The sequence below is a fragment of the Spea bombifrons genome, chromosome 1, assembly GCF_027358695.1.
Source record: "Spea bombifrons isolate aSpeBom1 chromosome 1, aSpeBom1.2.pri, whole genome shotgun sequence".
Lineage (NCBI taxonomy): Eukaryota > Metazoa > Chordata > Amphibia > Anura > Pelobatidae > Spea > Spea bombifrons.
The window spans coordinates 145038372-145182550 of record NC_071087.1 but is presented as its reverse complement, the minus strand read 5'-3'; the positions used below and the strand labels follow the sequence as shown (position 1 = coordinate 145182550).

The window sequence follows — 144179 nt, the reverse complement described above, 5'->3', positions numbered from 1 at the left end:
TTTAAACTAAAACAACCAATAGATACGTAGTCAGGAGAAGGTCCCAACCAATTGGGAAAGAGCCTACGGCTAGGCACCATACCCCCAAACAATATTACATATTTAGATGGGCTGGCACAGTGCAAAACACGTACAACAGGGAGCACAGAAACAGTAACAGTCCTATTAGAGTTAATTAGAGTATGAAGAGCATCTGGGTCAACTCATTCATAAAGTTTGTGGGTTATTTGCAGAAAACATTGCAGTGTATATTTTTCCATATGCAGCGCTGACCTCATTACATGTTTATAGCGTTCCTTTTTTTCTGCTTTATACAATCTATGTCCTGGCAATTATTGTTAAAGTACTTTCCAAGTTTCTTTTCAGAGAAGGTATGAGCTAGTGAGGGACTCTGGTCATTCTTAATGAATACCTTCTAATAACTATTTTCAGTCCTTTCAGCCCTATCCCTTGGAAACACACACCCCTGCATATGATCCATTAAGAGAAATTATTAATTTGTTGAAATATGGTGCCTACTTATCTTACTGCTTTATTATTATTATTAATTTAGAAAATGTCTTATAATTCTTTCATTGCACTAAGGCACATCATTGGGAGCAGGCTATCCAGTTCCTCAGTAATGTGTGCAGCCCACTCAAGAACTATATGTAAGGTCTGGTAATAGACTATTTCTAGGGTACTCTCTTTAGTGCATGTAGTTGAGAAAAAAAATCATTACATGTAATATGAAGTGTCAGAGTACACTGAAATTGCAGGAACCTTGTCTCCTGACTTAAAACCATATCCACAAATACTGAAATACTGAACAGCCATATTTTAATAATATACTAGGCATACTGTTTTATAAATCTTGTGTTTTGGGGAAAAAATAACCTTTCTCAGCTTAAAATTCAGTGATTAAAGAATGCATTAGTACCTAATATAAGGAAAGATGGCGCTACTTCAGAACAATGGGTCACTGGCACGACAAAGAGACTTTGCTTCACCAGCATTTTAACAAGGTTTTACATATCATGAATAGCCCTTTCTTCATTCTAACTGCTTCCTGTTAACCGGTCTCACATTACAAGCTTTTTATTTCTTGGAGTGCCATATGTGAAACATTTCACTCATTATTTATGATGAGTGTCATTCTTCGAAATGTCATTGCTTCGCTTTGAGGATTCAAACCCTCTGGGAGTCCACTTGCTAATATACCATATGGACACGCAGTGAAATTATTACCTTGAAAACCTAAATATATATTAATTAAGCAATTTGTACAATAGAGCAGCTATCTCATTTTTCTGAGATCAATAATATTTAAAATATGTATGTGATTGTTGTGTATTATAATCTAATCTTTTATCTTATATTCATTTTTTTCTACTATGAAAAGTATAATCATATTTTTTTCTAAATGATGCTTCTATAACCTCTGTGACCTAGACAGCATTCCTATGAGAAACTGATCCTCTTTGATCTTACGGATAACAGCAGGGGGAGAATATACATTTTTAAGAGAGATAAGTTAAAACAATTATTAGAGACCCATCTTTAAAGCGGTAGTCTATGCCCCTGACACCCCCTTTAATATGAATATTTTCAAAATAAAATAAAACAACAAAATAAAGCACTCACCTGACATGGAAGTTGCAGCCCTGCCGCAGGAGCTGCCCTCATCCTCCTTGGTTCGAAATCTGTAGCCTCTGATTGGCTTTTTGAAGCAGCCAATCAGAAGCAGCAGATTGGGAGCCCTGTCAGCTAGTGGTACAACAGACATTTGCCTTGGGTGCCAGCTGGGAAGCCTGCCTTTAAAAATATATGTAGCAACATAACTGTTCATTTTACTGGGCACTTCTCTAAATGTTGACTACAAATATTGACATTGTTTATTTTTTTCAAATTAAACTCTGTAGAAAGAGAGTATTTGGGTTTTTTTCAGTTATACATTAACCTCTTTATTTTGCTGGCTTAGCTTTTTAGCCTTGTCCTGTCTCAACCCTTTCACTTTTGTTTTGGGTTTAGTTTTTAGGATTTATTCACCAAATAATGAGTTATACCGTAGGTGGTTGAAAAATTGATAAATGAAATATCACCACATTAACTATGCATTATACCTCTGGAAGGACAGTGCCGTATTGGGACTTAAAGCCATCTGTACCTCTTTCTTCCCCTGTTGTGCCTCTTCTCTAGAAGCTCAAAATGTTTGGTGGGTAAGAGTGTATTATAGTGTTCTAAAGCCATAAGAGTCACAAAAATAAGTATATACAGTACATATATTCAGTGGTATAAAAAAAATTACCAATAGGCCACAAAATACCAGAAGAAGACTTTGTGAAGCCCTCCCTGCCCCTAACCATGGATATAACCACATCTAAAAAAGCATGGTGGGAGGTGGGTAATTATGTATAACCACAAATTAATCCCTCCGGATGGGCCGCGTTAGTGGAGTGATTGACCATGGTTATAATCATCATCTTTTATGGGATCGAATTTCATACGGTGCATTTTATAATTTTAAAGTTCTTGTTTATTCTGCTGTGTCTTCTTACAGCTGAGGTTACGGTAATGGATAGCTGGTATACATACCACTAAAGCACTTAAAACAGAATTCCAGTGGCAGAACAAGTGAAAAGCCCTGTTGCACTAATATTTCTGTCCCACTCCACTGGCTTTTTGTCTTAGACCCCCATCTGTAATTCTTTCCTTTTTTTTTATTCCACCTACCTTCTTCTCCCCAGACCTCCCTCTTTCCTATGTATGCCTTTTCTGCTTTTTCTCTCAGAATGTATTTGCAGATCTGTCCCAGAACTCATCCAGTTCTTCTAAACCCCTATTTGGCCTTTTTACCTTATCTGTCCCAGATTGATTTTCTTTCCTTTGGCATTTTTCCTATCTGTTGCCTTCAAAATGTTTCCCTTCCAGGTTGTTTCTCACGACTTCCCACTCTGCTTTTTTATCCCAAATGGAAATGTGTATAGACTTGCGCCAGTATAGCAAATACAAGAAAGGAAGCAAAAAAAAATACATAAATCGTTTTTTGATATATATATATATATATATATATATATAGGCTGCTAGAACACCTTATTGGAGCAGTTCCCAAAGGCTCCTAAAGAGAAAATACAATAGAAGATGTGGTGGTAGATGTTAGCACTAAAGATAGGTAGAGCTTTTATCCAGTTTAGGTAAAAAGTTACAGTTTATTTAAAATCTAAATGATACAATAGATAAAAAGTACAGCTATATTTAAAAAAGTTGGTATCCACAGAAATTCTTCAACTTAGGTGTGTATATGCTGATTGAAGATTACCTAACGCGCTTCGCCTAGCAGCTTCATCGGGGGTATGTGAAGAACATATAGGTGAATCCCTATCCATAAAAGTAAGACACAAAAGAAAAAGAGAAGAAGTAAGAAAGTAATCAGATATGATGCCAAGTCAGTGTAGTGTTTATAACTTTTGATTTTTATTTCTTTATTTTGTGTTTTTGTATATTTTATATAATTATAGTCAGATAAAGAATTGATAATTTTATATATAATTAATGAACATGTTATAATACTAATAAATAAAATAAAAGTGAATGAAAAGTGATTGTTTAGTTAGGAGTATGTCTGTGTTTTTATTCATATATATATATATATATATATATATATATATATATATATATATATATATATATATATATATATATATATATGTGTACCTATTTATAATCAACGCATTCCACTTACTTTTTGTGGATCTTAAGATGAATTTAAGAAAAAGGGGAAGGTTTATATACATTTCTTATTGTTAATTCTCTTTACAGTGATTGGATATTCTTAGGTATTGTCCATATGGCTTATGCGCGTGGGGTAATAAGATTACGGATGCCAGTCCAGAGCTTTTGCTTACACTCTGTGCTCGTTCCCGAATGTCACGGTAGTTTAGCTAATGGTTGATAACGCATATGAGATATTATATGCTGTGTAGTAGTTCCCCTTAAATGAAAAAAGGAGAAAGTCACGTATATAAGTAATTAGTTACACATTTGATTTGAAATTGTAAATTTCTATTTGGTGTATTTGGAGCTTTTCACCAAGTCTTTTTAGTTTCTATCAGTTTCGCAAAACAATTCACCAGTGTATGAAACAAACTTGTTTTGGAAAAATGGAAAATCTTTTACAAGGAAAACTGGTGTCATTGTCTACACTCTTCAGAACATTAAATACCGTTTTAAAAGTTATCTTCTACATGCTTACATATTCATCATATTCAGGGACCTTACAGTAGTATAAAGGGAAAAAAATGAATCAGTAGGATAGTGTAATATCTTTATATGGTGGGGGAAAGGGAAAAAAAGCAGATAACTGTCATAAAGAGATAAATATGAATATAGGGGGAATGACTAGATTATGGGACAAATTCTGGTTAAACCAAAATAATCCGCTCAAAACCATCATTTATTCCCAGAGGGGCTAGCTGTTTCAGTTTATTCTTGCTTTCTTACCAAGTTCTTTTACATGATAATTCCCACCCCAAACCTTAGTGCAGAGTGGTGGACGATCTAGACATTTGTACTCCAGTTGATCCGTATCTCTATTCCAGAGTAGGTCAGGTTCACCTATCAATAGACATAACACAAGAATCAAATCTCTGTTGTAGGGGTGTTATGAGAAACCTTGGGGCTCAATAGAAACCATAAGATAGGATCCCCACCATCCTCTTCTCACTGTCTAACCGCATGTTCACATTGGAGCCCCAATGCTCCAACATTGGGAAAGAGGCCACCAGGCCCCAAGGTCCAGAAAGGGGCCACTAGGCTCTAATCCATTTTAATAGGCCATCTGAACTTTAAAGCTTGAGTGGGCCCAGACACGGGTAGCAGGCTGCTAGGGTTGACTTCTGTATACAGACTGTGACAGATGAGGGTGGCTGGCGACCCTGCTTTCCCAGGCCCCATACAGGGATACTGGTTGCACCTCCCTGCCATGCTGTAGCACAGTAAGAGCAGACAAACTGCTGCTTTAGAGAAGAATAATTAAAGCACGTTGATTACGCCAGATAAATGTTCAGTACTCATGAGGAAGTTCTTAAACCATTGCTACAAAGAGTAGCACTCCATGTGCCTATTGCATTTTGTATGTATGTTAGACTTGTGCAAATTGGAGGAGAGGACGTCAGTGAAAACACCATCATTTTGCCCTAGCTTGAACTCAGGGCGATATAGGTTTGATTTTCTACGTTTAATTGGCCAGGTTCAAAGATGTCCCAAGCTGTTTGGGCAAAGCACTGTGGGAGATATTACTAGTTAAAGTTGGGGGGCCCAGGGCAATTTTCGTACCAGGGCATTGTGGTAGTAAAGTTAATAGCAGGACTAGGGTGCAATATTGTTAATCTTTGCCACATTTATATGAGAATGAGAATAATTTATTTTATTTACACAATTAAACTTATCAACTTAATTCCCACTTTTTATATGCACATTACTGTGAGAGGTATGAAGGACTAGTCAAGCTGTTACTGAAAAACACCTCCCATAATACTATTAAAGCACTTGTGCTTTAATATTTGCATGATGGTAACTGTAGCCTACAGGAAATCGAGTGTCAGTCCCAGTAAATGAATCATCACTCGAGAGCTCTCCACTTTATAATTTCACCTAATGATGATTTACAGGAAATCATCAATAAAATGGGAAACAATTTCCTGTATACCGAGGCTCTGCTCGTATGGACTCATGTACACTTCAATTATGGAAACATAACATTTATGTCATATCATTGGAATGAATGGAATTCTCAATCGACTAGATTGTAAGCTCCCAAGTGCAGAGCCCTCTACTTCTTTTTTTTTTTTTTTTTTATTTTTATTTTATTTAAATATTTTATACTTTATGTTCTCAGATTTAGAATACATCGGTAGGGTATTACAATGTCAAAAAAAAAAAAAGAAAAAAGGAAAAAGAAATACATTCTTGAATGGAATTATAAGCAATTAAACACTTATTCAAAACGAACAATGCGTCCATTCATTATTATGTTCCGTTCTACCGTAAGATATATGATTATTTAAGAATTTTATAAACAGAAAACAGTAGACTGCTACCCGAACCGAATAAAAGAAAAAAAAAAGCAGAGAATAAATTACAGCATATTATCTAATATAAGCTGTAACTGTGGCAAGTAGTTGCCAATCACAACACCACCCATAACATTCATCCAACAGGCAGTCATACATGGGAGACAATGAGAAGCATCTAGGAGCTAGCTATTAATCATAAAGTAGATCATAGTGCAGTATAGTATAACGTCCGCCCAGGGGAAAAAAAGGAAAAAAAAAACAAAAGCAAGGGAAGTAAAAAATTAAACCTCAGGTAGAGAATTTCAAATATTTTCTGGATCAGTGTCTCGAAAGTGTTTCCAGGGTAGCCAGATATTATCGAATTTAGAAAGCTTGTTGATTTTAATATAGTATCCTCTTTCCATTAAGTACTGATGATTAGTTTGATTAATAACTGATCCCCAGTCAAATAGGCCTGCCTGTCTCCAGTTTCTAGCAATGCATATTTTTGCGGCCATAAGTACATGGATAATTAAAATTCTATGATTTAAATGGTATTTCTCAAGTCCCAAATGGAAAAGAAACATCTGTGGGTCTAGTTGGTCCTGAAAGTGGAGAAGTGAGCCAAGTAGTTGCAAGAGGTTATATCTCAAGTTTTGTAGTTGCGGGCACTCCCACCAGATATGGGCAAATGTGCCCATGTGGGAGAGACACCGCCAACATCTGTTTGAATGTGTACTACTGATTTTATTGAGTCTAGTTGGAACCAGGTACCATCTATAAATTATCTTAATATAAATCTCTATTAAATTTATTGAGTGAACGTGCTTTCTTATGAGAACCAAGGCCTGACGCCATTGATCCAAGGAAAACTCGAAACCTAGCTCACTTTCCCACTTCAGGATTGGTGGATCTTTCTCATCTTTTTGCATAATTAATAAAAGTTTAGTTGAACTTGAGATTTGTTTCTTTTTTTTGTGAGTTGTTAGCCAATGTTCTACTTCCGGATTCCTATCGATTCCCACCTGATTAATAAGATTTTTAATCCTCAAAAAAGAGAATAATTCAGATGGTGGTAGAGAAAAAGATTTGCATATCTGGGGAAAGGGCACAATGGTATCTTGGTTTAACAAGTTACCAATGCAGGAAATACCGCATCCTTGCCATCTGGTCAGATCTATATCTCTAATAAAATAACGAATAGCCTCGATTGGAGTAGAGGGCATAAGAGATCTTTTTATCCCCATACTTCGTTTGAGTTTAAGCAATGTTTTAAGTGTGTCATATATTATGGGATTCAAGATTTTTATATCTTTCAATCGAAGTGTGTCAGCCCAAAAGAGAAGATATAGTTCCTCGTGGCCCATGTCTGATTCCTCTATATATAACCATCTTGGGGAATTATTAGATTTTTTATCCCAAGCCAAATAATGGGTCAACATTGTAGCATCATGAAGTTTGTTAATACTCGGGTAGGATATTCCCCCTTTATTTGGTTTCTTAGTTAAAATGTTATTTGTTATCCTTGGTCTTTTCTGCTGCCAAATAAAATGGTCGATGGTTTGCTGAATACATTTCAAGATAGAGGTGTGAACTCTCAAAGGGATTGTTCTAAAAAAATAGAGAATTTTAGGAATTAAGTATCCGTTTATTAAATGAGTTCGGCCAAGCCAAGAGATTTCTAGATTTTTCCACCTTGAGAGCCCTCTACTTCTTTTGTACCAGTTTGTTATTCTTTGTGAATTTATGCTACCGCCTCTGATTGTAAAGCGCTATGGAATCTGCTGGCGCTATATCAATACATGTAAAGAATTATCAATTAATTAGAGGTTAGCATGGGATACATGTATGGAATGAACCTTGTACTTTCATTTTTAATTAGACCAAGGTCTTGCAAGCAACCAGACGATTTAAATTCAGAATGAGGAAATCATTTGTAATGTGTTTGTGTTTTTATTTTCTTCTAAGAAATATAATAATAATAATAATTAATATGCTTCTCTGCTAGTGACTGTTCACAGATTATAGCAATAGGGAGTACCTGACTCATTGTAAGATGTATAATTACTGCCATGAAAGTGCTGCACCAATAGCTAATGTCATTGGTTAATAATACATGACCTCATCTTGATGCTGTCATGAGGTTGGCACCGCCTACTCCTTTGAGCATTGTAGGCTATTTAGCATAGTGTAGTGCTGAAGGGAAATATGCTTTTTCCTGATGTTTACTATATTGAAATATACTTACCAAGGGAAATATATATATCACAATTTAATGTATAAACACATTTCCGCTGTTATTACACGTGTTACCATGACTTTTAGGACACTAGAAACACTGATACTCATATACACAGCAAACATTGTGAGCTTCTAGAAAAAAAGGGATGTCAGACGAGGAAGGAGGTTCAGAGGGATCTGAGACTCAAAGATGGAAAGCCTCTGCCACAAGGGACATTTGGGACACTCCTCAAATCTATACCAACCTACCAGTTGATATATGTGCTTCACAAAGCCTCCAGTTCTGGGAGCCAGGACCATTCCCAAGACAAAATGCTACCAAGCTACGATTGTCCCATCACCAAACGCAGGAAAATCCAAAATCACATCCTATTTTTAGATCTATATCATTACTAAATACTGACATAACATCAGATACCAAATCCGTAGTGTACAGACTCTCCATCTCTTTTACCATCTTTTTTCTCCCACACCCATGCAGCTGTTGTCCTCAATAGGTAGTCATCTGATAACACCAGCGAATAACCAATCCAATCACTTAATCTAAGCATGCTAAGAGACCTTTGATGTCCTGAAGTTTTACACAACTACATCTTTTCCTAGGGCCAGACTGGGCAGAACAAGTTAGCCATGACACTTTAAGGCTGTTGGCTGGCTATGTACGGTTGCACTTTACTTTTTTACGCTCGCGCAACATGCTGGATCAGATAGGGTGATTATGGAACATTGATGGCCGGTGGCCAGTCCAGGCCAGGCCCGTCTCTCTTGTTCTGTTTGCCCCATAAAAGGTATCACCAAGTAAAGACTTATTTTACAAATTGTAATATTATATTCAGCCACTGGGGGGCAATAGTGATTAAATTGACAAGGGGACAAACAAATTTGCAATAATGAAATAGATGTTCCTGTAGTGCAGGTATGTTTCAAAGGCTAATTTGTAATTAGTTCATTAAAGTAACAATTTTATTAGTCCTGATCAGTAATTTGTCATCATAATCCTCAGGATAAAATGCTGTGAATAAAAAATGTCCCTTACATTTACTACATGTGTAAAATACTAAAACTCAAATACTTGAAGAACTTATTTTAGCTTTTAAGTGTTGCGTAAAGGTTATATTTTAACTATTTTTACTCACATGTTCCCTCACATACTAGGGTCATTCTCTAATTATGTAAATTGATGTAAATTATCTAATCTGTGCCAGCTTCACCTGTGCATATGCAGTATCCATGGCGTTGCTGCATTTACATAAACATGGATATTCAATGGACATGGGTCAAGAACAACCAAATTTTTTGGTACGTTTTTGTTCCATTCATTTTCAGGCAACAAATTACGTTCCCTGCCCATTCAGTTCAGACAAAAATCAGAGGGCATTTTTTATGCAAAACTTGCTCTGTGCCCGCATTCACTCCTACTCTGTCTCACTCACCTTCTGAAATGCTCATTCTAGTTCACTCTCTAAATAGGTGGAGAGGATGTCACCGGAAGCGCTACCATTTTGGCGGAAATATGCCCCGGGTTATGTCTGTGGAGATGCCGACAAAGATAGAAGAAAGACGATAGAAGGGAGAAGATAAAAGAAAGAAGGTGAATGAGAGAAGACATAGAAGATGAAGAACAAGAAGATGTGGAAGTGGTCGGCGGTTGGCAGAGAGTGAATGAGAGTGTGAGAAAGTGAAAGGGCCCACAAATTTCAAATTCAGGACGTTTTGCTTTGCTTTTGTCCGCTTTGTGGAGGGCCCGGCCTCGTATGAATCCCCAAAATTAGGAAAATTTGCAACCTAAAATTTTACCCCCACTAATAGCAAATCTACCATAATGGAATTAGGCTGGTGAAGGGTGAGTTTAAAAAGAAACATCTAGCAGATTATAAATATATACTGTATTTGCTCGAATAAAAGACGAGGTTTTTTTCAGAGCAAATGCTCTGAAAAATACCCCTCGTCTTATAATCGGGGTCGTCTTATAATCAGACCCAGGGCCGGCCCAAGGCAAAAATGCCGCCTGGGGCAAATTTTAAAATGCCGCCCCCCCCTTATCTACCCTTCCTCTCCCTCCGTCCCTGCCGCCCGCCCCATATTATCTACCCTCCCCCCCCCGTACTTACCTTTCAGCAGTCCTGAAATCTTCCGGCATTCAGCATTACAAGCCGGCACCAAGACCGAACAGGGAGACTCACCTCAGAGGAGAGAGGGGCGCCGAGCGGCTATTGACCACTCGGGGCCCCTTTCTCTCTCTTTCGCTTTAAAAAAAAAAAAAAAAAAAAAAAAAGGGCTTGGGGCGGCGAAGTGCTGCCCCTTCAAAAGTGCCGCACCCCTTCAAAAGTGCCCCACCCCTTCAAAAGTGCCCCACTCGGCTCCATTGTCGGGCCGGCCCTGTATCCTACACCCCAAACAGGACCTAATTGTACTAAAACAGTACTTTGGAAAGCAGCCGAAAAAGATTTAGAGAATTACAGGAGGACCTTAAAGGCCACTCCAGTGTTCAAGGGAGCCCTCTAAACAATACACATGAAAGTACTTTCATGCATTGTTCAAAGCAGCACAAACCGAAAAAATACTTACCTTATGGTCAGGGGGCTGAAGTCTAGTAAGGCAAGAACTATTAGAAATTAATGCAGAGGTATAACACCGCCATGCCACCCGAAGGTGTATTAAGAGGCCTCCACCTCCATGAATGTGCCATGTTTTCTCAGAACATGTGCTGCACATCTTAAAACAGTACTCGTGTATGTACAGTTATATTAAGGGGGAAGTTAGTAAGCACAAGAAAAAAATGACGTATGTGGTCAGAGGTACGTTTACCAAAAGCAAAGGCCATCAAAAGAAATAGAATAGCATGAGTTTGAACCAACTACAGTGAAATGTAACTCGCGGAATTGCATATGAAACTTCTGTTTTGTGAGTTTCCTTATTGTTGATATGCAAGTGGCTGTTTTCAGAAGGGGTGTGTGGTTATTCCATTTAGCTGGCTAACAGTAAATTGCTCTGTATTCATCATAAGATAAATAAACACTCTCTTATCAATAGACAGTTCCACTGGTGAATATTCCCATAATGTTTATCAGGGCCGGACTGGCAATGAAGAGGCAGCCCTGGCATTTTAAGTGGTTTTTATGCTCACCTTGCGTGAAGCTGGCAAATCCAACTGGCGGCCGCACACTGCTGCACCTGATCTACCGCTGGAGCGGGCGATCGGATAAGTAACAGGCGCATTTGCCGGTCCGGGCCTAATGTTTATTAGATTGCAAGGCAGCCACTGTCAGTCTTGTTGTTGTAGTAGTCAAGTACTAAAGTATCAAATAAAGTTTTACCAAATGGCTGGGACTAGTAAATGAAAGAGATAATTCTTATAACTTTCAAGTGAAACGTACCAATGAGTTAAAAGGAATCTTAACCACTTTGCAACTTCAGGACATACTATTAGGTCGTATAAAGCAGGCCCTATATGACCAAGGATGTGGTGGGGTTTTGGAGACATGAGAGGTCAGAGTGTCATTCTACAGCATTACTAGCTTCCTGCAGACCGATCCGAACGGAAAGTGGCGGGTTACACTGGAGTAACGAAGAGTGTCCAACTGAAGTTCTGACTCTGACGGAACAAGATTGAAAATAAATAGGTTCCCAGAGGATCTATCCAGATCCTCCTTAGCACTCTGATGAGCCCCTGCTGGCTGATCACAGGTACTGAGGCAATGGAGCCCTGCTTGTTGATCACCTGTGTGATCAGCAACAGTAAGTAAAAAATTTAGTAATTTGAGTGAAAAGTATACAGGTTAAGCATCCGTTACCTAAGTGAGAGTGTGGTACCCACAATGTTTTTTTGCAGGGTATTATACTTTTTAACAAACAAATACCAAGGTGTAATGTTTCAGGATCATCAAGTATCAATCTTCAAGCATCAAGAAGCAATGGACAAGTTACCATTACGTTTAGGTTTTTTTTTTATCAGGAAAGCCAATTAAAATACATTAAGGTTTATTTATAAGAAGTAATTCAGAGTTTTACAATGGGTCTTTTCCTTTTCACCATATCCAATGCACTGCACCTGCTAATTGAAATATTCAACTGGTTGCTATGCTGGAAACACCACATTTTGCAATATAATAGAGCCCTATCATCAATAGAAGTTGTCTCCATTTTTGTAAATGGTGCACATATTTGTATGTGTTATTGCATTTTACATAATAAAATAACAAGTTGCATTGCTTAGGCCGTGTGCAGCCCACTTTTGACGTTTTCTTCTACAGCCCCGTGCGTTTGATGATGTCATTGACTTTGTTGCGATGTTTGTGCGGCTCTACAGTTCCGTTATCGTTCACTTACTGCTTCTGTTAGATGTCCCAATTGGTTAATATGCATAATATGCATGATATACCGGTATATATATATATATAAATATATATATATATATATATATACTGCCAACATAACAATAATTTGAGTCTCTTAGAATCCATCTTCTTTGGTTTTTTCCAAACCCCATTGTATAATAATGGCGAATATAATGGCGCTATATAAATAAATAATAAAATACCAGGAGTTGAACCCATGCCCAGAGAGCGCTGGGTAGTTTGAGGCGTCTTTTCTGTACCTCACTTTTTTGTCACAAAGAGCCACCTGGTGGACAAATACAGTTAAAATGTTTCAATTAAGGCAAATGTACTGAAACTATATCATAGGACGGCCGCACCTTATATAAACACTAATCTCTCATCACTGCGTCCGATACATAATCATTGCGAAGTTCTGTAATGGTGGTCTGAGTAGTGGATCCAGGGTGCAAAAAAATAAAAAGACATACCATGTCTTTTTTAACATTTTTAGTATGCCAGTATAAACATAGATCTGGTGGCTTCTGTTGCGCCCAGTCAACTTCTATACATTGACAAGTTTTTTCTAGTGTGGCTGTCGTTGCCCTCCTGGTCCAGGCACTTCAGGTCGCTACCTGACTCGCCTCACACTAAGACACGCTAACACCCATTTAGTTTTTAACACAGAAATCCACTAGGGGGCGCTCATGTATCTCAACAAAAAATGAAAACAAAACAAAAAAACAAATGATAGTGTAGATGTAGAGATATATATTCCAGTCAATATATTCCAAATTTTGCACTCACACTCTGTCTGAGTCGATCAAGGCAGTAGCTCAACCATCCGTCTGGTGGGTTACGGATGCGGCATATATAAGACAAAATGCATAAACTAGCCAATAGTGTAATATTGCTTTGAGGTTGTGAACGCAAGAATGAAGTTGCACTTACGATTAGGTAGAATAATTTGTGCCCGTAGTATCAAGGTGTTCCTCTTTGTGGTTGGGTTCCAATGACAGAAAGGTTCTTCAAAAATGAAGATACTGCACACCAAAAATCAAATAGTACAATATTTTATTATCTAATGTATTCAGGGTCTTCTCACCATATATAGTTGGAAAAGACCTCAATATAAATAGCAAAAACGGCTGTATAAAAATGTTAAAAACGTTAAAAAACTGCAGTATAAGGCTTTTACAAAAGCCTTTTGGAGATTGGTTTAAAAGATGTATGATTCAAAAAGCTTTTAAAAAAGCTCTTAAAAAATAGTCCAAAGTCCAAGTAAAAGAAAAGGTAGTCCTAGGTTTCAAACTCTACGCGTTTCGCCTGGTTTGGCTTCATCAGGAGTGTTCAGAAATGTTTTGCCGGTGTCCTTTTAAAATCCCGCGGCGTCTTCACGTTCCGTCCGTCTGTGCGTCCGACGAATCGGTCCATCTGTGCGTCTGACGGAACGGCGTATCGGCGTCTGACGTATCGGCTTCTAGTGATGAAATGCCCTACTTCTGGGTTTCGATCCGAAGGATTTTTGTTCGGCATAATTCTCTCCAATACAATATAGTCAAATGAACAGAAGAAAGGTATGCAGGATAATCCATGTATATAAATTGGTTAAGGAGGTAATGAATGAATAATATAATGGACTATATGTATATACAAGAAAAGGATAAAAAATGAAAATTGAAGAATCTAAAAAATGAATGAATGAATGGATTTCTAATGAACTGTATGTATATAGAATGATCTAATAATAAATGAAAAAATATATAAGTACAAAATTATATAAATACCTAAAAAAATTCCGTTTTATGACTGTATAGTGGTATGAGTATATGATGTAGGTAAAATCTTGTATATGTATATATATGTGAACTGTGTTGTGTATATATGTGTGTGAACAGGGAAAAAAAATGTATGAACTGTATTGTATGTATGCAAATATGTTGAATAAAAATGAAAAGATAGAATGGTGTTTTGTAAATGTATATGGAGATACTGAATAAACATAAAAACAATAAATAAAAAGTTCTAAACACAGAATTATATAAATACCTAAAATAAAGAAAATTCCATATTGTGACTGTGTAATAGTATAGGTATATAATGTACATAAAATCTTTTATATGTATATATATGTGAACTGAGGAATTAATGAACTGTATTGCGTGTAAATGTGTGTGAACAGGGAAAATAAATGTATGAACTGTATTGTATGTATGTAAAAATGCTGAATAAAGATGAAAAAATAATAAATAAACGGAATGGTATTTTGTGAGTGTATGTGAAAATACTGAATAAAAAAAATAAAAAAAATAATAATAATTATTAAATATGAGCTAAGATGTCCAATTCCATATTTAATCCTCCGTTCCTAAATGTCTTTAATTTAAAAATCCATTCTGTTTCCTTTTTTGATAGATTTTCTATAGTGTCCCCACCCCTCCAATTCTTAGATACCCATTCTATGCCAATTATTTTTAAAGTTTGGACCGAAAACATGGGACATGTATTACAGTGTCTGGGGACCGAATGTTTCTGGTTTTTATTCCTGATATTACCTAAATGCTCAAGGATCCTTTCTTTCATTGGTCTGATAGTTCTTCCCACATACTGTAAACCACAATTACATTGCAATAGGTATACCACATTCTTTGTGTAACAACTGATAAAATGTTTGATAGTATATATACGACCTGTGTTATTACATGTGAAATGGTCAGTTTTTTTTTGGCAGAAAAGTGCACATCTTACAGTTGCCACATTTGTGGAAACCATTAGGTCTAGTGCCCAAGAATGTTTGGGAGTTCAGATTGGTGTTTTGTCTGGGTAAGACACTTGGGGCCAAGATGGTTTTTAGAGAACCCGTCTTTTTAAAGATTATCTGAGGTTTTATTGGCAAGATTTTTCCCAAAACTTCATCATTCTGTAGACTGTGCCAATGTTTATTGAGAATCCCCTTTATTCTATGAGCCTGTGTGTTATATTTAGTGAAGAAGGAAAAACTAAAGTCCTTCTCTTTATGTGTTTCTGAGGATTTCTTTTTCTGTGTAAGTAATTGTTGTCTATCCATGTTTTCTACTTGTTGGTAGCTGTTTATTAGTTTCTCCATTGGGTATTGTTTTTCTACAAATTTCTTTGTTATTTCGCCTGCTTTTTCTTCCCAATCTTTATTTTTTGAGCAATTACGTTTAACCCTCTTAAGTTGTCCTTTGGGGATGTTATCCAACCATTGGGGATGATGACAGCTGGTGTAATGTATATATCCATTTTTGTCAGTAGGTTTCGTATAATTCCTGGACATAATATTGTTGTTCTCAATAAATAACTCAACGTCCAGAAATTCAATGTGGGTAGTCTGAATATTGGACGTGAACTTAAGGTTCACCTGGTTGTTGTTTATGTATTGTATGAAGGTGTGTAAGTTATCTTCCGTTCCTTTCCAGATAATGAGGATATCGTCTATATACCTCCTCCAGAGCACCAGGTCTGCACCATGGGGATTGTTGTTCCATATAGATTGATGTTCCCACTCAGCTACGAAGAGGTTTGCGTAGCTGGGTGCAAACCTGGTGCCCATAGCTGTGCCGCATAATTGTAAATAGAACTGTTCTTCAAACCAGAAGTAGTTATGTTTAAGGATGTATTCAATACATTCTAAGATGAAGGACTTTTGTTCCGCCTTCATATTTGGATCCCGGGATAAAGTTACATCTATTGCCTCTATACCCTGTTTATGATCAATGACCGTATATAGTGAGGAGACGTCCATCGTCGCCCAGAACCATCCTGGAGCCCATTCTATATCCTTCAAAATATTTAGTAAATGTGTAGTATCTTTTAGATATGCCGGGATCTTAGATACATATTTCTGTAAAAAGTGATCTACGTACTCTGACGTATTACAGGTTAATGAATCCAGACCACTGATAATTGCTCTACCTGGAGGTTCGCTAAGGTTTTTGTGTATGTTTGGGAGAAAGTAAAATACCGGTATTTTTGGGTATTCTTTCTTAAGGTAATCATATTCCTTCTTATTTAGAATGCCCGAATCAAGTCCCCTACCCAGTATTCCATAAAGTTTTGCACTAAAATCCTTTGTTGGATCTTTATCTTATGTCTTATATGTGACCATATCCCCCAGAATTCTATGAGCTTCTTTTAAGTAATATGTTCTGTCCATCACTACTATTCCACCTCCCTTGTCTGCCTGTTTGACTACTATATCATGTTTTTCTTTTATAGAGCGGAGCGCTGATTATTCCTCTCTACTAAGATTAAATACTTTCTGTTTTTTTGTTAAATTTTCCATATCTTTTAGAACTAAATCCGTAAACACCTCAATATGTTCGCTCTTATCGCTGTATGGAAAAAACTTAGATTTTGGTCTAAGGTTTGTATGTATGAATTGATCCTGATTGTTTGTACTGGTGTTTCCTATCTGGTGTCTCTTTTTTACAGAAAAATCTTTTTACCGTAAGCTTCCTTAAATATTTTTGGGTGTCCAGGAAGAGGTCAAAGGGATTAGGGCCCTTGGCAGGGGCAAATTTGAAGCCTTTTCTTAGGAGAAGAATCTCGTTCTGTTCAAGTTGCGTCTTGGAGATGTTAATAATACCCTCATCTTCTGGGGTTAATATCTGCTTATGTTCTGCCCCCTTTCCTCCAAATCCCTGTCCACTACCCCTTTGCCCTCTTGTTCTCTTAGATATCTCTTTCTTTTCCAGAGGCTTTGATCTAATGGGATGTAGCGGTTTCTCAATTCTATTGCCTCCCTTCGGGGTGGGGACTCTTTTCTCTTTGTGCCACCCTTTCGGGATGGCTCCCTGTCTAAAAAAGACTGTTCATTTTCATTGAAGCTATCCGTTCTATTTATTCTGTTGGTGCTCCCTTCAGTCTCTGGGGGGGTAAGTGAAGTGGGGACGCTTTTGGGATATTCATGTTTACCTCTATGTGGTGGCGGTGAAGTTGGACCAGTTCTCCATTGTTCTCTATAGGTTCTTGTCTGTATATACATTTACAAAACACCATTCTATCTTTTCATTTTTATTCAACATATTTACATACATACAATACAGTTCATACATTTTTTTTCCTGTTCACACACATATATACACAACACAGTTCACATATATATACATATACAAGATTTTACGTACATCATATACTCATACCACTATACAGTCATAAAACGGAATTTTTTTAGGTATTTATATAATTTTGTACTTATATATTTTTTCATTTATTATTAGATCATTCTATATACATACAGTTCATTAGAAATCCATTCATTCATTCATTTTTTAGATTCTTCAATTTTCATTTTTTATCCTTTTCTTGTATATACATATAGTCCATTATATTATTCATTCATTACCTCCTTAACCAATTTATATACATGGATTATCCTGCATACTTACACCTTTCTTCTGTTCATTTGACTATATTGTATTGGAGAGAATTATGCCGAACAAAAATCCTTCGGATCGAAACCCGGAAGTAGGGCATTTCATCACTAGAAGCCGATACGTCAGACGCCGATACGCCGTTCCGTCAGACGCACAGATGGACCGATTCGTCGGACGCACAGACGGACGGAACGTGAAGACGCCGCGGGATTTTAAAAGGACACCGGCAAAACATTTCTGAACACTCCTGATGAAGCCAAACCAGGTGAAACGCGTAGAGTTTGAAACCTAGGACTACCTTTTCTTTTACTCGGACTTTGGACTATTTTTTAAGAGCTTTTTTAAAAGCTTTTTGAATCATACATCTTTTAAACCAATCTCCAAAAGGCTTTTGTAAAAGCCTTATACTGCAGTTTTTTAACGTTTTTAACATTTTTATACAGCCGTTTTTGCTATTTATATTGAGGTCTTTTCCAACTATATATGGTGAGAAGACCCTGAATACATTAGATAATAAAATATTGTACTATTTGATTTTTGGTGTGCAGTATCTTAATTTTTGAAGAACCTTTCTTTCATTGGAACCCAACCACAAGGAGGAACACCTTGATACTACAGGCACAAATTATTCTACCTAAGCGTAAGTGCAACTTCATTCTTGCGTTCACAACCTCAAAGCAATATTACACTATTGGCTTGTTTATGTGTTTTGTTTTAAATATGCCGCATCCGTAACCCACCAGACGGATGGTTGAGCTACTGCCTTGATCGACTCAGACAGAGTGTGAGTGCAAAATTTAGGATATATTGACTGGAATATATATCTCTACATCTACACTATCATTTGTTTTTTTGTTTTGTTTTCATTTTTTGTTGAGATACATGAGCGCCCCCTAGTGGATTTCTGACTTTACTACAACGACACCTGGAGAGTGTTTCTAAGGGTTGCAGCTGTGTATCCAGCACAGTGAAAAGAAAGGGAAATTATCCTTTTACTTATTTAATATTTTCTCCTATTTTCTAAACTTGGTTCCACTCCTTTTTTTTAAATAGTTTTTAACACAGTTGGGGCTCTTGAGGAGCTGGCAGCCAGGGAACAGGTTCTCTGTAATGGTTCTCTTCTCCTGCTCCAGCTACATGAGCAGTGGTATGCTTCATTTTCTATTCCCAATTAACACATTACAGGGTCACTGTTAATATAGCAAAGTACTTTATTGTGATATAGTCATATACAATAAAACAGTTTATAACTTTATAGTATGTCAGCCATTATTACAAGCTTCCCTTTGTCTTGTCCTCAAGCAAAAGCAATTCACGTAATAGTCAGAATAAGTGATATATTTTCACATGATGAGCAGCATTGGTTTGTGTGAGCATGGGCGTAGATACCGGGGGGGGACAGATCCCCCCCAGGAAATCATGCGTGAGGGGACTGATAAATCACATAAAATCAAATTGCTAGTCCTAAAATAAGGTTCATTAGCAAGGCATTGCAGACTTTTTGGAACAATACAATTTTAACTAAAGGTGATAGTATTTTGAAAGAATTGCTCATAGACAGCAACAATTATGAGAACAAACAAAGCTTTTTTATTTAATAATAAACATTGTATGGATGGTTTAAAGATGAGCTGCCTCTGGACTCACGAAGAGTCATTCTTCAGCACACAGGAAAGAAAAAACCTTCATTTATTGAAGGAAATCTCCGGGGAACCATGGCTTGAAGAACTGCCCTTCCCTCTGGGCACTAAGAGGCTAACTCTGACTAGAACTAAAATGTAAAGAAAAAAAAACAAGAAAAAAACAAAGCTATTAATTGGGATCATTGGGGTTGAAAGGCCTGGATTTTAAAATGTCATAGCAGCCAGAAATATGTATATGTGTTGACACGCAGTTCACAGACTTCAAATCTGTTGCTGGAATCCTGACGCTCTGCGGATCTCTTTGCCGGGGAGCCGACACTCCGCAGATCACTTTGCCAGGTAGCCAGCTGTCTTGAGATGGTCCTTCAAAACTGCTTGCACTCTGTGTGTATGTGGAGAACCAGTGTGAACATATGAGACTTCTATTATGATGTCACAATGATAGCTGGCAGAAGAGGTTCCATTGAGCACATTTAACTCTTCCACTCTCATACTACTTAACACTACAGCTTTATTTAAAAAACAAAAATTGTAAATGTAAATCACGAAAATACGAATCCATTAATTTTGTTGATAAATGTTTCGAAATCCCAATGCTGAGCCGTTCATTATTTTTTAAATTTCCTTTTATGTGACATTTTAATGTAATATTTAAAACTATAAGGAGTTACCCTTTTCCTTCTAATTAGACTGTTGCCAATTCATTTTATATTGAAAAAATTGGGCCCTGCTCCATGCTCCCTAGCATGCAATCACTCCCTTTTTCCTGCACCCAACAAAATATTTGCCACACTGAATCAGAATCAGGCATACAAATCTTGTATTTGCAGGTATACAATAATAATGTATGGAAACATAGCATAGCAGGTATAGATAAACAGAACACACAATAAACTGGAAATCACATGTAAACTCAGCAGATCAAATAAACACTTGGAAACAGCATTGCAGGTATTGATCAACTGAATAGGACAAACAAACATAATTAATTTACACAATAATTTATTCTCTCAGTCACCCCACTATCTACCCTTCTACCGCCTTTCTCGCTTGGCGCCCCTCTCGCTCCTCCACGTCAGAAAAAAAAAGGATGGCGTTTCAATTCCAATGCATTGTCCCAGATTGAGGCTGCCCGGGAATCGGGATTTAAATTCCCATTGCGGGACTGTCCTGGGCAATCCGGGACATGTGGTCTCCCTATCTACTGTTTACCCCCATATACCTTATAAATCAACTGAATGACACATGCAAAACCAGTAAAGCGGTTAAAGATCAACTGAATAACATATGAAAGTGCAGATCAACTTAATTAGATAAACAATCACAGGATTTTAAAAGAGTTAAGGAGGCAATCAACAATCGAAGATGAACAAGAAGACAAACACACAGAGTTGGCCGGCGCCCAAATCTAATATCTACCCACTATAAAAGCAATACTTGTTTTCTACACACTGTGTATATTAAGATTAGGTATAACATAAGCCAAGCTTTATTTTCTCAAATGATTCTTGGTAATTCATTAAAGCGAGCTAAAACTGTATATTGTTTCAAGGCTTTTTTTAAATGTTGTTATCTTGGAGGTTTTGATGCAAGAATGATAAAATTAGCAGGACATTGTAGCAAACTGGAATGAAACACAGCTCCTCTGGTGTGAAAAGTAAAATTCAGTGTAGCAAACATGAGTGAAATGAGAGCAATAATATGTCTTCTCTTCAGGAACTGCTCAAATACTGACCATGATCTTTCCTCCTATATCACTCTATAAAGGCATACACTATTTGTGTGTCTGTGACGCTTTGTTGTTAGATGACAATGTTTTGTTTATCCTATATAGTCATTCAGGATGGGCTGGGCTGGTGGGCAATTGCCCTCCTCAGGCTGGTCCTAATTTTTCAAACAGGGCTGCTCTATCTTGGGTAAGCTTGCTCATGCGTAATAGCGCAAGTATGCAACCAACTATAATGAATACCGTATATTCCGGCGTATAAGACGACTGGGCGTATAAGACGACCCCCAACTTTTACAGTCCAAATATAGAGTTTGGACTATACTCGCCGTATAAGACTACCCCTCTACCCAGCGTACAACAACCAGCCAATCACGGCAATCGATGTACCTTACCGGTGATTTGCTGGTTGATTTGCTGACATATACATACATGCACTGCCCTTACACACACACACACACACACACACACACACACACACACACACACACACACACACACATATATAATATATATATCTATATATATATCTACACATATGCCTGTCCATACATACACATTTATACACTGCCCTCACCACACACCCCTGCCTTTACACACACATGTATATGTATATGTGTATATATATATATATATATATATATACACACACACACGTATGTATATATATATATATACACACACCAGTGTGTATATATATGTATATATATGTATATATATATATATATATATATACACACACACACCAGTATATATATATATATATACACACCTGTGTGTGTGTGTGTGTGTGTGTGTGTATATATATATATATATATATATATATATGTATGTATGTATATATATATATATATATATATATATATATATATATACATACATACATATATATATATATATACATACATATATATATATATATATATATATATATATTTCTCCCCCCTTTCTCCCTATCTCTTACCTTATCTTCTGTCTTCTTTCTTCCATCCAGTTGTGGGAGCCCGAGGTCTGGCACTTCAGACCTCGGCTTCCCTGCTCTCTAATCACTAGGCGCCGGGACATGACGGCATCCCTGCGCTCGGCCTCAATAGCCGGCGCGTAGTGATTAGAGAGATTGGTGGCTTCGTGGGAACCTCCAGCTTGGTAAGTACCCGGCGTATAAGACGACCCCCCACTTTTAAGAAGATTTTTTGGGGTTAAAAAGTCGTCTTATACGCCGGAATATACGGTAATAATGTAAGGGTGTGATAGGGTGAGGTGTGACAGAATACATTTTAGTGTATGTATGTGTTAGTGTGCGTGCTAATGTATAGCTTAATTACTTGGGGCCAGCAAGGGCCATGGCCCATGAGAAGTACTTGGCTTTACTTACCAGAAGGTGCCAGCCCTGATACAAATAACACATCCTGCTGTGAGTTGTGGCCAGGGCCGGCCGAAGACTTAACGCCGCCTGGGGCGAGGGGGGGGACAATATTTTAAACTTCACTGACGCCATTATCCCCCCCCCCCCGGTACTTACCTTTAAAGAGTCCTGCCGGCGAGTCTCCCTGCTCTGCCACGGTCCCGGTTTGTAATGCTGAGCGCCGGAAATTGACACCACTTCCGGCGCTCATCATTACAAGCCGGCACCGAGACTGAACAGGGAGACTCGCCGCGGAGGAGAGAGAGAGAGGGGCGCCAAGCGGGTAAGCGAAAACTACTCGGCGCCCCTCTCTCTCTCTCCTCCGCTTCAAAACAAACAACCAAAAAAAACCGCTTGGGGCGGCAAAGTGCTGCCCCTTCTAAAGTGCCGCCTGGGGCAATTGCCCCAGTCGGCTCCATTGTAGGGCCGGCCCTGATCAGACCTCAATGTCTGACTATGAGACGACTAAGATCCAGATCCCCCGCAGCTGCAGAGGATCTGGATCCTCCTGTCTCAACCCCCCCCACCCCACTTACCGGTACTTCAGAGTCCCCGGTGTGCAGCTGTCATGTAGCTGGGGCAGCGTGTAGACTCTACACGCTGCAGCCGGAAGGAGGTGTGGCTAGCAGCGGGGGTTGTCTGCGTGCATCGCGCAGACATTCTCCGGCTGTCAAAGACAGGGCCGGCCTTAGGGGTGTGCGACCTGTGCGGCCGCACAGGGCGCCATGGTAGCAGGGGCGCCTGCCCGGGACTTAAATTAAAGCATCGTTTTTTTTTGTTTTGTTTTTTTTTTTACTTTATTTAACATCATTCATGTTAAATAAAGAAAAAAAAAAACAAAAAAAAAACCCGATGCTTTAATCTAAGTCCCGGGCAGGGGCGCCGAGCGGTTGCTCGTGAAGTTCTCAGCAACCGATCCGCGCCCCTTACTCTCCGTGACTCCATCGCGGTGCCGGCATCTCACTATTCTGACGCTCAACATGAAATGCCGGCACCGCGGCAGAGCGAGAAGACGGATGCCTCCCACTCTCACCGCAGGACTCCGGCAACAAGGTAAGTGAGGGGGGGTGTAGTTTGAAGGGGCAGAGGGGGTGTAGTTTGAAGGGGCAGAGGGGGGGTAGTTTGAAGGGGCGAGGGGGTAGTTTGAAGGGGCAGAGGAGGGTAGTTTGAAGGGGCAGAGGGGTTGTAGTTTGAAGAGGCAGGGGGGGTAGTTTGAAGGGGCAGAGGGGGGGGTAGTTTGAAGGGGAAGAGTGGGGGTGTAGTTTGAAGGGGCGGGGGGGTGTAGTTTGAAGGAGCAGAGGGGGGGTAGTTTGAAGGGGCAGAGAGGGCAGGTTGTGAGGGGGGGCGCCAGAGGAGTAGTCCGCACAGGGCGCCACAACGCCTAAGGCCGGCTCTGGTCAAAGACCGGGGACCAGCGCGGGGAACTCTGATCTCTGACTGACGCAGACAGTCCGGCTTCCGGCTGCAGCGTGAGTCTACACGCTGCCCCAGCTACATGACAGGAGACTCAGAAGTACCGGTAAGTGGGGCGGGGGGGGTGTTAAATGGGGGGCATAAGGCATTTCTGGAGGCAGGGTGCTCTGTGATATGCCTTTTAACCCCCTTAATGCCACTCTGCCTCCTGAAATGCCTTAAACCTCCCTACATGCCACTCTTCCCCATAAAATGCCTTTTAACCCTCTAAGTGCCAGAATGGCATATAGGGTTAAAAGGCATATCATGGGGCACAGTGGCAAATAGGGTTAAAAGGCATATCATGGGGCACAGTGGCATTTAGAGGGTTAAAAGGCATATCATGGGGCACAGTGGCATATAGGGGGTATAAGACATTTCTGGGGCAGATGTGCATAACTGGGGGGGCAGGTTGGAAAATAGAAGGAAATAAAACCAAAATATTTTTCTCAATCATAGCTTTTATTAAAAAAATAGTTTAAATGAATTAACATTTACTGGTAAAACTTTTTTCCTATAGGGTCGTCTTATATTCAGGCTTTTTCTTTTTTTCCTAAATTAATATTAAGATTTGGGGGGTCGTCTTATAATCAGCAAATATGGTAATTGTTCATCATAGGCAATGGATGACTCAAGACGGGCACTGGTTTAGTTATGTTATAGTCGGAGTTTATTGCACTCCATATATACATATTTCTTATAACAGGCATGGGACTGAATGAAAACTTCTTGGTGGTGGTTCTGAATGGCAGCAAGGCACCCAGTGCCAACCTGCGGGTCTTTATAGACAGGTGGCAGCCCCTCGCCTGTGACCTGGTTAAGGCTGGTAAGAGGTCCCTTGTTGCAGCACATCCAGCAGTGACTGGCAGCACAGGAGCCCTTCGTCGTTGAGGTCACACCAGTTACCCCCAGGGCAGGCTCTTGCTTAAGCTAGGGTATTTGTTGTTCTGGCATTTCTTTTAAAAGCACTCAGGTGTTCATCTGTCTTACTCCGGTCCCGTGCCCCTGTTCCTGCCTCCCTACTACCTTGCTACTGCTTCGAACCCGCACCTGTCCTTATCATACATGGCTTTGACCTTCAGTCTCTTTCTTGACCTTGCTTTTTGTAGACTTTGCTGGGCATGTTCAGTATTGGACCTCTACTGCTCCCAGCCTTGCTCCTCCAGGACTTACCTTGTATAGCGAGTATTCTTCCCTTTTCACCTTTCTTCATTGCCTGGAAATCAATGAAGTTGGCTTTCCTGCATTAGAGTGTACAAATAATTCTGCACAGACTGAGATGCCTTCGTCCAAGGAGCCTCTGCTGTTTGAGGGGGTGCCTCCTGGGTGCCCCCCATTGACCCAGGTCCCACCATCATGCACCCAAAATATGAACAAACTTTTATAAAATCAACAAAAGGTTTCTTTTAAAAAAAAAAATATTTTATTTTTTGAGGGCACATGTATTGTCCATAAATGTCGATTTTGAGATGGAATTACAGTTTGTTAAATGAAGAAAAAAAATCACTAGCATGTATTAATTGCACAATCAAGGTAAGAAATGATGATGAATGCACAAAAGCAATTAATATAAATCCTAGAAGGATTTTAAGCTCTTTTTTGCAAACAGAACATTGAGCTGTGCTTCAGTTGTTGCATCTTTTTGCTGCATTAAGGCTGCATCTCCTTTGGTCACTCCCCAGGCATCTGGCTTGGACATGGAAGAACAATATGGCCTTCCGGAGGCAGGATGGAGCTCCTTCCAGTACTCTCGTCTAGCTCTGCAGAACGAATGGAGAGGGAAATGTATCACAAGGCTCGCTTTATTCATCTCTAATAAATGTTCAGCAGAAATTTTTAATTAAAGATGCACTAAAGCCTGGAAGAATAATGACAAACATCTGGTTCCCCAGCTGTTGAGAACTAGCAAATTTCGCTTGTTCTCCCACTACAAGAAGATTTAGTTGATTCAATATATTTTTGGATGTACCTGGCTCGAACCCATGGTTTTGTGTGCATCTCCAAGCCGCTACCCCAGCTCCCATGCTTCTCAGATCCCTCGGGCAAGAAGCCTCTTTCTGGTGCCAGCTCCTCTGCTATTGCCCTGATGTGGTAGGGCTCAAACCCACAGCAACCTCCAATGTATTGCACACCAAGGTTGTAGGCATCTCTGGCATATCTATGGATGTCCCATCTGGTAACGACTCTTGGTTCCAAGGCTGAAAAATATTTAAGAAAACATTATACATAACAATATTTGCTCTTCCTCCACTTTCATAAACTACTGTTCATATATAACCCACAGAGACAGCTATAGATGGCAGCCCTATCGATCTCAATGTAGTGTACATACATAGCCTGTTTGCCGTTGGGTTATTTAAGGACCGAGTTCTTGACTATTTGCCTATTGCACAAGGTTTTGGAATAAACTCTAAATTTACTTTTTGTAATCAGTAGGATCAATAAAGTTGCCCGAGAACTGAAAAGGTTATTTTCTCACCATGTTATGGAGCTGCATATTAGCCACTTGTATGTGTTCTATCTCTGTTCTCCCGGCCTAATCTATTAGAAAAACACCCTGACTCCTTATTATATTGCCTGCAGTAAACACTAAACAGTGCAATGGCTCACTGTTAATCACTCAGTCGGATATTCTGACTAATGAAAGTCCATACACCAAATGTATCGGTTTGTCTTAGTCTGTCAATTCTTGTCTTATCATATCCCTTGAATTTATGTATTGTATTAAGCGCTGCATAAACTGTTGGCGCTATATAAATAAAAGATAATAATAATAATAAAAATAAAGGGACTTCACCAACATTGCCGCGGAAAGATATCACGCAGCCCAGGTTTTTGTTTTATTTTAACCTACGTTACTGTAACACAGTATTGTATTTTATGTTGAAGAATTTTTTTTCCCCACTGGGACTTCCTCTTTAAAATAAAAAACACCAAATAAAAAAAAACAAAAAAACATATAAATCTCTTAGAAATCACTTTTCTTCATTTAAACTAATAATGTGATTTTAAACTCACCAAAAGGAAACTCTGGCAGGTCAATAAAACCTTGTTTGCCACAGTCAGGCGTGTGATAAGCAAGCGGCTGTGTCATCAAATAAGCTTTCACATTCGCGGCTTCCAAACCTTCTTTCATGAGTTTCACGGTCTCGATGCTGATCATTGGGTCAAAGTGGCAGTTTACTCCGACAACATCAGCACCTAGGTGAAGAACAGGTCACGTAAGGATATGCCTTCATCTTAGTCCCGCTGTGAGGGCTCTACGAAACTCAAAAGCTCACGTTTCAGGAGCTCACTGCATGATATTCTATATGAGAACCCATATTTTTAAAAGTTGGATGGGGCGTACGGAATACCTAAGTGGACTGTAATATAGAGTACTGGAATCTTCTTCTCTAGGATAACACCTTCCTCCTGATAAAGCTCTTTATATTAAAGCATGCTTTGAAAGCCTGTTAAAAAGATATAAAAATATTTGTGACATTTTCAAAAATACTCCACTGTAAGGATTTTAACCGTCTGCTTGGCAAAGTTGCAGCTTCTTACACCGGGATATCGGGGCTTCCTTCTCACTGGCTGCTCCTGGTTTAAAGTAAATTCTGTCCTGCATGTCTTGTGCATGTACCATAGAGAGCTCCATTAAGGAAGCTTCTAGAGGTAGATGGGGTCAATCAGGGCTACATGGAACACTCTGAACACTCCTGAGAACTGCTCTCTGGGCACAGAGGGTTTTCTTGACATGTCCTGCTTACTACTTGGTTTTCACACACAAACACAAATATATTGGGGGGGCACTATTTACATATTCAAACTCAGAAAATTACAAAACTTACCAGCTTTTGCCAACCTGACAGCACATTCTCCTGGTGAAACCCCATTCAGATCTCCTTCTGGCCCAATACACAGTGAAGCGGCAACTGGTTTTCCAGACTCTTTCAGAACCTCAACAGCCCAGATGGCCTCCTCAACATGTTCAAAGTACTGAAAGGCAGACATGACTTCAATGTTACACTCAACGTTTCTTTCCCCGCATTGTTCAGTGTTAAATGTCAGCTTTTGCAATGTAATCATTTTTGGTGCGGCCCCCCATCTATATGTGATCTTTAATGTAAAGTACCAAAAAAAGTGGGAACTGTAATTATTCCGCATAAGGAAATATTTCCTTCATTGGTTTTCTTCACTATCCTTGTTTAAAAGGGAAGTCCCATTGAAAAAATGTTTTTCTCAAGCGTAAAAATCCAGTACGGTGTAATATAGCGGATCATTGACAAAAATGACAATAAATTAGGCATTTTATTCCAATAAACTTCCTTAAGCTACAGACCTGGAGGTTGTGATTCTCATGTGATATGTTGGGGGTCTTTCCCTGATTAAACAACACACAGACCATTTTATGGCAGTGCTAATGCAGTCTGTTCCTCCATAGACTTTCATTAGTCAGGCTGGATGATTAAGACTGAGACATTCTATTACACAAGTTGGATCATTATTCCTAGTACCACTGAATGCTCCAACCTTCACAACAATTATCCTTCAATCATATAAAGGTATCTAGAACTGATTAAAAAGTCAGGCAGGTTCCTGGTCTTGCTTGCTGTAAATTGTTTGTGTAATAAATATGCATTCGATAATGTCATTCCCTACACACAGATATTACCTCAGCAATGAGAAAGTCAACGTCTTTGTTTATAAAGATGTCCAGCTGTTTCCTGAAAATGGCCTTCACCTCCGACTCACTTTTACAACTGAGGTATGACGGCGTTTGGCTCACACCTCCAGCAACCAAGGCATCGCCCTCATTAGCCACTTGCCTGGCAATGTCACAGGCAGCTTCATTGACTTTCTGGCCCTAGAACAGAAAAAGGGCATTGTTATAAAAAACACAGACACCATAAAACATTTTTTAGATACAAGAACATTAACATGTCAGGCTTCAGGGACAATGTGTTAAATGCGGTAAGGTCCATTGTACCCCATGTGTCGGTAAAACCTGCTCATTGACAATTTTTTATAATATTCGGATTAAAGTAAAAGTATTATGAATTATAATTAATATTAGTAAAATAATACCACAAATCAGTATGGGATGTGTAGAGTTAAGTGTTGATGGACGTATCTTATTTTTGATTTAAATAGCTTGGGGTTTTGCATGTGCCTCGGGTGCACAGGGTGAAAACTGGGTAATAAGTTATTACCGAATTCATTTATTCAGCACTAATTCAGCAGATGCCATTACAGTCAGCATAAAAGGACCAATCTTTATACCAAGAAGCTTTACGAGCCCCCAGACAATATTACCAATACCAATATTACACCCCCAACTAATAGCTGCTATCTTTCCTTTTCAGCAATGTTCTTACCTTTTACAACAAATATGCTATATTGTTTGTGATAGAGAAGAACACCTTTTGGCCTGGGGTTAAGTACAGTAAATTGCCCCCTCCCCCGATCATGCTATATCAAACCCCCAATCTAATTGGCTTTTTTAGTTTATACACACTCTCCCTCACTCACACGCTCCGGTCTGGAAACATTCAGCCCAAGGGGTAATGCCAGCTAGGTGGCCCAGTAATAAAGTAGCCAAATGCACATTTGGAAGACAGCATGCAATATGCTTACTATCCACACACTAACAGGAAGACAATGCATAAAAAAGACAAAGGGAAGCCATGTTTAACATATATATACTGGTGTTTGCATATGGATTGCAAGTAAGACATGCATTCAAAATTTCTATACTCTCTTCTTGCCAGCTCTTCACTGCACTCAGCTTGTTTTACCTAGTCCCGCTCCCGCTACTGTGCCATGTAACTCTGCATTACATGACCCCACTGAGCCCAAACCTCCCAGGGCAGGCCAGCCCAACATGACCCGTAACACTGTTTAAAATATCAGCCCAGGGCCAATCGCACCTCCTGTCTCCCGAGCTAGCCCACACCTGGCTGGAACACCAAGTTTATTGTTAACAGTCCTTCTTTTGGACCCAAATCCGTCTGGCCATTTTTACTCCCATTGATGTCCCTCCTTTCTAAGAGCTCAGAAATTCACCATAATGCATTACGCGTAGAAACATCCAATAAAAAGGTCACCGTGGCGCATGAGAATTCTTTAAAAAGTTACATCGCAAGCTATATAAAAGTGTCCCATTAATACGAATGGCCATGTAAATGTTGGGATATACGTCATAGTGATATCAACCGAGTGCCGTGGTAGTTTGCAAGATATCAAGTGATACTTACACTGATCTTCTCAGCAACATAGTTCCCTCTGTTCTCCAGTTTATCTTCACTGGCGTAGAAAGTAAAGGTTTGCATGACATTGGCCCCGGCTCTAAGGAACTCCCTGTGAAGCTGCCGTACTGCGGGTGAATTAAACAAGATGCAACATGTATACACAATACATACACAACATACACCTTACTATCAACAATAATATATTAAAATATTAATTTTTACATAGTCTAATAGAACACGGTAAGGAGGTGTGATACCCATGGTATTAAGCAGACTATAAAAAATGAAACTACTAATTAAAATTAGTTTTCCTACAGGAGTTCCTGATTCCCAAGAACAATTAGCTACGTTTCTTAAAAGCGTAAGGACGAGACATTCGTTTTGGAGCTTTTAACTAGATGGTGCTGGTGAGTGATGTGCCACGGACGGGGTTAATGTTTGTATATGGGTGGTGGATGCTGGCAAGCACTATCTGATCGCATCTTTAATCGGAACGTAGTATTCTCTGTAATGACACCGATGTAGTTACGCAGGGAACAAGTGAGAACTTGCTGACTTGTCATATCTAAGAACAGATGGAAGCATCTTGAGCCCACCCTGCCACGCAGTGAAATAATATCAGGGCCAAAAATACACGGATCACATGATGTGTGTGGGGTTTTTTTTTTACATACCATCTTGTGAGCAGCCACAATATTTTTTATAATCTTGTTTATTCTTTTATATAACACCAACATATTCTGTGGCGCTGTACAAATACTAAAATCTTACATAAAACACAGGTCATGCCATGCTTAACACATATGAACCATTATCATATACTGTATCTATATACATACACATACACACACACACTACATGGGCACAAGTATTGGGACAACAGACCATTACACCAACTGGGAGTTTATGACATTGCATTCTAAATACATAGACAGTAATATGAAGTTGGTCCCCCTTTGCAGCTATAACAGCTTCCACTCTTCTGGGAAGGTTTTCCACATGATTTTGGGGTGTTTCCGTGGAAATTTTGCCCATTCACCCAGTAGAGCGTTTTTGAGAGGTCAGGCACTGATGTTGGATGAGAAGGTCTGGCTTGCAATTTCCATTCCAGTTCATTCCAAAGGTGTTTGATGGGGTTGAGGTCAGGGCACTGTGCGGCCGGTCAAGTTCTTTCACACTAAACTCATACACCCATGTCTTTATGGACCTTGCTTTGTGCACTGGGGCAAAGTCATACTGGAATAGAAAAGGGCCTTCCCCAAAACTGTTCCCACAATTTTCCAAGCATAGCATTGTCTAAAATTTATTTCTATGTCCCCTTCAGCATCTGCTGAATGAATGGACAAGAATTCCCACAGAAACACTCCAAAATATCACAGAAAAGGGGTACCAACTATATCTTAATGTCTATGTACTTAGAATGCAACGTCATAAAAGTCATTGTTGGTGTACTGGTCAGGTCTCTCAGTACTTTTGTACATATAGTATGATGGCGGAATATGATGGCGCTATATAATCAGCATTCTTTTTAGAGTTGTGTGGATGTGGACCGTTCTTGTCCTGCATGTCCCCCTCTGCCCTCTAAGAAGCCCAAGCGCCCACAACCTCTACAACCGATACTGTGTTCCCTCAAGAGTTTGCTGATGTTCTCATTGACAGACCCATGCTCTGTGAATTGAAATGAACCTGTTTGTTCTAAATCATAATAATTGACATTTAAAATACTGTTCAACAAGGTTGTGCCATTGCTTACAAAACTGAAGCACCCGTAGACCCCAATGCAACAGTAGTGGCAAAGGGGGCACTTGGAAGCCAGTGGAATTGGTCTGAACACCCTAAGTCCCTGTAATAACCCCAAATTACAAAACACTTGGCTTTTGTTGGGCCCTACACAAGGTATATAATTAGGACCCTCATGTGTGCACAATGGGGCCATCAGAAGTGGACCTCCTGTGACTTGTGCAGATCTACTTAATCTACTTTTTCTACGACAAGTAGCACGATCTAAATATCTCCTCTCAACGTACTTATATAGTGCAAATATATGAAATATTAATATAATTTGTCATATTTTATGAGATTTTTATAATTGAACCATTACCTGCTTCTGGATGTTCCACGGCAGCTTCTGGAGTCCAAGGTCCAGCTTTCACATAACCTCTTTTTTCCAAAGCAAATACAAATCCTCCATCTCCAATGATAATTTCTCCAGCATCCAAGCGCTCCAGAAGTCCCTTACAATTTTAGATTGACATGCAAGTAAGCTCAAATATTCAAAGTATCAAATATACAATATGGCAAGTTACACCTGCCCCAAAAACCCAGTCGCCAAGGGGTGCCTAGTGACCAACTGTACGTGGAGAACAGATTTTGTGTTAATTACTAACACTCCCATTGCTCAAAACTAAAGAATATTTGGCACTTGGCTGTTATCTCCTCCAGGTATCTGCACGCTAGTTTGGGAGCGTGCTAATAGACTGGCGGGATAACACATGATATCAGAGCCTGACAAGCATGAAACACGCAGGGAACCTGACTGCGACGCGGTGAAGCCCACTTGCACGGTGTTTGTAGTGGTACACTTTTTTGTCTGTGAGACTTGTTATTTTTAATACAGTACATTAATGATACATATGATTAATAATACGCTGTATTTCTGGTAGTGGGAGGGACATGTTATGGAACTTTGTGGCACTTCTCAGAATTCTTTAATAAAAGGATCATCTGATGACCTCCTGGGGGACAGGATACCAGCATTATATATATACATTCGGCAATGGTTTCCATGTCACTGCTATTGATCCCAGTCTAGCAATAACCATAATATATATTCATGAGCTTGTGCCAAACAAATACAATGTATAGCCAATAAAAGTAACTCCATGGCATGGGGCATATATATGTTAGATATCTGTTAGATATACAGATATAACATACAGTGGCATGGTCTATGTGAGCAGAATGTGGCACTAAACTTACTGGGAATATTAGGACAACCATGAGATTGCTAGGGATGGGCTAAGGGGGCTAAATCTGTGAGAATTTTAGGAAAAGTCCCAAGTTTGGTTAGAAGGCGCCATAAACTCAATATTACATAGATGTACCTGAACAGCAGATATGATGGTCCCTGTCTAAACATACTACATACTAAGGAGCCCAGTGTGATGACCCCATCAGATCCTACAAAACCTATTTAAGCAGGACAGGCACATTTCTGCTATTTACTGAAACAATAAGAAGTAGGACATTAAAGAGACTGCCAGGTGAGTGCAGCGGAGTACATTACCAATGTGTGGCAGTATTATGAGCTGCGGTTCCTTTTGTTAGGTAAAAGTACTTTGGTGATGAGTTTTGGGCACTCATCCAGCGGTTTACATGTTTTAGTTTGTTCAGAGTGATTTTACATTACTAGTATGGCACCGGTGCCAGCCTGGGCGTAAAATGAACCGTTTAAGATGTGTTATAAGGTGATGCCGCCTAGCAGCTCGTTTGGTACAAAGTATTGGGAAGAAAGTCCATGCAAGACCAGCTTCCATCATCACCTAACCTACCACTTAGGAGCTGCTCTACAAACCGGTATATGAGATCTACACGAATAAAGCACTTATAGAATGTGTAGAGTACAAGAATTTGCCTCTGTCAGGGGAACAGCCATTGGCTCATAACACACCATAAAGGGGCAGCAGATAAGAACCATTCATTGCATCTATTCTATTCTATTCTATTCTAATCAGTCATGGGTCTTGTCTTAGATTCAGGATATCTTTATACATACCCCATGCGTTATTTAAATTCCCATTACTGTATTAGCATCTACCTCCTCTGCTGCTACGCTGTTCCACTTATCTACCATCCTGCCAATAAACATCAGTACATCCCTCTCTTCCATTTAAAAAGAATTAAGTAGTGTGCATATAAATGCAAATGGTTCTAGGTGAACAGTACATGCTGCCCACCGGACGGGTACTCACTTTCTTCGCTGCAGCCGGCGCCATGGCAGTGAGGTAGTAAGTATGACAGGAGGGTAACTGACAGCGCAGCGCTCTGCCTTATATATACATCTGACTATAAGGGTGTGGCAGGAGAACATTGTTTTTCTGCTCCTGATTGGTGGCTTTAGAGCACGCCCCCTCTGTACCCTGTATCCCACCCGTGCAGATATTGGCACCGTGCATCCCCGATTACCGCACGGTGACCGGATCACGCCAGATATACCGTACTCACAATAAACCACTCGTGCGCAAAAGAACGTTTCACCGTAAAACACACAGACCCCTGTTTATTGATAATGGAACCAACGGGGGAAATAAGTATTGCTATCCGTAACACATCCACGTATATCACAAACTATACAAACTGTAACGTATGGGTCACAGAGAGACTTTATATAGGTAGGGCACATGAGGATGCAGACTCCTATAGGGCTGCGGGTGGTACAGGGTTGTGTTCTTCTGTCTGATACCTCCTCCCCCGGTAGACAGGGCACTGCATGGTGCAGTTAAGTGAAATTAAATCTTTAACCAACATAACAAGGAAAAAAAACCTCGAAGTTCTTGCAGGATTGTAAGGGAAGGTGAGCTCCCCCGGCCCTGATTTGTGAGACGGGAGGGCGGATCCTGACTGTCTCTCCCTTATTTGCTTTGCTTTTTATTTTTGGCTGGAGTCGGGGCTGGGGTCCTAGTGCACGCTGTGCCCCGGTCCGTTTACCCATTAGCTAGCCATACGCCATGATGATGAGGAGCAGCCTTAGGCTTCTGCCCAGGCTGAGGGGCAAAGACCTGCTTCTGCCCCCTTGGGACAAGGCTCCAGCTGCTGCCTCCTCCTGCCTGCTGCCCCCAAGCAGGGCATTTACCAGAGAACCCACCGCCGGCGGGTGAGTGACACGTGATCAGAGAATGCCAGTCTGAAGAGCACTTGCTTTGGCACCCATTGGGTTAAATGGCATAATTTTTTACCTGAAGGAACCAGGGCATGAAACATTAACCCTTTCACTAAGCAGCCATCATATGATTCATAAGAGGTTTTCTTTTGGCTCTTATTTGAGTAATAAAATAATTCTTTATCTATATAAATTTTCATGGAATATACTGTTCTGGTCACTAGTTTTTCCTAATTGTCTATATATTGTTTTATGTAGTTTTTTTTCTACTTTTTCCTATAAATCTGCAGTGATATATTTTTTTATTCCTAAAACTTTTTGGCATGCCAGGATCCATTTAATGTTTACTCTCCAAAGTTCATCCCACAGATCCAAGGTTAGTCTGATAAAATAGCTTTTCAGTGCAACACATAAATGGCTTTTTTTTTCTTTTCTTTTAATATCATTATTTATTTAAAAAGGTAAATTAAACCTTTTTTTCAGTGGAACGGGGCATTTTCATTGTGTCATTTATTGACACTGTGTCATTTATGTACCTGCCATTAAATACATGAGAGGGAACTTTTGGGCTAAAAAATAGTGGGTTTCATCTGGTCTTACAAAACAGAATTTTAAGCTTTTTTATTAAACTATAACACTCATCATTTTATATATTTTATTCCCCAAAACAAGATAATTAAATGTGTATTTCAATGAAGGATTAAAAAAATAAGCATTTCAAAATCCCATTTTTGGGCTATAGCGGAAGTGAAATAAGATGCCGGTGTCATTCTTCAGCACGCCTATGGGCTCGTAAGGCTTAGACCAAGTTATCAGCTTCATCGTTACCCATAGGAGAAAAGTCGAGTCTCTGAGTCGGTGGACTAGGCCTAAATAATCCTTTTGTGTTTTTGGCCAATAGGTCCGGAATGGAGGGAATGTCACATTTTGCTCCGTCACATTGAATTTCACATCCCTCTTTATTTGTGTTTTAGTTGAGTTAAGAGTGGAATCCAAAGGTTTACAGCTCTGACTTAAAAAGTAGTCTTATCACTATAACAACCAGTGAAAGAAATGCATTTGTTGCTAAGGAGATAAGACTTTTTTAGAACCTTTTTTCTTACACATAACTCAATTTGTGTCAAACACTTCTGCTCAGGGAGGAAGCTTTGCTTTCATGGAACCCAAACCAGAGATGTCTTCTGGTTTGGTCCTCAAACATCTTCTACCTCTACCTGTAGCCTTCTCCGTACTCTTCAAATCCCAGCAGAGGCCTGGTTATATCTCAATGTGGGTTCTGTATAAAAAGTCATTCTGGGGCAAAGTTTAAAAAGTGGTCTAATCACCATAGCAACTGAAAGAATATTACAACCAGTAGGGATATTTTATTGCTTGTCGTCTGCATATGGCCACTTTTGAAGTCACACATAAGTGCTTGTCAGATATTTCTCTTTGTTATTAAAGGTCCACATTAAGCGTTGCCCTCACTTATGTCGTAACTGGTTAAGTCTGCAGAAGACTGCATTTAAACAACGTGGTAACAGAGCACTGTGGTGGTTGGTGGGGGAGTGGAGTGACTTTCCAGAAGAATTGGTAGAGGTTAATAGTTTAGGCTTTCATGTGATAGACACCAGACGATCCTGAACATGGGGACGTTTTTCTCATATGTTTGTATTACTTCGTAGTGCCTGATATTGCCTAATGCTAGTAATGCCGTTACCTCTAGTGAGAAAGAAACCCAGTCCTTGGTTTTGGGAAAGAGATGGAAGGACACTGCAGAGACAGTGATCATCGGAGGAGGGTGCGTTGGTGTGAGTTTGGCGTATCATCTTGCCAAGAGCGGTATGAAGGACGTTGTGCTCCTGGAGAAATCAGAACTCACAGCTGGATCCACCTGGCACGCAGTAAGCTCAGTGGCGCTCAGTCATGGTTCTTGGGTACCATCTTCGGTGACTGGCATGACCGTAAACTAAGTGCTTCAGCCAATGATTTGCAATGGTTTAATTATTAATTAATTATTAATTATTGCTAATTATTTTGGAGACATTGGGTTTAAATACCGGTAGTACCTTCAGTAAAGCTTTCTTCACAGATGTAACAAAAGTTTTATTCAGTTTCATTACCCTCACAAAGCTATCAGAACCAATCAGATTCAGGAAAACAGTGATAATGACGATGATGATGATAATAACACTTCAAAATATATAATTCAATTTATGGTTTCAGGGGCTTTGTAAAATAGTTTAATTATGAGCAATGGCTGTGGCTATAAATTGATTTATATTGAATTAAATGCTCCCTTTCCCTTTTAATTGTTCAAGTTATTTACAGAAAAAATAATGTATTTTTTAGGCTGGATTAACTACCTACTTCCATCCTGGAATAAACCTTAAGAAAATTCATTATTACAGCATCAAACTGTACGAAGATTTGGAAGAGGAGACTGGACAGGTACTTAGACTTTTATGTGACTGACAAGTAGTTTATTAATATTTCAGATTAACTTTGGCAATTGCGTAGAAATGTATAGTATGATGTATGTACGTGCTGATCCCCACTTCTGATTTATAGGTAGGCACCCGGAAGGATTTGCTCGGATCTGTTTTGTTCTGTCTCCATCTTTGTTATCTGCTTTCTGGGAAGGGTGACGTTTTTTGTTCTGTTTTGGTTGTGGAATCTGTAACATAGCACTTTGACCACACTGACCTTGTAATACTTGTATCAAATGATAAAAACTACCAAAAAAGGTTACACACAGCTATGGAATACGTAAATGTAGGCATTCATCAAAAACACACAGAAATGTTTGGAACATGTTTATCAAGGGTAAACAGGGTCCATTCTGGTGCAAAATTTAGAACAATCAACAGAAACATCCCACCGGTTTCCATGTTGATTAGTCCAGATCTTGGACTGTACACCAAAAGTGCTTTAGCCAGAAATATATGAAGCAATAGGCTGTATTGATAAAGACAATTCTGGGACTCAGAGGTCTGGCAAATGGAACCGAAGTGTCCCTGATGGTAGCCTTTCATTGATGGCCTGGGTCAAACCTGGAGAATTTCTATACGTGATTGTAATGGTGACTATTGTCCATATTCCCCAACTATTTCTAGCCGCCGTTATAACTGAGCCATCATCAACCTTTTCCTTTGGTCTTTCCGCATGATAAATCACGGTGCTTACAAGACATGCCTTATATTTATTAATAATCACACAACAAAGTATGTAAGCACTGCGGTAAATATTAGGTAAATATTAACCTATGTTTGTCTCGCTATAATAGTCACTTATTGCAGAGTAAATGTCCTTGCAGCTAAAACATTGACCAGACAATCTCTACTGTATACATTCACTAAAAAACATCGCCATTGACCTCTTCATGTCAACCAAACAGCCTGCAGTCTGTGTTATGACCAAAACTGCAAAGAAAAGTAAATGATTCTTTAATGTAAATAACAAGGCATTGTCAATATACAGTTATTATATGTTATTCCAAGAGGGAATGGGACCCCATACCCCCAAAATGAATCCTGGCTCCACGCTGTGTCCCCTAAACAGTTCCTACAGCCCACCGCATTGGTCTGGTCTGTCCGCTGACTGCCTGCTTCAGTGAGGAACCCAGTGGCATCCTATTCATTTTTGCGCCAATTCTACCGTTAGCGGGTCCCGGGACCCTAAAAGGTTATGTTTTTATCCAACGTAGGCATTTTGTTATTTGTTTTGTACAAATGGAATCCAAGTTCATGCAGAAGAGGATGTCATCAGTTGCGTAGTCACATAGTCATATAGGAACAGAGGTTAGAAAAGGACTAGTCTATTGAGTTTAACCCCCCGTTTGGCCAGAAAAGGCAATCTGATTTCTCACTCCTCGCATAACAGTATATTGACATCGCCTAATTTTCTGGATGAGGGAACCAGCAGCCCCTCGTTGATGCTGATTGCATCGATGTCTATGTAACTGGATGGGGTAACTATAGGCAGACCTTGGTGCTGTATGTCTCAGAAAAAATTATAAAATATATAGTTGAAATTTTTCTTTGATATATGTATTACAGATGGAAATACATTTCTTAAAGTGAAATAAAGTGAAAAATATAAATACAAGTACAAGCACCTATTTTATTGGATATTTACCATCAAATTCTCTTCTATGTCACGCTTATAGGCTGTTGGGTTTCACCAACCTGGGAGTATCAGAATTGCTTCAACACCAACAAGAGTGGATGAGCTCAAGTACCAAATGACACGTTCCCGCTGGCACCCAAATCCACAGTACCTGGTTGGGCCTGAAAAAGTCCAGGAGCTGTTTCCATTGCTGAACATAGACAAGGTATATGATCATTGTCTAGATATGAGAACAGACCTAATTGGTTTGTGAGCATAAGTTAAGGTATAGCCATAGACTCAGATGTAATCACAGCTCAGGTTATGTTATGGTTTGGACCCAAACTCTTAGGGAGTAAGGACGCATAGTCATAGTCATAGTACCTTAGGTCAAAACATTGGGCATCTCCTCTGCATTCTCCGCTCTTCTGTCATGTATGTATTTGATTTAAGGACTGTATGCTTTCTCTAGCACTATTGTGCTTAATACATTACTATAATACATATATTTTGCTTTCTATTTTTTGGAATTTTTTTTCATGGGGTGCACCCCTGCCTTACTGTAATTGTTCTTGGCCGTAGTACCATACAGTCTAGTATGAATGCCCACACCTTTTAAATGAGTGTAAGTGTCCAGGGCCATGTGTCTAAATTTGGCCCCTAAGGACCCTTGCTATGCTCTGTGTATTCGTACACTCACAAAAGCACATTGTCAGGTATAGAACTATACATTTATATACTTTGGATTAATCATTTTAACTGATTATACCTAAAACGCGTTCTCGTAAGATTCCATCCCATTGATCTATGTTAGTGTAACTCTTCCAATCCTTGTGTGTTACCTGTTTTTACAGCACACATTCCTGCATTACTCAGTCTTGGGTCTAATGATGAAAATTCTGCTTTGTATAGGTTCTAGCCGGCCTGTATAATCCTGGAGATGGTCATATAGACCCCTATTCTTTGACGATGGCCCTGGCTGCAGGGGCCAGGAAATATGGTGCCCAGTTATACTTCCCTGCCCAGGTGATTAATCTCACACCTAGATCCGATGGAACATGGAACGTGGAAACCCCACATGGAACAATTCACGCAAAGAGAATTGTGAATGCTACAGGTAGGACAATTAAACATCTTGCTTATCTATTAATGGCATTACACAAAGAAAACATATTGCATTTCCTTGGATGTAGAAGGGTCAAACATACAGGTGTTACAGCAAGTGCGCACTAGGCTTGATCTTTTAATTGCTACAGTCTTATTACATGTTGGTCTGGTTGATTCTGCTTCCGCCGACATGATATTCCAGAAACCATATCTGTTGTCTCTCCTTATTGCACATTTCTTGTGTAAGGTATTGATGTTGTCTATTCTGTAATTTATGGGACGCTTAGTTTCATTTTTATAGGCGTGCTATTTTGTGTAGAAACGCTGAATGTAGGGTATATAGAGCTTGTAATGATGTTTCAGAATCTGAAATATTTGTATTAAAGTTGTATCTAATGTATCTAAAATTTTGAAAAACCAAGAGATAACTATGTTGTTTCCTCCTAATTAATTGTTTTCCTTGCACACCTACTCACTTCTTCTTCCCTCACACATGTACGGCCGTCAGGGTGAGCCAAGAGCTGTTGACACATCAGTACAGAATTGTACATTTGTCCCACCTTGTACGCACACCAATATGTGTACAGATGTCCCATCCCTCTCTCTATCATCTACAGCAGACTATTATTTTAATGCCCCTTCCGTTTTCCTACCATTAATGGACCAGGAAGGGGTGTCATCCTAGGTGGCACATCTCAAATGGATGTCTGCACAGACCTTATTACCAGTCGTTCCTTATACTGTTTGTGGTTTGTGATGCTGGGCTCAGGGCTATGGCACTCTTCAACGAGAGGTAGGCTGACCTTGAAGAACACCTTGGGGGACCTTCATCTCACTGCCCGGGCGGAACACATCCGTCTTTGTGTGCCTATGACTGGAGTTCTTACTGTTAACAAAATCACTGGCAACTGGATGTACTCCTTCTTTCTATTGCCTGGAGATACCCATAATCTGACATAATAGAAGTTATGAAAATCAGTCTCTGCATCTTCACTCCATGCATTGAACAAGAAATATACATCTTCCAAAATAAAATCCATCAGTAGAACCCTTTATGTTTCTTGTTTTATCTCCAATAAGACATCTCCAATGAAGTCATCTCCAATGGCCATAGTGCATATACTATCCAGGCTTCCATCCAAAATCCTGACTGTCACTTTGATAACAGTTCCGCTTCTCACATATCCTCACTTATCTTCAAATACACTCCTACAATGACATTCACCCATCCTCTGCTCTGATTCTACTTCTCATGCACGCTTACAATATTCATCAAGGGCTTCCTCATCGCCTGAAATGTCCTTCCCCGGCTTGTCTGACTATCCCTCTGCCTTGAGTTCTTCTAAAAAGCCTTACACTTTTTAAGGACGGCTATCAGCTGATATCTTAAACTCCCTTACCTCCCCCCTACATGTAGCTCAGCTTTCCTAGTCCTCCTACCTTAGGACTGAACTTACGTCCAGCAGTACTATCATTATGTGTTTACAGAGCAAAGAGTGATACTTCTACCTCCTGTGTAATACACGCTGACTCCTTCTAGATTGTAAGCTTGTTTGAGCAGGGTCCTCCTCACCTATTGTTTCTGTAAGTCAAATTGTTCTAAACTACTTGTTATGTCCTGTCTACCCATTATGATGGTGCCATATACATAGTAATAATAACAATAATACATGTACGTACGTGTATTTGTATTTACTTAGCATTAGCAGATGTACTTAGCACTTTACAAAAACCTTTACTCACACATCACCAGCTAATTAAGGCACAGTTCTGATTACCCACTCATACTCAAAAAAAATATTAATCAAACAAATAAATAGACAGCAGCGGTAAAGGAACACACAATCTCTATATCTATAATATAGTTTCATCTTAAAAGGACCATCCTATGCTGTCTGCCAAGTAAATGTTTATTTTTAACAGATGGCTAGTTTCCAAAAATGTGCTTGGTTTTCAGATCTGTGACTGTTCTAGGAAGTAGACTTGCATATGTTTTCTTGGTGTTTGTACTAAGATTAACCCAGAATGTCAGACCACATTGTACTGCTGACTAGCTCTGTGATTTTATTTGGCATTATTACTTATTAAATGAAGATTCCTCAAGGATTATTTTGGCTCTTACTGTGTTATTCAGGGGTCTCTGCTTTATTCTTTGTTGGTTTTTTTGTAAATTCTTTAGAGCGGCAGAGGTGATTGGGTGACTTTTGACCCGATAGTTATTTGTGAACATTATCTGCCATCATGCTTTTTTTTTCTTCTTTACTATAAGCAGAATCTAAGATTTTGTATGTTACATAAAAATGTGCTGTTATTTCATTTATATCTATTTCTGGAAGCTTTATGGGCTATTTTAATAGTGGCTTTTTAAGTAACCCAAAACATTTGAACAGTAGTATACATACTAAAAAAATTTTTTTACTGTTCAAAAGTTTTGGGTCACTTAAAAATGTTCTTGTTTTTGAAAGAAATGCATTTTTTTGTCCATTAAAATAACATGAAATGGAGCAGAAAGGCAGTATAGAGGTTTTAAATTAGACTAGTACATTTGGATTCGGACAAATTTAACAAATGAGGCCAGACCCCCCCCACACAAAATAGATGAAAACCAACCAAAAGGCTCAGAATTTTTGGTCGAAATCCAGGGGACTGTGATGGCCATGGTAGGACTTTTTTGATGAAGTCATGTGAAAAAGAAAATACACTCTCTTTGAATTCTCTGGTATCTGTTCCTTAGCAGGTCTAAAAAATAGGTAAATACAACCTCAGATGAACAACACATGACATATTACGCCATGTCATGATTTATTCAACAAAAACTTGCAGTCACTGAGTCGGCCCTGAACTCCTCTGTATATCAAAGTATTCTAGAGTCAAATCTGAGGCCATCTGTCCGACAGCTAAGGCTTGGCCAAAATTGTGTCACGCCACAGGACAATGATCACAAACACACCAACAGAATGGCTGAAAAAGAAAAGAATAAAGTTGTTGCAATGGCCCGGTCAAACTCCAGACCTCAACCCTAATGAGATGCTGTGGCGAGACCTTAAGAGAGAGGTGCATAAACAAATGCCGCATCACAGTGCGTGGAGACAATTTAGACACACGTCCTCTTCCGGGTTATTCATAACATTTCTAGTTGACTGGAACTTCTTAATTATTGCCCTAATGGTGGAAATTGGCTTTTTCAATGCTTTGTCTATTTTCCTATAGCCACTTCCCATTTTGTGAAGCTCAGCAACCTTTTGCCGCACATCACAGCTATATTCCTTGGTCTTACCTATTGTGATGAATGGCTAAGGGAATTTGGCCTATGTGTTATATTTATACCCCTGTGAAACAGGAAGCCATGTTCCTAGTCAACCAGGTGTACTAAAAATGTAAAATATCAATGGCAATATACATCAAATATATTTTCTTATTTCATATGAATAGGGGTGCCAATAATTATGCCACACATATACTTAAAAAAAATGTTTTTGTTTTTTTTGGATAAACCAGCGTTGTGTTTGCTGTTGTTTTATATCCATGAAAGCAGAATATTTTTGTGGATTTTTTTGAAGAAAAGAAGACACTTTTTCACAGCCTTCTTTGCTCATTTTTACCAAAGGTGCCAATATAAGTTGATGGTACTGTACCAATAATTTGAGATATTTGTAGGGTAAGCAGTGCTATTGTTTTAGATATATTTAATTACCCCCAAGGAAGCTGAGATTGGCAGCAGTAGGCTTGGACTGGGCATCTGACACACCGGGAAAAAATGCTCACCCGATCTGCCACTCCAGAGCCAAATCATGTGCAGAAGTGTGGGGCTGCCAGCTGCCGGCCGTTCGCTATGTGAACATAAAATGTAACCGGCCGTGCATATCCAGCCGTCTGCTGTACATACGTCATCAGGGGGCCGCCAGCCTTAAAGTGCCAGGACCTTCTCGTCATAGCCAATCCGGCCCTGGGAAGCAACCTGTGGCATAGTCAGCATTTTATATATATAGCTTATTTTATTTTGGGTACATGTTAACATTGCTATACTTAGTTTCTAGTAAAGTGTAAGATTTGGGAAAAAAACTGTCAAAAAACTACATCTTTAAGGCTTAACAAAACCATTCCCACATTTATGTGGAAAATATTGGCTATGGTGTGAAATATCAGATGGACAGTGTGCATAACACAGTATTACTAGATGTCAATCTGATATTTTGGCTGTGATGAAAATTCATTTTATTAACCCCTTCAAGAGCCAGTTATTGGTTGTTCTGGTTATTTTACTAGCTGCTCAGTTGCTCATGTTTTGACTCTGTGCCATGTTGTGCGGGATTCATATTTCCTCACTTGGAACGGCAAAGCCATTGGGATGTTGGCCAAACTGTCCTCAGTGCCAAGATTTAGCTACAAAACTAGAATGAACTAGATCAGACCGCTTCGGTGCGGCTTCTACGCCTGTAGTAAGTTTAACAGGAATCCAAATATTTAATTGGATCCCTGGCCAAGTCATGTCGTTATAAACAACTTATAAACTCAACTACCTTTGTGTTGGGACCGCAGAGAGAGTGAGAAGGGTGCGTGGGTTACATGTGATTCTACAAGTAGCTACAGGGTTTGAAGAAAACACAAAAAAATTTTTAAAGAAAAAAGTAAACCTTTTGTGGAAAATGTGTTGGAAAATGAAATCGGGTGTTTTATACGTACTGTTTGGAATATAAGATTTGTGATTCTCAGTCATTTTTTGGCTCACAAAGACATAGCCATCAGGCCTCATGTTGCATGGTTTTCCAGGACACATATATTTTCCACGTGTTGCTGATCAGCACAAGTAAGATGCCAGTATGGGGGGTGTATAACCTTTTACCTCATACCTCCCAACTCTCCTGTGTTCCTCCTCATGATTTTGGGGCACTGTTCTGCAGTATATTAAATAAGAATGACCTTATGGAACTAAAACGAGTTTAGTTAGTTTAGTTAGTTTTTATCTGCTGCTGTGTTTATTTAACTTGTAGTCAATATGTCTGATTTCGTACTCTGAAAAGAGATTTCAACTGAAAAGGTGTCTCCTAACCCAATGTGCGTTGAGCTTGCGTTGAGCTTGCCAGCACGCAATGACATTTGCTTTCGGGGAATCTGTGACATTTTTATCAAACAAGTCACTGCGTGTCCAAATAACTAAGGTCAAATTTTATTTGGGAACATAAACAATATTTACACTTTACGCAAACGGAATTTGAATGAAACAGAGTTAAAAAAGCAGTTTGTTCTGCTGCTTCATGACAAATTTAATATTTTCGGCTCTGTTTACTACAAAACTTAATCTGACAGCTGTAACGTGCTTCTACACGCTACACGTATGTTTCCTGTAAGACAACATTAACAAGGAGAACATATATTAAGGAGAGTCCTTTCTCTTTTCCAGCAATGTTGTGAAATCACCAGTGTTATAAATGTGGAAATTCGAGTACTTTGTGCTGAAGCCAAGCGTTCGTAGAATACAACCTGTTACAAAAATAGTGCGGCAATGGCGTTTAGCCTTTTGTTGCTCTATATAGATTGAACCTAACAGAAGTATTTAACGCAGTTAGTTTACACAGATTAATATATCAAACGAACAACAGACATAAGACAGACAAAATAATAAAGGCTTTTTAAGATCTTTTGCAAAAATACATTTACCAAGGCCTAAATATATGATAAAGGCATTTTTCGCTCAAAAACTCTTACGTGTACCCTCGCCTGCAACTTGCAAAAGCTTGATGAAGCTCTGGACATCGGTGGAATAAAAAATGGTATAGTGGGACATACGATTAGGTGGAGCATCCACTCTCGAAATGAATGAGTCCTGGTATATTAAAATAGACTGGGCGTCCATTACATATCACACTACCAAAGTTATTAAATAGTAGAGGTGATGAGAAGTTAAATAGGTGCAGGAAGGGGGCAGGGAGGTGAAGGATTTTTATGTACTGTGATAGAAAAAAATGTGTCACTACTTTATTTCTTTATGTGTTTTACATGCAGTTCCACATATAGCCACCAGATTAGAGTAACAAGGACTTTTGGCAGCATTTAAGTTATGAATGGATCCCTTTTTTGCTTGTTTAATGGATTGTCTACTCATGGGGTATCGATTGCTAAATATCTTATGGACCGCTGGATTATTTGGTCAAAAACCCCCTGGGCAAAAGTTGCCAGGCCTGCTAACAATAGGCAAAAGAGTGTTTTTAGAATGAATACAATTATATATTTCACTTGTAGAGGCCACCACTCTGTTGATTAGGTGTTTAATTAGTTCTTTCGGGTAGAGCAATAACATTATTATTTCAATTTGACACTATTTCTCCATTTTAGGATTCTGGGCTCGAGAGGTTGGAAAGCTTATTGGATTGCAGCACCCACTTATCCCTGTTCACCATCAGTATGTTGTGACAGCTACAGTTCCTGAAGTGAAAGCCTTAAAAAAGGAACTTCCTGTTCTTCGCGACCTGGAAGGATCCTACTATTTACGACAAGAGAGAGATGGGCTTTTATTTGGTCCATATGAAAGCCAAGAAAAGATGAAGCTACAAGACTCCTGGGTTACTGACGGAGTTCCACCAGGTAAGAAGGATACGAACGGGGAAAAGAACATTGTTGCATTTTTTTCCATTTCAATAAAACTGTAGAGTTTATTAACTAAAGTATTTTATGTAGGATGTAGGATAGACCAGCACGATGAGTAGACATGTGATGTAGCACAGCACAGAAATACAAGTGAAGAAAGCAGTAAAGGATGAGGAAGGAATTTGTCTTATATATTAATAATTTCCTTATAGGCTGGAAGATGGAGAGGTTTGTCATTAATGTGACTGATGTATTTTATACAGTATACAGCCTTAATAATTAATTGGGGGGTTTGACCCAAATCATGAGGATTGTCTAGTAAAAAAGCTTTAGTTTCTGCCAAGTGTAGAAACTAGGTAAATAGTATATTCAGCCCCTGTCAAAAACATAGCGTGGCAGACACTATGGTAGTTTGGTGGAAGCAGACGTTCGATACTCTTTTTCTCCCATATTTTCTGTTGAGACCCTGTAACACTTGGAATTTCTAATTAGGGATATATGCAATTAAAATTTGTGATTCAATGATTTTTTTTTTTCTCTTTTTTTTTTGAAGGATTTGGTAAAGAATTGTTTGAGTCAGATCTAGATAGGATTATGGACCACGTAGAAGCAGCTATGGAGATGGTTCCTGTTCTGAAAAATGCCGACATTGTTAATATAGTTTCAGGACCAATAACATACACTCCAGATATTCTTCCGATGGTTGGCCCCCATCAAGGTGTGCAGAATTACTGGGTAGCCATTGGTTTTGGGTAAGTAAACACAATAATATAGGTTTGGTTCATATTTCTTAATTTAGTCTACTACTAAAGGCTTTGAGGTGTGAAAGGGTTTTTTGTCGACAGCAGAACAGGTCACTATATAAGAAATATGGCCATGGGTCTGTTCATTTTAAAATGGACACTGTGGGTATTTTCCCATGATTAAAGAGGGTCCTCAAATACAAAGCAAGGGGCATTGATAGGGCATACCCGTAACACTCCTGGTTTCACAGCTGACCAATTTTAAAAAGAGAGTGGGTGGCAGAGATGCTCTTAGATTAACCAATGGGCCTCCTTGCTTGAGTGTCTTTAAGATTAACCAATGGGCCTCCTTCCTTTAAAGACTCTTAGATTAACGGGCCTCCTTCTTTGAGAGACTCTTAGATTAACCAATGAAACTCCTTGATTGAAAGGCTCATAGATTTACCAATGGACCTCCTTGCTTGAGAGGCTCATAGATTAACCAATGGACCTTCCTGATCTGCGGTCATTGAACAGTTCCCTTGAAGCTGTCAAGTAAAAAAAAAAAACACTGCTTCTGTTTCAGTGAATAACATTTACTTCAGTTGAAGAGGAAAGCCTCATGTTTATAGTTAAAAGCAGAGGCTTCCTCTGCAGAGAAGAGAAATCCGGCTGATCAGTCACACTGTATTTACTCATATCATAATGAACCATACTCATATTATTATTATATACGTACGTATTGTTTGAAACTGGTGCATGGGATATTTTCTCTTATTGGATTTGTCATTGCATCCTTGATTACTTTGTACTTGATCTGCCTCAAAGTAATTCTACACTGTATGTCTTAAAGATACGGAATAGTTCATGCTGGAGGCATTGGCAAATTTTTAAGTGACTGGATCATATGTGGTGAGCCTCCATTTGACCTCATTGAATTAGATCCAAACCGATATGGAAAATGGACCACAACACATTATACTGCCTTAAAAGCAAGAGAATCGTATGGATTCAACAACATTGGTGAGCTCTTGACTGATAAAAGGTTTCTACTTACCAGTTGAATAGGCTGAAAGACCTTTATGCTTGTTAGTACACGTATGCGTGCTTTAGACATTATAAAACTCAAACCTATCCGAGCTGTGAGCTATCACTATAAAACTAAAGGACTATGCTTGGTCCAACTTGTAAAAGGAACATGGTCTGTCTCTGTGCAGCCTGACATTTTCCAAGGTTACTAAACCCCAATAATTTTGATCTCTGGTGGGGTGTGGGGTGTCTTCCATGAGTTTATCTCTTAGATGAGTGCCCACTGTAACCAGATGTTCACAGCCACATTTATCCTGCATCGACCTGAGTGGCACTTAAACTCAACTGTGGCTTATGTACCAATCAGATCTTAGTGAATGTATCTCTGTGTGGATTCTCACCACATATTTGTGTTCTGTACATTAAAACTAGGGGTTTCCTTCAGTGGTTAAAAATGTGAAGCAGTGAGTGCAAACATGTAGCCAGGTAGATGTTTCTGAAGTACTGCACCTATGGTATTCATTCTCAATTTGCTTTTATGCCACCAGAAGCTAAATCATGGGGTTGTAGTTCCACTGAGGATGAGTAGCTATCAAAGAGTTCTCTAAATACACATAAACACTTATATATTATACATAATGTCTAATTTGAATGGCTCTACTGTACTATTGTGAAGAATAAGTATTAATTCAATGTGATATTTACCGGTAAGTAGTGTACAAATATATATTGCTGTTAGTCAGTTTGATGCAAGGCTTCTTTTGTAGTTGGTTATCCTAAAGAAGAGAGGTTTGCTGGGAGACCAACAGAAAGAGTAAGTGGCTTATATAATCTTCTCAAGACAAAATGCTCAATGGGATTCCATGCCGGATGGGAGCAGCCTCACTGGTTCTACAAACCTGGGGACGACGTGGGATACAAGTAAGTGTGGATTGACGTTCTCTCTATGTTTATGCTTGATGAACGACACAGCTTTTTCTACCAGAAGAAACTACCGGCTGTGGTGCATACATAAAAATATAGCAAAATGATTCAATGCATCGAATAACATTGTTGAAGTCTGAATAAAATCTGGTTTGCACATATTTCCTTCCAGACCAAGTTTCAGAAGAACAAACTGGTTTGAACCGGTTAGACGTGAATATAAGCAGGTTATGGAAAAAGTTGGAGTGATCGATCTTACGCCATTTGGCAAGTTTACTGTCAAAGGAATAGATGCGACCAAACTGCTGGACCATGTGTTTGCAAATACCATCCCAAAGGTGCATGATAAATATGTATTAAATGTAGGGCCTGTACGTACACGGTCATAATTCTAAATTAGAACTTGTCATAATCAACCAGCAGGGCCGATATTCCCACTTGGTTACGCATAGCTGTTCCAGCTGGTTTAATCTTCATCAAACCTCACAATGTCTTGCACATTTAACACGGTAATTGATGATGGGGAAAAAAACACTTAGCCCGCCAACTTTTTATTGTTTTTTATACTTTTTGACAGCTGTTGTTCCTCTCAATAAATATTCATTCCGAGAGACACTAAATGTATATATTGTTTATGGTATTAATCACAATGACCTCACCCCAAACTGAAAATGAACATAGCTCGGTCTAGTTAATTCATAATCTCAATGTCAATGACTGTAAGAGTGTTTTCTTACACACAGGTGGGTTTCACAAACATTAGCCATATGCTAACACCAAAAGGCCATGTATATGCAGAGCTCACCGTGTCTCACTTGTCCCCTGGAGAATTTTTGCTCATCACTGGCTCTGGGTCAGAACTTCACGATCTAAGGTTTGTAATAGGGTTTAGATGCACCGTACTCCCAAATCCTGGTGAATATATTTACCGTCATTTATTTTAACATTTATAGTCATAATTAGCACCTGGTGTTTATTTGTCAAGATCTCAGCATCTCCTACATAACAGTGGAAAATGCATGGCTTGCATGGGGTAATGAGGGGACACACAGTTATGCCACCCAGTGTGCCGTGGCTCTCTTAAAAATGGCGAGCAAGCCACATGCAGAGTCCCGAGAAGAGAATGTACCATAGACATTTCCATTTTTCTCATTATCCAATTACATTCAACTCTCTGACTGAAACGGAACACTGGAACCCAAAAATATTAAAAAAAAACTCAAATGTCTTTGTCACAGGGTTATTTGTATTTTTTTTGTAGGTGGTTAGAGGAGGCTGCAGTACAAAACAAATACAGCGTGGAGCTTGTTAATGTGACCGAAGAGACTGGGGTTATTGGAGTAGCTGGACCACTGTCCAGGGATGTTCTTCAAAAACTAACAGCAGAGGATCTCAGTGATGAGGCCTTCAAATTTCTGCAATCCCGAAAAATCAGCCTCTCTGGTATCCCTGTGACAGCTATTCGGATATCCTATACAGGTGACATACTGTGTACATTTTGAAACTCATAGACTTCGGTCCTTTATGAAATGCACCAGTGGAGTCCCTCTTTAGTGAATAAACCCTAAAATATTGGCTAATATTTAAGAAGGAAAAACAAGTTGTGGGTGAAATGCAACATTTAAAGCAACAGGAAAAACATAATGTTCGGGGATATAATCTTTAATTATGGGGAAACAGCTTATTGATCCAAGGAGAAATCTGACTGCCATTTTGGGGTCAAGAAGAAAATTTTTTCCCTGGTTAGTGCAAAATTGGAAAGAGCGAAGCCGGGGTTTTTTGCCTTCTTTTGGATCAACAGCAACAAATTAACAGATATAGGAAAGGCTGAACTTGATGGACGCATGTCTTTTTTCAGCCTATGTAACTATGTAACTATGTAACAGTTTCTATTCAGCTCAAAACTACTCCAGTTTGCCGTGATAAATAGGGTCATTGTTCTCTGGATGTAAGTTATGCAAAAATGAAAACATCACATTAGAAATTAGACTGTAAGCTCATTGTCCAAATGATATGTGCACTTGGCTACGATGAAAGAATAGGGAAAAGGTGCATTAATAGCACTATTGTATGAAAATAAAGCACATCTGCATGGTTTATAAGTGATATTGGCTTCTGCTTTAATATTTCCCATAATATGCAGGTAAAGTTGTTTTTTTTCTAAATTGTATGTGTTTGACAGTGAGGTTTTTATATTAAGGAAACAAATGCAAAAATAAGTAATTTTCTAGCATTTTTAAAACATACAGGTTATGTAGTTGCAAACAGTTTTCACTACAAACACATTGTGTATTTAGGGTAACTTTGAGAATGTTGGCCTTGGAAAAACAATGTTTTAGTTGTGGTTTAGTTATTTTCAGATAAGTATAATATGTAACGTTTATATAAGTTTGGTTCTTTTTTGCTGAGGTCTTTGGTTTTCAATGACATTTCTTTATCTGATCAGCTTTTACTGACGTACAGATTTTTATAGGAAATAACAAGTGGGTTGGTATACCATTAAGTATCAGGGGATTTGTTCGCCCAGTAAAGACACTCACTGGACAAACCTTTTTGTGAATTCTACTTGCACCAAAAACTGTTTCTTCCCCCCTCCGTCTGGATGTGACAAACACACTTATAATGCAGAGTCAGCACACAAGACAAATCCAAGCTAAAGCACTTATCTCCCCTGCCTTCCGTCGGACAATTGGGAGACTTGGATCATTGACATGTGGCATAAGCCCATGACCCCAGGCCTTTGCTTTAAATCACAGGTTATTATCGCTTCAGCCCTCATCGCAGAACTTTTTTTTGCTATTTTAATGTTTTAAAAAAGAAAACAGCACAATATTTGTAAAAACATATTTTTAATCTGATGCTAGTAATAAAATAAAATGGTAGGCGTTCCATATTAGGATGCTTTTAGAATCAGCTGAGATAGAACAGTGAATATGTGTGATTGCATATTATATGTCCAATTACTGATGCTGTAGATGTGAAGCTAATAATCATACTCACACATTTTGTGGTACCAGGTGAACTTGGCTGGGAGCTCTACCACAGGAGAGAGGACACGTCTGCCTTATACAATAATATCATGCACGCTGGTCAAGAACAAGGAATTGACAACTTCGGAACTTACGCCATGAATGCATTGAGACTGGAGAAAGCTTTCCGTGCCTGGGGAGCTGAGGTGAATTAGATCATTCCTGTACCTGAAGCCCCAGAAATCCTTTTTTTTATACCCACATTCCCTGCAAAATATTACCTTAAAATGGTCAAAGTTATTCTCACACCCTTCAGCTATTGGTCTTTCAGGAGAACTTTGACAGATTTGTGATAGACCACAAACCGTTTCCACACATGTCATGAAAAAAATGGTTACATTGATCAATAACTAAAATGTGTTCCTTCTGGTAGTCTATTGACACCAGTGCATCTTCCAGCGACAAAACGTGATGAAGGAGAGGGCCAAAGTAGATGCATTTTATAGAACTTTATGTTCTATAAACCTCCCAATGTTTTTCTTACCAGTATGAACACCGTCCATGTTTTCCCCATTGTGCTCCAACAGCGGTCCGGTATAATTTTTATGCCTCCATATGCTACTCTTGTAGAAGCAATACCCATAGTTGAAACTCCATAATGCTTTGTGGTTGTGAATGAAACACAATGTAAATGATGTAGGAACTATAAGGCAGCAAACATTATTCAGTCCTTTAATGACCTACACATTTAAATTAAACGTAAATGAATTATAAGAGTGTTAAGTTATGTGTTTTTCGCTTTTATTTTTGTTGGCAGATGAATTGTGACACAAACCCATTGGAAGCAGGTCTTCAATACTTCATAAAGTTAAACAAGGTGGGTGGTACAAAAATCATAAAATCATCTCAGGGAACATATTCCTTTCCAGATCCTTCAATAATTTTTTTCCCATCTTTAGCTGGGAAAAAATAATTTAAGGATCTGGAAAGGATTATGGAAGGTGCATTTTATTAAGACACTGAAAGACCCAGCATTAAACATCTTAGTAGACCTCTCGTGTTATTTTTTGCTATGAAGGTTTGATCACATAAAAACAATACAGAAACTTCTAAGAACATTTTTATAGTCTCTATGGTAACGCGATAATTTGCACCATCTTGCCCACGGGGCAGATAAAGCCAAGTGGCCCAACTGGCCCTTACTCCCTCCCCAGTAACTAACATACGCACTTGCACACATATTTACACACATACTCTTGCACACACTCACACTAACACACATACAAACTCACACTGACAAACACGTGCTCACACACGCCAACTCCTTAACTCCCTTATCCTCTAACACACCTTGCCGGAAGCCTTCTTTCTAGCTGCTCACACAATGTTGTCTTATAACATTGCTTTACGTTTCTGCCTCCACGAGTGGGCCAGTCTGGCCCATTTTGAAGAATTTTGGACCAGCTTGCAGGACATTTGGTTAAAGAAGGTACAATTTTCAGGTATGAAGGAATAAATGGTAAAACATAGACAATGGATCTGCATTTCTGTAAATAAGGAACTAGATTGCCTGTCGAAGCCTGCCACCATGTGGATAACCATTGTACAAAAGAAACTACAAGATACATATTCACCTTTGTGGAACAGAACTAATCGTATAGTATAATGCTGCCAAAAATTCACTTTTTGAGCTCCAACCTAGGCATCCTGCTGTACATTCAAGTGCAAAGTCCTTATTTAAAATGACGGATCATAATTTTCATTTTACCAAGGTTTTTCATGTATTTAATTATTTGGGGATATCTACCTGTATTGTATGTACCAGAGATATTTTGTTCTATATTTATCCCCCTCCCAATACATTGTGATGCCCCACTGCAGATGAGATTTAATATACTCATATTTTTTCCTACTAACTAATATTTCTGTTATGAAATTGTGTTTTTTTTCTTAATTAAAGGTTAAGTTGTATTGTTAGTTTGACTATAGTTTTACCAACAGTGTCTTTTTTCAGCAACTAGTGGGTTACCCTCTCAAGTATAGCCATTGCGTTTAAATGGTCAATTTGCTACTATTTTCAATATTTTATTACAGAATTATTACAGTAAGAGGCAAGAGTCCGCTAAATAACCGGTATTCTATTAAAAAAAAAAAAAAACATTTTTCAAAAGCAGTTGTTCTGCTGTGAAGAAGACACAGATGATTTAGGGGACCTAAAGCAGAAAAGCCTTCAAATACCTTGATGCAAGCTTGCTTTCTGAAAATGTGTTTTTGCGTGTCTCAAGCTGCTTTCTGTTCTTGTGAACAACCCTATACTGTTCCTACATTTTACTAGAGTATATTTAAGGGACCTTTCACAAACTTTGTTCTAATGTGCTATGCAAATTTGTATTCAAAGAAAGACATCAAATGAATAAGCACCAGGCTGTTACAATATAGTGTAACTTATTCTGCGTGCTGCACTTCACATAAAGATCTGGTACTTGAGAAGTGGCTTTACAGAGTGAAACCTAGGGATTTAAATTCTTTGTTGACAAAGCTACACACCACAGAACTTCACATTGTCTGATATGATATATCGGTAGCAGTTTTTTCACTACTGACGCCATGTTTGTTGATGTCGTTTGATGAGGTTAAGCCTTCCTCATGGCTTTAGCCACTAATGTGAGCTGTGCCTTCCCTGAGATTCCATGTCATTGACCTGCTTGGCCAAGAAAAGCACCTGGGTCAAGTAGATTTTTAGTCTAAGTTTAAGGTACGTAACATGTTGTCCCTCAGTTAGGCGAATTCGCTGCTATGTGCTCTCATACCATGTACACAAAACTATGTTTGGAAGGATAAGAAATATATATTCAGCATTATGATGTGTTTTTAGTCAGCAGACTTCATTGGCAAACAAGCTCTGAAGCAAATAAAGGAAAAGGGTCTCCAGCGGAAATTGGTCTATCTGACCCTGGAAACAGACAATGTCGATCCAGAGGGCAATGAGAGCATCTGGTACAATGGAAAGGTGAGAAGATTATATATATATATATATATATATATATATATATATATATATATATATATATATATATATATATATATATATAATAACATTTTAACTTATACAGTGTATGTATATAAATAAGATTCACAGCAGATGATTAACATAGCTTATTGGATTTAGGGATAGCATGGTATATTGGGAAGGATCGTGATTTCTTTGTCTCTACGTATGTACGTTTATTATGTGCATACACACAGAATGGCAAAAATATGCTCTGAAATTTTTTGTTGTAAACAAACAAATAAACAACAAATAGAAGCACACTATTGCAGGTATATATCAACTGAATAAGACATACAAACCCTGTAATGCATGCAAACATAGCATTGCCAGTATAGACCAACTGAAAAATCATGTCCTCTCAGAATCTCGGGCTTCTCTCAGTTTGGCTCAGACGCACCCTTTATTCATTCTATACCCTTTAGGCCCAAAACAGTAACAGTAATAGACTGACGAGATACACACACTTTACCTATTTCATTATCTCTCCTATTTCTCATTATCTTTCCCCTTTCTGCCTATCTCTCCCCCAGGGGTAGGCACCAATATTGCTTATGGTGGATATTTACTGGGGTCTGTGGTGGACAATTTAATAGGAACACTTTGACTATCTTTGTTCTCCTCTTTCTTGTTACCCCTTTTTATTTGTCCCCTTTCTCTTTATCTATACCCGTGTCTTTATTCCTCCCCTTTCTCATTATCTCGCCCATTTCTCTTTATCTCATCCTTCCTTTTCTCTTTATTGCTTCTGCTATTTCTGGTTGTCTCTCCTTTTTTCTCTATACCACTCCCCTTTGTTCCTACCTCTCCCTTTTCTCACTATCTCCCGTTTCTCCCAATCTCTCTTCTTCCTCCTCATCTCGCATTATCTCACTCCGTTCTCTTTATCTCATCTCTCCCTATCCTCTTAATCTTACTTTCTTCTCTATCTCGCATCCTCTTTATATCTTACTCTCTTCTTTCTCTTTATCTCATCTCTTCTCCTTCTCACTATTTCCCCCCTTTCTGCACATTTGTCCTTTTTCTCAATATCTTCTGGTGGTACAAGTGTGAACAGTATTGTAAGTATCAAAATAAAACATAATGGGAGTGCATATAAAATGCATACACTGGGGTACAGTGGTCTGGCTGGTCTACCTCAAACATTTGCACTTTTACCTCTCGTGTAATATACCCTCACCTCTTTCTAGACTGTAAGCTCATTTGAGCAAAGGTCTAATTACTTTTGTTTTTGTTTCCAAATTGGTTTGTGATACAGTGCTTGTTATGTTCTGTTTACCCATTGTACAGTGCTGCAGAATATAATGGAGCTATATAAATGAAAAATATAGGAGTGTTGCAATTTTTGTTCATGTAATTTAGTATGCATTACAAAGGACCAATTCTAGTATCTTTTTTATGAAAAAGGCTTTCCTGTCATTTAATTTACTATGCATTATATACAGTCCTGTGGAAAAGAAAGTACATCCTCTTTGAATTCTATGGTTTTTCATATCAACAATCATTTGTTCCTTAGCAGGTCTAAAACATATTACACTGTGTCATGATCTATTCAACAAAAAGTAAAGCCAGAATGGAGAAGCCATGTGTGAAAATCTAAGTATACCTTATGATTCAATAGCTTGTGGAACCACATTTAGCAGCAATAACTTGAAGTAATCATTTTCTATAGACGTAATCAGTGTCTTAAAATCGTTGTGCAATAATTTTGGCCTCTCTTCTTTACAACTATGCTTTAATTCATTGAGGCTTGCAGGCTTTTGTTTATGCACGGCTCTCATAAGGTCCCATCACAGCATTTTATTGGGTTGAGGTCTGGACTTTGACTGGGCCATTGCAACACCGTGATTCTTTTCTTTTTTCAGCCATTCTGTTGTAGATTTGCTGGTGTACTTGGGAACATTGTCCTGTTGCATGGCCACATTTCTGCCAAGCTTTAGCTATTGAACGGATAGACTCAAACTTTAGAATACTCAATGACTGCAGGGTTCCCAGGTCCTGTGGCTGCAAAACAAGCCCAAATCATCACCACCGTGCTTGACAGTTGGTTTGCTGGTGCTTGTGCTGATATGCTGTGTTTGGTTTTTGCCAAACGTGGCGCTCTGCATTATGGAATAACATCCCCACTTTGGTCTGGTCTCTCCAAAGGACATTGTTATGTAAAACCATAAAATTCAAAGAGGGTGTACTTTCTTTTTCACACGACTGTAACCCAGCTTCGCCCTTCTTTCAGGACAGGTTTGATCTGATGTCATGTATAATAAGGTGCAGTAGTCCTGCAAACTCCCTCTTTTGTGAATTAAACATTCTGTGACAAAAGTATTCCAATTGAAATATGCTTATGATTGGTACAGGGGTGGTATGTAGGCTCATGCACATGTATAAGTGCCAATTCCCCCACATTTAAATCTAAAAGAGGGAGTGTTCCTAAAGATTCAAGTTAATTGGTGCCAGGACTAGCTGTTATCGACTAGCACTTGATTCTGATGCTATACACCAGGGTTAATAAGCAGTTATGGACTACAGGTTGCACAGCCAGCCACTAGAGCAAGAAGCTGGCTGAGCATTATGGGATTCTTACTTCAGAACTGGAGTTGCATACACCTGTTAAATGCACGATTGTATTTTACACAATGTATCCTCTGATTTGGAAGATTGCTTATACATCAATGCATAAGTAAAAGGATATTCTTTCTCTTACAGGTCATTGGAAACACTACATCAGGGACATACAGTTACAGGACCAACCAAAGCCTGGCCTTTGCTTATGTGCCCACAGAACTTAGTATTCCCGGCCAGAAAGTGGAGGTGGAACTCCTTGGCACAAACTACCCAGCTACAGTCATACAAGAGCCCTTAGTGCTCACCGAACCCACCAGAAACCGCATGCAGAAGAAACATGGAGGCACCAACTTGTAACTGAATGCAAACCCCCAAGACACATCACTGCCAATAGACCAGGGTGATTCCATCTTTAATTGTAATCTTATGTTCTTGGATATTTTAATTTCTTTATCAAGATATACTCATGTTTATATGAATGTACACAGCAGGGGCTAAATCTTCCAATTACAGTGGGAGCCAATACCTTGTGTATAGAGAAAGTAGGAAAAAAGACACATGTTTATCAAGTCCAACCCCACTGTTAATCCAGAAGAAGGCAAAATCCCCTCATTGAGCCTCTTTCTGATTGTGTCTAAAATGTCTCTCAGTTGGTCAAATAATCATTTTGATAAAACTAATTATATCCTGTATATTCTTATTTGCTAAAAAAATATGCAGCCAATATTTAAAGGCTCCAACTAAATTTGATAGCTCAACCTCTGTACATATTAACTAAAATCATTCTGAATGTTCATCGTAATTAACAGTCCAGGTAATATCCTGCCACAAACCTGACTATATATATGTATATACTATATTTGTATAGTATATATTGGACCGATCTGCATTAGCTCTTAATATGTATGTAACAGGTAATCTACGTGAAATAAATGGAATCTAAAATGTAGGTTTTATATTTATATTAATTATATTACGACTATACATCACTAATCTTTATTCTGATGTGATATTAGATGTAAGAGATTACACCTGAACACAATTACACCTCTTTCTCTCTTACATATATAACCATCTTATACACAGTTCTGACTCTGACTCTTCCAACACAAACGTGTAGGTTCGTTTGTAGATAAAATGTTAAGCTTTTGTTGCTTGATACAGTGTTTGAAACCTGGGTAGCAAAATAATACGGTATTGCAAACAGTTGCATTCAATGTCATCTAATATGAATTATTTACCAGATTCTGTTTTCACCACTGCCCGAAATTTGAAGATCGATTTTATTGGACGACAATATTTTTTTCAATGTTAATTTAATTAACTGTTTTAGGGTATACAATAACCAAACTCTGGGAATATGAATTCATAGATATAGAGGTTACATGCTCAATCACATTAATGCTTAGTGTCGAGCATGTTTGGTACACACACACACACTGCAGACACAGCCATGTGTGTGCTCTGTGCGGGCACGGCCATGTGTGTGCTCTGTACACGTCTAGGTTTCCTTTTTGGTTTTGCTCAAAATGTGCAGAACAATATTGGGCGGATGTGCATTTACTAAGCAATTACTAAAAAGTAGTAAAGCCACCACTAAATCCTTTAGATTGGCCGGATGGGTATCAGGTGGTAATGGCAGGCATGGGCCTTTGTACGTGCATTACTTTGCAGCGCACCGGTTTATTACATCATACTGTATCTCGATCAGCGTCAAGCAATGCCCAGGACATCAAGGGAACCCAGGTGTGCTGGAATAGCCACAGACCTACATCTCATGCTAAATGACACATAAAAAGTTAAAGGTGAGGCAGAAATCAAGGTGGGAATGAGGATAACCCTTGGACACAATGTTTTAGGATGGCTGGTTTGAGAAAATTGTCATTAGTAAGGTGCAGCAAGGAGCAAAATATTTACTTAGCTTATTAATCAGTCATAATATAAATTATTTTTATTTGTTCCAACATCAGCCCAATTCCAGTTTACTGCTGTAACCAAAGTGTTATGTACATTTTTAATCAAAGTTAACAGACCTTTAGTCCATTTTAGTTATATAACTCTAATGGTAAATGTTGACAAGGGACATGAGGCTAACTTGTGCTCACTGAATGTTCTTTTATATGTAATATTACACATGGTGTCAGAGATTAGGTTAAAAGGATATTAAAGCTTCAGTTCCCGGGTTTATGTCACCGGCTTCCTGTGTCACCTGATCTTACCAAGGTCTTTGTGACCAGGTTGGGTCAGTGCTTTCATTTATTAGTCTTAGAAATGTGTTCAGAACACAAAGAGGAAAACACACCCAGCTCCTTATAGTTCAATCACTTTTCAGTTTATTTTAAACATTTACAACATAGGTTGTGGTGGGGTAAAAGTGGTAGAAAATGAAGGGGTAGCAGAGGCATTATTAAAGATTTACCTTCAACCATCTGATTTATCTGGGAACAGCAAGTCTTCTGGCTTGTCTGGTGGTTGTAGATTAGTGTTTGACCCCTTTCGGGACCACTTTTTTTTTTAACCATGTTTTTGCGCTAAATGACCAGAGCAGTTTTTGTGTTTTTGCTATGTTTTTATTCAACTAAGATTGCCTACTAATTCATTTAGTGCACCCCCACAATATATACAGTATATTTTTGTTTCCAGGACAAGTAGGGCTTTCTTTTGAAACAATAATTATATTTAGTATGAAAAATATATAGACACATATAGAAACTATACCTAACCAGTGCAAATGAAAAAAAACCTACAAAAAATGTATTAAGTTGTTTGTTCTGTTTTTGGAAACACCTCATATGCCTGGTATTTTCATTTATTTTGGCACTTACAGGGTTAAATATGAATGCTGTGCACCACTGTTTCTAAACAAGATTTTTTTTTTTAAAATGTGGCATGCCCAATAGCGACCAGAAAAAAAATGCCCCAAAAGTGTTTTACTAGGGGCATTTGAACACTTTTTATTTAACCATTTAAACACCAATCTGTCCTAAACATTGCAGTAACATTTTGTTTGTTTTTTTATTTTTAACAAACCAATTCTACTGTATACAAACACAATTTCATCACATTTATTTCCCTGGGTATGTGAAATTACTGAATTGAGAAACACCCCCGAGAACAGGGTAGGGCAAGTCTTTTTGGCACTGTGAGTTCAAAATTGAAACATGCCCATTACAGTTCTTAAACATGGAATTTTAACATATCAGTTTGTTAGGTCCATGTCTTATTTGAGATGAAACAGATAGATAAAACTATATAATAACTAAAAGCACACCTCTTAAAGATTCCAAAGACATTGACTTTGGGGCATTTTTTAAAAAATTATTTTTTGTGTCTCCCCTTTTCCTGGGTTTGGAGGCTTTTTTTAAATGTCTTTTTTGTTTCTCTCCTTTGCTGAGTTTGGGGGAATTTTATAAATGTTGGTTTTGGTGTCTTTCCTTCCCTAGGTTTGGGGGCCTGATTTATCAAATAACTAACATAACAGCTTAGTGAAAATACCTAAAGGTTAGGGGTTACCAGATAGCATAAGAGGTAACTACAGGGTCCTGTTAGTGGATAGTTATAGGTACGGTTAGCTGTTAGGGTTAGTTTACAGTACTGTATAGTGTTAATGATAAGGATGATGATCAGATTAGGTCACTGACTATTGAAAGACTGAGACTGATCAATGGTTAGTGACCAAATAAGTCATTAATCAGTGGTCACATTGCATTTTATTAAGTTATATACAGTATATATATTGTTAAAAAAATGTATCGCTATCAGATCACTTGTAAGTGACAAGTTTAGGCCACTGACATTGATCAATGAAACTGATCAATAATCAGTGACCTAAAAAAAACAACTTATTTTTAAACTCCATCAATGCTGGTGCTCTATAGGAATACATCACTGACTTTGATTTAGTCCCCACAACCCCTACAATGCTGCAGTTGCATCAGACACAATCACAGCATTGAAGAGGTTAACGCTGCACGATTGCTCTTCATGGAGAGTTTGGGCAGCAGGGAAGGGTTGGAGCTAAAGAAAAGTTCAGCCCTGTCCCTGAAGCTGCCTTTGGCGATCGTGGGGCTGACCATGCATGATTGCTCTCATGTGCTGGCCTACCCGGACACCTGGTCAAGTTCTTTTTATATAATTTTAGTGGCTACTCTGTATAACTTATTGAATGTTTTATTTTTTTCCTCCAAATATGTGGGATTGCAATGGGCACTTTTTTTGCCTCTTCTTATGCAGACCTATTCTTGGGTTGTGGGAGTGCTCCCACATTTGTGGTGATTATAATTCCTTCAGGTCATCTATTGCTTGGTTTCGTTGTTGTATAGATGACCTGTTACTAATCTCAATAAAAATAAAAATGATCTTAATTAAAAATTTACAATGAATTTTGATTATAAGAGCATTTCATTTTTACATGTAAACCTATCCAGTACTATGTGTAGAACTTCACTACACGTTTTGGTTTGTCTATGCCTTAGGTGAAACGCGTGAGACTGTGTTCTCATGCCGCGATGCTTTTATGATATGACACTAAAGGTTGAATTTTTGTTTGGATGGTGCAGGTACTATTTCATGACTTATCAGTTCCCTACGAGGCGCCCAAGAATTTGCTTATTTCTTCTGTGAAATTCTCTATATAGCGGAAGAAGATACCACTTTGTGCTGCACTCAGTGCGAACAAGCCTTTTGCAACAGACGTTGGCTATCCCGGGCTGCTACAATAATACCTGCATGTCATTTATTTCAGTTGAAGTGCAGAGTTGTAGTCATAGATCACCACCTAACTCAATTCATTAAAATATCTACTCAGATAAGAAGATTGGTGTTCATCAGCGAAATAGTTTGTCCCTTAAGGTCAGACCAGCCCGTGCTACCCTGCCAGGAACACCTTGGAGACTACTTTGGGGATAAATGATTTACACCTCTGTGGATATTCTACCAGGATAATCCAGTTTACATCTCATCCTGCCAGTTTTGGACCTGGTGGAGTCTTCTCAGGTCAAACTAAAGCTTAGTGTAATTGAAGAAGCACAGCGACAGTTTTTACCATAAACAGTGGTTGAAAAAGTCAGTAAAAATTAAAATAATTGCTTCCATTTAGAAACTTTAATATCAATCTGTGTAGCGTGTGGAGGAGTCATGTGCATTTTTAGTAAATTACAACTTCTGCTAGAATACAGAGCTAATGCAGGACTGGCTAGGCAACTCTAATCTACTGCATTTTATGCAATGATAAATTATGCACTCACTGACTTTGGGATTAGTGGTGCCTGGGCGCAGTATTTTTTGCCGCCTGCCCCTGCAACTCACATACATACATACTAACGTGCATACATACTAACATGCAAACTCACTCTAGTACCCACTTACTCACCTACACATATATGCATACATTATCCACCCTTAAAGTGACTAATATGCTAACATCATATGCCCATAAACACTAATACTTTACAGTAACATGTTAGCACAACATTCTCATGCACGCGTTTACATACACCTACACTAATACACGAACTCTTGCAGCAAATTTAAGCTAATACCATACAGTACCACACACACATATGCTCTGCACACACATTTAAACACATCATATCCAACAACATACAATAACACACACACACTGACTCTAACACTACACACAGACACTAAATCTAACATTAAATACACACACTACTTCCCATTCCTTCTCCCATTATCTGCGAAGCCACAAGGCTGAAGTTCCCTCACCCTCCCAATGGGAGTAATAGTGAGACAGCAGTGACATAACTACGGCGGTTGCAACTGTGACGGGGCCCACCTCTCTAGGGGCCCTGGCGACCCCTGCAACCACTTGTTCCTGTGTCTTCGTGCCTGTCTCTCCGTACGGCTTCAATATTGTTCAGAAAGGGCCATTCTAACCTGGACTGTGTTGGTCGGAAGGGACCTTTCTAAAGAATTTTGAACCAACAGTGTGCGAGCAGCAGACCAAAATCTGCAGGAGAGATAAGATGGTACTGGTGGAAGGGAGAGGGTATGCATGTTTGTATACATGTGATCATGCATGTCTATGTATAAGTGTATGTGGGCAGTAGAAGCATTATTAAACACTCATCTACAGACACCCTCAGACAGCCTTTAGACAAAACTCGGGTAAGAGGTGCAGTAGCCTTTTGTCTAAATGCTGTCCTGTACAGCGGGCGATTACTTTCAAGGGTTCCATGTATAAAGTGGATATAGAGGCAGAAGGTGATCATTGTTGACCTTATTTGCATTCGCCTACCCAGAATCCCTTGTTTTTGTGGCAGCACCATGAGATTTCTTAGGGAACAAATAAGCCTTCTGGCTTGTCTGGTGTCTGTAGATGTGTTTAATAATGCTTCTACTACCCCTTAAATTTAAGTGGAAGGGTTTTCCATCACCTTTACCTGCCATACTTTTTGTAGTGGTATTAAGTGTATGTGAGCATAGATGTGTACTTATAAGATTATGTGATCATGCTGCATGGATGCGCAAGTGGTGGAGTGTGTTTGCATGAGTGGTGTGAGATGGAGTGGATGTGTTAAAATGAGTGCGTGTGATAGCATCTGTAAGTATATTTACATATGTCATAGTGTATGCTGGAGGGGGAGCAATGTGCAAGGATGGCACAGACAAGCTTTTTGTGGACAAATATGGCACACATAATCTGGGGGAACTGACAAACTGGAGCAAAGATGGCACAGGCAGATTGTTTGGAGGCACTGATAAACTGCTTGAGGCAAAGGTGATACAAGCTGTTTAGAGGCAAAGAAAGTACTCATAAGCTGTCTGGTGGTACTGTGGGACATATTGCTTGGTAAGGTTGGGGGACCCAGGGCCAAATTCGAACCAGGGCCCTGTGGTTTCTAGTTACGCCCCTGGAAGACAGTGGTGCCTCAGGTAAGAGTCAGACTCTTATCAGGCAGAGCCCCGAAGTACCACTCTCTCCCTACTACTCCAATGGTGTGACCAGGCCAGGTGCCTCAGTTACTGGGTCCTTAGTGTGTTCTTCTCATCTGGGGTTTTATTCACCAAACGGAGAGTTGTCAGGAGAGATGTGGTTTTAACTCTCGCTCTATCAATTCATCAGAAATTGTCAACCCTGCCAAGTCTGTCCAGCTGAGCTGACCTGTATAATGCATAAGCCAGCTTAACTATGCATTAAAATGAAGTCAAGGCGAGGAAGTGAATATCATTGGAAGTGGCTGTGCAGAGGGAGCAGGTTTCTCCGGTGTCTGCTCCACACTCAGGGCTTAGCATTGAATTATTTGCAGATTAATGATTTAGTGAAGTTTATACCTTTTATTGGACCAAGACATAAACAAGCTGTAGAGTTACACAAGCATTCTTCTCAAGAAATAAAACGCGTTACTTCCTCTTATTTTTTACAACGAACACAATCCGAACACGTGATACTCTAGATACGGTAAACGCTGGTACTCCATCTGTTGCTCGCTACAACTCCCATCACGTCCAACCAGCCAAATGTTGTTGTAAATTCCACCTTAGGTGAATTATGTATGTCTGAGCTCAGAAAGCTGCAGTAACTCCCACGCCTCTCCGCACATCACAGTCACAGGACGCTAGGTATACGGGCGGGAAGCGGGAGGGGAGGGACGGTGCCGAGATCAGCAGCATGCAGTTCCTGAGCGAACTTCTTCAGACGTTATCAGGGTGATCATCCCGGGCTGATATGGCGAAGGGGCGAGATCTGCACATGGCAGGGGCACGGGGCGCGCTGCTCCGCTGGGTCTGGCTAATGCTCTGCCTCCCCGGGACCAGCTCCGGCAGCCGTGTCCCCCCTAACATCGTGTTTGTCCTGGCCGATGACTTGGGCTGGAATGATGTCGGATTCCACGGTTCCGAGATCCGGACCCCCTATCTGGACTCTCTGTCGGCGCAGGGGGTGCGGCTGGACGGGTATTACACGCAGCCCCTCTGTACCCCATCCCGCAGCCAGCTGATGAGCGGCAGATACCAGGTGAGAGCCGGTTAGTGAATGTGACCCTCTGGTACGGGGTAACGGTAGTATTAGGGGATGTTAATACTTTGTATCCATACAGTTCGATCGCACTGGCTTACTTTGGGTTGCACAAGGAAGAAAGATGTCACATGACCGGCTGATCACATGACAGAGTGTGTATAGAACGTGTTACATAGATTGCAAAAAAATGGAGGATACATCTGCGTTCTGTTGTGCAACATATTAGTTATTTAAAAGTACGATGGAAACAAGTTCTAGTGCTTCCGTGGAACACAGATTTAACACAAACACGCTACTCCCTCTCACCCGGCTCTGTTCATTATGTTTCTCCTCCCTCCATTCCCTCAAGATTGTAAGCTTGCGAGCCGAGCCTCTCCACCTAATGTATCGGTTTTTCTTACTCTGTCGTACCGCTAAAATATATGTTTAGATTATTATGTATAGATTAAGGGCCATGCCGAGGCGGACGTACGGCACCCAGGCGACAGGGAAGGGGCCGAGCAGTAGTTAATGAAAAAGTTTTCAGCAAACGCTCGGTGCCTCTCCCCCCTGCTCCGTGCCGCCACTCGCCTCGACGCTGCCATGACTGCGGTGGTGGGAGCGTGAGGCCTCCGTCTCAGTCACGGTACCGGCGGTTTATGCTGAGCGGCAGCATATAATGTCATATCCCAGCGCTTGGCAGTGAAGCCGTGCGCACCGCGACAGAGCAGCGAGACAGAAATGCACCCCTGCAGAAGGACTTGTGCAGGGTAAGTGAATTAGAAAAGTGGGTGACAAAAGGGGGTCCAAGTTTTCAATATTTAAAAAAAAAAAAAAGTTTTTGTTACAAAGATTAGCTGTTTTTTTCCCTATATTTAACGTATTAAAAGTACATTATTTTTACCAGTGTTTCAACTTATATATTATTGTACAGATGTGGGGTAGGAGATAGTGAGGAAAGAGGTATCTGATCGGGAAAAATGATAGACCCCCCCCAGATTTTTTTAGCGGTTCCTACGCCCATGCCCGGAGGGTTGCAAAAGGTTTTTTGCACTCAGTGACCCTAGGGTAACTTGTTGGCGCTATATAAATAATTATTGAACTCTTTTTTTTGGATGGTGGGATGGAGCAGCACTGGAGCGATGGATTCAGAAAGGTGACAAAGTTGTGAAAAAGGACACATTTATATACAAAAAAAACTAATTGCACCAATGTATTAATGTGACAATATTTTACAGAATTCAAGTGACCAAAATAAATCTTTGCCGGAAAACACTTAGTCTTCCCATAACCGGGGGCACATTTCATATATCTTCAACAGACATGGATGAAATGTCAGTACACTTTATACATGTTATTATGGCACAAGTGGGATTCTTATAGTTTTATAGACATTAGGAAAACTGGGTGGACTAGATGGCCGAATGGTTCTTATCTGCCATCAAATTCTATTTGTTTTCTCACACTATAAAACTTGCTTTCATTTCCTTTACTGTTTGCATATAACATTTTGAAACACTAAGATATGATGCATGACATTTTGCGGCACTTTGTGATCTGTAGATCAAATGCCCTGCTGGACCAAATAATCCTTTTATCTTCTTTTATAGAAAGAGAGCATAGAAAGTGCAGTGCCAGGGCCCCAGCGATCTATCACAGTGGGCATGGTGCCCCTCTTATAAACATAAGAGAGCCTAGTGATGGCGCCCAATTTATTGGCTCGCTAATAACACAATATATGATTGTTATTGTAGAATATATTGCGGAGGCGCAAGCAAACAATTTTTTGCATATATAAAAATATGGCATTTTGAAGTCAATGGCTAGTGTACAGAATATGAGTGATGCTCTGCAGTGATAGAACTGATTGAATTCCACATCTGGGAGGATCGGGCAGAAAGACTAGTTTAATATTTACTAATATTGGAACATGTGCTGTGCATCATGGGACATGCTTTATTACTGAGTCCCATCATCCTTTGCTGTTTCTCCGTGTACTTTAAGGACACAGAGGTGTGTGTTTCTAAGGCCTGCTTTATGCCCATGAATTGCAATGAAGCTACTTTTCCATCGTGCTCTGTAATGAATGGAGTTAGTGTGTTATTGTGTAATATCTATGTTTTTAAATCAAGTATGAAATCGCAATACCATATCGGTGGGTTTCAGCCTCTCCTGAAAGTATATTCCCAGTTATGGATTGCTGGCTTCTCTAGATACTATATACCTGTGACTTTGATATTTACTGATTTGTGTTTTGTTTTTTAATTATTTGGTTGAAATTCCAGGCTGTTGGGCTTATACATTAAAGGTTATGATGGTGCAACATTTGAAAATTGGTCTTATCACCATAGCAACCAACTGAGTGATCCTGTTAATTGGGCCACATCAAAAGGTTTATTTGTTAGAAAGGTGTGTTATAGCAGACATCTTATACAAAGGCATTAATGTATGAATCTGGCAAGGATTTCTTACAAGAAGTGACATACTGGCCTCCCATAATGCAGAGTTAATACATTGAAATGGAACGCTTCATCTCACCTTGAATTTATTGGTGAATAATTCCCAGTCTTCTATGTATATTGCTTTATTGACATTATTGATGTTGTTTTTTTATATATATATTTCTCTTAGATTCACACTGGACTACAGCATCAGATCATATGGCCGTGTCAACCTCACTGTTTACCCCTTGATGAGAAACTGCTACCCGAATTGTTGAAAGAGACGGGGTATATGACACACATGGTGGGAAAATGGCACCTGGGCATATATAAAAAGGAATGTTTACCAACACGCAGGGGATTTGACACTTATTTTGGTAATATGATGATTTCTGCACACCACTCCTCTTTTGATGCTGGTAGTTTGTAAGCATTGCCTTGTACAAGCAAATCTTGTGATGGTGCCACAACCACAAAGGGATTTCGGGTTAGAGTATGCAAATATTGTTAACAATGATCACCTTTCACCTCTATACAGGCCCGGACTGGGACAAAAAATAGGCCCAGGCATTTAAGCCTGAGCAGCCCATATTTATTTATTTATTTATTTATTTATTTATTGTTAAAGTCCACCCTTCATGTACCATCTTTGCATTTAATCATTCACACAAATCATTAACACATTCATTAATGCAGTCTCACAAATCATTCAAGCAATTCATCCACACATGAATTCATTAATTGTCATACGCATTCACACAATTCATCCACACATTTATTCATTCATTCTCATACGCATTCACACTACCCCCTCTCATCATCTTATCTGCCCCTTCTCACTATGTTCCCCCTTTTCACTATGTAACCCCCTTCCCCATTTATCAATATGTACCGCCTCTATCTATCCCCTCTCCCCCTTTCTCACTACCTAACCCCCCTCTGCCCCTTCTCACTGCAGCCCCCTCCCTCACCCTACTTACCTTGTTGCCAGAGCAAGCAGCAACTGCGACCGCGCCTGTGGCAGGGCAGGATTGACTTAGGGGCTGATGGAGCTGCAGCTCCAGGCTAGTACCTTAAAATATGGCCGCATTAAGGCAGAGCCCCTTAAGCCCGCCGCAACTGCAACCGGGTCCGCCACTCTAAGGCAGAGCCGGCCTTAGGTGTTCTGGCGCCCTGTGCGGACTACTCCTCTGGTGCCCCCCCATCCCAAAAAAAGAAAGGAATAAAAACTTGTAACAAAACTCCCCTTTCTCACTATCTATCCCCCTGTATCACTATCTACCACCTCTGCCTCTTCTCACTGTTATCATTATATACTGAGGCAGACATTGACGGTGGTACAGCATAATACTTATCACTATATACTGAGGCAGAAATTGACGGTGGTACAGCATAACACCTACCACTATATACTGAGGCAGACAATGACGGTGGTACAGCATAACACCTATCACTATATACTGAGGCACACATTGACAGTGGTACAGCGTAATCCCTATCACTATACATTTACACTTTTATTTAAAGTAAGTAACACACCAAAATAGGACAAAACAATTAAAAAACAATATTATATGTATATATATATATGATTGTTAACAGCAATCACATTCCTATCATGCCCAGGCATACCCAGATTCTAGGATGTACTCGCAGACTTGGCATGATAGGAGTATGATTGCCCTATCTACCCCTTCTCACTCCCTTCTGCCCCATCTACCCCTTCTCACTCCCTTCTCCCCTATCTACCCCTTCTCACTCCCTTCTCCCTATCTACCCTCTTTCCCCCGTCTCACGCCCTTTTCCCTATCTACCCCCTCCTAACTATCTACCCTCTCCCTCTTTGAAGTTCACTTACCTTTCAGGAGTCCTGCGGTGGGGGTGCAAGGCCTCTGCCTCCCAGCTCTGCCACTGTATGGAACAGTATAGAGTGATGGGAGTTATGATGTACTTTTAGAGCATAATTAGATCATGAAAAAGACATTGGAAATGGTACAGCATAACACCCATCACTCTCACACACTTACCAATCCACACATATATACCAATCCACACATAAATACCAATCCACACCTATACCAATCCACACATATATACCAATCCACACATATATACCAATCCACACACATATACCAATCCACACGTATGCCAATCCACACGTATGCCAATCCACACGTATGCCAATCCACACGTATGCCAATCCACACGTATACCAATCCACACATATATACCAATCCCCACATATATACCAATCCACACATACACCAATCCACACATATATACCAATCCACACATATATACCAATCCACACATATATACCAATCCACACATACACCAATCCACACATATATACCAATCCACACATACACCAATCCACACATATATACTAATCCACTCTCACTGAATATTTTCCTACCTTTCCTCTTTTCTCCTTACAGCTCCTTTTCCTCCTCTTCTTCAGTTCTTCTGTCTTCTCTGTCTTCTTCCGGTTCAGAGGGCAACAGCTGCTGTGCGCCGGGGTTTGTTGTCAGATCCCGGCGCACAGCAGCTGTTGCCGTGCAGATCACAAGGGAGCGGTATCGGAGGTCTTTAACAGACCTCCGGCTCCCTTGAGTGATTTTAAGCCGGGTTGAACCCGGCTTAAAATCACTCAAGGGAACCGGAGGTCTGTTAAAGACCTCCGATACCGCTCCCTTGTGAACCTGCTCCTCCAGCGGCGGACATTACTGTCCGTCTCTGGAGGGGGGCCGGGTGCCGCAAGTTGGCACCCCCTGATGAGCGGCACCCGGTGCGGACCGCCCCCCGCCCCCTAGAGTGTGAAGCCCCCTAGAGTGTGACGCCCTGTGCGGTCGCACACCCCAAAGGCCGGTCCTGCTCTAAGGGGCCGGGAAGCCCCCACCAGGGCCGGCCTTAGGGGTCTGCGGCCGCACAGGGTTTAAATTAAAACATCGGGGGTTTTTTTTCAACTTTATTTAACATCCTCCATGTTAAATAAAGTTAAAAAAAACTTTATTTAACATGGAGGATGTTAAATAAAGTAAAAAAAACCCTGATGTTTTAATTTATACCCTGTGCGGCCGCAGACCCATAAGGCCGGCCTTGGTGGGGACTTCCCGGCCCCCTAGAGTGGCGGACCCGGTAGGTAGGGTAGGGGCCTGGAGCTGCAGCTCCATCAGCCCCTAAGTCAATGCGGCCCTGCCGTGGCCCGGCCCACCGGGCAAATGCCCGGTGTGCCCGATGGCCAGTCCGGGCCTGCCTCTATATTCATTTGATACATGGATCCCTTGAGAGCAAATATTCCCTGATCTACAAACTCAGGAAGAGGTGCAGTAGGCAGATCACACTCATTGACAGCTGTTTTGTCGTTAACGGGACTCATCAGCATGAGGTTGTGATACTGGCTTAATACTCGAGACCTGGAGATGTGGCTATAGAGGCGGAAGGTGAACATTATTAACCCTATTTGCATGCGCCTACTCAGAATCCCTTGCGGTTGTGGCAGCACTGCAAGATTTCTGGCTTGTCTGGTGGATTAGTGTTTAATAATGCCTCTGCTACCGCCTTAATTTTAAGTAGGGCTGCAACTAACGATTATTTTAATAATCGATTAGTTGGCCGATTATTTTTTCGATTAATCGATTAATCGGATAAAAAAAAACAATATGCAAATTTTTCGTTTATTTAAAATAATTTAATGAACTGGATGTTAAAAAACAACTTAAAATTTACATTAACATTCTTATTTTGTTATGATGTAATAAAAAACAATATTTTCAAAGTACAAGAACCCAAACACAATATTTATGAAACAAAATAACCCCAAACATTCTGAAAAGAGGTGGACTATTACTGTTCAAGAAACTTTGCCCCAGCCCTGGCACTTTGCACCCAGCACTTTGCCCCAGAACTTTGCACCCAGCACTTTGCACCCAGCACTTTGCCCCAGCCCTGGCACTTTGCACCCAGCAAGCACTTTGCACCCAGCACTTTGCACCCAGCCCTGGCACTTTGCACCCAGCACTTTGTACCCAGCACTCAGCACTTTGCACCCAGCACTTTGCCCCAGCCCTGGCACTTTGCACCCAGCACTTTGCCCCAGCCCTGGCACTTTGCACCCAGCAAGCACTTTGCACCCAGCACTTTGCACCAGCACTTTGCACCCAGCCCTGGCACTTTGCAGCCAGCCCTGGCACTTTGTACCCAGCACTGGCACTTTGCACCCAGCACTTTGCACTGTGCCCCTGCACCCAGTCTCCAACTCTGCCCTGCACCCAGCCCTGCCCCCACATTCTGCCCTGCCCCCACACTCACACTCTGCCCTGCACCCACTCTGCCCTGCACCCACACTCACACCCTGCCCTGCATCCCCACCCCCACTCTGCCCTGCACCCAGTCTCCCACTCTGCCCTGCACCCACACTCACACCCTGCATCCCCACCCCCACTCTGCCCTGCACCCAGTCTCCTGCCCTGCACCCCCCACCCCCACTCTGCCCTGCACCCCCCACCCCCACTCTGCCCTGCACCCCCACCCCCACTCTGCCCTGCACCCACACTCACACCCTGCATCCCCTGAAACCCCACCCCACCGTGGACCCCCACCCCACCGTGGACCCCCACCCCCGCGAATCGCTCTGTGCGAATGGAGCCACTCGCACAGAGCGAACCGCTCTGTGCGAATGGAGCCACTCGCACAGAGCGAACCGCTCTGTGCGAATGGAGCCACTCGCACAGAGCGAACCGCTCTTTGCGAATGGAGCCACTCGCACAGAGCGAACCGCTCTGTGCGAATGGAGCCACTCGCACAGAGCGAACCGCTCTGTGCGAATGGAGCCACTCGCACAGAGCGAACCGCTCTGTGCGAATGGAGCCACTCGCACAGAGCGAACCGCTCTGTGCGAATGGAGCCACTCGCACAGAGCGAACCGCTCTGTGCGAATCGCTCTGTGCGAGTGGCTCCATTCGCACAGAGCGATTCGCTCTGTGCGAGTGGCTCTGTGCGATCTGTGCACATAGACATGAAGAATACTTACCTCCGGAACGCGTCACATCCGTCACGTAGCTAGAAGGCGGAGACTGCAGAGCGTGTAGCAGAAGCGGGGAACGCTCGCGGAGGTAAGTAAAAGGAGCCGAGTGCTCCAACAACGAATCGATCACTCGATTAATCGATAACGGAAATCGTCGACAACGATTTCCGTTATCGATTATTATCGATTTTATCGATTCGTTGTTTCAGCCCTAATTTTAAGTGAAGAGTCAATAAAGTGGCATGAGTCTGGCAGAGGTATTTGGGTAGATTGTAGTACAGTAGGTATGGGAGATTTAAGTAAGAAGATTAAATTGGCTTTTGTGTTGAGTGTTGGGTGTAAAGTGGAAGTCCTGTGGGTGAAGCATTTCATTGAGCATAAAATACACTGCTGCATACAGTAATATAGGTTAGCATTAACAAAAAATTGTTTTTTACTCAAAGGAACTCCCTTTATCTGCAGACCTGGAGGCGGCCATTGTTGTCAGTCATGTGTGACACCGCACTGAGCTGATGCTTTATTGCAGTGTCGGTGCAGTCTGTCCACCTTTAGACCATTATTAGTAAGAGTGTCTGGATTGGGAGCTATTCTATTGTTGCCATTCTATCTTTATCATGTACATCATAAAGAGTCAGGGTGTTTGTCTAGTAGATTTGGCCAAAGTAACAGAACTAAAACACTTAAAAATGGCTAATCTGCATCTGCCTAAAATGTTATATTATAGAAAAACTATAGCTGTTTACACATGAGTGACCCTCTGAGTGACCTGGTTTAAATATGTTAAATTCAATATTTTTTTTTTACCAAAATTGTGTTTCATTACTCATTTAATCTCTGAATATCAACTGTGAAATAGTATTGTTTGATAAAAATACAAAAAAAGCAAAACTTTTCCACAGGCAGAATATCCCAAAATATATAGCTTGTCACAACACAAAACAAAACTGTTCACTCGTTGGTGTTAACATTTAATTGAACCCCAAATCCCTCGGAGATAGGATTTTAGTGAATACAATGACAAACACGACAAACACTCTACCCCTTCCTCTCCAGACCTGACTATCTAAAACCCGCTGGTAATCCCGAGTGTTCCTGCAGTATATGATTGGCTCACAGACACTAGAAGTGGTATACAAGGTGCACAGGGTTCCTCTGTTTTTCTTAAGATCCTCTTTCCTGTGGCTCTTTTAGGATATTGGTTGGGTGGTGAAGACTACTATACTCATGAAAGATGTTATGAAAACAAAGCAATGAATATATCGATTTGTGCTCTTGACTTCCGAGATGGAGAAGCCCCAGCTACTGAATATTTAAATAAGTATTCAACGCACGTATTTACTGAAAGAGCTCAAGCTCTTATAGCCAATCATAATACTGAAAAGGTAAGCTATTAAAAAAAAAATATAGGAGAATCGGTGTGTCTTTAGCAAAAGTGGTCAATGAAGCCATACTGCATAGGGCCAGCAAGTATGTATTTAAGGAAATACATTTGAATTTGAGGCATATCACTACAGTTTAGCGTGTGTGTGTGTGTGTGTATGTCACTATCCATAGGATATGGCTGTCCTGTAACAGGATTACTGACCTAATAAGATGTGCAGCTGGACATCACATAAAATGCGTAGACTAGATGGGTTATGTTACATTGAATTCTTGGTTTCAACATGCACGTATAAGAATGAGGAACATATCACCATAGTGTAAGCCAGGGATGTATGTTGCAGGCACATGTATATATACTGTGTTAATACACAAATATACTAGCCACAAAAACATATAATTGTATATTATATACAATAAACTAAATTCACTAATAACTACTTTGCTATGGATTTATTAAACAAAGCCAGAACAAATGCTGTCAGTTGAAATACCTTTCCTATACATGTATTTTGCAGCCCTTCTTTCTGTACCTGGCATACCAGTCAGTTCATTCACCCCTGCAAGTTCCCGAAAGCTATGTGGAACCCTACAGCTTCATCAAAGACAAAAACAGGCGCCTGTACGCCGGGATGGTGTGTGCTCTGGATGAAGCTGTGGGAAATGTCACAGAAGCTCTGAAAAAGAAAGGAATGTGGAACAACACAGTTTTTATATTTTCGACAGGTAAGTGAGAATGTGCAGTAACTGCTGTTGATCATTCATTTAATTCTCCTTTAAGTATTTTTCTCACAAGGAACAGGGTGGAGTTTTACTTACAATCCACGTGATAATGGGGACCCACTTGGGAAATCCTCAAAGTTCTAGCAACCCAATTTCACTGACTTATCCATACTTGCAAAAGAAAGGCTAAATCCATACCAGGCTGTAGATTCAACAGGGATGTTGCAATTAGACATGGGCCAATTGGCCTACTTTTTTTGTGGCAAGACATTATGTTCCCTGCCCGATCGGTTTCGGAAAAAAAATCAGGGAGGTAGAAATTTTTTAATTTGAGAACTAAATTTGGTCCCTGGTGCCCACATTTACTCATTCTCTCTAAATGTTTCCCTACCTTCTCTGGTGACCCCTTGCGCATTTTCTTGTTCTTCAGCTTCTATCTTTGTCCACATCAATCCGGACATAACCTGGTGCAAATCTCCACCAAAACGCAGACGCTTCTGGTGACATCATCTTGGCCAAGCCTCCAATCGGACTTTTGTGGCGCTTTTGGTGACGTCCTCTCATCCGATTGGAGACTTGGACATAACTTAAATAGCGGTAACCTAAGGTTAACTTCCTCCGAAATGTCAGAGGATCGGTTGATAGGACGACACCAAAAGCGCCACCATTTCGGCAGAAGTTTGCTCCGGGTTATGTCTAGACAAGGATAGAAGATAGTAGAAAAAAGATGAAAGACAGAAGCTAGGTAGGGAAACTTTTAGAGAGAGCGTGAGTGCGTTAATGAGACTGTGAGAGTATCAATGAAATGTGTTTTTTGTCTGCTTCATGGGGGGGTCTGACCTTGTTTTTGTGGCTTCGTATAAATTGCCAAATTTGCAACCTGTACGTGCACATCCGAATGCAGAAGTCTAGTTTCAATCAACAGCTTTTAGCTTATGTACAATATTCTGGTTACACCTTTATGTTGAAACATGTATTGCTGTATTACGCTGTATTTTAGTTCAGGCAGGTTCATAATATGAACCAAACTGCAAGTGAATGTATGGGCTAATGTTTTTAGAGGCAGCATGACCATACTGGTACAGCTCACTCTCCCCTCTTATCCCAGTCAGGAGCAGAGCCGTAGTTATCTCCCCACCTATTTTTTTACAGAGTTTATTTTATTTACACTGCCTTTACACACACCTGCCCATAAACACACATATACACATACTCTGCCCTCACACACACACACACATGCACATACAGATGCACACACCACATATACATACACTGCTCTTACACACACCTGACCATTAACACACATGTACGCAAACGCTGCCCTTACACACAACTGGCCATACACACTGCCTTTAGACATAACTGCCCATTAACAGGCATATACACATACATTGCGGTTACACATACATACACACATATGCACATACATACATACATACATACACACCAGCTTACAAAAACACTTATAAAAAAGGTCTGAGAGGTGGAATGGAACTTTGTGGAGTCTGGCTACATGTGGATCTTTGTCCTGCAAAGCTGGAAAGGAAATAACACAGGGAACCATGCTGCAGCTCTGAAGTGTTAACATAATATAAATGTGCTCAAAGTTCTGCTCTTACACACACCTGCCCATACATGCACACAAGCTCACAAACATTCACATATACAGTATATATATATATATATATATATATATATATATATATATTATACATACACTTCCCGTACACCCCTTTCTCCCCATCTCTTACCTTCCTCATCTTCGACCCTCCATCCTCTATCCTATATCCTTTCGTGGAAGTGCAAAGTCTGTCACTTCAGATTCCGGCTTCCGCGCTCCCTCATCACTATGCGCCGGCTATTGATGTAGAGTGTGGGGATGACGTCATATCGGGCGGCTGTGCGCCCCCTCGCAGCTGCGCCCAAGGAAAATGCCTCTCTCGCCTTACCCTTCCTATGGTCCTGGTCCGGAGATCTGGACTGCTACATGCTCCGTTTTAACTCCCTGGCTTAACTATTCATTACAAAGGGCCAACAATGATAAGTGCCTCCAGTGTTAAGGGGTTAGCTGACTGTATGATGAATAATTCAATGGGTCAGGAGACTTCAGAGAACTCTCACCAATTTAACTTATTGCGGTTGAACCCTTCAGAATGTATATTGAAGTCAAGGAATGGCGAATACCAGGTTCCTGCAATCTCTTCCTTTAGTGAACAAATGCCATTGTATTTAGCTGGTAGGTAGGAAAGCCTCCTAACTATATAGACCAACTTATATCTTTAGTTCTCAGATGGAGCAAGGTTTTTTTTGTTCTGTTTTACCTGCTAGTGAACTGTTAAGCAAAAAAAATTCCACTTGAACCTAAGCTGTTTTTTTGCCCTTGAAGAGGGTAGTTTTGAGGATCCCTGAAAAAAACCTGCAATCTAGAGGACATTTTTATTGCTCTCCTAATAGACTGTAAGCTTCCGAGAGCAGGGCTACCTACATCTTCTGTATCAGCATGTCTTAATGTATGTTAATTATTGTTCTTTTTAAATATTTAAATAGTCTTTTGTATTCTTCCTCCTTGAGACAGAGATACAGAATCTACTGGGGCTCTATTAGTAAAACATACTGATGATGATGAAAGGCCTGACCATCGGCTGCCATGTTCAGTCTTCCACCTCTTGCTTTGATTTCAGTGTATAGGTGCCCTCTATGTGTTGACCCAGCCCTTGGTTTAATTCATAGCAGATGTGGTTTTTAGATATTTGTTATCCTTGCTCTATGTGTATTTGCTAAAATTAAATCATCTAAATGTCTCGCGTGACGGTACTTTCCAGTGGACGTTTCCCTGGCTCACACCGTGTACATCACACAGAACGGCAAAAATCCTCATTATCAACCAGGCTAGAATCCATTAATTATATCTCAGCAGGAAGCAGGCCTGAATGCGCCTGGCAGTTGACGATATCTGCTTTTAACGATGTTTCTAGCTATTTTTCCATTACTGACTGGCTTATGGAAATACTTTACTGTGTACTCCATAACTTCCCGTCCATATCACCGTTCCCAAATGGTAATGACTAATGCTGGAAAAAGGCCCAAGTCAATCTGACTTCTTCTTTGGAATTCCCCTTAGCAACAAACTCTTATTGTTAACTCCTAAGATGGTCCAGCGATGCCACCTATGCCTTCAGTTACCTTAGCTCTGTCCTAACTTGGTGGAATAGCCTCTCAACAGAAGTAGTATAGACTAATACATTAGGGAAGTTTAAACACCCATGGCATATGAGCAACACCAAGGACTGATTAAGATTGGAGTCTTTTTAAAGCATGAAAAACTAGCAGACTTGATGGGCTGTCATCAAATTTTAGGTTTCTAACCTACTCAGTATTTTGTAGAATAGAACAGTTATAAAAAAATATATGAATGTGTCCCCTATAGGATATTACTCCTCACAAATCAGGTTTATTCACTGAAATAATGATATCATGGTGTGGTCGGGGTGTGTGTCTTCTAACAGTATTCTCCTATGGCTGCTTAGAACTTTACAATGAAGCTAATTAAGTTAGTGATCACTGTAGATCCGGTTATACTTTTTATCACTCCTTTTAACTCACAGTTAATTTTGATCCGATAAACATCCTTCCCCTGCAGATCTTTAGGCTGCCATTATAGGTAGTCCAGCATCAGCTCCAAGCTTATGGCAGCTGTCTCTTGGCATCTTAACAGCCACCATGGCCTGTAGGTGGAGACATGTTCTTTCTCCATCATGCCTTCATCACCTGCTGACGTGAGGCTCCGGGATAAGACGTGATATCCTGACGCCCAACATCAGGAGGCATGCAGAAGAGGAAGCATTTCTGTGCAAAGGTCTGTGCTGGATTCTGCACAGACCACCAACTTGCACCTATGGGGTGAATCTTGCCTTAGGACATTAGAGATGGCCCTGAGGCAGTTGTGTCATTTTGGGTGACCATCTCTGCGCAAACACCACCCTGAGCTGATTCTTTATGATAATGCTAATAAAGTCCTGTTTATCCACAGACTTTAATGAGTTGCAGGGTTCATCTGGGTTGTTAAGACTGAGGTATTGTATTCTATACCACTTGGGAGTATGTGTGGGAGTCGGTGCGTTTGTGTAGTAGATTCATGGATAGCAGAGCTACTGTGACGAGCACAAAACTAAAAACATTAAATCATGTGAAAACTAAAATTGTTTTAAAAGGGCAAGCAATGCAACTTTTTATGACAAGCTTTCGGGAGCTCTTCTCCCTTTCTCAAGTCCGACAAATGTTTTAGACTTGAGACAGGGAGAAGAGCTCCCGAAAGCTTGTCATTCCAAAATTCTGTCCAATAAAAAAGGTATTATCACAACATACTTATTCCATCTGTTATTTGATTTTGACACCACTGGACTAATACGGCTACAACCTCTACTCATATATATATGTGTGTGTGTATCTACCGCTTTATAACTGCCCCCCCCCCCCGCCTAAATATGAAAGCTGGAGACGCCACTGCTGACCGGCACTCTCGGCAGCTCTTATTTTCGATAGACCTTTATTTCCATATTTATGGATGTTGCTCATCTGTACCATAGAAGACAATTTAAGCAAGATTGCAAAAATTTGATATTTTTTTTTCTATTTTAGTATAGGTTTTTGTTTTATCTGTTATCACTAATTATTTGTTTAAGTATTTCTATGATTTTAAAAGAAGGACCTACAACTTCTATATGCCACTCTGGCATTTAGGGGGTTAAAAGGCATATTATGGGGCAGAGTGGCATATAGGGAGGTATAAGGCATTTCAGGAGGCAGAGTGGCATATAGAGGGTTAAAAGGCATTTCTGGAGGAACAGTGGCATTTAGAGGGTTACAATGCATATCATGGGGCACTCCTCTCTGACAGCCAGGGAAGGTCTGTGCGATGGATGCAGACAACCCCCGCTGCTAACTGCACCTCCTTCCGGCTGCAGCAGAAGTTGCCTACGCGAATCGCGTAGATGTCTACCCGCTGCCCCGACTACACACCTGCAAGTCAGACGCACCGGTAAGTTTGGGGGGGTGGGGGTGTTAAATGGGGGGCATAAGGCAGGAGGATCCAGGTGCCCAGCAGCACTGCAGGGGATCTGGATCTTTGTCTCATAGTCAGACCTATTTGAGGTCTGATTATAAGATGACCCCGATCATTTGCTCTGAAAAAAACCTTGTCTTATAATCGAGCAAATACGGTACTATTGAGCCGTTCTTCTAAACGCATTCCCTCTAATTTTATTAAAATATGAACAAGGGATTAAAACAAAGATTCGTAAAGATTTCAACTGAAAATGATTTATTATATAATAAAGAACTCGGAATAACAAAATTTCTGGCGGGGCGTCCGGTCTTCGTATAATGTACGGTCGGGCTTGTTGTCGGCAGCTCCTCTCAAAAGCAAATAAACATCGGTGAAGAAAATCGCCTGTGATGTCACACTACTGTCACGGCGGGAATGCTTGCTGCTGAGTTCAATCACACAACATACACAGTTTTATTTCCAGTAATATAATATATTGTTTAATTATAAGTTTTTTTTTATCAGCGTTAACTTTATGCTGCATTTATGTTCTAATATTCTGACTGTGACACGTACGCAGAGCCACAGCAAAGCAATGATGTCACATGTAGGAAATAGTCAGTTAGCTACTATTTACGCCCTATACTTTCCCTCTCATTCTCCCTCTGCTGTTCTTTCACCATCTCTCTCGCTCTCACTCCTCTCTCCCACATCGCTTACCTTAGATATGATGTCTTACAATCCAAATGTCCAAAGAATTGGTATAAAAAATAACATTTACAGGCCAAATGTGTAATAAAAGTATCCATTAATTTAAAATTGAGTGTATCCTTATAAATACAAACAGGTGCCTACCTCTTAAGAGGGACAGCACCGGATACTTGCATTTACACTGCCTGAGAACAGGTTGATTTTCAATTAGGATTATAAAAGCAGTACCTGCAGAAATATTGGGTCTTCGTATTATGGGCTGTCGGGCTTGCTGTCGGCAGCTCCTGTGTTCTCCGTCGCGTGTTTCTTTTTATATATAATGAAGAGGACAGCAAAACAGCAGCGGAACAGCCCGAAGCAAGCGATCATCGTGTTACATTGTAATCATTTGTATTTTCACCCTCTTGTTTTTGTTGCATGTTTATTGAGAATGACTGTACCTGGAAACCGTTGGGGTTTGAATCAGATTCTCTGGGTTTTTACCCCAGTTTCGGGGTGAAGGGGCAGATTCTCGGGGTCACATAGTCTGGACGCTATTTCTTCCTCCTGTACACCGATTGGATAGAAGACTCTCAGTTGGTGCTTTTGCTTCTGATATAGCTGCTTGAATGCAGGTGAATATATCGTTACAGCTCAAGATTTCCATGAGGACCGGTATTAGAGCCAGGTACTAAGGAAAGTACGCAGAGGTTGGGCAGACTGGACGGGCTGAATGGTTCTTATCTGCCGTCGCTTTCTATGTAATTAGTAAACAGGACTTCATTAGCATCCCCATAAAGCGTCAGCTCAGTGTGGTGATTGAGCCGGGAAAGTCACCCAAAATATCACATGACAACAATGACCACCGCCAGGTTTGCAGATAAAGGGGCTTTATTGGAACAAAATGAGATAAAAGCAGGCAATCTTCTCTGCTGCGCAGCTTTACCGTGCGTGTAACGCTGTATTAAACGCTTAATGTATATGCCTATATGCTGGGAACCCCAAAAGGTGATGTCACCAGTGACATCACAGGGGTTCCCCGGTGCTGATAGCGATCCCTGGGTCCTAAAAGACCCCAAAGTGAATCTCTGTACATGGGGGGGGGGGATAAAGTACATTTTAAAAGGAAATGAAAGTCAATTTTCCCCCACAAAAAATCTAAACTAAATATACATATATATAAAAAAAATAATATACCACCATATATAGAGCTATAAGAATGTTTAACATCTATTCAACCCGTCTACGGCACTCTCCAGTTACCTTAAATAAATTAAGAAAGTCTACTTTGAAGGGAAAAAATGTGGTAATTTGAATTAGGGGGCAGCTAAACTAACCTGGGGGGGGGACTGCCAAAAATAAGTGTTCTAAATAGTTTTCTGCAGTCACTAATTTTCTGGGCAAGAAAGGAAAAACATGCAATGTGTGAAAAACACCAAAATAATAGCTATCGATAAATTCGGAAGAGATTGGAGAGAAAACGGCTGCCTGCAAAGTGTCAAAATGACCTTTAGTAAACTACCCTGTCTTGCTTTTAGTAATATATACTTTTTTGGGGTGGTTTTGGTGTCTCCAGGGCGGGTTCCCTGATCACCGTATTATATACCGACCGGCAGCCTGCTGTCAGCAGCTCTTATTTTCAATAGGCCTTGATTTCCATATTTATGGATGTTACTCATCTGTAGCATAGAAGAAAAATGTAAGCAAAATTGCAAAAATTTGATTTTTTTTCAATTATAGTATAGGTTTTTGTTTTATCTGTTATCACTAATTATTTTTTTAATGTATTTCTATGATTTTGAAAGAACCTACGTCTTCTAGACAACTTGTGCGCGTTCGTCAAAAATAATATTGTGTTAACAAACATATGGTTATAATGAGGAAAAAGTTATATTTTGGTTAAAAAAGGATTAAGCTTATTTAAAATGCATTCCAAATTAGTACCAAATAATATAAAAAATCTAGGAATGTTGGAGAAAAAAAACCTCATTGTGGATCTGGCTCGGTAGAGATTTGCTCTTCGTAGAAATACTTACTATTGAGCCGTTCTTCTAACCGCGTTGCCTCTCATTTTATTAAAATATGAACAGAGAATTAAAACAAAGATTCGTAAAGATTTCAACTGAAAACTATTTATTTTATAATAAAGAACTCGTAATAACAACATTTCTGGGGGGCGTCCGGTCTTCGTTTTATGCGCCGTCGGGCTCGCTGTCGGGAGCTCCCATCTTCTCCATCGCACATTTCTTTTTATAATTGCGGAAGAGGACAGCAAAAAACAGCAGCAAATAAACATCGGTGAAGAAAATCGCCTATGATGTCACGCGTTGTACTGTGATGTCACACTACTGTCATGGCGGGAATGCTTGCTGCGGAGTTCAATCACACAAAATACAGTTTTATTTCCAGTAATATAATATATTTAATTTATCAGAGTTAACTTTATGCTGCATTTATGTTATAATATTGTTCTAACTGTGACACGTACGCAGAGCCACAGCAAAGCAATGATGTCACATGTAGGAAATAGTCAGTTAGCTGCTGTTTACTCCCTATACTTTCCCTTAAATGTCCATTAATTTAAAATTGAGTGTATCCTTATGAACACAAACTGGTGCGTACCTCTTAACCGGGCCAGCACCGGATACTTGCATTTACACTGCCTGAGAACAGGTTGATTTTCAATTAGGATTATAAAAGCAGTACCTGCAGAAGTATTGGGTCTTCGTATTATGGGCCGTCGGGCTTGCTGTCGGCAGCTCCTGTGTTCTCCGTCGCATGTTTCTTTTCATATATAATTAAGAGGACAGCAAAAATGCAGCAGAACAGTCCGAAGCAAGCGATCATCGGTGCTATTGCAGTAATGCCCCACGTTGCGGGGGTCTGTCCGGGTTCGGAAGCCGCTGTCTTCTCCCGGGTCACATCGCCGTCTCCTTTACCCCGTGTAGCTGGGAGTGGAGCAGCGAATAGTTTGCACATCAGCAGGAATGAAAAGAAAATCACAGGCAACATGTTTCTTCTCCAGTGAAGGCCAACAAGTGAATGCCTGAGCCTACGCTCTGTGCTCTCTCCCAGCTGTGCTTTTGTTGCATCACTGGGCTATGATGTCACTCGCTGTGCTGTTACTGCAGGAAGGCTCGATGCTGAGTTTAAATACACAGAGATTGTTATATTGGCTTCCGTGTGTTACATTGTAATCATTTGTATTTTCACCCTCTTGTTTCTGTTGTAAATGACTGTATCTGGAAACCGTCGGGGTTTGACCCAGATTCTCCGGGTTTTAACCCCATTTTCGGGGTGATGGGGCCGATTCTCAGGGTCACACCTTCAGTGCTGCGTTTACATGTGATTTCCAGTTGATCTATACCTGCAATGTTGGGTTTGTGTGTTCTGTAGGTTTATATGTATAAACATTTATGTATACCTGCAAATACAAGGGTTTTTTTTTTGTCTTATTCAGTTGCACGTGCTGTTTCCATGTGTTGTTTATTTGATCTATACCTGAACTACAGAGTGTAAGTAAAAGAGCGGTATGGTTTAGTGAATGAGGGGACAAAGGGACTCTGGGGATGATTACGGGGGGAGGACCTCTCAATGTCACGGTGCAGTCAGAAGGAGGGAAGACTGCACTGACTCCCACTGTCTTTCCCTGATCTGCAGTCAGTGTGGCAGATAATAGCAGGGGCTATTATCAATAAATATTGGCTGCAGGGGCTAATATTAATATATATCCGCAGTAGGGGCTAATATTAATATATATTGGCTGCAGGGTCAAATATTAATATATATCGGCAGCAGGTTATAATATAAGTATATATCCGCAGCAGGGGCTAATATTAATATATATCGGAAGCAGGGGCTAATATTAATATATATCGGAAGCAGGGTCTAATATTTCTATATATTGGCAGCAGGGGCTAATATTAAAGAATGAAAAATAACTGCCAGTTCAGCTGTTATTTTGAAATCATATTTCAATCACGGTCTTTACTTCAAAGAGATAAGTACATAATATGTAGTTAAAAATGCACGTCTAACGTATATATATATATAATATAGTGTATATGTACCGTTTTATAGTTGAAAGTATTACTGTTTACTGTATTACGATTTGCTATTGTCTTCCTAAACCTTAATATGCAAATCATTCTTGATGGGAGCAGTTCATTTTGAATATGGTGTCTCGTGGCGATGTCATAAATTATGGATAGTACAAATTCAGAACCTATTCTCACTTGGTTTATTTTGTTTTGCTTATAACTTATAATTCTGCTAGATCACTTCCCTCATTCACTATACTTACTACTTACGTGTTTTGTTCCATTTATTAAAACATTATCTCAGCTACAGCATTTTTTAAGTAAATATATCTTTATTATCTTTATCATTCAGCTTTAATATGTATATTTTTCACTCCTTTACAGTACATTAATTTTATAAGCACCCCTCAGGTTCTGGGTAACACACCACAGAATATGCTGCAGTGCTAAGTACTGCTAAGAGTTAAAATTCTTACCATATGCATTCATTTGGTCAAGTTTCCATGCTTAATGTTTATTTTTCTATTAAGTGCATTTTTGCGGTCAAGCCAATATGTTATTTATTTGTGCACATACTAAAGAAAATAGTTTTATCCGACCTCATAAGTGGTACATGAACATCATCACATTAGCTGCAGAATAAAAATTGGAAGAACTAATTAAAAACATCCCTATGTTTTAAAATCTGATATTTTATTACCGTATTTGCTCGATTATAAGACGAGGTTTTTTCCAGAGCAAATGCTCTGAAAAATACCCCTCGTCTTATAATCGGGGTCGTCTTCTAATCAGACCCCAAAAAAATGCTGGCGCCATGCTGCTTACCGGTCGCGAGCAGCGTCTCTTCTGTTAGAAGCAGGGCAGGAAGCTTGCAGCGTCCTCACAGAACTCTATCTCCCCCCTCCCTCCTCTGAGGGCGGGGCCAGAGAAGTTGCTACAGCCGGTCCCCTGCAGAAGTCTGCGAGTGGGAGATCTGCAGTTCAGGTGAGGGGGTGGGGGAGGGTTTTTGAGTATGTGTGAAGTGTGTGTGATTAAGGGAATGAATGAGTATTTAAATGTTTGTGAATGAGTGTGAGTGTGTGTGTGATAGCATGGATGTGTAAGGGGGGTGGGGGTTGTAGCATGGCATATGAAGGCTGTAATCCCACTGCTATCATCCCCAGGTTCCAGCATGTACTGGCTGCCTTGGCTTGATAGGAGTGTGATTGCTGTTAGCAGTTTGATATATATATATATATCAAACTGCTAACAGCAATCACACTCCTATCAAGCCAAGGCAGCCAGTACATGCTGGGTTAAAAGGCATATCATGGGGCTGAGTGGCATATAGGGGGTTAAAATGCATTTCTGGACCTCCAGAAATGCATTTTAACCCCCTATATGCCTATATACCTCCAGAAATGCTTTATACCCCCCTATATGCCACTCAGCCCCATGATATGCCTTTTAACCCCCTATATGCCAGAGTGGCATACAGGGGTATAAGGCATATCATGGGGCAGAGTGGCAAATAGGGGGGTATAAAGCATTTCTGGGGGCAGAGTGGCATAACTGGGGGGGGCAGGTTGGCAAATAAAAGGAAATTTAAAAAATATATTTTTCTCAATCATAGCTTTTATTAAACATGAAAATAATTTACATTAATTAATATTTACTGGTAAAACTTTTTCCCTATAGGGTAGTCTTATATTCAGGCTTTTTGTTTTTTTCCTAAATTAATATTTTGATTTTGGGGGGTCGTCTTATAATCGGGGTCGTCTTATAATCGAGCAAATACGGTAATTAAAGTGAAGCTGGCAAGTGTAAGTTGTAATGACCAATTACTGCCACTAGAGGTCACACGCCAACCATACTGCCTGTTTGTGTTATTATTTTCCAATAATTCTCTCTACAACCAATTTGCATAATACACATACCCCCCCACACACACACACATTGTGTTATGCAATTTCCTAAATTACACATTAATCTGTGTATTCTACTCTAAGTGTGTGTATATATAGATATACATTAAATGTAGACTAATACACAAATTAATGTGTAACTTAGAAAATGCAGATTTTTCTATAGGTTGTTATGGCCAAATTCCTAGGAAATGACATGACTTCCTTACAGTACGTAAGGTTCCCCCTCTAGGATCGTTAAGAGTACAGAGAAATGTTGGCACACAGAAATATTGGGCAGCCACACACACATACAATGAAGTATCTCTAGTTTTCATTTTCTTGTAGAAGAATAAATCGGCTTTTAATTGGTTTATTACCCTCTTTACCTAATGTATATTTGTCTTAGTCTGCCAATTCTAGTTATGTCATACCATTCGAATGCATGTAATGCGCTGTATAAAACTTTGGATATAAGCCGTCATGCATTTAACAGACTCTGTCATGGACACGTTTGTGGATAATCTGTGTACTTTAAATGTAGAGTTAAATATATATAATACAAGGAAAATACTAATCTTTCGTAATAATCTATTTAAATTATAAGTATTTGTCATTCAGAGTATTTAACTATTTGGTGATCTGGCTGCCGCTCCAGCACATAATGGGTTATCCTTATTGTCTGTAATAACAGATGGTGGGAGTATGTTGAGTTCATGTGTGTTCCTTTTTGGCATTCGTCAGTCTGCAGCTGGATGTGTGGGTGTACAGTGCTACTTAAGTAGCGTTATCTTTACTTAGAAACAGAAAGGAGAATCCATCATTCAAATGCTAGCCCTTGTAGTGTAAGGTGAAATTGCTAGGTAGGTTAGCATCTTAGTGAATGTGCTACCTCAACGTAATAAAACCAGTCAAGTACAGCGTCGGTATTTAGTGATATTCTACTAATGGTTTCAATCTGTCGGGAGTAATGATCCAAAAAAAAAGCCATAAAAATATAGCCTGTCTTGAGTGGACAGAAAAAAAGTTTATTTTAGTTTTTGAGAGACTTCTTGCATTTGATGTAAATTTGCTATCTTCTTGTGGTGTGTATTTCCGTTTTCCTTATGACCGCTTTAGTTGTGGTATTTTAGTATTCCTGTCCTCTTAATACCAAAACAATTCTAGCCTTGGTTCCACTTTTTTTTGTACAGAATATGACGTATCCTGATTCAAATATTATCCCCGTAGAAGGATGCAAAGTTTTTAATGCAATAATTAAGAAATCATGTAAAGTGGATCATTCCCGTGTTTTCAGTTTTTAATACATTGGGGTTTATGTATAAAAGTAAAACAATTTATAATACTCTGCACCTGAATCATTTTTTTTATATATAACCCACATTGTAGATTAAAAAACTGTTCTGATTTGGTTTTCCCTGGGCAACCAGTTGCAAAAGGAGTTTCCAAAAACAACAATAGTGTAGCCAACAATACGAAAGTGAAGTTTCAAACAATAGCGGTCCCAAAGTCAGTAATGTAGTTATGTATTACGGCCCCCAGCTGATTCCAGGACATACTATACCCCTCTTGACAGCTAATTCACTCCGTCTCTCCCAACTATACAGGTTTCTGCTGGACAGTTTCTATTTCTTTGGTTTGGACACATGAAATGTTGTTGGATTTTATTAATCAGTATTTCAGTTCAGGTATCCAGTTTGATTACCGGTTAAAAATACTTGCTATGGAACCTCAGAATGTTGAAATGTGGTACCATATCCCGGTGTTCTGCGTCATAAGGTTGTGCTGGATAAGAAATACTTTGGTGACCTGTGTCTGCTGGGTACAGATTTCCATTGTGTGAGTAGAACAGTAACACGGGAAGTACCTGATCTTCCGAACTACCCCATTGAGCTGCAGTGCACCGGGAGCCCTGTCTGCCAAAAAGAGAAATGTGAGAGAGGGGCTGCCTCCACCTAACCTGCCATCCTAGGCGAGACTTGAACATGATGCAGCCTCTCAGTGGTTGGATGGTGTCTGTTTAGGAATCCCACTTTAGTCCTCTTGACTGCTAAGTCCCTCTTAGTCTCAACACATGCCTCCAAAGTGTAGCAGATTCCGCAATGCAGTCCCATTTATTTTTCTCGTCTGGACACCGGAAATGTTGAGGGTTATTGTCAACTTATTTTTGTTCTCATCGTATATTTAAATCATTAGGATTTCAGTTCAAGTATCCAGTTTGATCCCATTAGATTGTAAGCTTGTGAGCAGGGCTGTCTTTAAGTAATGAATTGCTTCTTTCTTATTCTAGTTGTGTCATGCCCTGTGAATGTATGTAAGAGGCGCTGCGTAAATTGTTGGCGCTATGTAACTAAGTTATTAGTGTCTAATAATATTTGTTTAAAAAACCTTCTAGAAATCTATATATGCAAATATACCGTTCAAAAGTTTTGGGGTTAGCTGTTTTCTAGCGTAATTACAAAATTGTTTTCTAATGATCAATTAGGCCTTTAATGGGCATTGGAGTCTCTTTGCTGCACTGTTACTCACCTGGGAACACGCATTATCATACAGAAATGTGTTTGATGGATGGCGCCTGGTACAAGACTACCTTGTGTGTTCCTCTCACTGCTAGGGAGTAATCTGCACCCGATATGTAATGCCGTACACTATGGCTCCTGACAGGTCTGAAGTTTTGTGGACTAGAAACAGGTCATGAGTGCAGAATTCATTGAGAGTTTTGAGTAAAACGTTATTCTGGTGTAAAGTTTGAACAGTAGTAGCACTGTGGCAAAGAAACGAATGTCCCTACTGATTGGACCATTCCATTTGTTGCTTTGGTAAGAAGTCCTCTTTTAAAACTTTGTCCCGGTTACAATTTTTATGCACGATCCCCATTGTCTTGAAATTCTGCCACTGACCCAAGATCTTTTCCTTGGTCTTGTAAGTGGTTGCGACGAGTGGGTCAACTCTGTAGTAATATCACTTGGCGCCAATAGCCAGTATGATAAGAGCTTATCTGCCAGATTCTAGATCTGATACATGGAGCAAATGGTGCTGTCAAAAAAATTGTATTATGTGAAAACTATAATTCTCCACATAGAAAACAATATTTTTAAGAATGTTTTAAGTGATACTAGTTATAACTATAATATAATAACCATAATGCTCTATTTTCATGCTAAATGCATATTGCAGTCCACGCAAGTACGTGCGGATATTCTATAGTTGTTTCGTTCACCTTTTTTCCTTAGAACCTACTTTTTCCATTAGGAAGAAGTAAAGAATGATGTCATTTGTAGAATAATGATTGGAGATGCCAAATTTTTACCTTAAGATACACATAATGTGAGCAGATGTGATAATAGCTGGATGAATGTCTAGAGATTCCTGTTTCATAAAGTCATGTCACTTCACGTTAAAGGAGAACAGCCCTTAAAAAAGGTCTGTTGGTAAATGATGACCTGTTTTGTGTCGGCAGATGTTTTAGAAAGAGGTCTGGAATCTGGCTTTGACTTTGATACGTAGGATACCATTAAAGTTTAGTCCTAGTCTTTCTATGGTTTACCAGACTAAAAAAAGAAAACATCATTCAGCTCTTACTTGCTGTAAAAGAAATAGTCTGAGCCCTGGGGAAAAAACCCATCAATAACAATTTATATTATAGCCGTATGGTCCCTTTAAATTTTCTTGTCGTCCATTTTGCAAATGTATGATGGGATTCTGCTGAATCCCCCCCCCCATATGCATTTGCCCCATTCCCCAACCCAGAGATAAATACCGTGGGGCTGTTCAGATTGATTTCAGTGGGGAATGCTTTACTGCTTCAAGTAGCCAATCTCAGCGGCAAGAATAGTTGGACCACAATGGAGGGGGCAACATCTGTGCCAGGTAAGTGCTTTTGGAAGAGTGCATATGAGCGTACTGTCAGAGTACTTTGAGGTGCATTCTTCTTTAGTGGGGCTGTCAGGGATATTAAACTATACTTTTAAATCTATATTGATATAAAAAAGGAATACAGGTACTCGGCCATTTCTATAGTAACTTAGAGTAATGCAGCATTTCTAAGACGGTGTTTATTTACTTAATGCGGGTATTAATCCTTTTAGAGGTTATTGTCTTAGAAATAATATCATTCATATATAAATTTAGGATATTTAATGTACACAGAGTCTCAGAAATGTATTTTCCTTCTGCACAGTCCTAGGCCCAGCTGCCCCTCCGCAGTCAGCGTCTTTCTTTCATTAAAAGGCACGCCGTGCCATTAAGACAAATAGCACCAGTACATGACACCGTATACTGGCGTAAAGCATCTAAATGCAGCCCTTGGAGGCCGGGTTGTGTCGGCACACCCTCCATGGTGTAAATAGGCTGGTTGAGGGAGATCAGAGATCTGCCCCGTAATGGCCTGTTGAGCAGCGGGACACCGGGGGGGGGCTGATTTGGCCCCGGTTTTGCAGCAGGGGACTGCTGCTCTCTGGACCTGCCATGCAAGGCCTGGGCTAAGGCCAGGATACATCACTGCCTAGTCTTATTTCGAATAACCAAAGTTATGGTGAGTAAAGGTGATGGAAAACCCTTCCACTTAAACTAGTCTTGTTTCGGTAACACTGCTGCTTTAATTTTCTTTTGCAATACTTATTCTGTCGTTTGCAACATGTCATTGATTCATGAGACTCTTAATTAGGCCTGATCATTTGTGTTAGCTGGCCTTGCAGGGGAAATAAAACTCTAGGAAGATCTTTGCCCTTGACATTGTCTTTATTAATCTTATCTACTCCTGTCTAGACTGGTGCCCCGGGAGCAGATATACATCAGCTATGATCTCGGAACACCAATCCATCAGAGTTCTTTAGAAATGCTTTTATTGCCCTCGGTGCCGATATCTTTTAATAGACAACATTGTTTCTTTACAAATGACCTGGAGGTTACTCTGCAGTATAATCCTTAGAATGGCAGCTGCTAACATTTAAATTAACAAATTAATAATTAATACATAAAATCTCACGAGATGTTTTGGGGATGAACTGCTTTTGGGATTATCTGATGAGGGGTTATTTCCATACATTGTAGCAGGATGGCGGCGGCGGCAGCACGGTTGGTGTCTGGTCTCAGCTGATTGGTTACAAGCAGCCAATCACTGACAGGAGACACTTTAATTTGTTGAGCGTGCTTTCTCTGTGCGTGTCTCTCTGGAACTCTTATGCAACCTTCTCCATAAGGTCTCACTAAAAAAAAACATGTCTAAATCTCTTTATTCCAGGATAAACATTAAAAGGACGCTGAGCCAGACGCGCTTAACGCGTTTCACACAAAGAGCCAGGTGCGTTTCATTTCAGATGCATTTCTTTTTCATATTTGACCTGAAATAAAGAGATTTACGCTATTTTTGCCAGAGTCGACTAGCTATATTTTTATGGTTATGGAGTGCCGCTCATCTTCGTCGATTGTACACCAATTGATTACTCCCTAAAAAGCAGCGTATGACCTGCAGTGCCGGAATAGCAAAATGATGTTTCATTACAGCAAGGGTACTATGAAATAGTTTCGCATGTTATACATAATTAATAGTGCCGGAGACGGAAGAACCAAAGCAGAAGGAATCGGGCGTAGCTTAATGCCTCACCCTCCTCCTTCTATAAAATGGAAAAGTTGTACTGTGCCATTAAGACGCCATTGTGTAATATTTATTTTTCCCATGCTGAATTTTTGAATGAGCTGCTGTCTGAAGTCCTCAGATAACTAATCTCTACCTTTCAGGCCTATCAGGTTTCACTCATTTCAAGAATGTCTCACTTATTTGCTGCCTGAGTGGTCACAGCGACTTCGTATTATAATTATTTCATTAAAATAGCTCTCTACTACTCTACCCCTCGAAATTACTCTCCAGGTCACTGGGCAGTCATTATTTAAGAACGTTCCTTTTTATTTTGTGAGGCTGGTTTCTATTGATAAGGAATAGATAACAGGATGACATTTGGAATATTTTGCTGGGATTTGTTCCACTATGATTTAGATTGTAGATAAGTAATACATAGCACAAAAGGACATTGTTGCTGAAGTTTGTCATCACAAAAGGCCCGGGACACATGTCAACTTTCTTTGAATGGCTCAGTTATACTATATGAAAATATAGCCTTATTATTAAATCTGTCACTTTTCAAAAATGTTGCATTTTATTGTTACCAGCGGAGCAGCTATTATTGTTAAATTGCTACCCAAGGCTTGGCACCCCCAGTGGCTGTTGACGTGGCCCAAGGGACAGCTGATGTTCTCTCTAAGGTAACCCATTTTCCCATTAGGGGACCTTTTAAACTAAATATCTCCAAAACAATTATCTGATTGACAAACCAAACACATAACATTTTCCTATATGTAAAAAAAAACATTAATATAAATAAATGGTAATATTGGGGATGCTTTTGAAGAATATACCACATAGGAACAGAATTATTTTATGACAGCCCCATATTTTTGTATAACTACCCTTGGTTGAAGGACCTGATCACAATAATCAAAGTAAACAATGTAGTAAAGGGAAGTATACTGTAAAGAAATGCATAATAGTAGTGGTTAGAGCGGAGTGGGCACACATACGGCTATTCTGAATAGTAAATGGGCCTTTAAATTCCCTCTGTCATTCAAAGGGTTAATCAAGGCCATAAATACTTTTGTCGAGTCAATCTGTACTCTTTTGACAACTCCATTCTTCAGTATTGGTCTAACAACTTCATAATTACAGGTTTATTCTCTCGTCTCTATACTTTGCCTGTTAGCTGCCCACGTTATATTTTCTCTTTTTATGTTTTGGGCGTTCGGTAAAACTATGTAATTTGGGTCATAAATTCGAGCAATTACATTATACATGCCTGCAAAGTCTCAAAGCGAAGCTGGGGCCTGTTTGGTGTAGGAAAGTATATTTTGAACATTTTTTTTTTCATTCTACACGGTATAAGGAAATTCACGTACTTTTGTGGGTTAATATCATCTGATATTAACCTTACATTGAACACTTAAAGATGCATCTGTTATAAATAAATGGTAACATCGCTGCAAAAATTATCAATAAATAATAATTTTACAGCCCTTCCTTCCCTAAGCGCTGCCACAGCCATCAATCACCATGTTTGGAGCGGGGCTGGTATTTATTCTGCAACGCACCCCAGAAATAAATAGAACTATCTGTTTTAAGCCCACAATAAAACATATGCATAAAATGTTTAACCCTTTTGAGTGATAACCATGTGTGAACTTTGTGGTTGGCAAAGTGGACCTATGATGCTAACCACGGATCTCAAGTGGTGGCAAACTTTTCTGTCTGTGTCTCAGGACTATCTTGCGTTGTTTATCTCCCATGTGAAAATTCTTTTTTTACAACGTTGCATTTCAGATCAAAAGTTTAGGGACTGTTAAAAACAGTGCTACTCAGGGGAATGATTAGCTTAAAACAAAAAAATAAATAAATCTGATTCCTTCCTAAATAAACAAAAGTGCCTGCATTCTGGCATCTTATCTACTGTCAGCATGCAGTAACAATTGTTCACATGGATTCGAAATTGTGAGAGGTACCCATGCACACAAATGTGTGTAAGCCTACCGTAACTAAAACAAATAATGAACCCATAGCAGCAAAAAGAAAATGTAAGGTTTGGGGTTAAAAATTGGGCTTAAATATATATTTAGATATTTTAGAATGATCGTGGGGTTAACCTTAGTTTTAACAACAGTTGACAAGTTTCTACAAAAATAAAGTACTTGTAGTTAGAAAAAAATGAAATGTGTGTGGAAATGTATGCTGCTATAAGGTTTTCTGCATTGTGCAAAGTGACTAAACTGTAAAAAAATAAAAAAAACTATAATGCAGACATCTGTTTTCTTATTTTAGGGTCTATTTAAACCTGGTCTTTTTCCAATAAACCTTTAAAGACAGTGTGCAGAATTTGGATCTCCACCTCTGTGCTCTTATTAACAGAACAGATGGTGCTGGTTTCTTCCCAAGTCAGTGATCAGGTATCACGCCTTTGGAAAAAGATTCACATCCCAACAAATAAAATGTTTTATATTCCTCTGAAACAATTGTTAAGATCAGTAGTCTTATCATAGAACAATAAATTTCATTGCTTGTCTCTCTGGCTGTCAGTGGGTTAATCTGTAAATAATTTATAGTGGTGGTTTCAATGAGCATCCACAGAGTGTTATATCGGCCCAGATTATTCAACATCTTGACAATATGCCTTTCTTTTAACCTGCAAATGCACAGGGACATCCCTTCTTCAGAATAATTTAATTTTCAGCACGGGGATGTTCTACAAATATGTTTTAAGTTAGATACTTCAGTATGAAGAAAATTTCATAGAATGAGCTTGCTGTCTGTGGTGTAGAATCTCTGGGAAGGGTCTGAACATTGAACAGAACTACAGATGCTGTTTCTAATGCTGCACTTGTTACAAAAGTGTTATTTGCCATATAAATCAATTTTATTTTGTGAAGATATAATTATCTATGCAAAAATACATGGGCCACAGCATTCAGAAGCTGTACACGTCTGTGTTTGACCTGAAATCTCCAAGTGAGGCACTGCTTCCCTGGGTCTTCGGAGTCGCTTTCTCCAGGAAGGGGAATGGACTTTGGCCTTGCTTGTTTCTCCTCCTACTTCTGCCCATTTAATGTCTACGGCTATCCCGGCCTCAGGTGCTTCTCCTCCTACTTCTGCCTGTTTAATGTCTACGGCTATCCCGGCCTCAGGTGCCGCTGTGGTCTATATCAAGTGTACATGTATAGCATAGGTGACTGTAATTTGGTAACATTTTGGTGAATCAAAGCTGTGACTGATGTATACTAGTGTGGTTGTCCTGTGTGTACATATACAGTATATGCAATTGATCTTTGTACTTAGCGCTAACATAATATCTATATTAAAATAAAAAAATATATAATACTAATACTGAATGGGATCTTTGCTAATGCAATAGCATCACAAAAATGCAAAGAGGGATGGAATGTGCCTGTCAGAGATTTGGATTCCATGACTCTCTTTTGGTTTCCTCTCTGTTATTGGTTCTAGAAGCTAGTCGAGAACCCAGACACAGGCCGTTTTGATTGGCTGTTGGAATTGTTATTGGAACGGCTGACAGCTGTCTGCCAAGCTGTCTGCACAGCCTTCCTGTGCTCTCTGCTACTAAGCCTCACTGTGCTATTGTTCGCATTTAGCTTTTCCCCCTTTTAAAATGTTTCCCAGCTGTATCCTGATATGGCAACCAGCAAAGGCCACTTAAATTAGCTCCAGACGGTTCTGTTTGTTTAGTGTGTGATACCCATCAAAATGCTAAAAGGTTCCTCTTTTGCTTGTTGAGTACAGATATACAGTATGATAGCGGGGTAAAGGCACGTGATACCAGTGACACCAGTTAGCGAAGGGATTCCTAGCTGGCAGTGCATCATAACATACCTGGGAATACCCATAGTTTGCTCTGAAGGCTCCTGGGCAGTCTTTGATCACTAGATACGAACAGAATGGCACTGAACAGACAGTTTGTGTAAGTAGCACAGAAATAATCCTGTAGTTTTGTAAATACTCATAATCCGTGAAATGTTAGACCTGAAGTACCTATATGTAGAAGGTCAAGTAAAACTCTCAGCTTTTAGGTATTAGGCCCAAATCCTGAAATCTGAACAGCCTTTTAGGAAAATGTCCTCTCTGACCTCCTTGCCAGCTCTCACCTGTTACCTATGCACCTTATTGTGACGTTAAGGGCTGCAGTACACTGTTATACACTCATACCCAGCTAACGTTCTGAGCCAATAGGAAAAGGGTGACACAGGGATCTCAAAGTGGGACTATCCACTCTAAAGGGAGACACTTGGGAAGTATGGTTTCTTTAAGCATTTACATTTTCAAGTAGAAACAAATGGTCAAGTCTGCCATCACACATATCATAGGAATAAGGTATATAACCATAACCATGCCTGGGAACGCCCCAGTGTAGGCTACCCAAAGCTTTCACTCTTCTGGGGAAGTACCTTCATGAGTGTCAAGGCTAACTGTGTGTGGGTCAGGGCTAGCTACACTTAGAGGTGGGATTGGGGTCGACAGGGAGTCGAAAGGGAAAGTAGATGGGGAGTGAGTTTGGCCAAATGCCACTCCTAAGAAGAAAAAAAAAAAAAAAAGCGACTCAGGGACCCAGGGAAGCAGTGTTCCTCTTGGAGACTCTTAGACTGCCTGTCTAATAAGCTGCTGGACATTACCTATCCAGGGCCAGACCTACCATATGGGCAAGCAGACAACATATACCCTTGAATATCATAGGACGTTCCATCTCCCCAAACATGTGTTTTATTAAATGTAAATATTCGAGGCATTGCTAAGTACGTCCAATGACCTTGCATACTGTTTTGTTACACTGATTATGTCTTTGGAGTAGATTCTCCTTGAAGAGGCTAATTCTGGAATCAGAATATCTGGTGCTTTTGTGCAAATTACACAGTCTCCTTTTAGCCAAAACACTTGGCAACTGGCAGACAATTACAGGAAAACTAAGAGAAAACACAGCAGTTGCAGTACTTATATTTACAGTATCTCTTGAATAAACACGTAAATCATGTTGTTTTTAATTTGCATGAAATTTTCAGTCTGAGAATGAATATAAAAAAACGTAAAATATGATTATTTTGATATAGTTTGCATACAGTGATGTTTCCTGTTCATTACTCATCTTGTATGCAGAATGTCTTTGTTGGGGTTAAAGGTAAATACAAACATATACAAAAATGTAACCCGCAGTAGCTTTTATGTGATTTACGGTATGTTTTTTTTATTTTATTTTTTTTGGAGTGTGTTTTATTTATTTATTTATTTTTATTTTATTTTAAATATACTGGAGAAATTAAATGTTCCTGTAGTAAAGGAAAAAAATAAGACTCAAGAAGATCATGTAGCCGTATAGACATAAATTACATGCACTTTTAATTGCTTTTGTTACTTTTTATTGCTTTTTTTTAATTGCTTTTTTTTTTTACATATCAAATTTTTATGAAATTTATACTAAATGATCTTTTTTTTTTTATTCTTTTTATAAGTTTTTAACAATAATCCACATCACTAAAACATATCAACATGACATCACATAGACAAAAAGGAAAATATACACAAACATAAACAAAAAATTTCAATAACTGTATACATATATTGGGAGTCGCCATACTGAAGAAATAACTCGAACGACCAAGGGCTATATGTTACTCTCCTTCAAGAAAAGAGCCCTCATATGGCTACATTTGTTCTAGCATACTAAATGATCTTAACCTGAGCATTTGTTTAAAGGGACACTTCAGCCATCATATTTTAATGTACTTAAATGCATACAATAGCTGAGTAGTCCCTTTATGTGCTATCCCCCTTGCATTTGCAAGAGGGGCATCTGCAGAATCCGCCTCATATGCCTTTGCCCCTCACCCCCCAGCTATTCATGTGTATTCTTCTTTGGGAAGGTTTTTCGGAACATTAAACTGTCCCTTTAAGCCTCCACCTGTCTCGTTTCCTGTACCCTGTTAAATGAGCAGCCAATCGGTAAGGGGTGGTCAGTTGCATTCTGGGATACATCACTTTGGTCTTCTTTATCTTGTTGCTCCATGGTGTATTACTGTTTGTAGTATATAAGGAATATTATTACACATAGGTTGGATATTATTTTGTTCTCTATATGTGGCTGTTTTTGTATGAAGCCTCTGAATGTGATATATTAGCTTTGGGTTTCCCATCTTGGACTGTAATTTGCCAGTCTTTCCAAGTTAGTAAAGTTGCAACAATAAGATCAGTTCACCGTTCTGTATAACGGAAGGTACGTTGGGATATAAATAAGCTATGCATTCAGCACATTCTAAATGTATTTGGGGACATTAGTTGTGTTTTCAATAACCTAAACAAATAGCAGTGTGTTTTGTGTCCGCTACCAAAATAATACATTTCTGTAATTGCTTCTGTACGAACATAGGAATGTACGATTAATGTTAGTTAAACGTAAAGAAAAACTAAGTAACCCATATCTGGCAATACATATTAGGCTCATACACTTTTGTAACTTGCCTACTAACATGAATTTGTGTTTGTGAATAGATTTAATGTTCTTATGTTTATTTTTTTGGAAGCCAAGTTGGACATCTGCAAAGCATATAGGATTTTTTCTTTTTGCCTTGTTTACACACGTTGCAGTTTAAAGGTTTGGGGTCACAATGACTTTCCTAGCTGTAACATGATTGTAAAATAGTTTTCTAATGATCAATTAGCCTTTTAAGCGTTAATGTGGTTTAGTGAACACAACGTGCCATTGGAACACAGGAGTGATGGGAGTGATACAGGGCCATTGGAACACAGGAGTGATGGGAGTGATACAGGGCCATTGGAACACAGGAGTGATGGGAGTGATAAAGGGCCTCTGTACGCCTATGAAGATATTTCATTGAAAATAATCTGTTCCCAGCTACAACAGTCATTTACAACATTAAAATTTACACTGTATTTCTGATCCTTTTTGTGTTATATTAATGGAACCCCAAATTTTTGAACAGTAGAGTAAAACCTCTGTAATTAGGGGGTACCTTGCTGACTTTTCTCTCTTGCAAACGCTCCAAATTGCAATGAATGTGTCCGTATAGAGGCCCATAGGGAGGTGATCCATGGGACAAAAGATGTTTGTGAATTCAGGCTTTTATCATCAAGCGAATAGATGGGAAAACCTAACATTCTCTGAAAAAAAAAAAAAAGAGAAACATTTAGTAATTATTAGTACACAAAAGAACAAGCATTTCAGATATCAATTAATGAACTCATTTGTCAACTTAATTTTATTAATGTTCATCCTTTGGTTTTGTTGTAAAATTACACACAGTGTTAAGGCCGGCACGTGTTGCAGACATTTTCTGAAATATTTTAACCAGGAAATGGAACAGGAAAAATGTTCAACACATGAATGCCTTAGAGGGAAAATACATTCCTGCAAAAAGGAAATGCATTGTATACACCAAATAAGAATTATGTGTAGAAAAGGACCCTTTTATACTTAAATTCTATTTATAATAGAAATAAATAACATTGCACGTCTCTGTGTGTATAACACTTTTAATGAGTAGTAGTGATTGTCCCAGTCAACTTCTTGGGTAAAAAGTCATGAGGGGGCACGTTCGGTCACAAGCCCTTTGCACCAATTTGTCACCTGTGAAATACAGATGAGCGTTTTAATAACGGTTTGTTACCATTTGGCACTATTTGAATTAAAAGCAAGGTTGTTTTTTTTTGTCGTGTTCATATTGTCATGCATGTATTTGATTTTGCTTTATACAACGGAGGGATTTTGTCCCTTTTGTGCTCACCATACTCATTCAGAATCTGTGGCTAGAGACCATTCCCTATCCTGCACTAATGAGAAAGATCAAAGCTGATCAGTGGAGACCAATAAAACACCAATCATTGCTTGGTCTCAGATCAAGTGAGTACCTGTGGGCAAGGGAAGACTTGATCCTCTGGCCTTAAGGCCATACCTGGGGAGTCTCCTGGTCTTCAACAAAGAAAGTCGTGGGAGCGCCCCACTCATCCCCTCTGACTTTGTCTGCATCTCGAGAAGAGAGGGATTAAGGCTGAGAACGTGGGGAATCTCTATGGATCCCACAGGTTACCTGGGCGCGCACCATGTGTTGTACTTTAACAAATGCATTCTGGTTGGGGTGGTAAGCTTACCATGGATTGCGCTAACCCTTCTGCTAGGTCCCCTAAAAGCGAGAATGTTGTAAAATTGAAAGTAGATCCATCTCTCTGTATTTTATGCATATTCTCAGCTGCTTTTGTCAGTCCATTTTGAGGATTTTGATCTTTTGAGGATATTACTTATTTTTCTCAGTGTACAAATTGCTACAGCTGGTGCAGAGTGAGCAATACATGGAGGAACATGGAGTCTGAATTTATGGGTTGGCAGGCTTGAGTAATGTGAGGAAGTCCCTTTCACAGTAAGGTGATAAATACTGGAGACATCTTAACAAGAGTAAAACAATGTAGAGATACTTGAAAAGGCACATCAACACAATTACATTCTTCTCCCTCTCTCTTGGGGACTTTTTCCAAGCTGACAAATATTTCTGAAAATCACTTCCATATAAGCTCCAGCTCTCTCCTATTAACCAGGTACCTGTTCTCTAGTCCTCATCTAGATGGCATCTATCTACCCTTTCTCTGTACATAGTTGCCAGGGCACGGTAAGGTAACTTAGGAGCTGAGACATCCAACAGGGGTCACATAATGGGCGTAACAGGACCCACTGTAGTAGATCAACAGCAGCATGAGCTGCAGTGAAGACAAGGCTGGGGGGGGAGCTCTGTGAGCTCTATAGATAATGGGAGAGGGAGAGAGTATGTATGTACAGTATATAGGTTACTTTATGTATATTGTCTGTGTAACTGGTGTTTAAGTGTGTTTGTGTATGCTCTTAGCGTGTGTATGTGAGCTTATGGCGTGAGTATGCATGTTTGTGCATGTTACTGTATGGTGTTAGAATGTGTGTGTTAGTATATGATGTTATGAGTGTGTGTATCAGTATATGGTACTAGTGTGTGTTAGTATATGGTATTATCATGAAAATGTGTTCTAGTACTTGGTGCCACCATGTGTGTGAGTGGTAGTGTATGGTTTAAGCATGTTTTGTGTGTAAACATCTGCCCCAGGAGGGGATGGACTCCCGTTCGGGGTCTACCAGGAATATGCGGGTATCCTTTTACCTATTTTATGTTTAGTTTTTTCAGAAGGTTTGAAAGGAAAGCAGCTACCAAGGTCTATGCTGGAAGCAACAATTATACTTATTCCTAAAAAAGATAAAAATCCTGTAAAAGTAGAATCATATCGGCCGATATCCCTAATTAACACGGATGCGAAAATCTTAGCTAAAGTGTTGGCCAGAAGATTAGTAATTTGTGTGCCTGTTTTGATTGGAGAAGATCAGACGGGCTTTGTACCAGGAAGGTTATTACATTCTAACCTGGAAAGAGTTTTTGCCAATCTCCAGCTAGGTGCGAACCTTCCCAACTCCATTCTGTCTTTAGATGCCATGAAGGCATTTGACAGGGTGGAGTGGCGTTTTTTATGGCATACGTTAACAGCTTTTGGATTTGGGGAAGTTTTTTTGAGTTGGGTACAACTTTTGTATAGATCTCCAGTAGCTAGGATTAATTTAAATGGTAAGCTCTCGGATATCTTTTTGTTAAGTCGAGGAACCCGTCAGGGGTGTCCACTTTCGCCCCTTTTATTTATTTTATACATTGAACCATTAGCTTCAAGTATTAGGAAAAACCATGAAATAAGAGGTTTTGGCTTAAAAGGTAGTGAAGAAAAGCTCTTATTATATGCGGATGATTTACTATTTTTTTAGAAGATACTGAAAAAATGCTCCCAATAGTGATAGATACGGTTGAATCTTTTGGCAGATTGTCAGGACTTAAAATTAATTGGGACAAATCAACACTTCTCCCGTTAAATTCAGTAGGTACCCCCAAGGTAGGAGGCGTTAAGATCTTGAAGCAGGGGGACTCTTTGGAGTATTTGGGGATTAAAATCTCGAATAAAGTTGATTTCTTTATTAAGCAGAACCTTACCCCATTAGGTATTAAGTAGGGCTGAAACAACGAATCGATAAAATCGATAATAATCGATAACGGAAATCGTTGTCGACGATTTCCGTTATCGATTAATCGAGTGATCGATTTGTTGTTGGAGCACTCGGCTCCTTTTACTTACCTCCGCGAGCGTTCCCCGCTTCTGCTACACGCTCTGCAGTCTCCGCCTTCTAGCTACGTGACGGATGTGACGCGTTCCGGAGGTAAGTATTCTTCATGTCTATGTGCACAGATCGCACAGAGCCACTCGCACAGAGCGAATCGCTCAGAGCGAATCGCTCTGTGCGAATGGAGCCACTCGCACAGAGCGATTCGCACAGAGCGGTTCGCTCTGTGCGAGTGGCTCCATTCGCACAGAGCGGTTCGCTCTGTGCGAGTGGCTCCATTCGCACAGAGCGGTTCGCTCTGTGCGAGTGGCTCCATTCGCACAGAGCGGTTCGCTCTGTGCGAGTGGCTCCATTCGCACAGAGCGGTTCGCTCTGTGCGAGTGGCTCCATTCGCACAGAGCGATTCGCGGGGGTGGGGGTCCACGGTGGGGTGGGGGTGGGGTTTCAGGGGATGCAGGGTGTGAGTGTGGGTGCAGGGCAGAGTGGGGGTGGGGGTGCAGGGCAGAGTGGGGGTGGGGGGTGCAGGGCAGAGTGGGGGTGGGGGGTGCAGGGCAGGAGACTGGGTGCAGGGCAGAGTGGGGGTGGGGATGCAGGGTGTGAGTGTGGGTGCAGGGCAGAGTGGGAGACTGGGTGCAGGGCAGAGTGGGGGTGGGGATGCAGGGCAGGGTGTGAGTGTGGGTGCAGGGCAGAGTGGGTGCAGGGCAGAGTGGGTGCAGGGCAGAGTGTGAGTGTGGGGGCAGGGCAGAATGTGGGGGCAGGGCTGGGTGCAGGGCAGAGTTGGAGACTGGATGCAGGGGCACAGTGCAAAGTGCTGGGTGCAAAGTGCCAGTGCTGGGTACAAAGTGCCAGGGCTGGGTGCAAAGTGCAAAGTGCTGGTGCAAAGTGCTGGGTGCAAAGTGCTTGCTGGGTGCAAAGTGCTTGCTGGGTGCAAAGTGCCAGGGCTGGGGCAAAGTGCTGGGTGCAAAGTGCCAGGGCTGGGGCAAAGTGCTGGGTGCAAAGTGCTGAGTGCTGGGTACAAAGTGCTGGGTGCAAAGTGCCAGGGCTGGGTGCAAAGTGCTGAGTGCTGGGTGCAAAGTGCTGAGTGCTGGGTGCAAAGTGCCAGGGCTGGGGCAAAGTGCTGGGTGCAAAGTGCTGGGTGCAAAGTGCCAGGGCTGGGGCAAAATTTCTTGAACAGTAATAGTCCACCTCTTTTCAGAATGTTTGGGGTTATTTTGTTTCATAAATATTGTGTTTGGGTTCTTGTACTTTGAAAATATTGTTTTTTATTACATCATAACAAAATAAGAATGTTAATGTAAATTTTAAGTTGTTTTTTAACATCCAGTTCATTAAATTATTTTAAATAAACGAAAAATTTGCATATTGTTTTTTTTTATCCGATTAATCGATTAATCGAAAAAATAATCGGCCAACTAATCGATTATTAAAATAATCGTTAGTTGCAGCCCTAGTATTAAGATACAAAAAAAGGTGGGGATCTGGACAAAACTCCCGTTGTCATTGGCAGATAGGGTGAGTCTGGTGAAGATGATTGTTCTCCCGCAGGTTTTGTTTGTTTTGTCTGCCTCACCAGTGTGGATCCCGGATAAATGGTTTAAAGGTCTAGAAGCTGTACTGAGTAAATTATTGTGGGGAAGAGGCAGAGTACGCATGAAATATGCCAAGCTCACCTCACTGGAGGGTGAGGGGGGTTGGGCATTACCCCACTTCAAATTATATTTCCTGGCAAAGAAGATCCAGAATTTGAAATTAAATGGATATGGGGGATTAATTCAGTTTTTCTTAGAAACAACTGGAAATTCTAACCCCACAGAAATGCTAGAAGCAGGTTTACAGCTGGAAAAGAAATTGGATAATACCTCTTTGGTGAAGTTATATAGAAAAGTGTGGCAGGAATGTATGTGTAAAATCGAGGGTAGTTTACCCCAAACACAAATATGGTACAACTCAAAATTTATGGAGTTTCACAAGGGGTTAGGGAGTGATTTTTGGATTAATAAAGGGATTAGTTTTGTTGGACAGTTGTTCTCTGCTGGGTATATTAAGGATTTTGAGGAGCTCAAATTTGAATACGAGTTGCAAAATGGACACAAATTTTGGTATAACCAATTAGTTCACGCATATAGTTGCACGGAAAATAAGAAGATTTTTGAGGTTGAGACACATGAGCTTTTTGAGTTTTTGCAGAGAAGATCTATTGGGAAGAAGACACTTAACATTATTTATAAAACACTTTTAAGAGAAATGGATATAGGCTTCAGAGGCAAGATTAAAAGGAAATGGGAGGAAGAGATTGGTGCTATTGATGAGGCCGTATTCTTAAGAACACAGGTTGTTGCACCGTTAATAAACAATATCAATTTACACAACTTAAAATTATTTATCGTTTATATTATTCTCCGCACCAGTTATGGAAGATTAAATGCAGGGATAAGTCAGATTGCCCCAGATGTGGGGTCCTTAATGCGGGTTTAATTCACTTATGGTGGGAATGTAATAAGATTAAAAAAATTTGGGATGATATATTTTTGTTTGTGAAAAGTAAATTTAGTTGTAATCTTGAAATGGATCCAAAGGCTTTGATCTTAGGTGACGTGGAAGAATTTGGCAGGCTAAACAAATTGTTTAGGAAAATCTTCTTCTTAGGGAGACTATTGATTCTTAGGAAATGGTTTGATAATGGAGTACCCGCATTGACCCAGTGGTTAAATATGATTGAACAAATTAAAAAATATGAACATTATAGAAGTGCTGAATCAAAAAAGAAAAAAAGGAGTTCCAACTCACATGGGGTTCATGGTAATAAATTTTCTTTATTTTTTTTATTTATTTATTTATTTTCTCTTCCTAGCAGACTTGGGGGGGGGTTAGGATGTATTTCTGTGAATATTGTGAATTGTTTCTTTTATTTGTTTGAAATAAAAAATAATAATAAAAAAAAAAAAAAAGCATGTTTTGTGTCAAGGGTGAGCCTAGGATTTGTGATGTGAGGGACAAGAGGCAGATAGTGTATGCATATTTATGTTGCCAGAGCAAGCTTGCGTGACAGTGTGTGTGTTTTATCTTTGGGCGCTACTAACCTAAAAGTGACCTCCCAATGTTATACATTATTTTAATCTTTACCACCTGTCGGCAGTATGTAAATACAAACACATATTTACTGCAATGTTGTGAGTCTTCACATATTATAAGACATTTTGGGCTACAGTGGAACTTACAAAATCTTGATGTTTGGCAGATAATGGCGGACAGACATTGGCGGGAGGAAATAATTGGCCTTTAAGAGGAAGAAAGTGGACTCTTTGGGAAGGAGGTATACGAGGAGTGGGCTTTGTTACAAGTCCTTTGTTAAAACAGAAGGGGATCACTAGTCAAGAACTCATCCATATTTCAGACTGGCTCCCTACCTTGGTGCATCTTGCTGGAGGCTCTACCAATAGTACCAAGCCATTAGATGGCTTTGATGTATGGAAAACTATCAGGTAAATTTATTATTATTATTTCATTGGTTTATAGCATCAATTGTCACTGATCAATACCACCTGTAACATTGAGTGTTTTTTACAATGTTTGTGACCATTGCCACGCCTGTAGATATGGCACTGCCAAATAGTTAAGACCTCCAACAGACGCAAGTTTGGGACAAGCCCTTAACCTACATCCTCTGTGTGACCCGCTGATAGATTGTGTGCTAATGACCTGCGTACAATTCCTCTAGATCCTCCTAGTTCACACATTGGAGATATATATTCCTATCCAGTGCAAGTTTAGTTTTTCTTCCTTTTTCATTTTTTTGTATATGACTCAGAATCTACTTTTTTAACATTACCAAATGATAGAAAGAGGCATAAAGCAAATAAATTGACAATTATCTGTTACGAAAACAAACTTCATTTTAAAAGCCCTAAATTCCATTATAACAGTAATACAAAACAATACTATTTTTATGTACATATGTAACAACTCAAATTAAACCTAAAAATAGATTGACACTTCATCCAAACTTTTTAACTCAAAAATGAAAATAAACTATTTAATTTCAAACATGCCTGCTTGTTTTTTCCTGCTTCAAAGACTCAAACCCTACTCAGCCCTTTGTCCTGTCTTAGATTTAACATAACCATCCCATGCATGTTTAAATTCCCTTTATTAACTTGACTTGCCTCTATGCCTATTTCATTTATCTATCAACGTAGAAATACTGGCTACAATTAAAACATGAATAATCATAAAAAAATGAAAAGGCAGAAGTGGGTGTTATCTCCAAGAAACCTCTGACATTATTTGCCATTTAAATCTAATGCTAAATTATCAGCCAGTGATATAATGAAAGACGCCCAAAGGAATATAGGGTAAAATGCTCCAGAGTCACATACATCTGTAAAGAACAGTCAATGGTGTACTTTTAAAATATTTTAACTTGATATACTAGGCTCATACCTTTTATTATTAAACTGAAAACAGCTCGTAACTAATCAAATACAGACAGATTGACAAGAAAAATGAATGTAGCTATATTGGCCCAAGAGAAAGTGAAAGCTGCTGATTTCCTCCAAGGAAGAAGGTTACCTGTCCATGTGTGTTTAAGTGTTAAGTTTGTTCTACTCTGACTTTAATAAAAACTAGAACATGTTTGTAGAAGATCCAGAGACGAACCGACTCATGCATTGGGTCTTCTGTTTACCCCATTGCCAAACTTACTAAGCAAGGTTTGCGAGTTCCAATGTCAGCCGTTTCATAGTTACTTGTAAGCAATCTCTAGCTTTGGGAAGTTACTTAAATTCCCACATTTTATTGTTTAATGTTAAAGGATGTTTCATTTCCCGGCCCCGTTTTGGATCTTTATTAAGAATAGGTTAACATTTCCCAATAAGGTATTTTTCATCAATGTCTTACTAATTGTTATTTTTCCTCCAAACAAGTCATTGTCTAAGATTATCCCCAAAGTGTTGAGCGTCTTAAATCTTTAAACAGAACAAACATGTAAAAGCCTTTCATTATGATACTGCAGAAATGACAAACAGCTGGTATCATGGAAAATTTTGCATTGTAATTGATGATGTCTTAACATAGATATTTGTTTTAAATAAATATTATGTAAAATATAAATTGTACATTGAATTTGGCAAAAACATCAGCAACAAAACAATAAAAAAAGATCTGAAAATAGCAGTAAACGCTAAATATTGTGAAAGCTAATACATTTTATTGAGAATCTGTGGAAAAAGGGCCTGGTCAGAGAGGTCCAAAAGTATAATTATTGAGAGGTGACCTTTTGTTTTAGCGGCGAGGAGATAGTTAGTCATGGTCGCTCATGCAGACCTTTAACTCCTGGAGCAGGGAGTTAAAGGTCTCCCCAGGCGGAGTTTCATGAGTTAAAGGTCCGTACAAGCGATTCTATTGGTCGCTCGAACGGACCTTTAACTCCTGGAGCGGGGTTGGTCTCCCCAGGCCAAGTTGCGGCACCAACACAGGAACTGGCGAATATTCATGGAATACGAAGATTTTTTCCCCCACAAAGACAAACACGAAGGGTTGGCCGGCGCCCATGTTTACTAAAGAGTCACTTAGGATCATTGATTAATTTTAGCTTTTGTTTTTCAATTGGTGTAATTGGTTTGGAAATATATGGTATATAAGTAAGGGACTGTTATTACCTCTGTGAAGTCAGGATATGTGGCCTGTGTACATAAATAATTTTCTTGTTGAAGCTGTTTTCATTCTGTCACATCCCACCTAAGGCTACCAAAGCCATTCAGAATCTACTAAAAGGAGGGAATAATGTAACGTGGAAAGATAGTCATGCTAGCAGGGGCGGCCCAAGACGTGCTACCGACCCACCACAACCCCGACCACACGCATTGCTATATCATGATAAACAAGTTCACCCTCTCCTCTCTCAAACTCTCATTCATGCTCTCACGCTTTCATTCACAAACGCATTATACTCTCTCACTTATGCTGTTTCACAATGTCTTTCTACCTTCTCTGCCAACTGTTTCTGCGCCCCTGTCACCTTTCCCACAGCTCCGCTTGTTCTCTTGCCCCTTCTTGTTCTTTTGTTTTCTTTCATGGTCCGCTTTTTCTTAAACCTGACCTCCCAAAACCTTTACTTAACATCTCCTCCATCTGGCCTCCCCAGTAACTCACATACACACTTACACATCCATACTCATGCACATACATACACATCCATGCTCAGACAGCTTCGCGTTTAACTCTACGTTTGTGCCTTCCTGGTGTATGTCCACAAAAAGGTGAAGCTTCAGGGGACACTGGCTTCCCTGCTTGGGGGAGATGCTGTCCTCATCCTTTTTTGGGTAAGTTCACAAGAGGCCAGATTAATGGACATAGAAGAGGCCTGGAAACACTTCTTTCTCCATTGATGTGCCCGGAAAAAACGTCTTGTAAAGTGCCACCTGTGTCAACTGTAAAATGTAGAATTTGAGAAAGTGAAAGACTGCAACATTAATTCATACATGGTGCCAAGGACCACGAGAACTGTGTGTGTCAAATCTTATTATGGGGAGCAACAGCGGAACCAGCTACAACCCTTCCTCCTTGTCCTTTGGGTACATCTAGAAGGATGATCGTGAGGACCCAATTGCTTTTGGCTGAAATGTCTGATTCCTTGGCATGAGTCCAATGAATCGATCGATTCATTAATAAAGCCCTGCCAATATAAAAAATGCAGCTGTGGCCTGATCGTGACAGCCACACGATCAAACTCTTAAGTTAACATGTAGAATGATTATCATGTAGTTAAGGGGAAAAGCATTGCCCAACCTCAAAATGTTTATGCACACTTTAAAAATAAAATGAAGTATCTAAATTGCAAGCTGGAGTAAATATATATATTGTGACAGAAAGGCCGGTACAATAGTGGATGGGCGGTATATACGCCCTACTCTGGCTAACTTTGTCTGTCCTTATGTGTAAAATTGAAGTCCCAGGGAAAGATGTTGTTTGACTACAAACTGCATTACTGGCAGTTTGCAAAACATGGTAAGGGTCCCTGGGGCGGAGCATCTGGAAGAGCAGGGTGGGCCAGTGCTCCAACAGCACTAATTGCTGTCCAGAATCTGCATTCTGGACAGGAGCTCCACAGGTGTGGACTAAGTAGCAGCTCACCTGTGGTTGATTAATTAGCAGGCAGAGGGTAAAAGGAACTGAGCCTGATTCAGGAAGAGGCCATTGTTATTCCAGCTGGGAGAGCTGAGGAACTGAGGAGTGTGGTTTCTCTCTGAAAAGCCATTTGATGGAAACTTGTGACTTGTTGGAAGGTGAATGTTTGGAGCTCTTTTATACTAAGTCAGTGCTCAAGCAAAGACTGTAATCCTGTGCTGCTTATAACTGCTGCTGTGTCTTCCTGTAAAATAAACATTGATACTGAGCTGGATGTATCCTGGGCTTCATTTACCCTAGAAGACTGTGGTAACAACCGAGATCCTTGACAAAAATCCCAAGGAAAAGGGAGGCCTGTCGCATATGGTGGAGATTGCGGGCATCCACGTAAGTCTGTGGGTAGAAGCCATTTACAGCTCACCATGGAGGAAGTTATTAAGGCACTGATCCAGTCTACTTCTGCACAGCAGGAAGCTAATAGGAGAGCTGCAGAAAATAGTGCAGCCCTACAGCAGCTGGTGCTGGCTCAAGCAGAGAATGCTATGATAATGGCCAAAACACAGAAGGAAAGCACTGAGACCTTGGTACAGCAGATTGTTATGACACAAGCGGAGGCATTCAGAGTGACCCGTGAGGAACAGCAAACCGCTACCCATGCGCTACAGCAGGAGATTCACGCTTTGTCTGAAAAACTGAACTGGGACTCTGAAGGGACCTATCAAGGACCCAAGGTGATTCGGGCAAGTCACTATCTTCAAAAGATGACTGCAGTAGATGACACTGAGGCATATCTTCTGGCTTTTGAACGCACAGCAGCGAGAGAAGGATGGCCGGCAGCTGAGTGGGCAAGCATACTGGCACCGTTCCTGAGTGGAGAACCCCAGAAGGCCTACTATGACTTGGAGCCAGCACAGGCCAGTGACTACAGCAAGTTGAAGGATGAAATCCTGGCAAGGCTTGGAGTAACCTCAGCAGTACGTGCACAAAGGTTCCATTCATGGTCATATTCCTCTGACAAAGCTGCAAGATCCCAAATGTTTGACCTAATACATCTGGCCAGGAAGTGGTTACAGCCGGAGGTCAACTCAGCTAGTCACATTGTGGAACTCTTAGTAATGGACCGTTTTTTGCGGGGCTTGCCTCCCACTCTGCGTAGATGGGTTAGTCAAAGTGACCCTCAGACAGCAGACCAATTAATTGCTTTGGTGGAGAGGTATGTAGCTGCAGGAGAACTTGCACGTCCTGTTTCAACTGAGCAATCCCGCAATCAGAAGATCCAAGATCCTGGGAAAGCTGGTAAGACTGTTCATGATTTAAGGGGTACTGAAGAACGGCAGGTATATGCACAAGACACCAGAGACGCTATTCCAGGAGTCAGAGCCGCATTCAGACATAACAAACCTGGGAAAAGAACTAATTGGGGATATGACTATGTTATCAAATGTTATAAATGTAACGAGGTTGGTCATACAGCCAAGGACTGCCCACTCAACGACGAACGTATGGAATGCAATATGGGGGAAAATCCATGTTCTCTTTATCAATGTGTTGGTTCTGCTAATAATGATAATTCTCATTGGTGTTATGTGAATGTAAATGGGAAAATGTCTAGAGCACTGCTAGATTCAGGGAGCATGGTGACTTTAGTAGCCGAGTCGATAATACCTGAGGTAGAAACAGATCATGTACATAAAATGGGAATTATCTGTGTACACGGTGACAAGCGAGAATATCCCACTGCTGAGGTACAAATTGAAACTGAGTATGGTAATATAAAATATAGAGTAGGTGTAATGCCCAGTTTAGCACATGATGTGGTGATTGGACGAGACTTCCCCAACTTTCTCCAGCTGTGGGGATCCACAGAAAACTCAGGCCATACCTCATTAGGAAGCAGTCAAACTGGTGAAGGGTCTGTGTTTCCCTTTTCTGATGTTGATTTGGAAGACGCTCTGGATGACATGAGACAAAATAAATGTAAAGCTTTCCACCCTTTACCTGTGTTAGTAGGGGATAATACTGTTGGAAACAGAGAGGAGGCTGGTACTAGCACAGAGAAGGAGGATGATTTCCCAGAGTTAGGGGTCAGTCCGGGTAATTTTAAATGTGCTCAATGGGAAGATCCTACATTAGTTGCTGCTAGAAATAATATTCAAGTCACAAATGGAGTTGTTAATCAGCCAGAAAACAGATTGCCCAATCCCTACTTTGAAGTAATCAATGATCTGATATATAGAGTAGAAAGAAAGGGTGTAGATACCACTAAACAGTTATTGGTTCCCCAGGCTTTCCGAAAAATCGTACTTAGTCTTGGACATAGCCACATTTTGGGTGGACACCTGGGAGTAGAAAAAACACGAGAGAGAATTCTTAGACGATTTTACTGGCCTGGGGTATTTGCTGCAGTAACAAACTATTGTTCCTCTTGTCCTGAGTGCCAACTCAGAGCCCCTTTCAAGGCTTTTCGTAGCCCACTGATACCTCTACCTATAATCGACATACCCTTTGAAAGGATTGCTATGGACTTAGTGGGGCCATTGGTAAAATCAGCTAGGGGACACCAATATATTTTGGTTGTTATGGACTATGCAACTCGTTATCCGGAAGCAGTTCCCCTACGTAATATGTCTGCAAAGTATATAGCAAAAGAGCTCATGTTAATGTTTAGTAGAGTGGGTATTCCTAAAGAGATACTAACGGATCAAGGAACCCCGTTTATGTCCAAAGTCATGAAAGAGTTGTGCAAATTCCTTCAAGTGAAGCATATTAGGACCTCAGTTTACCATCCCCAGACTGACGGTTTAGTCGAGAGGTTTAATAAAACTCTAAAAAGTATGTTACGGAAAGTGGTAGACACTGATGGCAAAAATTGGGACTTTTTGTTACCATACCTAATGTTCTCCATTAGGGAAGTTCCCCAATCCTCCACTGGCTTCTCACCCTTTGAGTTATTATATGGGAGACATCCTCGTGGATTGTTAGACATAGCTAAAGAGACATGGGAGCAGGAAACCACACCTTACCGAAGTGTGATTGAGCATATAGCACAGATGCAGGACCGAATGGCAGCCGTCATGCCTGTAGTCAGAGAACATATGCAGAAAGCTCAGGAAGCACAGAAAAATTGCTATAATCGTAATTCTAGGATCAGGGTATTCCAACCTGGGGACAGAGTACTAGTGTTGGTTCCTACAGTGGAGAATAAGTTTCTTGCAACTTGGCATGGCCCCTATGAGATCATTGAAAAGGTGGGAGAGGTTAACTATAAAGTAAGGCAGCCAGGTAGGAGAAAACCTGAGCAGCTCTATCATATCAATTTGTTAAAACCTTGGAAAGATAGGGAAGTCTTAACCGCTTTGAAGCCCCCAGAGCCTCCCATCCCTGATCCTGAGGTAAATATTCCAGAAACACTCTCAGGGCATCAGAAACAAGAAGTCAGAGATTTTGTCAGGAGAAACAAGGACATTTTCTCTGCAGTCCCAGGAAGGACTAGTATCATCAAACATAATGTAATAACAGAACCCGGGAAAAAGGTAAACTTAAAACCATACAGAATTCCCGAAGCTCGGAGGAAAGCTATAACCTTGGAGGTGGAAAAAATGTTAAAGCTGGGGGTAATTGAAGAATCCCATAGTGAATGGAACAGTCCTATTGTGCTGGTTCCAAAACCTGACGGCACTATAAGATTTTGTAATGATTATCGTAAGTTAAATTGCATTTCAAAATTTGACACATATCCGATGCCTCGCGTTGATGAATTGATAGAAAGGCTGGGGAAGGCTCGTTACCTGACGACCCTAGATTTAACAAAAGGATACTGGCAGGTCCCACTCACTGAACAGGCAAAGGAAAAAACTGCTTTTTCAACACCAAATGGTCTTTTTCAATATACTGTATTACCATTTGGGTTACATGGGGCCCCTGCCACTTTTCAGAGGATGATGGATAAGATTCTAAGGCCTCACGTCCGTTATGCTGCAGCATACCTCGATGATGTTGTTATCCATAGTACAGACTGGGAATCTCATCTCCCTAAAGTTCAAGCTGTACTTAATTCTATTCGCTCTGCTGGCTTAACTGCCAATCCTGCCAAGTGCACTATTGGCCTTGAAGAGGCAAAGTACTTGGGCTATTCGATAGGGAGAGGGTTGGTTAAGCCTCAGTTGGCAAAATTGGAATCTATACAAAACTGGCCTCGACCACTCACAAAAAAGCAAGTGAGGGCATTTTTAGGGTTAACTAGTTATTATAGAAGGTTCATTCGTGATTTTGCTACTATTGCAGCCCCTTTAACTGACCTTACAAAAGCAAGATCCCCGGTTTCTGTTAAGTGGTCTCCAGAAGCTGATCAAGCTTTTCATACTTTAAAAGGAGCTCTCTGTGCTCAGCCGGTCTTGGTAACTCCAGACTTTTCTAGAGAATTTATGGTACAAACTGATGCTTCTGATGTTGGCTTGGGGGCTGTCCTTTCCCAAGAGTACCAAGGTGAAGAACATCCTGTTTTTTATTTGAGCAGAAAACTAAACCCACAAGAAAAGCATTACTCCATAGTAGAGAAGGAGTGTCTGGCGATTAAGTGGGCTTTAGAGGCTCTTAGGTACTATCTTCTGGGGAGGAAATTTAGATTAATTACCGACCATGCTCCTCTAACATGGATGTCTCAAAATAAAGAAACAAATGCAAGGGTAACCAGGTGGTTCCTCAGTTTACAACCCTTCAATTTTACTGTGGAACACAGAGCAGGTCTTAAACAAGGAAATGCGGACGGGCTCTCCAGGGTACACTCCTTGATATCCATGGTCGCTCACCCCTGTAGGAATGAGCTGGGGGGGAGGATATGTGACAGAAAGGCCGGTACAATAGTGGATGGGCGGTATATACGCCCTACTCTGGCTAACTTTGTCTGTCCTTATGTGTAAAATTGAAGTCCCAGGGAAAGATGTTGTTTGACTACAAACTGCATTACTGGCAGTTTGCAAAACATGGTAAGGGTCCCTGGGGCGGAGCATCTGGAAGAGCAGGGTGGGCCAGTGCTCCAACAGCACTAATTGCTGTCCAGAATCTGCATTCTGGACAGGAGCTCCACAGGTGTGGACTAAGTAGCAGCTCACCTGTGGTTGATTAATTAGCAGGCAGAGGGTAAAAGGAACTGAGCCTGATTCAGGAAGAGGCCATTGTTATTCCAGCTGGGAGAGCTGAGGAACTGAGGAGTGTGGTTTCTCTCTGAAAAGCCATTTGATGGAAACTTGTGACTTGTTGGAAGGTGAATGTTTGGAGCTCTTTTATACTAAGTCAGTGCTCAAGCAAAGACTGTAATCCTGTGCTGCTTATAACTGCTGCTGTTTCTTCCTGTAAAATAAACATTGATACTGAGCTGGATGTATCCTGGGCTTCATTTACCCTAGAAGACTGTGGTAACAACCGAGATCCTTGACAAAAATCCCAAGGAAAAGGGAGGCCTGTCGCAATATTTTTTCTTATAAAACAAAATTTATTTGATTCCTTGTTTTTGTTTTGGAAGCTGTGTCCAACCCTTGTTCTGTGTGAATAGTTTTTTCTTTCAGCTCATTGACAAAAGGGTGTGAGTCTCCAATTATCTTTACACTGAATTACTATGGCCCTGCAATGTCTGCTAAGGCTTTAGACTATCTTCTATGTCCTGTTTTTGTTGAATGAAAAATGTCAAATGTTGAACTGTCAAATTAGTTATTTCCTCAACAGAGGAAGTTTTTAAATAGAATGTGCAATTATAAGATGTTAGATATAGTGTAATGTTTTCCATTTCTTTATTCTGTTCTAGTGAAGGAAGCCCGTCCCCCAGAGTTGAACTGCTTCATAACATAGATCCTCTGTATGAAGATGCTTTTCCGTGTAAGTAAAGCTTATGTTGTACGTGTATTGTACATTCCAATGCCGATTTGTATTTTGTTATGTTCTGGTAAACCATTCATTCTGCCGCTGAAATAAATGAGCGAGGGCAATGCTGCAGTCATTACTACCAACTGTTGTCATCCAAGTGATGTTTCATCATTACCACCAACTTTATTATCTGTCTAGTTGTCTTGAGTGATAAACTGGAGAGTTTTTACTCCAAATGGGAAGAAGTGGTGAAGGTCTGTCTTCAGTGCTCAGCATCTCTTCCAGGAGAAGATGAAGTTTTGGACACTAGCAGCTCACAAACAGCTGTAGAGTTATGTCTTGGCCACCACCTGAAGTTTTAATTTAGCATAATGGTGCGTGGTTTATATTTTCATGGGATTTGTGTTTCTCATCAGGCTAGAAAGCTCAGAACAAACCCAGGTGCTCCTGTTTCCTGCGGGATATTCCTCCGAGAATACGTCATCCCTCATTGTTTCTGATAAACATTTCTAAGTACAGTGGATAAACAGCCGGGTTTATATGAGTCACACGGAGGCTCTGTGACTCATCAAACGGGCTTCTGTCCTGCTTCAAGGTCATCTTTTAAAATTATTAAATATCGGAAATTCCCTATAATGTTTACATTTGTGTTTTTCTTTAATCTTACGCTTTATTGAAGTTTCTTGGGGGTCATCTGTAAAATATGCTGTTTATATTATCTTAACAGCTCTAGGGGATACAGTAAATGGCTACTGGCAGGATTTTAATATGTTCGTTTATTTTATGTAGTTATTTTTTGTATTATCCTCTATTCTTTCCAAATGGTAGCTCCCCATTTAAGAATCGTAACATGTGTAGCATAAGTTTTTATTATTATTATATTTTATTTATATAGCGCCAACAATTTACGCAGCGCTTAATACAATGGGTCTGACAAGACGAGAATTAACCGACCAAGCCAACCCTATACATAAGGTAAAAAGGACCCTGCTACAATAAGATAGAAACATACAATTTGACAGCAGATACTGCAATAAATCCAGCCCATCTAGACTACCCATTATTTTTGTTACTCACCCCCTTAAAAAATAATTTGATAAAACTTTTGACTTCATTAGCTAGTTACCTAAAGTTTAATTATTAAAACAAAATTCTACAATAATTTGTATTGTATAAACAAAGGCAATGAGTGTAATTGAACCCAATCATAATGTAATTAATAATAGACGAGAGTACAGACACAAGACCGGAAAACAGATCACACTAAGATACACCCTTATCTGATGTAGACATGTACATGTGTTCTGCGCTCTGGTTCTTAATAGAAAGACAGATATAAATGTTTCATATGCTCTGTATAGCCTCACCAACAAAGAATGCATAACAAGGTACTTTGTAAGTATTTTAACCCCTTAATGACAAAGCCCGTACATGTACGGGCTCAAAATGCATTGTTTTCAATGAGTTTAGGGACCGCCCGTTGTCCTTAAGGGGTTAATATGCATTCATTAAATCTGCCAGCGGGAAAAAATCACTTTCTTAGGAGAATTTTGCAACTTTAGAGATACAATGAAATGCTCTCTCCATAGTCGTGTTTTTGAGCCACTGATTGGATGTTTACATAAGCCAATCGGTGGCAGGAAAGTTCTCCCATTGAAATGTGGGGGAACGGTTTCTCCACATGCAACAGAACCCACACCAAGCCCGTGTTGGAGCTGACTGGCAGTGAGCACAGACAGCATGATATGTTTTGGGCAGAATGCATCTCCCTCAAGTCTAGGCGCGTGTGGGGGCTTGGAAAAAAACACCAACTCATAAGAGGGATTTTGCAGAATCTTCTATGCAGTTACAAGCGAGACCAAACAAACGCATAAAGGGGCCACTCTGCAATGACATGCATAAGAAGGCTGGAGTATCCCTATTATGAACATAAACACGTGTGACAAGAATTAAATAAAGGTTTAGTTTATTCCCAGCAGCTAATTTCACCATTGTAACCACGGATTGCTTAGCACTTATCTCCCAAAGAAGAAAGCAATCTTTTATCTCTGCAGTTGGTTGGATGAAACAAAGTACAGTTGACTGTTTTGAGAGATTTATTGGATGGGGATGGAGCTCTGTTTGCAGGATGCAGCCACCCGGGCCCACACACAGGCAAGATTTCTATTATAATGCTAACGGAGCATTATTTCCCCCATTTGATTAAAACAATGTTAGTTCAGGCTGGACATTGCCCTCAAAGAAAACTTTATGAATTATAAAGGAACCTGCTAGTTTTGTCTTGCCAAAAAAGATTCTTACTACAATGTTTCCCTACTGGGGTGGGGGACAGTCCCTATTCAGGATCCAAACGCTGCCTTTTGCCTAGGAACATAGCGTGTGTGTATGTGTGTGTGTGTGTGTGTGTGTGTGTGTGTGTGTGTATATATATATATATATATATATATATATATATATATATATATATATATATATATATATATACACACATATACACACACAGGCAGTACTGTGCAAAAGGTGTGAAAAAAAATGTGGTAAAGTAAGAATGCTTTGAAGAAGAAAAAAAAAGACATGTTAATAGTTTGCAGGCAGGTTGTTCTAAACCTGTCAGAGAACTTACCAGTTCTTCTGTAGATGTAGGCAGCCTCCGTTGTTTGACTGAGTTAGAGCCTAGGTCAGCCTCCCTTTCTCCCCACCCAAATAAGAAACCACACAATAAATCAAAGTTTAAACATTTATTAAAGTCAGTTATGGATAAAATTTTCCATGGTGCTTTCACTTTGCAGCTTCATACCATGACACGCCACTCACCCCTGGGGGGCAGCCCTCGACAACTCATATACACCATATTGCCCCAAACACCTGCTGGGGAAAGCCTCCAACCTGCCACCTACACTTATCCAACAGCTCCCCAAAACACGTAAGCAACTGCGTTAAAACTTGGGTCATATCTACCGGAGACCCCGTTCCACCTGCAACCCAACGGGGAACCCCTAAACCTGACAAAAGAGAGAACATAGAAAATAAGGGAAAGGAAGAACCATGCTCACTTATAGTTAGAGCAAGACATTTCTGTAAATCTCTTACACTTAGCCTTAAAAAAAAAATAAAAAAATGATTATTATCGAAAACAATAAAATGCATCAGCGCTCAAGGTATATTTTTAGAGTTAAAATAATACAAAAGGCTCAACCTACAACATTTTCTTTAAGTGGATATTTATAAAAATGTCGCAACTTATTCTCCTACTCTGCTGAATTTAACATCGCAACATGTGCGATATTTCCTTATTCATATCAGAGAAGACTAAAAAGCAGGCGCTGATAAGCATGCCTAGGAAGTCCCCAGAGTAGACTACATGTATCGCTCCCTCTTCTGCTTATGTAGAGAGCAGGGAGCTAGTCGTGCATTATTCGCTAAACGGTACTCATCGGTTGTCGCTAAAGGCTTCCAACACATCAAAGCTGACAAAATGAGTCTTTTTTATTTTTATAGAAGCTCTTTTCCTAAGAATTGCATTAACAAACCAGCAAAAGGGGCAAAACGGGTGGATAGGCCCATTGGGAGGTGTAAGTGTCACAGGCAGTAAATAATAAAATGTCTCCTGAAAACATACTCTTATAGAAATGTCCAGCAAGAACAGTGTTAAGAGCATAATAAATAAAATAACATGATGTCATAACAACAATATAGCCCTACGGGATGTACAGGGGTTCTCAATTAATATGTTTTTTTTAACTTTGAATAATATTGAATAGAATGACCCTAGGCTACACATTAGGGGGCATTCATAGCACGGTAGCTCTCCATCGTCAAAGATAATCACTACCCCCATTCCTCACATCTCATTGTTTGATGTCACCATGTGGCAGATAATCCTTATTTCTTTTTTTTTTTCATTTAAAGATATCCACTTTTAAATCAACTTTGTCCATCTGGGAAACATTAGGATGGAAACGTTTTTCTTTCTTTCTTTCTACTCCTCTGCACTTCTGGAAGTTGGATCAATGCCTCTGAATGATGACCTCAGCTAATGGAAGCTCCTCGCCTACATAGCCGTGGCTTATATTTTGCTTAGGCTTTGATCAGACAACAAAATCATTAGCGGAGGTGTAAACCGGATCTGTACACAAACCCACCGTGAATTTGAAATTCGATGCCTTTTATTGGTTCAACATAGAAAAGGATTTAAAGTTTTATATAAGCGTTCGGAGGTTTCTCCTTCACAATGAAGCTTACGGTATGTCAGAGGTCTCTAATTCAGATAGACACTTTAGGGGCCTCAGAGGTCTCTTCTTCAGTTTACATATGGAGAGGATATGTCTGAGGTCCTAAAGGCTTATTTTATTAAGCTTTCCATCTTTTTCTGTATAGTTATAGATTTTGACCAAAGACTCTGATGCAAAGTTTAAACGAATACATGCTGCACTAAATATTTGTAAAAAAAAATTAAAATTGGGTTTTTGAACGGTGAAATTGAATGGTTCTGTGTTGGTGGTGATTAGTGGGGGATATAATTTATAAAAATATAAAATACCATACTGTATTTGATTTAGCAAAAACCTTCGATTAGTTTGTTGCCTCCGGTGCGCTTAAAAATAAAATGTCTTTGGCCAGGTTGCTTTACAATGTCCGTCACAGTCACATGTTTTGCATTGTGCAGCCAAACTGTATAAAATAAGAGGTTTCGATTTTGATTTCTTTTGGCCAAGAAGTGAAACCGCTTGCCTCTGCTTAGCCAGGAAAAAAAAGAAATTTAACCCACAAGGAAAAAAAGAAATTTAACCCAAAGCTCATATGTTGTATCTGTGTTATAATACCTAATTATGTTTAGTAAAAATACTTTGTGTGCTTTCACAGGATACAGAGCACACTTTTATTATTGATGCTCCAAATTGTGACGTCTAGAGGGTGTCTTGCATGTCTTTCTATGAAGTCAATGACCGGCTTGCGCTCTGCCGTTGGACAGAATGCTGGTGTATGGCTTTGGTATAAAACCTGTGGCAATCTCTTCCCCATGCTTCGAGAGGATGTGATGCAGACTCAGACTGGATAGACCGGGCAAATGCCTAGTGGCCCATTGCCCGATTGTGCCTTCTTCATACCTTGATTGCCGCTTGTGAGGTAGACCTGTCCTTTAGCGTGCAGCAGCCATTGGTTCCATTTACATGGCCATGCATTGCAACAGTGTAAGAGTGTAGCCAGAGCCCATTTTTACCCCAGTCCAGCCCTGCTGCATTGATTTTTTTAAAAGGTCTTTCCAGGCCGCTCCGAAAGGCGATGAAAACAAATCCATGACAATTGGCTACGTTCTAACATTCCCACGTATAAACCTAAACCGTAAACTATTAATATTATTAATAGCCCCTTTCACGCACCCCCACCTACCCCTAAGGGAATGAATGATAATTACTCCCAGAGGTTTGACTCTACTGCTTTTTCCTTCAATCTGTTGGCCGGCCATAGTGACCTTGACTTGTCATACACCGGAGTGCTGTCTTGTCATACACCGGAGTGCTGTCTGGGAGAGAATATGTGCGAATGGAGGATCCCGGGGGTGCAGACTTCTGCTGTTCAGTAATCCAGTGTACATTAAATGCTTATTTTATAGGTTTCTAGTGTTTAGTTCTAAAAAAAAATAAATAATAATAATAATACTTGTCATTTAAAGTGAATAATTTAAGTGAAGGTTTAATTTTAAACATAATAGAAAAAGAAGTAAAGCAGCCCCAGTTTTAATGGTTTTCTTTCTTTTTTTGCAGTTTTTATACCTAAGAATACTGAGAAGTAAATAAAACTATAGATTTCATATAGATTTTTATGGCAGATAATCTGTTACGAGGAAAGTGGGCCACTTTCTGATATTTCTGTTTGCGAATTGATCAAATACACCTTAAGTAAGAGTTAGCGTGCCTTGGCTGCAGCTTGATAACAGGCATGTGTGGTTGTGGGCCACTATACTACTGGGCTACTGGATCTGGCTTGCCTCAGGGCTGAAAATTGACAGCATGCACCACTGCTACACTATATATATAAGAAGGCATCTGTAAATTTGGGAAGGAAACCTGGTCACCATATTGCGCAGAAGAATCATATACCGTGTTTCCCCAAAAGTAAGACAGTGTCTTACTTTCTTTTTATCCCTAAAAGCCCCACTATGTCTTACTTTCGGGGTATGTCTTATATTGGGAAAAAATTGAGAGTGATGGGAGTTATGATGTACTTTTAGAGCATAATTAGATCATGAAAAAGACATTGGAAATGGTACAGCATAACACCCATCACTCTCACACACTTACCAATCAACACACCTACCAATCCACACGTATACCAATCCACACACATATACACCAATCCACACGTATACACAAATCCACACACATATACACTAATCCACACACATATACCAATCCACACACATATACACCAATCCTCACACATATACACCAATCCACACACACATATACACCAATCCACACACACATATACACCAATCCACACACATATACACCAATCCACACACACATATACACCAATCAACACACCTACCAATCCACACGTATACCAATCCACACACATATACACAAATCCACACACGTATACACAAATCCACACACGTATACACAAATCCACACACATATACACTAATCCACACACATATACACCAATCCACACACATATACCAATCCACACACATATACCAATCCACACACATATACACCAATCCACACACACATATACACCAATCCACACACACATATACACCAATCCACACACACATATACACCAATCCACACACACATATACACCAATCCACACACACATATACACCAATCCACTCTCACTTAATGCTTTCCTACCTTTCCTTTCTTCTTTCAGCTTCTTTTCCTCCTCTTCGCTCCTCTTCTTCAGTTCTGTCTTCTTCCTGGTTCAGAGGGCACGGACAGCGGTGGGCGCGGCTTCAGTGTTGTGCGCCGGGATCTGACAAGAAACCCCGGCGCACAACAGCTGTTGCCGCGCAGATCACAAGGGAGCGGTATCGGAGGTCTTTAACAGACCTCCGGCTCCCTTGAGTGATTTTAAGCCGGGTTGAACCCGGCTTAAAATCACTCAAGGGAGCCGGAGGTCTGTTAAAGACCTCCGATACCGCTCCCTTGCGAGCCTGCTCCTCCAGCGGCGGACATTACTGTCCGTCTCTGGAGGGGTGCCGGGTGCCGCAGGTTGGCACCCCCTGGAGTGTGGCGCCCTGTGCGGTCGCACACCCCAAAGGTCGGCCCTGCTCTAAGGGGCCGGCCTTAGGGGTCTGCGGCCGCACAGGGTTTAAATAAAAACATCGGGGGTTTTTTTCAACTTTATTTAACATCCTCCATGTTAAATAAAGTTAAAAAAACTTTATTTAACATGGAGGATGTTAAATAAAGTTAAAAAAAAACCCCGATGTTTTAATTTAAATCCTGTGCGGCCGCAGACACGTAAGGCCGGCCTTGGTGGGGACTTCCCGGCCCCTTAGAGTGGCGGACCCGGCAAATCCCCCGTGTTTCCCCGAAAGTAAGACATATGTCTTACTTTCGGGGTACGGCTTATATTAGCCGACCCCTCTGAAACCCCCGATACGTCTTACTATCGGGGGTGTCTTACTATCGGGGAAACACGGTAGCAGGTGTTCTGCCTGATCAGACAAGTCCTCGTTCTCCGCTGCTCTGTTTAGTGAATTTTTGTTGTTATAGCCCAGCTGTTAGTGATGATTAACAGGAATAGCTGCTTATTAGCAGAGAAGCACAGAATTTCAAAACAGGTGTCAACCTTACCTCAACTTCCTTGTGTCTGCATTTTGTGCTGTGAATTAAAACATTGTGTGTAAACCAATAGTAAAGCATAAGGCAAAGATATCATCATGTAATCTGTCCTTACTGTAATGTCATAGATTTCACCTTTATGCTTCCCAAGTATGCCTGTTAAGGAGTCCCTATTTAGTATTCAAATTGCTATGTCACTCTTTTGTTTCCCCAAAACTTGTCAATCCCCCCCAAACATCCTGCCTGTGGCATCTTTGCCCCCAAACATTGCATATGGTTCTCCTCATCCCATTCCCTCAAGATTGTAAACTTGCGAGCAGGGCCCTTTTTATCTAATGTATCGGTTATCTTTCTCAATTCTAGTTTTGTCAGACTCCTTGAATCTATGTATTGTAAGAAGTGCTAAATAAATAAAACTTATATGCATTTAGGACCCACAAGTTCTTTTCATATGTGTTCATATAAATTGTGTGACCAAAGGCACCACCACAACATAGTCCAATCTATATGCTGTATATGTATATATATATATGTGTGTATATATATGCTGTGTATGTGTGTGTGTGTGTGTGTGTGTGTGTATATATCTATATAGATATATAGATATAGATATATAATATACACACACACGTTATCCAGTAGAGAATGTGTTTGATTCCCATTCGGAGTCTGATGTAGATATATTTGCATCTGTAATGGAAAGCAGTATGAGCCGCTGAAATGTGAATGGTTGTAACGTAGTGATACATGAGTTTTGGAAATGCCACAAGAGACCCGTAGAAAAGCTTTATGTTGTTAAGCTGAGCAAACTTAACATTTAGGTAAAAGTTAGAAAGGGCAAGAAGTACGCTACATTAATCTGCTGTCCAAGGCTACTTCATTACTGCATTCTCATGTGTGTTTTTGAGCTCTGCTATTCTGAAAGTCACATTTTATGTGACTGAGAGAAATGATTTCATCTATTAAAGACGTGTTGCCATCATATCAATAATCCTTATTTTAAGTTTCATTTTTAGCTTTTATCTGTCATGATGAATATCTTTTTACGTTTTGTAGATATTACCATTGCTGCTTCATGCAAGACTCTTCGTTACTCAAAAAGTGCCTATCTTATACAGTCTTCTATAAAGTTTGTGTGAATTTGCTTCAGTTGTAAAGCAGTTTTGACTGTGATATTGTGTTTTTAGCATTTATCAGGGGTATTTGTTTACTGTTTTTAAAATAATTAAATATTTAAATTTTTTAACCAAGTGCAGATTTATTCTATATGGTGTCCAGTGCATACATTTAGGTAACCCCAATGTCTCTGGTTTTAGCATGACTAGTGATGTATTCTGACCTAGGCCTAGAGCGACTAGGGGGGGCAGTAGTCCTCTTGCCACAAAACTAGAGGTGGCAAATTGCCCCCTTGGGCAGTCCTCCTGGTGTGCTGCTGCTCAGTGATTCGGCTACAAGGGAGATTTCTGCTCCTCCCAACTGGCCCATTTATTCTGTGGAAGACCTTAAAGACAGGAAGCGCCAGCATATGATGTCATATCCTTGTACTCTGCCATGAAGACAGAAGAGGGGTAGCTGGGGGTGCTGCCCTGTGCCAGGACTAGTACTGAGCCCAAGGTACATATGAATATGATAGATTCCTATATTTCTATAATAGTTTCTCCTGAGCGGAGAACTAATCTGTGAAGTGAAGATCTGGCTATATATTATTTAGGGGGCTTCCCTGGTCTCTTGGTCAGTTTCTTTATTCTCTGGACAGAGGAGCAGTATTTGGACAAGTCCACATCCATGTTCCTCCTAACCACTGACTATCCCTCCTACCAACTAAAGACTAGGGCTAGCCCCACACCTACATAGCTACCCTTGCCCCTATGTGAAGCCAAGGTGCTCCTCATCCGAAATCATCTTAAACTAACACAGTTCATAGCATCTGTGTTGTGTGCAGGTAGTGCACGCGTGTTATATTCCTTAATATCTATAACAATTTCTGAATTTTTAACTTCAAAAGCAAGTGCATGAACCACAAACCTACCATCTTTGCCTGACCACAAGGTTGCTCCTTCAGATGATTTTTCAAAGTGACCACACAGTGGTCCCACCCAGGATTAAAGCCATAAATGCATAGTCTTTCATATAGCATTAGTACGGGAATTCATGCTCGTCTTCGATACCTCCAGTGATGATCACGGCAAAGGTATAAATCCACAAGGATTTACTGCATAATTACTTAAGGTAAAATAGTCTGTTTTCATATATATTTATAATGGAGATCTTTTTTTAATCTGGTCAATCCAGATTAATGGCTAAAGCCTCATCAATCCCTCAAATACTATATCCAATTGCCTCTTAAAAATTGAAGGTCATCGTAATCGCTCATTTTTTATTTATTTCAATAAAGTTACAGACAGTCACAGAGCTGTGCATAAAATTCATTATATCCATAAAGTTTCAAAAGGTCACAAAATGTCTCTCCAGTTAGATGGCGAAAGAAATCTCTCACTTGTTCAATAATTCATTACCTCTGAGATGTTGATGGTTAGCGGTAGATAATCTCTTGACTACAAATTGTCCTAAAAAATGGCAAATAAGCAAAAATCTGGAAAAAATAAATGGCGTTGTTAGATGCGATCCATTATTTCACATACATATCTGAAAAGTCCAACGACAATCACAGAATTTAAGTTCTGCATTATTCTACGTTTAACTATTTAAGTACCAGTGCATCTTCCATTTGGTGCCCTTGTTCACCAATTTAAAACAATAGCTACATTTAATTAGTAACATACTAATCAACCAGGTTATGATATGAGCTTCAGGGTAAACTGAGACTTAAACTTCCATTGATTCAATGGAAGCTCTTATGTATTCCTGATTGCACTCAGTGACGTATTCTGAGGCAGCAGGATCAGGAGGTGGCAGCCCAAGTCTCAGTGGGCTGGTTGGGAAGATCAGAGATCTCCCTCAAACATGACCCATATACATTAGTAGGGTCCTCCTAAGACACATGACAAAGGACCATCGGGCATGGGAGAGGTATAAGGCAGCAACTGTAAATACATCCCTTATGGAACCACTTTTTCCAGCTGGCACCAGACACCTCTCCAAGTATGGAGGCCTCTAATGTATTATTGCATAGTTCCATCGCTGATCATACGCCATTATAAATATTCCATACGCTGTATATATTTACACATTGGTAGGATACTCTTTAATTATGGAGAATTGCATATTCTGATTTTAATGTAAATAACCATATGTTGCTAATATTAGTAAGAAGCTGTTCCATTGAAGTCAGCACCCATGTGGCTTTTATTTAAAATGAACTATACATTTTAACCCAAACCCCAGTATACTTTTTAAAACTAGCAATCAGTTTCAACCACAAAGGAAAGACATGGAGCATGCCCGAAACACTTCGCTTCCTCATATCTGATCTTTGTGGTCTTTAAATAGCATGTTCATTCAGGGAAGACTAGGCTGTTTCATCTCCTGCCGTAGGAGAAATTAAAGTGCCAGACACAATATGAGCTTTTCATGTTGGTAATAAGTGGCTGGTGGATGAATATCCTTGGTATTTGTTAAAACAGAGGTAACAACTGCTGCGGTCATTTTAGATATATTAAAAATGAAAATCAGGTGACAGGCAACATACAGCTTTCCGCTTGTTGTGAGAGCCCAACAAAGCATGAAATCAGTGCGTACCCCGCAAATACTATTTAAAAGCAGCTATCTAAAGTATTTTGGATTCTGTCACGCTATATGGCCCACATTCACTCACTTAGTCTCTCAAACCCTCATTCACTCTCTCTTTCTCACGCTATCTGAGTATCTTCCTACTTTCTCTGCCGTCTGCTTCCCCTTCAGAGTGTCACAGCTCCATTTCCTCTCTAGCATCCTTTTCATTTTCTTGTTCCTCATCTTCTGTCTTCTTTCTTTGTCTGCATCTTGGCGGACATGACCTCCCGATGAACTTTTGAAACTGTCGGCACATCTAGTGACGTTCTCCAATCAGGGAGAGGATTTCACAAGAAGCTCTGACATTTTTGCAGACATTTACAGGAGGAGCTTCCAGACGCACCCTCTCCCCCAATCCTCCTTGTTTAGGACAAGAATGTCAAACTCTAGACCACAAGGGGCAAAAAAAGACCAAGCATCCTTTTATAATCTTGGATGATCACTAGTGATTGATTCATTTTTTTAACCATTTTGATTGGAGTGATTGCCCACCTCTCAACATTTTTATATGGCAAAAGAAGGACTTTGTGGTTTGGGGCATGGCTAGGGTGTAGTATTACTGGGCTTTTAGGTATTTTATATGATAATAAAATCACTTTTCAAGTGATTTTAGAAGACTTTTATATAGGCATACCCAAATACCTCCCAAATCACGCTTTCACTGATATCCTCTCCCCTGATTGGAGTATAGAGGAAGAGGCTGTCAGCAACAGCATCACTATTTTGGTGGAAGTTCACCTTAGGGCAAAATTGCAGCCCTTTTGGTAAAGTTCTTAGTAGAGGACATCAACAGAAGCACAGCTATTTTGGAGGAAATTTGTGCCATGTTATGTTCACGGAGATGCGGATGAAGGTAGAAGAGAAAAGATGAAAGAAAGATAATAGAAGATGCAAAAGTGGTAGGCAGAGAAGGTAGGGAAATGATTAAAGAGAGTGAGTGAATGAGTGTGAGTGAACGGGCCCATGAATTTCAGACAAAAATTTGGAGCTTTTTTGCTTCATTTTGTCTGCTTCGTGGGAGGTCTGGCCTCGTTTTCGTGGCTGAACTTGCCAAAATTCTGTGAATTTGCAATTTGTGCAATTCTGAATGCACAAGTCTAGAAATTACCATCAGGCTTCTTTACGCTATTCAGCAACATGTTGAAGTGTTACAGAGGCTCATACATCACACTAAATTCCTGTGATGTCTGTTGGAGTTTTCATTCCTGTTATTTTTGTGCTAATGTCGGTTTTGTGTCTGTTCTCTTTGTGCAGCCCTGTTTCTTTCTCTTTTGTATATCTAGTTGTCATTTTTACGTATGCGTTCCTATCTCTTTGTTTACTGTGTTTATGTTTAAGGCTTGAGTTGGTGGAAGATAAGCCATATGTTTTATGGCATTTAGAACAACAATCAATTTAAAATGTGGGTTTTTTTCTATTTTTTTTTATTCCAGTTCGATTAAAGGCATCTGTTGGGGCTCTTGAACATTCAGCAGCAGACTGTGTGAGCTAAGACACTGGCATTGGTATAGGCTAAGGGAGACACGGAGCTGGAGCATGTGAAAGGGGAAATTCCAATATTCACAATTTGTTATACCTGTCTGCCAGACATTCTCTCTAAAACTTTTTTTTTTTTTACAAAATGCCCATGTTTAAACTAGAAGAAAGCTTTTGTCTTTCAAGAGATGAAAGGAAGACACAGGGGGGAAACAAGAGGTGCAAAATTCTAGGACATAGGAGGGTAATACAAGCCTGCATGAATGGGTAGCGTTCAAGGGAATTTTATGTCCCATCCTATGCCTTCATTTTGATATATCCCCCATTTCTTGTATATGATACAGATCTGGGATCAAAAGGCCTGATGCTCTGTGTTTATAAGCTAGAATAGATGGATGCTCAACATGTCAAAGACTGAGCTATTTCCCGTCTCCTCTATCCCTGCTGATAACTCTATCGCTGTTGAGAATTTCAGCCTTTGGTGTTCACTCTCCTCAGCCATTAACACAGTTTTCCCATTTGTGTTTCCAGGATTTCACCTGTGCTGTAGCCAAATAAATTCGCATGAGTGGCGTAGGCGTTTGGATATGCTGAACACAACACAATGCCAAGCACCAATTAAAGTTTAAGCTCCTACAAAAATAGGATATTAAATGAGCCAAGTGGCTCTTACTTGCAATGAACTTCTTTATTTATACGTTTGAGCATGTGGTGCCATCACTTGGATTCATACCACTAATTTCACAAGTTTTGTGATCTCATGAATATTATGAGCTAGCACTAATAGTTTTCATGAATTTCGGTCTCAATGTGATTAGGATTTTATGCCATGGGGATTTTTAATAGTGATGTTGGAGTGAAGGGTAATATTCTATTTCATTCACTTCTTTGGCTATATTGGTTGCGCAGGAGCCATAGAGGGAGAAGTGAGTATTCAGTTGGGGACAGACGACATGGAAGCTGGGAAGTAGAAGGTAGTCTTGAGCAGGAAGATAAATTTGAGTTGGCAACATAGAAAGAAGACATGGAAGTTAAGAGGAGTGGGTTCAGTAATTGGGGATATAGAAGGAGGAATTTAAAGGTGGGATGAGTTATATTTGAGGTGGAGACATTGAAGACGCGGGAGCTAGAAAAGGAAAAAGTTTCTGTAAATTGAGGACATGCTGAATAAGAAAGACTGAGAAGCTGAGATATGCTTATGAAGGTGGGAAGGGAGACACACCTGGTTACAATATGATTAGCTATAGGCTGATTGAAAATGATCTAAAAACAAAGATACCTATCTCTTGTTATATTATTAGTATTAATAACATTAGCAACTCTAAGAAAAACCTTATGTAATTTGACCCACCTTTTTGAATAACTATTTTATGGTAATATGTGTATAAAACGAATACAGAGACAGATTAAAACTCCCTAGGATGGTTTACGCCTTTGCAGGCATTATATGGAGACATATGTAAAAGAATATATTTGGGACATATATTCTCAAATGTCACAATGCAATATTATACTTTGTGTAACAAAAACATATTCTTTTACAGGCAGTACAAGTAATGAAACAAGAAAGTCATTATCCAGTGGAACGCCTCTTCGATGGGGAGATAGAGTATTTAATGTGTCTGTCCATGCTGCAATACGACACGGCGAGTGGAAACTACTGACTGGCTTTCCTGGTACCATTTATTTGTATTATATGTAGACATTACACCTCTTGAGCATTAACCCATTAATTGCTGCTTTTAGCAAATTCTTGAATTTTCTTGTTCCTTGACAAACTGTCTCTGGTGTGCCCTTCTGCATGAACTTGCTTGCTAATATAGGAAAGAACACTAGGTAGCTGCCCTGCTCTATAGAAACCACTGGGTAACAGTTCTGCGACTGCTGAGATTTTTATCTCATGAAATTGTATTCTAGAAGCTTATTTTCACAATGTATTACAGTTTGCCCCCATTATTCTCCATCCATAAAAAATAGAGCTTAGCTTCTCTTTAATAAAGTTAAAAAATTTAGCAAATCCAGGAATGTTTGACGTTCCTGAAAAAATAAGAACAAAATAAAAAAAAGTCACTGCGGTGTCCTGCTGTGACTATAATGATTGCAGATCCAGTTACAGCATACCGTGAAAAAGTGTATAGAATATCTTTCATGGTATAGATTGTCTCATTAGTAATGCAAATAAATATGAGTTGCAAAGGTTATAAAAGCAGATGAAAATGTATTTTTAAATACCCTTGTTTTATAGAAAACCTAAAGGGTCATTATTATGCTTTCTGAAAGCTTGGGTTAGTTGTAGTCAATAGGCATCATGGGAATTGTAGTTCTGTTTAGGTTGCCTGTAATTACCCCCAAACCTGGAAACTCTCATGATTTGCCTGCGAGTCTCTGGTTAGCCCTGCCCCTCGCAAAACCCCTCCCCCAGGTGGAGAGCTCCAGGTGGCCTGTGCTGGGAAGCTCCCAGGTATGCACTTCCTTTACACTTTTTTGCCGCCTATAACTTTGTTTCTTTTTGCTCCCCATAAAGCAATAGTTTAAAAACTTTGTGGTATCAATGATTCAGCTGAATCAACTTTATTGTGCCAAAAATACATATTTTACGATATGCTAAGGCATTTTTGAAAACATAGAATACACAGCAGGGAAACCTGGGCAGACAGATTCATATTTTGCAGCCGTTCTATTTTGTCCTTCATGATTTGGGTGGATTTGCATTCCATGCCACTGAAGTCATCTGTTCCAAAGGAAAATGTGAAGTCTGCGTTCATGTAACAGACGAGGCTGCCCAGCAGAAATAGAAAATCACAAATTGTTCTGCGGTATTACTCTGTGGTGGTACCTAACTACCAATTTGTTAAGAAACCCGGGGCCACTGTGAACGTCACAGCATGGAGCGTCACCAGGGGTCCTTAGAGCCTCGTATTATAGAGCCTTATGAAAAGCTTGTTTAACAAGTGCATACGTTTGCTGCGCGACAGGTGTAATCCTATCCAATATTACAATTAGACTATAGTCTAAAACATTTTCAGCCTTGTGTCACCCGCATTCTCTTAATATTTCCCCATTCTCAACTTTTTTGCTACTAATTCCCATTAGTCTTGGAATATGGAAGAAAAAGACTGAGGGTGAGTCATAAAACAGGTATTTATCAAGATCCTTGAAGACCTTTTGCATACCTCCAAGTGTTTTCCTATAGGACAGTCCCAAGTCCCTTGGTCCTGCTTTCCTTCCATGATGTTTCTAGGAGCTTAGATACCATTTGACACTGCAGCTGCTGTTGGGCTACAGCTCATATGACCCATAGTCAACACAGCTGGAAATCATGGGCATTGTAGCTTAACAACCTAATGAAAGCTTCAAATTTGCTACCCTCTGTTCTAAGGATTACTATTTTACATTTAATCTTTCTGTACGCAGGTTGTAGTCATTGGTTTCCTCCACCCACGATCGGCTCTGATATCCCAGCTCCTGACTCTGCAAACAAAACCTTTTGGCTGTTTAATATCGCCCATGATCCTGAAGAGAGGAACGATTTGTCAGAAAAGTACCCTCACATAGTGAAGAAGCTCCTCTGCCGTCTTGAATACTATAACAATGGTTCTGTGCCAATCTATTACCCAGCTGATGACCCAAGATGTGATCCAGGGCCATCCGGAGTATGGGGTCCCTGGGAGTAAAATTACATTACAAGTTGATGTTCCAGGTTAAGATTTGCTATGTTTAATGTTTTTAATTAAATTTGATTAGATATAATTTCCATTCATTAGGGCTATGGATGATTTCTAAAAGAAGGGGTTATGCAGTATTCTTAGGGCTAGGCAGCTCCAATGGAACCTAGAGGTTTGGGGGACAACTATTCATCTGTCACAGATATTACGGGGTTTCACCAGCCAACACACTATCTCATTTTGCTTTCATTTAGCAATGAAGTGAGAAGTCCCCATTAATGCATATGACACACGTGACAATTTGTTTTTGGGGCTAGGTGCTTTAGGCTTATTTTTTTACAACATTACAATTTGAACCAAATAAGATTGGCATCCCATACATACAAAAGCAACGTATCAAAGTACTATCAAGGGGCTTGTAACATGGGATATTAGAGGTAATTACACCAGAATATTATATGGAACATTAATCTGTGGGGGTTTTCAGTGAATATTGATAGGAATGAGAAAAAATCCACAACTCAATTGTCATGCAGGTTTTTTTTTGCTAGTGGAGTTCTCCAATATTCAGAAGACCTCCATTAAAGCTGTACAATTGCGAGGAAGTACGTTCCAGCCAAGTTTTGTCCCTCATGTATTCAGAGCTATTCCTTTGACACTCTGATGCATCTGACAGAGGTTTGATGGGACTGAGCAGGTACCCTTCATTCCTAGAAAATCTGGGTTATATGTCAGGATCATTTGGTGAGGGATTTATCTTTAGATTATTACTCAGACAAATCATAACAATATGTATTTATGGGTAAGTAATAAGTATAATCTATACTTTGTTCCTTTTTTTGCTATGTACCAACAAGTAAATTATTGGTGAAACAGCACAATAAAACACTCTCTCAAAGTCTGCTTTTTGTTATTATAAAGATGTTTATTATGGTCTTCAAAGTAGGGCTCTTATCTGCTTTGTGATTTTCTCAGGAACTCTCATGATTTGATCCTGAGTCTCAGGGGTTTTTGTGCTATATAGACCAAAGGAAGGCTGGAAGTCGGTCTTTTTTTTCTGAATTGCTCTTACATGAAGTTTTTTTATATTGTAATTATGCAACGAGCAACAGCATGTCCTTTGGACTTTAGGCTTCTTTTATGGGTTTTATGAAGTTCTTCTTTACAATTGTGTGTTGACAGGTCTGGATAGTACAGTGGCTGGGACATCAGATAAGCCAAGATATTTAAAGTGGACCATTCCACACAAGAGGAAATACCTGCTTCCTACAAATGAAAAATAGCCCCATAACAAATGGCTCATCAGGCTTCTCCCTGAGTGTCCTTTAACCATTCCAGGTTATTATTATTGATTTATAAAGCGCCATCATATTCTGCAGTGCTCTACAGTGGGCAAACAGGACATAATAGTACATTAAACAATTTTTACTTACTGAAACAAAAGGTTAGGAGTCTATAAACTTTAACTTTATTTTCTACTAAATGTAGACCAATGCCCACCCCCTTACACACACACACACACACACACACACACACACACACACACACATAGCATCCTCCACTGGGTGAGAGAAAGGATAGAACAACTTGATCTTTTGGTCCCAGTCTGGCCCTGGGTGTATGAAATGTTCACATTATTGTATTTACCACTTTGCTGACAAATATCCAATTGATTTACAGTAATGTAAAAAGTTTTAGGCAGGTGTGAAAAAACTGTTGAATAGTAAGACTGTTTTCTAAAATAGACATGTTAATAGCTGATCTTTTATACATTTTTTACATTTAACAAAATGCAAAGAGAGTGAACAGAGGAACAATCTAAATCTAACCAATATTTGGTGTGTGGTACACCTCCACAAGTTTAAGGAACATGGCAGGCATGTTGTTCCAAATATCTTGCAGAACTAACCACAGTTCTGTGGATTTAGGCAGCCTCAGTTGCTTCTCTCTCCATGTAATCCCAGACAGGGCTCTGTGAGGGCCATACCATCACTTCCAGGACCCCTTGTTATTCTTTACACTGAAGATTGTTTTTAATGACTTTGGCAGTATGTTTGAGGTGGTTGGCATGATGCAGAATAAATTTGACAATCAGATGCCTCCCTGATGGTATTGTATGATGGAAAAGTATCTGCCTGTACTTTTCAGCATTGAGGGGACCATTAATTCTGACCAAATCCACAACACCATTTGCAGAAATGCAGCCTCAAACTTGCATGGAACACCCATCATGCTTCACTGCTGCCTGCTAACACTCATTCTTGTACTGCTTTCCAGTCCTTTGGCCAGAAAACTGTCTGCTGCTACAGCCAAATATGTCTGATTTTGACTCATCAGTCTAGAGCACCTGCTGCCATTTTTTTGCACCCCAGTTCCTATGTTTTCATGGACAGTTGAGTCACTTGGCCTTTTTCCACATCCAACATATAGCTTTCTGGCCGCAATTCTTCCATGAAGACCCCTTCTGACCAGACCTCTCCAGACAGTAGATGAGTGTTCCAGGGTACTACTGTTTGCTGCCAATGCTGAGCTGATGGCACTGCTGGACATCTTCCGATTGTGAAGGGTGGTAAACATCATGTGCAGCAGATGAAAGACACAAGTTTCCTCACTGCGTCTACGGTCCTTAACATTGCCCGTTTTTGTGCTGCTTCAACAGAGCTTGGACAGAACATCTGGAAGCCCGTCTGCATTAAAATTTCTTGTTACTGTGCTCTGTCTTGCAATGACTTTTGACATTAAACTCTTTCAGCAACCTCACCTTGTTAGTGAGTTTGGCCCACAGAGTTGTATTTCTACTACACAGCTGTTTTGTTTCAGTTTATCACTGTGTTTCAACCAACATATAAAATTGAAGATCATGAGAACCTGTTTGGGATAATTGTTTAATCATACATCTGTTTGCCTAAAAAAATACATAACTTTGTGCAAGGGTGGTCACGGCAAATAATTATTTGATTTAGATTTTTCTTCTGTTTGTTCACTTTGCATTTTGTTAAATTATAAAAATAAACCATTAACATGTCTTTTTTCACAGCAATATGAAGACTGTGATCCGCTGTGGCTCAGGATTTTGACACAGGGTCATACACAATGTTTCCAATGGAAGCACTGCACCTCAGGCTTTAGTGTTTAGTGGTGCTTTCTCTTTACATTCAGTGAAATTTGGATTATAGCACCAGTTATGGACTGCTTGAGTGTGTTTTTCATAATTAATTACTTTAATACATGTATTTAGAAAGTGCGAGTTTCCCTTCTTAAGATGAAAAAAATTTATTTTGTACATGAATTTATACTTATATTACTTTAGTCCATATTACATTAGACCGTAAGCAAAAATTCTGTGAATATCAGAGATGTTCGACTCCATTTACCATTACTAAAAATAACATGATTGGGATATATGAAGTGTTTGACATACGTGTTAGATTAGTCATTCTATTGACATTATATGTGGCTTATCAGTAAGAATTCAATCCTACATGATCCAGCTGACTTTCTTTTTGGCATAAAAATACCAAGCTCGATGGGTAATATTTTAACTAGGATTTTAACATCAAAGTTAAGTGTTGGGCTCTCATGAGGATTTCAACTATTCAAGCACTTGAAAACGGTGGATTATGAGGATTTGAACCATTTTTATTACTTTATTATATGAAAGCATATGTTACAATATAATTCTGCCCATCTGCTCCTAAAACAAAATCTCACTAATATATATAGAATCTGGAAGATTGTTTTTTTTTGTAGTTGGCATATAGTTTCTGTTCTATACATTGATGGCCGAATGGCTAGCCAATAATATCAACAAAGGCCTTTACCTGGAGGCAAAGGGCGGAAAATAAAACTCCCTAGAACTTCTCTCAGGAACCTGTAGAAAACCCTGATCAACAGACCATCCATTGTAAAAAAAAAAAAATAAAATAAACCAACTTCTCTCCATAAAAGCTAATAAAAATAAGATTTCCTTTTTTGTGCTCTTACCTGTTAGTAAATAAGAAAGGTCCAGCTAATCAGTGGTAAATTGTCACCAACTTGGATGCCCTCCATGAACTCTGCTACTTCTATGTGACCCCAGCTTCCAGAGGGAAGAGCAGAAAAGAAAAATAAGGGAGGGAGAGAAACCCACAATCCTCAGAGAGAAAGGGAGCCTCACCTCTGTCCGACCTCAATGGCCCTGGCCTAACACTTTGTCACCAAAGAGTTCACAGTTTGAGTAAGGCTTCCTGAGTATACCACTTGAGCTGCCAATTGCTCCATTTGATTAATGAAATCCATATTTTGCGTACTTTTTCTATGTCTGGAACTCTCACCTTACAGCCGTGACCAATACACTATTTAGCAGCTAGAATCATCTGCCTCTCTGGTGTTTATTGCCAAAGAACTCTATTTTGGTTTCATCTGACCATAGAACCTGACCATATTTGAAGTTCCAGTAGTGTCTGGCAAACTGAAGACGGTTGAGTTTGTTTTTGGATGAGAGTAAAGGCTTTTTACTTGAAACCCTTCCAAGCAACTTGTGGTGATATAAGCAACATCAGCTTCAATTCCCCAGCTGTGATCCCTGGAGATTTTTTGGCCACTGAAGCCATCCTCTTCACAGTGCGTGGAGACAATATAGACACACGTCCTCTTCCAGGTTAATTCATAAAATTTCCAGTTGACTGGAACTTCTTAATTATTGCCCTGATGGTGGAAATTGGCTTTTTCTATTTTCCTATAGCTACTTCCCATTTTGTGAAGTTCAACAACCGTTTGCCACACATTATAGCTATATTCCTTGGTCTTACCCATTGTGAATAATGGCTAATGGAATTTAGCCTATGTGTTACCTGATATTTATACAATTTCCTGTTCATAGTCACCCAGGTGTACAAAAAAATTTAAATATCAATGGGAATATACTTTAAATATATTTTTCTCATATAAATTCATAGGGGTGCCAATAATTGTGTCACACATATATTTAACATTTTTATTTGTTTGCAATTGTTTGCTATCCACAAGAGCAGAGTATTTTTAAAACAACACTTTTGGAGGTATGGATCCACTATAGATGCATACAGTGAACCCATTAGATGTCTGCTCCAAGGCAGAATCATCAATATCGTACTATACATCAAATGGATTTGTCAATATAAGGAATACTCATATCATGTTCCTTTAGGTCAGTGTTCTTCAAACGTTTTGTTTCCGTAAACCGGTGTAATAATATCACATACGCTCACAATCCTATTCATGTGTTATAGGGGGAAGCGGGTCACTTTTGGTCCACCCAATAGAGGTACCTTAAACACATTTGGAAAAAAGTTGTCAATTCGAGGAATCTGATTCTTGTCTGCTACAGTTAACTGCTTTTGGATGGTACAGTGCTTAGTACAGTGAGGGCAAGAGTAAGAGACAGGGCATGACCCAGTGATGGGCATATCGAGACCCAGTACTTGGTCCTGATTCCAAGTTTAAAGAACAATGCTTTAGGTGAACTTAAGAGCGCAATTAGGCTCCATATTCTCTGTGGAATGTTCTTCATTGGCTTTGCCCTTTATGGCATATTAGCCTTGTTAGCAGGCTAGTGTAGATATGTTGGTAAGGTTAGATCTTGTCACTAAGGGAAAGGCTCTGGGATTTTGTGCAAAATGTGAACACCATTCAGTATATAAAGTTGACCATCGTGAATTAAAAGCAAAAGACCACTGATGTCTCAGTTACACTGTATCATATCCTAATATGTTATCCTAATATGTAATATAAAAATGAAGGATTGCCACACAGCTTTAATTCAAGTTAAACCAATAATTGTCTCTAACACCTACAATGAGTACAAATGTTTTGACATACACAGAATAGACAGCAATGTGAATCTTGAAGGCAGATTTGTCCAATCAAGGCACAAAAAACATTTTAGAATCAGGAGGTGAACATGATGTAAGGTCTGGAAGCTAGCCAAGTGCTTCTCTGCAAAGTCTTTGTTATGACGTCTAATCATTTTTCGTTGCTAATGCAAAGCAGGTCCCCTGTTCTTAACATTCAATCGGTTTTACGTTACCTTTTGAAACGTTGGTCAATGACCTAATGTTTATACTTCTCATCTCCAGATGTAAGGGTTTAATGCTTCCTGTATGCGGTGGAAACACAGAGCAATATCTCCCATGATGCTGTGTGTGTGTATATATATACCATATATATATATATATATATATATATACATACATACATGAGGGACATTCGCAATTTTTTAATATAAAATATATATATAAAAGAGCAGAAACTTTTTGCACGTCCCTTGTAGATATATGTCTCCGAATATAATCTACTGCTATTTTTGGGGGCCCACTAGAATTAATTTTATTTAAAGACCAACTACTATGCTAAAATGTTTTCTCACATTGCATATTTTCTATGCTTACAGTTCATTGAACAACATTGAACAGCCAAAAGGTATGGCATGAATGTGAGCAGGTGAAGTTTGGCAGTTCCAAGGGGATTATAAATATATATACAATTATTATATGCAAATTTTCCGATTGATATGGTAGAGAAAGGGTTCCTGAGAAGTTTCCCCATATGCAATGCCATTTTAGGGCTATTCTGTAGAAATAATCAGCATCTGAGCAGGACCATGTGTAACTCTTGCAGTTAAAGGGCAATTTACATCTAAAATAATATATAAAACACTCTTAGGCTGTTTGTTTCACTCATCAATTTAACTTCCCAGTCCGACCTATCTGCTACTATAAGGAAGAGGATGCAGGCATAAAGTAGGAGCAGTAGTAGGGTTTGGGAAGACTTGGTGAATCACTAAAGTTAAGAATGAAACCCACTGTAATACTTCCCGGATGGTTGATAAGGCTTAATAACCACATATTATACTTGGCAGCTCCTCTACAGAGACAGGATACCTCTGTATCATACTGAGGACTTTGGAGGCTGATTATTCCTTATTTTAATGTAAGACATTTTTACTAGTTTTTTTAAATGTTTTACATTTTATTGGTGCTCTGCCTACTCTCCTACTTGCTTGTTCCATGAGGATATCATTGGCTGTTTGGAGAAGCTACATCCATGTGACAAGGGTCCTGCTTTACCACAGGTATTTAAAGCATGCGCATCTAGAGAGCTGTATACTGCTCTAGAAAATGTGAGTGAACACTATTGTGGATATACATTCATTTTGATTGGATATGCTACACTCTATTTTTTATTTTGTTTTTTTATTTCTATGGATCATATACTGTAGTAATCTAAGTATTTTTCAGTCCGATTGTACTGTATGTTGGTGTGTATACATTAGCGCACTTTCACCTTATTGCTTCTTTTGTTGATTTATAGTAGTGATTCACTAGCGGGTAGATTGTGCTGCTTTTGTCACGGATTGTGCAGGAAGTCACTATAAGGATAACATGACGATACCTGGGAATTCTCCATCTATTGCAGCGATTACTATGCCTCTAGGGAAGCATTTAATCTTCAGGTGAAGTGAAACAGTAGGGCACATATAATCTCAAACTTTGCCTTAATCTTTTTAGTTGCATAGACAGGCAGGTACAAAATGACAATGGTAGGCATTGATACCCTTTCTGCAAGTCAAAGGGTTAAGAGACTATGCGACATAAGTGTCTTTCATTTACAAATCATATCTGTGATCAGCGAGTGCGTAGTCTGACTTTTCATCAGGAGACTAATCATACAGCTCTGAAACTCAATATACACCTAAAGGCCAATCTTTATTATTATCTTTACAAATATTACCCAGTCTTTATCCTAATTCTGTTGGTTTTTGTTAACAATATTCTATGCTATGAGCTATGGAAATTCTATCCTTTATTGTTCCTTTATACCTAATGGCCATTATCAATATTCCTCTATTTTCACATGAGATATGCACTAACATGATTGGTATTTGAGATTGGATCCCCTTTCATAATAATAGCCTTATGAAGAATAGTGTTTAACAAAACATTTTTTACAAGGTTCTCACTTTTATTTGATTTTTTTTGACTTATCTACAAATATTATTCTGAAGTTTAGAAATAACTAATATTTTTATCTTTTTTTTTTGCTTTTACACATTGTCATTTAGGTATCAATTTAAAACTTCAGGTATGTGTTGCTGGCGTACAAAACACTCCAATATGTTTTCAGCAACATTTCCCGAGAACAGTGATACTACCCATGCATAAATTTGTCGGATTGTTTGGGGGCTAAAAGGCCACATTTTGGGAGATTATCATCCGATCATCCTGCCCCCATGTCCTATCTGGGACACCTTTGAACCCAGGCCAATTCAATTTACCCCATCAAACCAATGTATTAACACCTTCTATGCCAGGATTGTGGATTTTTTTGGGGAAGATACAGCGATAATTTTAGGAATTGCTTATAAAAGAGAGAGAGAGAGAATGAATTATTTTCATTTAGTTGGAACTGGATGGTGATATTACTAGAGAATTATTTTGTACATGTTACCACATTTATTTAAGGGGTGTCACCATCTTGCCAGAAGCAAAATCACTTGTTATGGTGCTTGTGACCGCCCTCCAGAGTGGTCACAGTACGTCCTGGAATGGGTTTTTGGTTTCGCTGAATACCTTGGTATTAAGGCAATTCAGCAACACCGTTTAATCTCTATTAAATCAGGCATCAGGCATTGACAGCCCGGGGAGGGATCACATGGGGTTCCTGGAGCAAATGTCTGTGTTGTTGAATGCCTCAACATTAAGGCATTATATCAAGCCGTTTGAGCAAAGAAAGCAACCCTTGGTCACTTTTTAAGCTCACTTAATGCCATGACATACCAGGCACACCATTGGTCATAAAGGGGTGAAACCATGATTCTTACTTTTCCATATTTGACAAACCCACAAATATTATACATAATTTTGTTCAGGTGCAGTAGGGACTTCTTTCAAACTCATAGAAATACATAAAACGGGTCAGGCACGCAATCTCTGTTCAAGTTCTTCCACACTATGTCTTTATGGGCATTGCTTTATGCACTGGGGAACAGTCATGCTGGAATAGAAAAGGGCCTTCGCCAAACTGTTCTCACAAAGTTGGAAGAATAGCATTATCCAAATTGTCTTGTTATGTGCTCTTTAGCACTCTTAGTATTTAGAATGCAATGTCATAAAAGTCCCTGTTGGTGTAATGGGCAGGTGTCTCTGTTTATGTATATATGGAGTGTATATATGTTTACATACATAAAGAGAGTGATTTGATATTTAAAATTTTACATTTTAAAATTTAAAATTTAATATTTTTTTCTCAGTAGAGATAATGCCTGTGCATTTAAGTTGGGGGGAAGGCTGCCATCTTCTAAGTCCTGTTAAGAAACACACCTGAGTTCTGCAAAATCTCAAATGATTAGAAGACTACAGGGTTAAAATGCTCCTTTGCATTATACCACTTTAACACTTTTTTATATAGTTTATGTGTACTGGGGGTGGGTACTCTTAATTCTTTATTTATCTATCCAATTTTTCTACATTGCTCTTTATCAGAGAGCATTGTCTAGAGTCTAGAGATTGCATTGGTTGACCCCTTGGCAGGGCTGCCATCAGGAGGGTACCGACATTACGATGGCATGGGAGTACGATGGGCATCAAAAGCAGTACATCTTTAACATGGGGGAAATATCACCTTTGGAGATTAGCGTGATGAGTTGTAATAGGGAGGGGGCCTGGGCCCTAAATTGATGTGGCTCAGAAAACTTGTGATGGTTGTCTTGCCACTTGGGGCTGTATGCATTCCCTTAAATGGTCTGTCTAACTTAATTATTTAATCTGAATAGTTTGTGTATTATGTACTTGGTTTTCAGTATATTTAACACAGTTTTTAAAACAAAAATTGTTTCCCATGACATAGTTCATGTTCTAGAATAGTTGTCGGTGCCAGGTTTCCGGGATTACCTGGGGCATTGGGAAGTGCTAAATTATATGTCTTATTCTTGCACTGTTGAAGGTCGTGACATTTTCATACTTGATTAATTTACCCCTTTCATAATCATTGAATATGCGGGCTTTGTGTAATTCTGTAAATTATAAACTAAAACCTCGATCTCAAAATGTGGCCAGTAACAATAGCTGTTATGTACTTTAGTGCTCAGGTGTAAAGCTCCAAAGACAAATACCCTTTGTCAGAAAGTATTTGTTTAAACTGGAATGTTTCTATGAATTAACTTATTGTGTATTCATATATTAACTCCTCTGATGCCAGATAGTAAATGTAGCATTTAAATAAGTTCTGTTTTTGCATAGCAAGGGGACTTTCATTTAGTGTTTTTTTACAAAAATACTAAATAAAATAGAGACATTTTTGTATTTTCATTCTATAGTTTTTCAAATATTGATTTGGCACTAAATTTTATATCTTACTCCTAAAGTGAAACAATTGAGCAATGATGCATTTAAAGTACATTTTACAGAATCATTTCCTTAAGAGTTGAGAAGAAAAAAAATCCCCGAACGATGACAATGTCCACCTGCTGTCTTGGTATTCACTGACTGCAGGAATCAGCTGTGTCAAAAAAGTGTGCTCAGATCTTCACTTAAAGGGATAATCCAGTGTCCTGGGCAACCCCTTAAACTATCTATGCATATGAAAGGGGAGGCTACAGAACTGATTGAGAACCAACTTTTCCGTTAAAGAGGAAAAGGACCAATAAGTAGCTTCTCTAACAATAAAAAAAATGAAATAGAAGTCCCATCACCGGCATGGATTGGCCCATGGAGCAGGCAGCCCTATATGGCTGGTTGCTATCTTGGTAACAGTCACTGTGGGGGGTTTAATGTTCCAGAATGCTGACAATTGATTTATTGTGAGATAAGCTGGCTGGTATGCTCATAAAAAAGCCTGATCGTAGATAACATGCTAGGATCAGGGATAGTGAGGTCACAATCCCCTCTCTCTCACACAATAAAAACATTCACAGTAATAAAAAAAGAAGGAAAATCACAAGACACTTTATCAAAATAAAAATGAAAAAGTGATTGGAGTTGGATTCCTCAAAGGCAGCTGTGCCAAAAGTGTCAAGAAGTTGGAATACTCACAGGCATAAATGTCACCTTCATGGTCTGTGTGTGCAATCTACATCTAATAGATATATTTACTAAGGGGGTTGGAGGTAAGAAAATAATACCTTAACTTTCACTGTTTGGTTTGGAATTTACGGGGGATAATTGGGGTGAATTTGGGGGTTTTCTCATAATATACCCAAGTATCACTTGACAAGATTCACCATT

At 39.7% G+C, this 144179-nt stretch overlaps 3 protein-coding genes across 5 annotated transcripts; 2 read left to right on the top strand and 1 right to left on the bottom strand.

Moving 5' to 3' along the window:
- Positions 1-25625: 25625 nt before the first annotated feature.
- On the bottom strand, positions 25626-34511 carry LOC128462976 (betaine--homocysteine S-methyltransferase 1). The gene is made up of 8 exons (XM_053447985.1): positions 34419-34511; positions 32549-32681; positions 30454-30572; positions 28872-29063; positions 28048-28195; positions 27233-27415; positions 26184-26412; positions 25626-25974 (listed from the first exon to the last, which is right to left on the bottom strand). The coding sequence occupies exons 1-8, from the start codon at positions 34440-34442 to the stop codon at positions 25791-25793; spliced, it is 1212 nt and encodes a 403-aa protein (XP_053303960.1). The 5' UTR covers positions 34443-34511; the 3' UTR covers positions 25626-25790.
- Positions 34512-35035: 524 nt separating this feature from the next.
- On the top strand, positions 35036-129898 carry DMGDH (dimethylglycine dehydrogenase). 2 transcript variants are annotated; one of them, XR_008342835.1, is made up of 17 exons: positions 35036-35320; positions 37032-37209; positions 37658-37756; positions 39474-39638; positions 40325-40529; positions 46853-47101; positions 47658-47856; positions 48680-48849; positions 49623-49776; positions 49952-50117; positions 50523-50653; positions 51041-51258; positions 52797-52954; positions 53566-53625; positions 55624-55758; positions 58501-59157; positions 129887-129898. XR_008342835.1 is itself a non-coding variant. In XM_053447979.1 (16 exons), exons 1-16 carry the CDS (start codon positions 35175-35177, stop codon positions 58714-58716), a joined length of 2649 nt encoding a protein of 882 aa, XP_053303954.1. In that variant the 5' UTR covers positions 35036-35174; the 3' UTR covers positions 58717-59309. The 2 variants fall into 2 exon arrangements, 1 of the variants encoding a protein (XP_053303954.1); XM_053447979.1 differs by lacking the exon at positions 129887-129898 and having other exon boundaries at positions 58501-59309.
- ARSB (arylsulfatase B) lies at positions 65947-133326 on the top strand. 2 transcript variants are annotated; one of them, XM_053447981.1, is made up of 9 exons: positions 65947-66337; positions 68951-69137; positions 74978-75168; positions 75685-75892; positions 106522-106596; positions 106678-106765; positions 116209-116279; positions 130819-130950; positions 132689-133326. In XM_053447981.1, the coding sequence occupies exons 1-9, from the start codon at positions 66050-66052 to the stop codon at positions 132946-132948; spliced, it is 1500 nt and encodes a 499-aa protein (XP_053303956.1). In that variant the 5' UTR covers positions 65947-66049; the 3' UTR covers positions 132949-133326. The 2 variants fall into 2 exon arrangements, with proteins under 2 accessions (XP_053303956.1, XP_053303955.1); XM_053447980.1 differs by having other exon boundaries at positions 65949-66337; positions 106522-106765.
- Positions 133327-144179: the final 10853 nt, after the last annotated feature.

Coding starts and splice junctions, on each gene's coding strand:
- LOC128462976 (XM_053447985.1), bottom strand. CDS start 34,442: ATGGCGCCGGCTGCAGCGAAGAAA. Junction 32,682..34,418: donor CGCCGGCTGCAGCGAAGAAA/GTGAGTACCCGT, acceptor TAAAATTGTAAG/GGACTTCTGGAGCGCTTGGA. Junction 28,196..28,871: donor TTGACTTTCTCATTGCTGAG/GTAATATCTGTG, acceptor TCTGCCTTTCAG/TACTTTGAACATGTTGAGGA.
- DMGDH (XM_053447979.1), top strand. CDS start 35,175: ATGATGATGAGGAGCAGCCTTAGGCTTCTGCCCAGGCTGAGGGGCAAA. Junction 37,210..37,657: donor CTGGATCCACCTGGCACGCA/GTAAGCTCAGTG, acceptor TGTATTTTTTAG/GCTGGATTAACTACCTACTT. Junction 47,102..47,657: donor TACTGACGGAGTTCCACCAG/GTAAGAAGGATA, acceptor TTTTTTTTGAAG/GATTTGGTAAAGAATTGTTT.
- ARSB (XM_053447980.1), top strand. CDS start 66,050: ATGGCGAAGGGGCGAGATCTGCACATGGCAGGGGCACGGGGCGCGCTG. Junction 75,893..106,521: donor AGTTTTTATATTTTCGACAG/GTAAGTGAGAAT, acceptor GATGTTTGGCAG/ATAATGGCGGACAGACATTG. Junction 130,951..132,688: donor ACTACTGACTGGCTTTCCTG/GTACCATTTATT, acceptor TTCTGTACGCAG/GTTGTAGTCATTGGTTTCCT.